Source organism: Podarcis pityusensis (genome assembly GCF_964106645.2).
Source record: "Podarcis pityusensis genome assembly, chromosome: 2".
Lineage (NCBI taxonomy): Eukaryota > Metazoa > Chordata > Lepidosauria > Squamata > Lacertidae > Podarcis > Podarcis pityusensis.
In genome coordinates this window covers 8851204-8993939 of record NC_138029.1, presented here as the reverse complement: position 1 = coordinate 8993939, position 142736 = coordinate 8851204, and the positions used below count along the sequence as shown (strand labels likewise).

General features: G+C 45.7%; 4 protein-coding genes across 8 annotated transcripts; 1 reads left to right on the top strand and 3 right to left on the bottom strand.

Moving 5' to 3' along the window:
• Positions 1-2302: 2302 nt before the first annotated feature.
• Positions 2303-13315, top strand: DAZAP2 (DAZ associated protein 2). The gene is made up of 4 exons (XM_080995112.1): positions 2303-2476; positions 5225-5346; positions 7457-7699; positions 11834-13315. The coding sequence occupies exons 1-4, from the start codon at positions 2464-2466 to the stop codon at positions 11957-11959; spliced, it is 504 nt and encodes a 167-aa protein (XP_080851238.1). The 5' UTR covers positions 2303-2463; the 3' UTR covers positions 11960-13315.
• Positions 13316-15079: 1764 nt separating this feature from the next.
• SMAGP (small cell adhesion glycoprotein) lies at positions 15080-29062 on the bottom strand. Of its 3 annotated transcripts, none has more exons than XM_080995137.1 (4): positions 28896-29062; positions 17820-17896; positions 15922-16002; positions 15080-15370 (listed from the first exon to the last, which is right to left on the bottom strand). In XM_080995137.1, exons 2-4 carry the CDS (start codon positions 17851-17853, stop codon positions 15195-15197), a joined length of 291 nt encoding a protein of 96 aa, XP_080851263.1. In that variant the 5' UTR covers positions 17854-17896; positions 28896-29062; the 3' UTR covers positions 15080-15194. The 3 variants fall into 3 exon arrangements, with proteins under 3 accessions (XP_080851263.1, XP_080851265.1, XP_080851264.1); XM_080995139.1 differs by lacking the exon at positions 28896-29062 and adding an exon at positions 24975-25097; XM_080995138.1 differs by lacking the exon at positions 28896-29062 and adding an exon at positions 21617-22008.
• A 147-nt stretch (positions 29063-29209) lies between these two features.
• Positions 29210-68217, bottom strand: BIN2 (bridging integrator 2). Its single transcript, XM_080994579.1, has 13 exons — positions 67993-68217; positions 58367-58447; positions 56572-56626; positions 54616-54710; positions 52706-52801; positions 51044-51151; positions 47882-47967; positions 44184-44259; positions 42648-42730; positions 40485-41277; positions 37241-37312; positions 36555-36650; positions 29210-30226 (listed from the first exon to the last, which is right to left on the bottom strand). Exons 1-13 carry the CDS (start codon positions 68209-68211, stop codon positions 30116-30118), a joined length of 1971 nt encoding a protein of 656 aa, XP_080850705.1. The 5' UTR covers positions 68212-68217; the 3' UTR covers positions 29210-30115.
• A 7467-nt stretch (positions 68218-75684) lies between these two features.
• On the bottom strand, positions 75685-140193 carry GALNT6 (polypeptide N-acetylgalactosaminyltransferase 6). Of its 3 annotated transcripts, none has more exons than XM_080994610.1 (11): positions 140087-140193; positions 113401-113988; positions 105015-105187; positions 100023-100172; positions 96845-97079; positions 90572-90689; positions 87100-87300; positions 84848-84979; positions 81703-81804; positions 79888-80040; positions 75685-77631 (listed from the first exon to the last, which is right to left on the bottom strand). In XM_080994610.1, exons 2-11 carry the CDS (start codon positions 113898-113900, stop codon positions 77518-77520), a joined length of 1878 nt encoding a protein of 625 aa, XP_080850736.1. In that variant the 5' UTR covers positions 113901-113988; positions 140087-140193; the 3' UTR covers positions 75685-77517. The 3 variants fall into 3 exon arrangements, with proteins under 3 accessions (XP_080850736.1, XP_080850735.1, XP_080850737.1); XM_080994609.1 differs by lacking the exon at positions 140087-140193 and adding an exon at positions 136588-136724; XM_080994611.1 differs by lacking the exon at positions 140087-140193 and adding an exon at positions 136603-136707.
• Positions 140194-142736: the final 2543 nt, after the last annotated feature.

Here is a 142736-nt window from a genome sequence, read left to right as displayed (position 1 = left end):
CTCTTTCTAGAACAAAATTTCCTTCCAGGCTTATGAAAGGGATTCAGGTACTCAAAATAGTCACAAAAAATGAACAATATAAACAGTACAACCCTCACCCCATATCACCTTTCTAATAGCAGTAGCATCTGAGATGAAAACACACACAGCCAAGCATAGTACACAAGAAAGGTGTACAATGAGAACACCTTTTGCTTTACATTAATACTGTACTGGAATCAGTAGGTATAGCTATAATAGTCCTGCTATATAAGGTCAAAGGTCCTCCTACCCGAGTACTATTTTGCTTCTAGTTGGGATATGAAGTTCAGTTTTGTAATAAGCCTTTGTTACACTTCAGGAACACCTTTTGTTTTCTGTTCTACTTTTCCATTTTTCTAAGTTGTTCTGTATTGTAATTATTTTTTTAAAAATTTAAATTCACAAATTTAATTCCATTAAGATAACCCCTACTAGGCGGCTACTGGAGGGACTTTTCAGTGGTGATGCCCCAGTTTTTGAATACTCTTGTGGGGGAAGGACCTACGCACTTGTTCTTTCACTGCTAGGCAAAGGCATAAGAAAAACCCTCCCTTCCCCACCAGGCCTTTTATAATCTTATATAACTCTACTGAAAGCACAGTATGCCATTTTTAGATGATGCTGTTTTTGGGTGTTGGTGAATGATTTGGTTTCCCATCGGTTTGTTATGTTTTCTATTGTATTTCTTCATTTTATAAGCTCCCCTGGGATCTCCTCTCTCTCTGTTTGGGCACAAATCTGTTTGGGCACAAAACCTAATGAATGGATTAATTAGATTTTTTTGTCACTTTCCCACCATGCTCCCCAAAGCAGCTTACAACAAATCCATAAATTTAGTTATCACAGCAAGTAACTTCTTGTTGTTGTTTAGTCATTTAGTTGTGTCCGACTCCTCGTGACCCCATGGACCAGAGCACGCCAGGCACTCCTGTCTTCCACTGCCTCCCGCAGCTTGGTCAAACTCATGCTGGTAGCTTCAAGAACACTGTCCAACCATCTCGTCCTCTGTTGTCCCCTTCTCCTTGTGCCCTCAATCTTTCCCAACATCAGGGTCTTTTTCTCCCAAGAAGCAGGAGTCACCATCTGCAGTGATCATGGAGCCCAAGAAAGTAAAATCTCTCACTGCCTCCATCCCCCCTCCTTCTATTTGCCAGGAGGTGATGGGACCAGTGGCCATGATCTTAGGGGTTTTTTTTATGTTGAGCTTCACACCATATTTTGTACTCTCCTCTTTCACCCTCATTAATAAGGTTCTTTAATTCCTCCTCACTTCCTGCCATCAAGGTTGTGTCATCTGCATATCTGAGGTTGTTGATATTTCTTCCAGCAATCTTAATTCCGGCTTGGGATTCATCCAGCCCAGCCTTTCACATGATGAATTCTGCATATAAGTTAAATAAACAGGGAGACAATATACAGCCTTGTCATACTCCTTTCCCAATTTTGAACCAATCAGTTGTTCTATATCCAGTTCTAACTGTAGCTTCTTGTCCAACATAGAGATTTCTCAGGAGACAGATGAGGTGATCAGGCACTCCCATTTCTTTAAGAACTTGCCATAGTTTTGTACAGTCAATGAAGCAGACGTAGATGTCTTTCTGGAACTCTCTGGCTTTCTCCATAATCCAGCGCATGTTTGCAATTTGGTCTCTGGTTCCTCTGCCCCTTCGAAATCCAGCTTGCACTTCTAGGAGTTCTCGGTCCACATACTGCTTAAGCCTGCCTTGTAGAATTTTGAGCATAACCTTGCTAGCGTGTGAAATGAGTGCAATTGTGAGGTACCCCGTGCTTTTTTTCTGGGGGTACGCATACCCCTAAACATTTTGTGAATCTGTTTGGCCTCATTGAGGGGAAGTATTTCAATATTAGGAAAATGAGAGTACCCTTAAACATTTTTTAAAGGGAAAAAAGCACTGCCAATTCCCTTTTAAAATGCGTTGGGAATGGGGGGCGGTTATTGGGTTGTTTTTATTTTTATTAAGTATTTTGTGTTGCTATGTTGTAACCGCCCAGAGACCTGCGGGTAGAGGGTGGACTACAAATAATAATAATAATAATAATAATAATAATAATAGTAATAATAATAATAGTAGTAATAATAATAATAATAATAATAATAATAATAACTGCCAAGCGTTTCCACCACCTGTCCCGCCCGCCCGACTCTCTCCCTCAATACCTTCTGCAGGGCCGAAGGCCACGCCCCCTCGCCGTTATGGCCACGCCCCCTCGCCCGCTCCCTGCGCTTCCTCCCTGGCGGCCGCGCTGCGGAGTGACGTCACGCGCTCGAACGTAACCCCTCTCCTCGGGGCTGCAGCGACGACGACGACAACAACAAGGAAGTGATTGAGCGAGAAGAACCGCCGCCGAAGCCGCCGCCGAAGCCGACAGTCGCCGCAATCCCCCGCAGCTGACCGAGCCGCCTTTCCCGCCGCCGCCATCATGAACAGCAAAGGCAAGAGGCTGCTCCCGACCCCTCCCGCTCCTCCCCCCGCAACCCCGCCCAAGTCTCCTCAGCGCGCTGCGAGGCGCTGCTCCTTTAAGGCTGGCGCCGCAGTCCCGTTATCTGCGGGCCTAGCCCGTAACTGGCGGCAGTCCTGGCCAATGGGAAGCCTCGGAAAGGCCTGTGTGTGGAGGGGCGAAGGGATGGGGGAAGGGCGGATGTTAGGTTGCTATGACGCAACCCTCCTGGCCAGAAAGTTAACCCTGTGGCTGCCGCGTGGGGGGTAAAGATGGGGGGGGGGGTTCGTGGGCAGAAAGAGCCCTCCGTTCCCCTTCGAGATCTGCGCTGTGGGAACACGGGGAGGAGTCACGTGGCCCCTTGGCAGCTCGCAGGCGCAGTGCTGCGGGGGCACCCGGGCTCCCCCGGACCGGGTCTCCCTTCCATCAGGCCCGCGTGAAAAGCTTGGGAACTGTAGCGCTGGAAGCCAGAGATGAAGGGAGGAGGGGGGAGATTGGATGCCGGGCTTTGGGGGGAGGTGGGTCGCGTGGAGATGGGGAAGCCCCCGTGGGAATTAGGTGGTTGTGGGGGGAAAGTGATCTTCCCTTTTTTGCACAGCGGATCTGGACTGCAAAGAGAAGGTGCTGGGTGTTTGCATGTGTGTGTGTCGTCTGTTGCTGCCTGCAAACACGTACCCAAGGTCCCAAGCACCCAATCGCATCCTGGTGTTCCAGGATTATTACCCAGCATATTCAGTTCCTAATGGTAGCTTGGATTTCCTTCCCTCCAAACAGACACTACTGTATTAAAATGCACGTGAACGTTTGTTGATAAGTGTTTTTCATAGAATCGTAGAGATCGAAAGGGAGCGCAGGGGTCATCCAGTCCAACCCCCTGCAATGCAGGACAACACTGGGGCTCAAACCCACAGCCCTGAGATTGAGAATCTCATGCTCCATCCACTGAGCTATCAGGGTGCATGGACTGATAAACATTTCTCTGCTCCATCACTGCTTTCTCAAAACGCAGTTATGGGCCCAATAGGATCACCACTAACCAGGCAGGTGGTTTGTGATGCTGTTCTTGTCCCTGGTAAATGTCTGGGTCATAAGGTGAGGTAGGACAGTGAATTGAGGAAGGCCACAGAAAAGTTAACAGGAAAAAATTGTATCAGATCCTTAGGAAGAAGCTGGCAGGGGAAGGTAGCAGAGGAGGCTGCACCTATTGTCTGATTAAGACTGGACAGGAATAAACAGTGACCATTAAGACTAATCACAAGATTTGAGTGTCTCCTGCTTGGACAGACGCTAATCCCATTTTTTGTTCCATAGTGGATCTCGCCCTGCATTTTTGCTTTGCTACTCTCTACCTGTATGACAGGTGTAATGCCAATAAACTGTATTTTACTTGACTTGACAAGCAGATTCTGGCCAGTCAGTGCATTTGGAATTAAGCCCAAGTTCAGTGTGTTGCTCACTGTAAAGTGAGTACATTTACATGCAGCCTACATGGAATGGAGTATGTGGTACATCATGTAGTCCAAGCTGTGACCTAAATGGGTATTTTGACCTGTATTTCAACACCTCCCGCCTGCAATAGTACCTGTTCAGCCTGTTTTTTGGGAAATCTCCAAGCAAGGGAAATCAATATTATTCACTTAATTCATTCATATACCACTTTTCTGTCAATGTGGTCTACAGTTGAAACTACTAATATATAGTTATATATATAGAGAGAGAGAGAATGACAAAACCAGAATAATATTGGGTCATTGGTGGTCTCTCAGAAGCTGATGATATGAGCTCCCTGTCCTGGGATTTTCTCTTTGTGCCTTTTCATCTTGTTCTTGTGCAGCCTGGGAGCTGAAGCATTAAGAAAAGCTTGGGGGAAGCCAGCATAAGTGCCCTCTACTTTTTGCTGGGCTCCAGCTCCCATTGTCCCTGGTAATGCTTGTTGGGGATGATGGGAAGAGTTGCCACAACATCTGGAGAACTTCATGTTGGCTACTTCTGCTCTAGATCAGCTTGACTCTCTTCAATTTTCAGAACAATCTGATAGCTTGAGCATTCTGTCTGACACCAATGCTATCCAGTTTCTATAGATACCTACAAAGTTTCAAGTATAAGCTAACCCCTTGTAGTTGAAATTCTGCATAATGCTTACCTAGTAGATATTTGTAACAGGTTGAATGGCCTAACTTTATGACGAGGTGTAAAAAGCAGGCCAGCCCTGCTGTGGAAAGAAATATGGGTTGGGGGGACTGTACCAAATGGGCAAAGTAATCTCATTGGAGGAGATACTTGATTAGACTACCAATGATGGATTTCAGTGTTTCACTGTTAAATCAGTTTAATAGATGAAAATGGGTTTGGTGTCTGTGGGAAGAATGATTAAGCGGTCCTTCTCTTGCTAACTTCTGAAAGATACTTAAGGTCCCCATGAGATGGCACCATCAATTTTTTTAAAAAACAGTTATTGACTACTTTTGGTCTTAAGCCTGGTAGGAGAGCAGGTTTGAATGACATCAGCTGAGCCTCCTTCATTCATCCCTCATTTTCTAGGTAGCTTCCTGCAGATGTAATTTTCTAGGAGATGTTTTGTTGTCTTTAGACCTTCTGCTGTTTAGGTATCTCTCTTCTTTCAGATCTGTTTTCTTTCTTTCAGATAAGGCTTCCAGAAGAGAGTGTTTCCCTGACCTCACATGCTTCCTGTTCTTTTGCAGCAAGAACAATTGTGCTAACATTGATTAACTTTTCCTCTTAGGTCAATATCCTACACAGCCTTCCTACCCGGTTCAACCTCTTGGTAATCCATCAGTCTTCCCACAGACCATACAGCTTCCTCAGGCTCCACCTTACACCGAGGCCCCTCCAGCTTACTCTGAAGTACGTACCTTGTTCTTCTTTTATAAGAATGTAAGACTAGGTCTGCTGAATCAGACCAAAGGCATTTCCCCACTAATAAAGATAACAGTACTGATTAGTAATGATGGCGGGGATGGAGTTGCTGCTTACAGTAGTATATTATCAACTACCTTGCCCATTGTGGCATTTTTAACTTCAAATATAGACTTTCCAAGCCCTGCCTTAGCCACATGCAAACGTTTGCATGTCTGGATGCTTCATCATGATCCTGTGTCCTGCATGGCAACAGAGACAACTTGCTTTCAAACTTTGTGTCAACACCTGTTGATCTCATAAGGGGTCGTAGTATGCCCATAACATGCCACTGTGGCAACGAAGAGTTGATATGGCACCATTCTCATAAGGGTCTTGCTGAGCTTAGTGCCTTTGCTAAGCCTAACCGGCTTTGAATTGTGTAGCACATGGTGACTCAGCTTCCAACGACAATGGTTTACAGAGAACACATTATACCAGTGTTATAGTTCCCTTCTGCCTTCTGAGTACACCTCAAGGTTGTTGCTGTTTATTTCTCCCTTTTAAAAATGTTTTATCAAACCCTTCCCCACAGAAGTGGAGTACCTGATTGTGCTGGACTACAGTTCCCATAATCCTTGACCATTGGCTATGCTGGTGGGGATGATGGGAGTTGAGAGTCCATCTGCATCTTTACCAGCTGAGTCCCAAGCTGCCTAAGATACTGCCTCATTTATTCTGTCCCACAATACCCCCCACTCTTGGGTTTATCATTCATGTACCAAGGACCGCAAGAGGACCGAGAGATGTGAAGAGACCTTCTCACAGGCTGGTCCAACATCTTGCATCTCTCTTCTCTTGGGGACTTATTTGGAGATAAGCATCTTTTGGAAATCTTTTGTGGCTAGCTATTAGCTGCCCGGGTTAAGGTAGCAATGATGGTGGATTTTAGATGAACTGTTATACCAGCTTTCAATTTCATCATAGCTGAATGTATTTGTGTGTGTTTACCTACTTTTATTCAGGATGGGCTAGGGCCAATCTTTGTATTTTTAAAATAGATAATGGAAATTATGTGAATTGCTTGTGGTGTTGACTGTTGCTGTTATACATCTATATGCACAACATTTTACTGAGTAACTCAAGCAAAGAAGACAGGTCTTCACCCTGAGCTTACAGTCAAAACTTAAACTGTGGAGGTGACGAAGGAGGGTTTTAGAAGCAAGAGGCTGCTGTGGCTGATAGTGCTGCTTACACTCTTGACCTCTTAAAACGGGCACCAGGCATCAACATTCAATGCTGGCTACTACTGCCAGTTGTTCAGATATTAATTGATGGCTCCTTCTGTTTTGATGGAGTAGCTCTGTTCCAAAATGGGAAGAGGAGGTAGGCAGGTCAGTTGGCGGCAGAGTAATTTCTAGGCATGTTTGCTTGCAGTCTTGTGCTTGATCCCCAAATTTAGAAGAGTGGCCTCCATGGCTGGGAAGGAGTTTTGCCTTAAATCAGACACCCCCAACCTGCGGCCCTCCAGATGTTTTGGCCTACAACTCCCATGATCCCTAGCTAACAGGACCAGTGGTCAGGGGTGATGGGAATTGTAGTCCAAAACATCTGGAGGGCCAAAGGTTGGGGATGCCTGCCTTAAATTCTAGGGAGCTGCTGTGATTCAGTGTGTCCCATGGATTTATGTTTTTCCCTACATGTTATAGGGCAGGCATGTCCAACTCCCAAGAGGCTGTTGAGCTTTTTTTGGGGGGGGGAGGGTTGGCCAAAGACAATCTACCTGAGACACCCCTGCAGTCTACCTGTTGGACATGTCATGATGGATAAGCACCAGGTGCTACAAACAAACAGGCTGAGACTGTCAGCCTTACATCTCTTGCTTGCGAGTTTGCCAGTCGCACCTGGCTGTCTGCTGCTAGAAATAAAATGCCACGGGCTTAATGGTCTGTTTTAGCAAGTCATTTCGTATGTTCTTCAATTAATAAAATGCATTTCTGTTGTCAGTGGCAATAAGCCACTTTTTTCTAAGTTTGATGTGTTGAGGTGTAAGGTTTCTGATTAAGGGGCCTTGGAATAAGAAACCTTTTCTGTGCTCTCTCTCTCTCTCTCCCTGCAGCTCTACCGCCCAAGTTTTGTGCACCCCGGAGCTGCCACTGTACCTACCATGTCTGCAGCTTATCCTGGTGCCTCCCTGTATCTTCCTATGGCTCAATCCATGGCTATGGGTCCAATGGGCTCTTCAGTTCCCCTGGCATTTTACCCGGTGGGCCCTGTCTATCCTCCTGGGTCCACTGTTCTTGTTGAAGGGGGCTTCGACGCGGGAGCACGGTTTGCAGCTGGTGCCCCTGCAAATATTCCTGTAAGTAGGGGGCGAAGTAGAGTGATTGCATCTTTCTTGTTTTTAAAATAGTCTGGGAAGGGGGGTGTGTGTGCTTAAAAATTATGTCAGGGATTGTTTATTGCTGGAGAACCTGGTATACAAACTAAGCAGTATCAAAGCAAATACCTGTAGTGTAGAGGAATCGGCAGCGTTTCTTTATTGAAATAATGAACAGCTCTGCAGGGATTATAAGGTCTTTCAGCCATAAGCTTCACTCTGGGTGTAAATTGTGGTAGACAAGCCATGAGATCAGCCAGAGAAAACACCAAGCAACCTGATTTTCCTGAGCTTCTCTAAAGTTTAGTGAGAACATAAGGTAAAGGTAAAGGGACCCCTGCCCATTAGGTCCAGTCGTGGCCGACTCTGGGGTTGCGACACTCATCTCGCTTTATTGGCCAAGGAAGCCGGCATACAGCTTCCGGGTCGTGTGGCCAGCCTGACTAAGCCGCTTCTGGCGAACCAGAGCAGCACACGGAAACGCCGTTTACTTTCTCCCCCGGAGCGGTACCTATTTATCTACTTGCACTTTGACGTGCTTTCGAACTGCTAGGTGGGCAGGAGCAGGGACCGAGCAACAGGAGCTCACCCCGTCACGGGGATTCGAACCGCCGACCTTCTGATTGGCAAGTCCTAGGCTCTGTGGTTTAACCCACAGCGCCACCCGCGTCCCTTAGTGAGAACATAAAAGTAGCTAATTTCCTTCAGTTCCGGTTTGTGCACTGAAGCTACCGCAAGGATGCTTTGCCCTCTGTGGTTAGGCTGCTATCTTTGGGAGGGGATTATCTCCTCCTTCCGAGGGGATGCCCCCTTTTCTTCTGGAAAGCCCAGCTTTGCAGAAGTTAGGTTTTGCAAAACCATCGGGGAGAGGCGAAGGCCGTAGGCTGGATCTTTGGGAGGCTTGTTATTTTTTTTTTTAATAAGATATTTATTAAGATTTTCAAAATATTACAAAAGAAAAATAGAAAAAAGAAAAATACAAAATAAAATTAATTAAAAACAAGTCAATCTTTCAATTATATGCCTCCATTATCTGATAATAATGAAGTCAATCTCGCACTTTGTTTTTTAGTTTCTCAAAACTCTGCAATTTCAATCTGTCTCCCTCTTGTTCCAGAATTTCCCAATATTTTGGCCATTTGGCCTCCATATTGGGCTTTTCCAATGCTTTCGCTTCCATCGGTGACAGCCACCTTGGGGTTTTATTTTCCAGTAAATCCTTATATCTTATCCAGACATTAAACAATGCTTTCCTGACAATATGGTTCTTAAATGCTTTATGTGCTTTGATCTTATCATACCACAGATATGCATGCCATCCAAATACATTATTAAAACCTTCTAAATCCAAAATGTCAGTGTTTTCAAGAAGCAGCCATTCTTTCAACCAGCGAAAAGTTGCTGATTCATAGTAAAGTTTAAGGTCTGGCAGGGCAAATCCACCTCTTTCCTTTGCATCTGTTAGTATTTTAAATTTTATTCTAGGCTTCTTGCCCTGCCAGACAAATCTAGAAATATCTCTCTGCCACTTCTTGAAACAGTCCATTTTGTCCACAATTTGCAATGTTTGAAACAAAAACAACATTCTAGGCAATACATTCATTTTTATCGCAGCAATACGACCCAGCAGTGAAAGCTTCAAATTTGACCAAATTTCTAAATCTTTTTTCACTTCGGCCCAGCATTTTTCGTAGTTGTCTTTAAATAAATTCTCATTTTTTGTTGTCATGTTAATCCCCAGGTATTTCACTTTCTTAACCACTGTTAAGCCTGTCTCATTCTGAAACCTCTCTCTCTCAATCGGTGTTAAATTTTTCTCTAAAACCTTGGTTTTTAACTTATTCAGTTTAAATCCTGCAACCTGACCAAATTCTTGAATCAGTTCTAAAACCCTTTTGGTACTAGATTCTGGCTCCTGTAGCGTCAATACTAAGTCATCTGCAAATGCTCTCAATTTGTACTGTTTGGCTCCGACTTGTATACCTTTAACCAACTGGTCCCTTCTAATCATATTCAGCAAAACCTCCAGGACCGATATAAAAAGCAATGGGGAGATTGGGCAACCTTGTCGTGTCCCTTTTTCTATCTTAAATTCTTCCGTCACCACATTATTTACAATTAGTTTAGCCTTTTGTTCTGAATAAATTGCACTTATACCGTTTTCAAAGCCTTGGCCTACCCCCATCCCCTGTAGGTTCTTCTTCATAAAGCTCCAAGAGATATTATCAAAAGCTTTCTCCGCGTCCACAAATATCAAAACTGCTTTAGTATTTATGTTCACTTCTAATTTTTCCAAAATATTAATTATATTCCTCAAATTGTCAGACAAGTGTCTTCCCGGGAGAAAGCCCGCTTGGTCTTTATGAATCTCTTCCATCAACACTTTTTTCAATCTCTTGGCCAGAATATCTGCAAAAATTTTGTAATCCACATTAAGTAATGATATGGGGCGGTAGTTCTTAAGCTGAGTCTTTTCAGTCTCTGTTTTCGGTATAAGTGTAATATACGCTTCTTTCCACGACTCTGGTGCCCTTTTCCCGTCCAATATTTCGTTGCAGACTTCCTTTAAAGGTTGTACTAACCACTCTTTCAAGGATCTATAGTATCTAGAAGTCAGCCCATCCAGTCCTGGAGATTTGCCTAGTTGCATGTTTTGAATGGCACCTTCTACTTCCTGTTCAGATATTTTATAGTTCAACATTAGTTTGCTTTCTTGAGAGATTTTTTGTAGTCCATTTATCTTCAAAAATTGATCTATATCCATTTCTTTCTGTGGCCCTTGTGTATGTAATTGTTTAAAGTACCTCTGGAAAGGTACCCGCGTCCCTTAGTGAGAACATAAAAGTAGCTAATTTCCTTCAGTTCCGGTTTGTGCACTGAAGCTACCGCAAGGATGCTTTGTGGGTAGGCTGCTATCTTTGGGAGGGGATTATCTCCTCCTTCCGAGGGGATGCCCCCTTTTCTTCTGGAAAGCCCAGCTTTGCAGAAGTTAGGTTTTGCAAAACCATCGGGGAGAGGCGAAGGCCGTAGGCTGGATCTTTGGGAGGCTTGTTGGCTTCAGGGCAGTCCATGGAGCTCTTCTGCTCTGTGCAGGTCTTCTGCTGCCTTGCCTTTCTAGGCCATGCCTTTTAAAAAAAATTGTTTGGAAATAAATCTGCGCTGCATTTTGTCTGCCAATGCACAGCATGTTGCCATTCGTTTTTCTCAGCTGACTGCTGCTGGCTGCAGAAACAGCCGAGGTGGATGGGCAAGCATATAGTCCCACCACAGGTACCGCTGTGTGGTCTGCAATTGTAAATCACTGCTGGTATGTGGAGGCAGGGACAACTTGCTCAGCGAATGACAGAATCCCAGGCTCAGTCCATGACATCTCAGCTAAAAGGGTCTTTTGAGTCGGGCTGGGAAGGCGTCTCTGCCCCAGACCTGGGTGGAGTTCTGCCAGTTGACAGTTCCTAGCTCTGAGCTAGATGGATCAACGGTCTTGCTTGGTTGAGGGCAACTTTATAGGATCATTTGTGCAGAACAGTCTGCATCATTCACTGTTATTAAGCATTAGTAAAGTTAAAGGGACCCCTGACCATTAGGTCCAGTCCTGGCTGACTCTGGGGTTGCGGCGCTCATCTTGCTTTATTGGCCAAGAGAGCCGGCGTACAGCTTCCGGGTCATGTGGTCAGCATGACTAAGCCTCTTCTGGCGAACCAGGACAGCACACGGAAACGCCGTTTACCTTCCCGCTGGAGTGGTACCTATTTATCTACTTGCACTTTGACGTCCTTTCGAACTGCTAGGTTGGCAGGAGCTGGGACCGAGCAACGGGAGCTCACCCCGTCGCGGGGAATCGAACCGCCGACCTTCTGATCGGCAAGTCCTAGGCTCTGCGGTTTAACCCACAGCGCCACCCGCATTACATTGCTGTAATACTGCCTTTTTAGCACGCAGCCCACAGACTGGATGTGGTTTGGATGCCATGTTGCCCAGCCTCCCAAATTCTTGTTTAAACCCTGGTTTTTGGAGCCCTGCTTGGCAGCCCATGGACAGTCTGGGGGCTGCTTGCTTGTTGCACCTTCTATATGCTTTCCCACCCCCCGTTAACAGGTTGCTGTTTTTCTCTTCCAGCCCCCGCCTCCCGGCTGCCCCCCCAACGCGGCCCAGCTGGCTGTCATGCAGGGCGCCAACGTTCTAGTGACGCAACGGAAGGGCAACTTCTACATGGGAGGCTCTGATGGCGGCTACACCATCTAGTGAAAGAAGGGGGGGGGCTACATTGGTGTAAAGGAACGACATCACATACTGTCAGCACTTCTCACAATGTAACCGCTTTAGTCGTATTAACCTGGAGTTGCAGTTTAGACACATGATGATACGGGGTGTCTTCCTGGTGCCCTGTCCCTTCAGGCACTTTTTTCTTTTTAAAAATTAAAAAAAAGCAAACTTTAAATACAAAAACCATGCAATGGTAGGAGTGCCTCTCTAAAACTTTGGGGTTAAATTGTGAAATGAACGCGAGCTGAGCTGCCCCACAGATTTCCCTTTTAATTCCACTGGAGAGTGCTTTCACTGCAGCTCTCTTTCTCTCTCTCTTTCGGCTTTTATTAATCAACTATATATAAAACCAGGGGGTGGGGTGGGGGTGGTGAGAAAGGGACGGGAGGGGGGGGAGAAACGGAAGTCTGGAAGAAAGCCTAGCTTCCAAGTATCATATAAAGCTTGCAGATAATGCCTGTTGCCAATGAATAGGATTAAGATATTGCATCCTCTTTCCTCTTCCATAGAATCAGTGGTGCTGGGGAGAAAGGTGGCCGGATATAATTCTTTTGGGAGGGAGGGCATCGATGGCAGATGCCTGTTCGAGAAGCAGGACTGGTGGGCTAAGTTCTCAATTTCAGAACCCTCCAGCCAGTTCCTTCTCCTCACTTTCGCTCTCTGTTCCTTTGCTAGGAAGGTATGCAGCTAGAGTGTTGGCCCGAGATGTTCTTTTTCTACACTCTTAAGTGATCTTGGACTCCTTTGCACATTAAGATTCTAACTGAAGCCATGTTTTGGTGCCAGAAACACAACATTTCATTAAATGCTTCCTGTACTTTTCAAAATAAAAATGGAAATGAGAGCTGAAAATGAAACAATTTTTTTTAAGGGAAAAAAAAGCAACCCGGTGTATTGATAACAAAACTGTATGGAATGTTATTCAGGCTAGAGAGACGAGAAGGTCTGTTGGATGTCAATCAGCATGCAAAGGTGCTGGCTTTGATGGGTTGGTTTTTTGTTTTGTTTTAGATTCAAACTTTACAAAGTGGCTTGGGTACAATGAAGTCTTATTAGAGTTAAGAAGAATATTTCAGGGATCCTCAATCTTTTTTGTTGTTGTTTGCTTTTGTTTTTATGAATTAAAAAAATTATCAGATTTGGTGAATATATTTTATCTTAATTTTCTGTGTGTTGTATGTGTCATGGTCAACCATACAGCTGACTGTTAATGAAAGGTTGGGATTCTAGGTCTCTCTGTAAACACTGTGGTGCACTTAACTTGTGGACTTTTTATACTAAAAACAAGTAGAATAAAGGCTATTTTGAAAATTTGAATAAAGTGACAAAGTTGAATTTAGCCTCTTAAATTCCTGTCCATCACAACACCGTAACATTTAAAATCTGTTTTGCCTTTATTTGTTTCTCTGTGCATTGTAACTGGTCAGCGTGAAACACCGTTTGGTTATTCAACTTTTAGCGTCAAACAACACGGAATGTGAAATGTGTCTTTAGGAAGCCCATCAGTTGTTTTTAAAATTGGTGGGGGAGTCCTTAGGACTGCAGCAGCATGCAGAGGGGAGATTTAACCCTCTTCTTCTGCATTGTGGTCCAGACCTCTCTCAAACTACTATTATCCCCAGCCATATGGTGAGAATGGTTTTTGTCAGGACTGCCGTGGGGAGAGTAACATATACTCTGATCTCAATGATCTGTTCCCTTGCGTGATTGATTTAAAAATACTGACAGGTTTCCTAACAATGCATGTAGCGTACCAGTGGGGAACCTGAGCCCCTGCAGGTGATGTTAGTTGGCAACTCTCATCTTCCTTGACCGTTGCCTAGGCTGCCTGGGGCCTAGGGAGGCAAAGGTACCCCACTCTTGGCTTCGCATTACATTCAGTTTGGCGTTAAGACTCTTAATTCTGAACACATTTACATAGACATGACAGATTTCACCCCCAAAACTTTCAAATTAAGTTGCGTTTAAGATTGCATATCACACACCACTGCTTTTATGGAAGGCTGGTTTGCTACATACGATGTTGGGCCGCCGTCCAAAATGGCACTGCCACATCAGATTCTTCCCCTTTCTGTAGTGTGTGCAAACATTTACCTCCAAACTGGTCTGGTCAAATGCTTTTTTTCCGTATAAAATTTTGAAAGCAACTTGCAGAATTTGAGAAAATAGTTTAAAAAGCAAACAGCCGGTTTAGAACATACAAATACAGAAATGCAAAACCCCCAAAGCAATGAGTCATTCGCAGTGTGTGCATTTCCTTGCTGATGCCAGATCAGTGCCATTGGGGATGCCAGGCTGTTGGTCATGTGTTGCAGAGCGAAGGGAGAGAACTTCCGTGGGGCTGCTGTTTTCACCTGTTGCAGAACACTTACATTCTCAAGATACAATCTTAATACCGTAACGCAGATCTTCTTAAAGGGTGAAGCAGAAAAATGCATCAATTGCCACAGGAACCTTGATATCAAAATTTCAGAATGCAGGGGGGGACTGGAGCCAAAGAGAAGAAAGATTAAATTTCATTTTTCTCCTCATTGTCACACACAATGTAAAGCATGAGTCTGAGAGAGAAGCTGTTTGAAACTGCATGAATTGTACAATCATCAGAGACGCACAGTTGAGTAGACACATACTGGCTTTGTCATACACTGGAGATTTTCACATGACTCTCAAACTCTCTTGAAGCCTCAGTCACATGCATGAGTGTTTATTACTGCAGAGAAGCAAGGTTAAATGTAAATATGCTTTACGTTATGACCACTGCAGGTTTATAGGTGCTGGAAAAGCAAAAGTAGTAGTATAATTTTTTTGCCAATCCATTTTCCTGCACCTGTCACAGTCATCTGAGTGAATCAGGCTTAGATACTGCTATGGTAGTAAGAGGGAAAGAAGTGTTCAGTACTCCCAATGACGTATTTGCCTACTCTAACCCCAAATAAACACAGAGGGCTCATAGAGGGTCTGTGTGTTGCAACTTGACTTTGAGCATCCCAGAGATCACAGATCTTGGACCTGTAAAGGGGCAACCTCTATGCTGTCAAAATACACAACTCCTTCCGGTGCCTAGTCGAGCTGCTTAGGAACACGGTGTGATATAAAATGAAATAAATAATACAGCTTTTAATTCCTTGACAAAAATGGGTGTCAAATGTAACAAACAGTTTACAGCGTAATAAACGGTTTACTTAAGATCTCAGTGTCCAAAGCATGCTGGCAGCTATATAAAATATTCTTCCTTCTCGCCTTTACACGGGAGATCCTCCATTTGGACTGACCCCTCTGGATCTGGTGGAGCTTGTTCATAGGTGCGGTAGGTCCCTTTGTTCTTGTACAGGTAAACGATGATCAGCACGACGACCGAAAGGAGAGTGACGAAAACCACAGCGATGACAGCTTTAAACAAAAATTGAGAAAAGGGTAACTTTAGCACAAACAGGTCTGGAGCAGACTCACCAGTGCTTTGAGTTTAGGAACAGGCTGCCAGCATGTATGTTTCTGCCTCTTAGCATGTCACACAACCTTCACCCCTCCCATTTTGCAGAAATAAGCAAATATATGCAAAGTAGCTTGATAAGAGTAGCTTGAGTTTGACCAAACTGCGGGAGGCAGTGGAAGACAGGAGTGCCTGGCGTGCTCTGGTCCATGGGGTCACGAAGAGTCGGACACGACTAAACGACTAAACAACAACAGCTTGATAGGCATCATATATACAGGTTGCAGAAGCCTGCTATTTTGGGCACGGAATGTGTGTGATGGCAGTCCAGATTTTTTTTTTTTAATGAGTACTGTTACATCCCAGATCTAGAAGGATGCTAGAGGGCTCTGCTGTAGAGGATTTATGTGTGCATTTATGTGTTATGCAGCCTGCAGTCTGCACTGCTGGCTTCCCATGGCTGCATAGTGGCTGGGCTAAAGCACATCTGCGGAGATACAGGCAACAATACCTCCTATGACAGCCACGTTGGCATCCTCTTGCAAAGTTGGTGTATTCATCTTCTTCATAAATGGGCTGGTCAGCAGCTTTTCTTTATGCATAAGAGAAAGAGATGGAAGTCAGAGGCATCTGAATACAGTGAAGTAGAGAGAACGAAGATACCTGGGACTAGGGGGACTCAAGATTCAAAACCTTGCTCAGTCATAGAACCCACTGGGGGATCTTGAACTAATCACTTGTAGCCCCAGCAACCTCACAAGAGTGTTGTGGAAATAATAAAGTGGGAGCTGGGCACCTGTGTCACCCTGAGGTGCCTGGAGGAATGATGAGATTAAAAAGGTAAAGGGACCCCTGACCATTAGGTTCAGTCGTGACTGACGTTGGGGTTGTGGCGCTCATCTCGCTTTATTGGCCGAGGGAGCCGGCGTACAGCTTCCGGGTCATGTGGCCAGCATGACTAAGCCGCTTCTGGCGAACCAGAGCAGCACACAGAAAAGCCGTTTACCTTCCCGCCGGAGCGGTACCTATTTATCTACTTGCACTTTGACGTGCTTTCAAACTGCTAGGTTGGCAGGAGCAGGGACCAAGCAACGGGAGCTCACCCCGTTGCGGGGATTCGAACCTTCTGATCGGCAAGTCCTAGGCTCTATGGTTTAACCCACAGCGCCACCCGCGTCCCTAAGATGAGATTAAAATGTCATAAATAAACTGTTTTCCATAAAACGGCACTCACCCTTTGCACGATGGGCAGGACCCAACAAAGCAGTTCCATTAACGCAAGGATTTGTGGCTAACAGAACTCCCCATCCCTCTCCTCTTCCCACGCCCTCCCCAAATCTGCTCCAGAGGGTTGGGGGAACCCCCAGAAGACCTTTAGGGGGCATGCAGTGAGAGAAGGAGGAAGGGCTCTTTGGTTGCACAGCCAAACGGCCTTGCATTAACAGCACTACTTTAGCGGATGTTGACCAATGTATTCCCTGGCATACTATTTTTTTTTTTTTTTAAGTGTGCCCTACAAGATCAAGCTGTGGTTCAGAGACTTAAAATCGGTTCAGTAGGTTTGTAGCAACTGCAGCAAAATAAACGTAATAATAGCCACAAAACCTCTAAGCTTCCACTTTCATTAGAATGATTGTGGCCAAGTAGTCTTGATGAAATAACGGGTGCTTGAGGCCAAAATGCTGGTGGAGTTAAAAAAAAAAAAAAGGCTGTTGAAGCCAAAGGGAAACTTGCTCAATTAAAGACTTCAACATTTGGCTCAGGTTATAAAGGGCAAAAGCAGGTCTAGCAGTTTTGTTTCATACTGTTTTCAAGGCTTAGGTAATCAGGCTTTCTCAGTGAATATCTCATTATGTACAGCGGCAGAGCTGCCAGCGGGAACAAATGTTCTGCCAGCAACTCATTTCTAAAGATTTCCAAACCTTGCCAGTATTCAGACACTATCTTTGGGGCCCCAGTTTCTTTAAAAGAATGCATGACATCAAGGGATATTATATCATTAAGGGTCTTAAGGAACAGCCCAGGTTTCTCAGTGCCCGGGAGAGAGACATGTTTTTCCTACACTTCCTCAAAACCTAACCACCTACCCAGAATATCCTCTTCTCCCTTTCCCCCCTTGTGTCTTAAATATCCTTCAGAGTTGTATTACCTGACTGCAGATCAGCAGCAATCATTGATACCTGCCCTATCTGAATTATTCAAGGCAGGTAACAGCAATATATACACTAGCAATCTACAGATTTATCTGGTTAGCTGAAATTGGTATGTGAAATTCTGGCTCTATTCTAGACAGCCCTGTTGGCCTCTCAATCTCTTGTGCCCCTCTCACCTGGAGCTATCTTTTTTTATTTATTTTTGAAAGGGAAATAAATAAATAAACAGAACCCTCTTACCCTTGAGCGCACTCACCTGTGGGTAATGGTGGTGTTGGAATAGCTGCCATGGCACCCCCTTTCCCCCGCTTAAAACTTCAGAATCTTTCAGAGCTGGGTGGGGAAAATAAAAATTCTGTAATAGCGCTGTTAACAGAAATCGACAGGTCCCCTCCTCGTATGGATGTGAAATGAGCAAGTTTTTAAAAAGATCTTACTCCTCAGAGGGATAATTTAAACGTCATCACACTTTCTAGTCTCCTAGAACTCCGTGAGACGTAACTTTAAGTAAATATTTATGTATTTAAAACATTTCTATCCCACTGGTTTTATTCAACAGTTTCTAGTCATTTTGTGAAAATTAAGGCTGGGCAAAGGCAGCAGGGCTGTCATTTTGTAAAGTGAGGCAGCAGGAAGGAAGGGGGCAGGGGAAAGAGAGAGGTGTAGGGTGCTTTTAGACGGGGGCTTAATATTGCAAGGGGGTTATTGGCAACAGTATTTTTTTAAAAATAAAAATTAATCGGATTTCCTCCTGTGTAATAATTTTTTTTAAAGGTCTTATATATATAATAAGGGTAAAGGAACCCCTGAACATTCGGTCCAGTCGTGGCCGACTCTGGGGTTGCGGTGCTCATCTCGCTTTACTGGCCGAGGGAGTCAGTGTACAGCTTCTGGGTCATGTGGCCAGCACGACTAAGCCGCTTCTGGCGAACCAGAGCAGCACACAGAAACACTGTTTACCTTCCCGCCGGAGCGGTACCTATTTATCTACTTGCACTTTGACGTGCTTTCGAACTGCTAGGTTGGCAGGAGCTGGGACCGAGCAATAGGATCTCACTCCATCACGGGGATTCGAACCACCGACTTTCCGATAGGCTAGCCCTAGGCTTTGTGGTTTAACCCACAGCACCACCTACATCCCTATATATATAATAAATGTTCATAAATGTACCAAGCAAACACGTACATAAATATGTAGACCACATGTCTGAAGTGGCACGGGAGGACAGTCCTGAAACCATTTTGGCTCCCAAGCTGACCAAATGTTTCTCTGCAAGGAGGGAGGGAGTGAGGGAACCTTCCCATTGTCTCAGGAATTAAGTGATTACCATCTCAAAGGAATGGCCCAACTACCAGAAAGGGCAATCAGACAGGAGACGAACAATGCACTCAGATCTCTGTTGTAGACCGCCTTTGCTGTGATGTAGGGATGATGTTTCTGGGGGTGGTCTTGGACTCCAGGGCGGGCAATTTAAAATGTCTATATAAGGGCAGGCACACCTTTGTTCTGGGTTCCTCCTTCTCTATCCTGCGTGTGAGGGGAGCACCCTGTTGCAATAGCTTTAATAAAGATCAGGCTTACTAGCTGCTTTGCTTCTCAATATTCTCTGGTTGGCCTCTGTTATTTTCTCCTACCGATGGGGAAACTACAAAGGACTCTATAAGGGCTCTTGTGTACCCCATAAGGGAATAAGGGCAGATTTTGTTTACAACACCTGAAAGGGAAAATATAAATTAAATGGGGTGGGTGGGAAGACGGGCTGGCATTTTGAAGACCACATTGTGAGGCCACTGCAAAAACAAAACAAAAAACTTTGCACGCATGAGAAGAACCGACGCCACAATAAACACCCATCTAGTAGTATCTGTAGACATGTCATGATGGATAGTCTAGTCTAGATGTTATCGCTGAACGAGGAAGCAAGGTTGTTGGCAGAGAGTGGGGAAGAGAGAGGCAGAGGAGCAAACGTGGAGCAGGGCATGACCCATATAATCCAAGTATTGTCGTGTGGTTTAAACACCACTTAATCATGGAAAAGCTCATTTATCAAATGAAGGAAGCAGAGCGGCAGGCTAAGCCAGAAACATGTATCATTTCCTAGATTATCCAGATCACCCGACATCACAGATTCAAGTTACACTTGACAAATATAAAACACGATTAACCTGTAGTCCTTTTAAGACAACCTTCAGCTCTTGATTGCGCTGTTATTATTTGTGTCCTAAAACAACTAAGTGGCACTTTGAAAATTAATGCATTTATTGTGACATAAGCGCTCATTAGTCTACAGTCCACTTCATTAGATACATGAATTGCAGCATAAAAATAATTAAGAAGCTAGTCTTTAAGGTGCCAGAACTTGTTTCTGCTGCAATAATAAACTAGCCCTCTGGAATCAGTGCCCCATAAGCTTGCTTAGGTACTCTTATTTTATTGTAGTCATTTTTATATTATAAAATGTGAAAGGGGGCAATAGTGACAAGGGGGCAATAGTGACAAGGGGGCAATAGTGGGGTGCTACAGGGTTCTGTCTTGGGCCCGGTCTTATTCAACATTTTTATCAACGACTTGGATGATGGACTCAAGGGCATCCTGATCAAATTTGCAGATGACACCAAACTGGGAGGGGTGGCTAACACCCCAGAGGACAGAATCACACTTCAAAACGACCTTGACAGATTAGAGAACTGGGCAAAAACAAACAAGATGAATTTTAACAGGGAGAAATGTAAAGTATTACGCTTGGGCAAAAAAAATGAGAGGCACAAATACAAGATGGGTGACACCTGGCTTGAGAGCAGTACATGTGAAAAGGATCTAGGAGTCTTGGTTGACCACAAACTTGACATGAGCCAACAGTGTGACGCGGCAGCTAAAAAAGCCAATGCAATTCTGGGCCTCATCAATAGGAGTATAGCATCTAGATCAAGGGAAGTAATAGTGCCACTGCATTCTGCTCTGGTCAGACCTCACCTGGAGTACTGTGTCCAGTTCTGGGCACCACAGTTCAAGAAGGACACTGACAAACTGGAACGTGTCCAGAGGAGGGCAACCAAAATGGTCAAAGGCCTGGAAACGCTGCCTTATGAGGAACGGCTAAGGGAGCTGGGCATGTTTAGCCTGGAGAAGAGGAGGTTAAGGGGTGATATGATAGCCATGTTCAAATATACAAAAGGATGTCACATAGAGGAGGGAGAAAGGTTGTTTTCTGCTGCTCCAGAGAAGCGGACACGGAGCAATGGATCCAAACTACAAGAAAGAAGATTCCACCTAAACATTAGGAAGAACTTCCTGACAGTAAGAGCTGTTCAACAGTGGAATTTGCTGCCAAGGAGCGTGGTGGAGTCTCCTTCTTTGGAGGTCTTTAAGCAGAGGCTTGACAACCATATGTCAGGAGTGCTCTGATGGTGTTTCCTGCTTGGCAGGGGGTTGGACTCGATGGCCCTTGTGGTCTCTTCCAACTCTATGATTCTATGATTCTATGAATATGAAAGAGAAGGGAATGGACCAGAAAAATCAGAGAGAGACGTTCTTTTTCAAAGCATGCATCTTACTCAGCTTTAATAAAATAAAACACTATTTAACACTTTTCTAATTCTTCACAAATCTGTTAACCTTTCCCCTCCTTCCTTTCTTTCACTGTTGTATAACTCGTACACTTTGCCACTGCTGCATATTCATATGTACATTGTTAATTCCTGTTTTGTTATGGTTGGGAATTGAGCCTTTTCTCAATATTCTGCACAGCATAAACTACCAGCTAAAATCTTATATGAAACGAATTCCCTTGGCTGTACTGGGACTTCTTTCCGTATACATTAGTAAAAATATAGTCAAATCCAAATCTAATTTCACCTGTGCTACTTTTTCTGTTTTTCTCCTTACCCCAAACACAGCCACTATATATGACATTCACTTCCCTCCTTTAGTCTGTATTTCTTTGCTCCACTCATAATTAAAAGTACGGCTGTATTCTTATGCCATTCACATGGGAGCAAACCCCATTGAACTCAACAGGACTTCCTTCTGAGATGTTTCTTAGTAGTACTCACTTTTTATTCTGAAGTGAAACAGGAGGACAGAGGAGTTCTTGGTGGAAACAAGATCCAAAACATGGCAGTGAGTGGGTGTCAGGCTAAAAGCAGAGGCGAGAGGAGGAAGTTGACGAGAGACCGCGCGACGCAGCTGAATCAGAAAGGAATATTTGCATGAATGTTGCAATCCCAAAGATGAATGGTGGGAATCTTGTAAGAAGGGAAGGGAGGAAGTATCAATGCCTGAAATTAAAACTGAAGTTAGCTATGATGCAATATTGCATGGCAACAGAGGCGCGCTGTGAAATACAGATGTACAAGTGAGACCTGCAACAAAATGTTGCAGTGTGAAGAGTTCCTGTTCACTGATCAGTCCATCAGTCATGTCCTCCTATAGGATACTCTGGGCTGTTTGTGGCTCCCTCCTGCCACATACACTTTAGGGGTTATTCTTTTTTTTTAAAAAATAGATTATGTTGTTCAGTTATATACATTTCAATAGTTATCATCATTCTAACAATTCAAAACTCGACTTCCTTCCTCCTCTTTCTGCAGTTCCTTAAATTTATTTTTATCATTTCCTGCATATTCTAAGTTAACTTATTCTTTTATTCATCTACTTTAAATATATATTATGAAACTGCAAGTTATTACAATAATCCTGCCAATGTCCTTATCTGTTTACGTTTTGTTCACAAATATTCAACAAATAATAATAATAATAATAATAATAATAATAATAATAATAATATATTATTTATACCCTGCCCATCTGGCTGGGCTTCCCCAGCCACTCTGGGCGGCTTCCAAAAAAATATTAAAATACTCTAATACATCAAACATTAAAAGCTTCCCTAAACAGGGCTGCCTTCAGATGTCTTCTAAAAGTCTGGTAGTTGTTGTTCTCTCTGACATCTGGTGGGAGGGCGCTCCACAGGGAGGGCGCCACTACCAAGAAGGCCCTCTGCCTGGTTCCTTGTAACTTGGCTTCTCACAGTGAGGGAACTGCCAGAAGGCCCTCGGTGCTGGACCTCAGTGTCCGGGTAGAATGATGGAAACAAACCATTTCCATTCTTTTATAAAAGGTTTGTTACCTTGATTTCTTATTTTTCCGGTAAGTTTTGCCATTTCTTCATAGTCCATAAGTTTTTGTATCCATTCTTCTTTCGTCGGGACTTCTTCTTCTTTCCATTTTTGGGCAAATAACATTCTTGCTGCTTTAGGGGTTTGCATTGCTACAAACCTTGGGGTTCCCCAAAGCACACCACTAGCGCATGGGAGGTACCATTCTGGCTACATAAGCAATGGGACTTATGCCAGACTGCTGGTAATACAGGGAATGATTCGCTCATTTATTCATTCCATAACATTTATGAAATTATTGTAAGAAACCTGAAAGTGGTTTGCAAAATGATAATTTTGCAACGTTACACTTTGAAGGCAGAGAAGCCTTCAAAAGGGATGGAGGTGGGTGGATGGGGAGTAGGAACTGGTACCTCAAGTCTCGTCAGGGAGGGAGGCCCAGGCCACCAAGACAGCCTTGGGGGAAATGGGTGTGAGCAAAGGAGAGGAATAACCTTCTTCCTCTTCGTCAATCTCTCGTAGCCGAGTAAGATTGTCTTCCATAAACATGGTTTTAACAATGAGTCCGTAAGTGACTGTGGAGGCCAATTCTGGATCCACACGTCCTTCCACAGTGGGGACATTGGTTCCCGGGCGGGAGTTGATCCCGGTGTGGATTTGCCAAGCGTGCCTTCCTCCTAGCACGTTTCTCCTTTGTGCTCTGAGTTCGACTGTCTTCAAAGCCCACGATACCTTTGGTAAAGGCTGTTCTCCAACTGGAGCGCTCACAGGCCGGTATTTCCCAGTTGTCGGTGTTAATACTACTTTTTAAAGATTAGCCTTGAGACAGTCTTTAAACCTTTTTTGTTGACCACCAGCATTACGCTTTCCATTTTTAAGTTCGGAATAGAGTAGTTGCTTTGGAAGACAATAATCAAGCATCCGCACAACATGAGCAGTCCATTGAAGTTGATGTTGAAGAACCATTGCTTCAACACTAGTAGTTATGGCAAAAAAACACAAAACCACATTACACACAGACATGAAACAACAGCCCTTTGGGTGGTGGTTAGGGGAGCCATTGGGACTGAAGAAAAGGGTGGCAAGGGGAGGAGATGCTTAAATGACCAGTCTCTCTCCCCTCTCGCAATAGCTTTTCTCCCCACACATTTGCTGCAGCAAGCGCGACCCACAAAAATAACCCGTGCCGGCAGTAGCTTATAAATTACTGCAACGAGATTTCTTCCAATGAAATTTCTACAGGAGCTTTCTTAATGTTACGAAACTTGCTTCTCTGTTCATAAAACTTTCCCACAGGGGCTTGCTATTCTAGAAAACTTGCTTCTCCGATAAATAATACATTGGCCAGAGCAGAGGGAGGTAGTTTTGATCCTGGAAAAAGAACTACGGAAGGAAAGGAAGCCTGTGTGTACACATTACCGGCGTAAAACACGGCTAGGTCATTCATTTTCTCAATTTGGATCAAAGCTGCAGGGTGTTCGGGGGGGGGGCATTACTCATCAAAATGCAGAATTTCACAGGAAACAACAGGATCAATGCAGCGGTGGGAGCAGAGTAAACAGGAATGTGTACAGCGCTGCAAAAGTTACTGCTATTTGCATGAGGATGCGTCCATTCCAGAGGCAGTAAGAGGAAGGAAGGGGGAGGCAGCAAATGGGATTGGATGGGCAGAAGGAGGGCAGTAAAGGACCCCTGACCATTAGGCCCAGTGGTGACCGACTCTGGGGTTGCGGCGCTCATCTTGCTTTATTGGCCGAGGGAGCTGGCGTACAACTTCTGGGTCATGTGGCCAGTATGACTAAGCCGCTTCTGGCGAACCAGAGCAGCACACGGAAATGCCGTTTACCTTCCCGCCGGAGCGGTACCTATTTATCTACTTGCACTTTGACATGCTTTCGAACTGCTAGGTTGGCAGGAGCAGGGACCGAGCAACGGGAGCTCACCCTGTTGCGGGGATTCGAACCCCTGACCTTCTAATCGGCAAGTCCTAGGCTCTGTGGTTTAACCCACAGCGCCACCCGCGTCTCAGAAAGAGGGCAGGTAGGCCCAAAAAACGATGCTAGAATCAGGATCTGGAAATCGGAGAGTAGAACTGGGAATGAACAGAAGAGAAAAGCCCAGGGACAGGAAGGAAAAATAGCTAGGCAGGGAATTTGGTTGCTGCTCACGTAGGCCTCTGTGATGTCTGCTAGCTTTGAGGGTGCAGGGGTTCAGTTTGACAGGGCCGGGGAGAGGGGCCATTAGTGAACCAAGTGGAAAGGTGGGGGGCAGTGGCTGGGAGCCCCCCTCTCACCTCTTAACTTTGCTGCCTTCTCTTTGGAGGAGCTTCAGAGTCCAAAATGGTCACAGCAGGCCACACCTCCCAGTCTAGGCCCAGAGGGATGATGGGGAGATGGGTTTGTGGAAGTTAGTTGGGTGGGTTGGTTAAACATATCTTGCTCAGGGAATTAGGGTTGCCAAGAGCACCACAGTGTAGCCCGAAGAGCTCCAGAGTAAGAGACCTTAAGAAAACGACAGCTTGGTTATGTGCCAGAACATGGATGGTGCCGCGTTAGACTATATCTTCCTCCTAATGTTTTATCAACGCGGTTGCTTTTTGCAGTTAAGGAACTGCAAAGCTTCGGAAGGGATGCTATGTTTTCATACTGGAAAAGAGAGCAAAGATCACACACACCCTCCCTCCGCAACCATTCATATTTCAGGAGCACGTGCCCATTTTAAAAACGGTTGTGCGTTGTTCCTTAGAAGGGACAAAATCACAAGAGGCAACGGGACGTTTCTGATGAATCCATCAGGGCCTTGTCCGTCAACATGTAGTACATCATCATTGGCCTTAAGTCACATCTAAGAATTGGGGTTTGACAAAGAAAGCTGAGCATATTAAGATTAAGAGAAAATAGGACAAGCAATAATTACAAATTGAATTTACTTTTTACTTTTTTTCTTACAAGCTGCTGAACTATAAAGAACCTGGCATCTCTTTCATTTTGCCCGTTTATGAGGAGCAGGGGGGAAACAGGAAGACATTAAAAAACAACACCTGACTGCGTATTCAACTAAATCCTACTCAGAGTAGACCTACTGAAACGAATCACTAAAACAACCACCACATATGGCACAGTGAATGCAAAGGGAGCTCAAAGGTGCTTTTAGATGGATGTGTGAAAACATTCTAAGAGCTACAATGCCACCCAGAAGCATTTCTGAGCTGCTTTTTATGTGAATTATAAGAAGAAACACCTGTTTAAATATGGTGCTTATTTTTGTTTCAGTACAGGAAGCCACCAATAGAAGTTTGGAGCACCTTCTACGAATCCTGCTCCCTGTCCCAGAACTGATGTCGCTATACAGCATTCCTGGAAACTGGGGAACAATGTCTTGGGTCTCATCATCCCTGAAATTTGTGGTAATGATGACTGTAAAGGGATCATCTACTCTTGGGGCCACCACTGCCGCTGGTGTGATGGTTTCTGTCTTGGAAGTCATAGTGACATGAACCCTTTATATAATATGTGGTGATGTCAGTTTTCGGAATCTGTTGGATCCATAGTTCCACGGACAACCTCTGCATCATCTCTCCAGCTTGAGAGAAATGGGGTCAACTGTTGTGCAAAGCTGCACAGATTTTTCTTGACCAGGTACAAATTTTCTTCATGCTTACCTCTAACTCTGACTTTAGCCATTATGCACTCCACATATCCCCCAAATGTATTGTTTAATTTAAATAATACCTTTCTCCCAATACAAGAACCAAGGCAGCTCACAGCATAAATGAAAACAGATACAGCTAAAACACACACAATCTATATAAATATTAAAGACAAAAAACAAATAAGTAACCCTAGCAAAGCAGCACTGGAAACGTTTAAACCCATTTAAAAGCACAACAAATTAAAGAATTTAAATGTACAACACTTGCCCTGCCACAACAGTCAGTTGAGGGCTAAGGGCCTGTCTGAACAAAAAAGGCTTTTGCCTTCCAGCGAGAAGAAAGCAGAGAGGGAGACAGCCTAGCCTCATGTGGAAAGGAGTTCCACAATCTTGGAGCAGCCACCAAAAAGGCCCTCTCTCCTGGCTTCACCAAAGGTGAGCATGTTACAGTAATTCAAACGGCATGTAAATAAAGCATGTATCACCAGGGCTAGCTCAGAAATCTCTGGAAACAGAAATCCGTAACCACAAATCTCAGTGTGTGTTGTTAAATGCAAATATGTAATATGGTTACAAGCCACTCTGCCAAGCGGTAGCAAGAGATTCTAGATAAAGCCAGAGTTTAAAGTAGAGATTTGGGTCTGCGATGTGACCTAGAAGTAAAGCAGCAAGCTGGAGAGAGTTTCAGAGAGCAATGTTTTACATCTGTTTGAATCCAAGGCTGCAACTATGGGAGAAACAAGAGTATTTTGGGGTGGGAATGGCCCTCCATCACTGTATATGTGTGTAAATAAACCATATATCATAAAGACTCCACCGTCTCCACTGTGCCTCATCCCAAAAGGAAGCATGAACCCTACAAAGGTGTCTGGAACTCCTGGAACCTTGCACTGCTACAAGACTGGGGTGGAGTGTAGGGTTGCCACAAGTCAGGAATTTCCAGGACCTTGCCGGGATTCAGCCGTCAGAAACAGTGTCTGGGCGGAAATAGCTTTAATGTCTGGGGAAATCCAGACGTATGGCAGCCTATGTTGGAAGTGTAGAATTTGGCAACCCTAGTGGCGTGCAACAGTATAATAGAAGTGGTTTCCTGCGTCTTGTCCCTAAGCAGATACAGTGGTACCTCAGGTTACATACGCTTCAGGTTACAGACTCTGCTAACCCAGAAATAGTGCTTCAGGTTAAGAACTTTGCTTCAGGATGAGAACAGAAATCGTGCTCCGGCAGCCCGGCGGCAGCAGGAGGCCCCATTAGCTAAAGTGGTGCTTCAGGTTAAGAACAGTTTCAGGTTAAGAACGGACCTCCGAAACGAATTAAGTACTTAACCTGAGGTACCACTGTACTCAGCTAAGAAGTATATAAGTCTCCCAGCTGAGTATCTGATTGGGAAAAGATTGGCCTGGGGTGGTGAAACTCACTTGCTTTCATCAGCCTCCTGAACACAATGGTCAGCTAGGAAATCTAGACATCTTATAACAAAATATTAGGAGTAAACTGCTGAGTGCATGAATATAACAAGAGAACGACAGCATCTACCCCATCCCAAATAATGGCTTCTGGAAGGTGTGTTTTGAGCTGAGAGGAGCTTAGCTCTTGACGTATCCCTGCTTTCAATTGCCGCTTCTCAAAGTGGCTTTTCAAGCAAAAGGAATACAGGGGGGATGTCAAGCTTTAATTACACACATTTGCATGTAACCTGTAGTTTGGCCACTGTATTCCGGAAGCTGTAGGGGAGTGCAGTTTTATTCAGTTGTGCAGATACTCATATCTGAAACCCAAACTCCAATGTAAATACTGTATCAGTTCTGCAGCCAGCCCACACAGCATTTGTGAAAATCGAATCTGTGCTCCTTTGCAGTTTAGAATGGGCTGGAGAAAATTGCCTACAGTACCCAAGGCAAAATGGGCATGCACAAAGCGCCTTCCGCCATCTCCCCCCCCCCCCCGTTTTGCTATCCTCAGTGAAAGAGTTCTCTTGCAGAACAAAGCCATGCAAGGTGTTATTCTTAATGCACTCTCAGCTTCCTCTTTTCATACTCTATAGGCTTTATGTTTCTCTTTCATTCTCAAAGTATTAACTGAGGACTTGCAGCTTGCATTTACAAGTGACAGATTTGAACCAGGGAGACAGAGGGGTAAAGGGCTGTGCTATATGAGTTTTTATTTCTATTTTTAAGAATCCCCTTCATGGCATACCTAGAGAAGCAACTTCAAAGGGGGAAGAAATAACTTGCATTTCAACACCACCACCACACATCTTTCCAGCTTTTAAAATGTTCTGCTTGCCTATCAGAAACCCTCACGAACCTATAAGAAACTTCTTGGCCAGTGTCTTTTAGACATAGGGCATGGTGCTGAATACAGGGATTGGTTGTGCAATGGAATACATCTGAGCTGATCTAGTTTAGGCATGCCCGGAAATATTGCATAGGAACAGCCACTGCTCCCATCAGAGCTTTTAGGCTCTAACCCAGATATAGGCATCACACACAACAAGACAACAGGGACAGATCTCCATTAACTCCAGCGTGAGAAACTGGCTCCCCATCCCCGTTCTTCTTACCTGATAAGACGACATGGGGGCAAAGAATAATTGGACTTGTTGTTGGTTAAGTATCTCTCCAAGGTCCAGCTAATGTGGGTACCTCTCTCAGCTCCAGCTCCCTCCCTTAGCTGGCTGGCTTTCTGGTGACTAGGCTAAGGCGTTTCCCTTCCCATCTCACCTTTCCAGTTTCACTACATTGATAATAAAGGGCAGAGTCATCAGAATGCTCACTCCCCATTAACTCTTTGTGATGCTGATGAGAGGCTGGCAAGCACACAAGACCCACAGTCTTGTCCCTTGTGCTCACAGGCAGATCACACAGGGCAACCAGGTTAATCAAAACACGGTTTATTGAAATATGTTGGTTTTACAAATTAAAAAGAAGGGAGAGGGTCAAAGCAAGCAAATATAATTTATATGGTCCTCTGAGAGTTAGCTAGTTTGGGTCAGCATTACATTCCAGAGAGTTACTTCCAGGAAGCTTTGAAACAAGCTGTGAGGCTGATTCGTATGCTACAAAACCCCTGCACAGAAAATGCTTCGGTGAAGGAATTAACATGGAGCCTGTAAACAGAAGGCCATATGTGAAATCACATACACAGTTATGTTTTGTTGTACATATGGGCAAGTGCACAGTTATACACCAAGCAGGTACGGCCAATCGCAACTTCCTACCATGTGTACGCACAAAGCAAATACATGAATGTACACAGTCGTTGTGTGTCAATTTATCCAGTGGACATGTGGTAAATCCCTATTCTATGTCTACTACCAAGCAGAATCAACCCATTTGTTGTGGGCCCATTATAATAATTCGTAATAAGCTCTTGAGCTGAATGCCAGTACCAATGCATTATCTGGCAACATTCACATTTCAGCATGTAGCTTTGATGGGGGACTCCTTTGAGAAGACTATATGGGGTAGGAGGCAAAAACTCTCAGTTCCCACCCCTCAAAATGGCCCGCCAGCCATCGCTGTTATCACAACGCCAACCCACTCTTTCACTTCTGAAAAGGACTGGAAGGCCCAAAGAGTGACCCTCAGAGGGATGGATTTGGTTGCATGGGGAGGAGGACAGATTCAAGAAATAATGCAATCTACATTTTTATCACATTGACAAGGTGCTATGTGGGTGAAGGAACAATTAACACGGAGTTTTGGCAAATCAGCATTTGGACAGAAGGGCTTTCTCTTTATTGAATTCTCTCTTCACCCTGTTTCTGCTCCAGACCTGAGTTTATTCCAAAGGGATAGATTTAACGAGATGTTGTGGGAAAATTCCTTTCAGTAGCATATTCTGGTTCTCCTTCCAGTCTTTCTCCTTTATACCCATCAGGAATCCCTTTTCCTAGAAAAAAGAAAGAAAAATCCCCCACTCTTAGTCAGGTTAACAAGACCTTTCCCATCACTACAGCCCAGAGAGTCTTCTCAGCATAGGCAATGTGCTTAAAAGCCAGTAAGTTTATTAAATGGCTCCTGCATGGAAGACACCATGTGCAGATGTGCTCATCATATTGCATGGCTACAAATCATTCAACACATCACACAATGTAGTTTTCAGAGCAGAATTAAAGGCTCACCATCTTAATTGATGATGATGATTCACAAGAGCATAAAGTAGCATAATTTCCCCCCCAGCCTCAGAACTTCACATAAAAACTCCAAATTTGGATTTCAAAATCTAATATTTCTGAATGCATAGATTTGTTTTTGAAGCACATTACATCTCTCTCTCAACACACACACACACACACACACACACACACACACACACACACTATATTTGCACAAGTCTGTTGTCCTGTTGGTGACCGGTTGTGCAAGCTCCAGGATGAGGGAAGCATTTGAGACAGGCAGGCATCAGGGCAAGTGCGTGGGGCAGAAGATGAGTGAACTGGGCTTGTGGCAGCAAGGAAAGCAAGTAGCAGATAGGCAAGCAAGCAAACTGGGCTTTGGTGGGGGTTGAAGCAGGTGAGTGAATTCGCCTTGAAGCAGTGAGTGGACTGAGGAAGTCGGGGAGCCTGATGGAGCAGGCAAACGGAAGAGATTGGGTGAAGAATAAGGGAATGGGCTTAGGAGAAGGGGGCTTCAGCAAAGAGCAAAGGGGCTTTGGTGAGGCGTAACAATGGCCACTGGGCCCATCACCTCCTGGCATATAGAAGGGGAAGAAATGGAGGCAGTGAGAGATTTTACTTTCTTGGGCTCCATGATCACTGCAGATGGTGACAGCAGCCACGAAACTAAAAGACGCCTGCTTCTTGGGAGAAAAGCAGTGACAAACCTAGATAGCATCTTAAAAAGTAGGGACATCACCTTGCCAACAAAGGTCCATATAGTAAAAGCTATGGTTTTCCCAGTAGTGATGTATGGAAGTGAGAGCTGGACCATAAAGAAGGCTGATCGCCAAAGAATTGATGCTTTTGGATTATGGTGCTGGAGGAGACTCTTGAGAGTCCCATGGACTGCAAGAAGATCAAACCTATCCATTCTGAAGGAAATCAGCCCTGAGTGCTCACTGGAAGGACAGATCCTGAAGCTGAGGCTCCAATCCTTTGGCCACCTCACGAGAAGAGAAGAGTCCCTGGAAAAGACCCTGATGTTGGGAAAGATGGAGGGCACAAGGAGAAGGGGATGACAGAGGACGAGATGGTTGGACAGTGTTCTCGAAGCTACCAGCATGAGTTTGACCAAACTGCGGGAGGCAGTGGAAGACAGGAGTGCCTGGCGTGCTCTGGTCCAGGGGGTCACGAAGAGTCGGACACGACTAAACGGCTAAACAACAACAACAACAAAGGGAAAGAGAGGGAGCTTTGAGGAGGGGTTGTGGGGTTGGTGAGTGAAGCAAACAGGGGCATCAGCCCCTAGGATGCATAAATTTGCACACAAACACACAATATCTCAGAAGTTGGTTGACCGAACTTCATTTTTAGCTTCCCCCCAAAATGGCTTGTGAAACTCAAAACCACTATATTCTTAAATTTTAAGCATTTTAAAACCACAGTTTTGTATTTTGAACATTGCAACATATAGAAGCAAACTTCCATTTCATCTCCATGGTAAAAAAACCACAGAGCTGTGTGAAAGCATCTTGCAGATGGAAATGTTTTGCATCAAATGCAAGATTAAGTTCTTGATTGGCTTTGATTTTGGAAAAATGTGAAGTGACAGTTTGAGTTGTCTAGGAGCCTAAATTTAAGATATTAAACACACTTTTGAGAGCAGGTTTACAACTGAAGTGAAAAGGTTGTCATCCCCCCCCACCCCCGCTACATTTTATGACATCTGAAAAAATTATTCCTGACAGCAGTTAGAACACCAGTAGAGATGTAAACAATCAAGAACAAAAGGGAGGGACCACAGCTTTATTTATTCACAGCTTCAATATAGCTCAGGGATAGAGTACATGCTTTGAAGGCAGAAAGGTCCAGAGTCAATCCCTGGCATCTTCAGTTAGAAAGGGTCAGACAGCAGGTGATATTAACTAAATCCAGTGTTGCCCTACTCAGAGTAAACCCATTGAAATTAATAGGCTACCTTAGGTAATTTCAGTGGGTTTGCTCTGAATATTGAATACAATCCTTTGTCTATGGTTGGCATTTTCTTTATTCTGTTGTGATGGTTTGCGATTTTACCACTGAACTTGATCATACTGTAAGGTAAAGGTAAAGGGACCCCTGACCATTAGGTCCAGTCGTGGACGACTTTGGGGTTGCACGCTCATCTCGCTTTACTGGCTGAGGGAGCCGGCGTACAGCTTCCGGATCATGTGGCCAGCATGGCGAACCAGAGCAGTGCACGGAAACGCCATTTACCTTCCTGCCGGAGCGGTACCTAATTATCTACTTGCACTTTGATGTGCTTTCGAACTGCTAGGTTGGCAGAAGCTGGGACCGAACAATGGGAGCTCACCCCGTTGTGGGGATTCGAACTGCTGACCTTCTGATCGGCAAGCCCTAGGCTCTGTGGTTTAGACCACAGTGCCACCTGCGTCCCCTTGGTGATACTGTAGTTTTAATTTTTGTTTTATATCAACGTGTGTTCTTTACCTAGACAATTCATAGTGGCTCAGCATGCACATCACATTAAAACGACAGCTTGAAACAAACCATGGTTTAATGTGGACAAGCAGTGAGTTGCTTTGGTGCACAAAGCTCAAATGTTCTCATAGCTGGCTTCTTGCATCATTTGAACCCAGGCTCAGGGTTTGTTTCTCTCCAAATATACCACCAGCTCTTTGTCCTTGGCTTACTAATTCATGGTTTATTGGGGGGGGGGAACAGACCACAAGTCTAGGGTCAGACATCAAGTCAGACTCTTCCCCTGCAGTGCAGCAGCAGCAACAGGAGCAGGGAACAAGTGTAGCAGGGACAAATAACTTTAGATTAAACCATAATTTGCTTTCAACTATAGTTTAATGTGATGTGTGAAGTGGGCCATTAGGAGGCAACCGACAAATACAAATAAATCCTGAGCTCTATGGACAAATAGTCTGAAAGGTATAAGGCAGCTCTGAATGCAGGGAAGAATCTTTCCATGCCTGAAAGTACTCACCTTGTAGGGTTAAAGGTAAAGGTAAAGGGACCCCTGACCATTAGGTCCAGTCGTGGCCGACTCTGGGGTTGCGGTGCTCATCTTGCTTTATTGGCCGAGGGAGCCGGCGTACAGCTTCCGGGTCATGTGGCCAGCATGACTAAGCCGCTTCTGGCAAACCAGAGCAGCGCACGGAAACGCCATTTACCTTCCCGTTGGAGCGGTACCTATTTATCTACTTGCATTTTGATGTGCTTTTGAACTGCTAGGTTGGCAGGAGCAGGGACCGAGCGACGGGAGCTCACCCCGTCGCGGGGATTCGAACCGCCGACCTTCTGATCAGCAAGTCCTAGGCTCTGTGGTTTAACCTACAGCGCCACCCGCGTCCCTTGTAGGGTTAGGATTAGACAAATTCACAGAGGACTTGCCTACCTACCCTTAACAGCCCTGAAAGCTATGTGGACCCTTCATGTTCAGAGGCAGCATGCCAGATGGGACTCACTTCTGAGTTGAGTTGTGTAAGACTCAATGCTGAAATCCAGGGGGGCGGGCGCATGGAGATAATACTAATTGCTGGTGGCTTGCCTAAGGCAACCTATGGGGCTGATGCCAGATTTGAATGGTGTACTTCCTGATTCATAGCTGCCCCTTTAGCTGCTATATTACACTAGCAGAAAAAGGAAATAAATACACGTTCAGTGGCTTCTGTATAAAAGGATTTCCAAATGGTTAAAGTTGCAACGCGTAGCATGTCGATTTGCCTTTAAATGTTCTGCCTTTGTAGGAAGCAAATGATCAGTGCTGTTGGTGTGGAGAGAAGGGTGTGAAGGAGAGTTAATAATTGATAGAAGACAGTGGGTATGGGAACACACATGTAAATAGACTTAACACACGGCAGCAGCAGTGGCAGCAGCAGCTCTGCCTGCAGTTCCTGTTCCACGCAGAGAGCAGAGAATGCAACAAGGTCAGGCGGTGCTTTCTATGAAACAACGGGGTCATGCCCCATAGTTATCAGAAACCCAACGAGGTTCTATTGTTTACACACACAAAAATCCAAAATATGCTCCACTCATCATGACCGGCACTAAAAAAATAATCAGTGCCAACATTTCTACGCCAATGGAACCCAAATTCTGCACCACGGAAAACTGAGTTATTGACCCCATTATAAACTAAGTAAATTATAAACACAGGGTATGCACTTGTGTATTCTGATGTAGAGTCTGCATGACTGTGGGGCTGGTATCTTTCCTCCATCCCCCCCGGCCCCAAATGTGCAAAGCCTTGCATGGGACGAAGAGCCACAGTTCCTTAGTTCTTAGTGTGTCTGACCTCACAACACCTCTTTCTTTGCCCCTGGGAGACAATGACCTAGTTGCTTCCTAGATGCGGTGTTGAGTTACGACTTTTGATAAACTATAGACAAGGTCATCCCTTGGGTGACAGAATTCTGCAGGGCCCACAAGTGCCCAACTGTCCCTGCCATCGCTGGTCTTGTGTGGCTGCAGCGGCTGCTTCCAGAGAGATCTCACTAGAAGTTGCCACTGCACGACCCCTTTAAGCAAGGTTGCGGGGGGGAGGGGGAGAAATGGGCAGTGAAATGGAATGGCCTCGGTCCAGTATACCTGAAGGAGTGTCTCCACCCCCATCGTTCAGCCCGGACACTGAGGTCCAGTGCTGAGGGCCTTCTGGCGGTTCCCTCGCTGCGAGAAGTGAGGTTACAGGGAACCAGGCAGAGGGCCTTCTTGGTGGTGGCGCCCGCCCTGTGGAAGACCCTCCCACCAGATGTCAAAGAGAAAAACAACTACCAGACTTTTAGAAGACATCTGAAGGCAGCCCTCTTTAGGGAATCTTTTAATGTTTAATAGGTTAGTGTATTTTAATATTCTGTTGGAAGCCGCCCAGAGTGGCTGGAGAGGCCCAGCCAGATGGGCGGGGTATAAGTGGTAAATAATAATAATAGTAATAATAATAATAATAATAATAATAATTGGTTGCCAACCTTTGATTTAAAAAATCCTGGCCTCCTTCATGGACCTAAGATGCAGCTCCACGGACTAGGCATGGAAGTTGTCCCAAACTGGAGGGTCAGAGTCTGCACCCTGGAAGTACTTGGCAAGTCAGTGGGGGCATAGGTGGGGGAGCATCTATAAGGGTGCTCTCTCTCAAAAATAAATGGGTTGCTTTTTCCAGACAAGATGACAAGACAACTTAAAAAATGGATAGTGCCATTATTTAATGGACTACTGGGCAGAAAGTAGATCAGGGTCTACTGGTAGCTCTCTGGGTGATTTGATGGAAATTGGTAATGGTTTAAGACTCCCAATGGTTGAACAATGACAACAAAATAATACTCCCACCCCCCAAGAAGATTATACTGAAATGAATGATTTTCTTAATTGGGTGGGGGAAGGAGTTAAGGAGTGGATTTTTGCAACTTCCATTCCATGCTGCTACTCAAAAAACAACAACAAGAAGAAGAGTTTGGATTTGATATCCTGCTTTATCACTACCCGAAGGAGTCTCAAAGCGGCTAACATTCTCCTTTCCCTTCCTCCCCCACAACAAACACTCTGTGAGGTGAGTGGGGCTGAGAGACTTCAGAGAAGTGTGACTGGCCCAAGGTCACCCAGCAGCTGCATGTGGAGGAGTGGGGAAGTGAACCCGGTTCACCAGATTACGAGTCTACTGCTCTTAGCCACTATACCACACTGGCTCCCCCACAACCTTCAGCCCTCCTGATGTTTTGGTCTACAATTTCCATCATCCCTGACACTGGTCCTGTTAGCTAGGGATCATGGGAGTTGTAGGCCAAAACATCTGGAGGGCCACAGGTTGGGGATGCCTGAACAACAGCTTGAGCTCAGCATTCTTTATTTCTATATCTCTTGCTCCAGGTTCCGATTTGTTGATCTCAGGGTTTTAGTAAAAGAAGGAGAAGCAGATCCTACAAGCCTGAGGTCTGCTTAATCCTGTCCTATCCTATTGAGGAGCTTCACAAGAAGAGCATTGGCTTTGCATGTGTACGCTTTGGGGCCACAGTTGGCCCTCTCTGGTTCCTAGGGCATCCTGTATTACATCAGTGCCAAATATTGTCATCCATTAGCATTTTGAACAACAGTGCCAAATAAGTGCCCTGATTTTACCTCAGCCTCTTTATCTGACAGCACCAGCATGATTTCCCCTTGTCCAAACTGAAGGTGCTTCTCATTCTCTGAAGCGTGAGCTTGGACTGCCTGAGCCTGGAAAAGGAAACAGGATACCAATGAAGCAATGCATTTCTAGACTGGGCAACTTGCAGGTCACACGTGTGTGTGTGTGTGTGTGTGTGTGTGTGTGTGTGTGTGTGTCTATAAGCCTCAAGAGTCATGCTATTCCCCCTTAACTCAGGCCTACTTTTTGTGACTCATTTACACAAGAGCCAAAGGTTATGCCTGTACATCAGGTAAAGGGTAAAGGGACCCCTGGTCGTTAGGTCCAGTTGTGGCCGACTCTGGGGTTGCGGCGCACATCTCGCTTTATTGGCCGAGGGAGCCGGCGTACAGCTTCTGGGTCATGTGGCCAGCATGACTAAGCTGCTTCTGGCGAACCAGAGCAGTGCACGGAAACGTCGTTTACCTTCCCGCCGGAGTGGGACCTATTTATCTACTTGCACTTTGATGTGCTTTCGAACTGCTAGGTTGGCAGGAACACGGACCGAGCAACGGGAGCTCACCCCGTCGCGGGGATTCGAACTGCCAACCTTCTGATCGGCAAGTCCTAGGCTCTGTTGTTTAACCCACAGCGCCACCTGCGTCCCTGTAAATCAGGTAAGCGAATGCTTTTGCCTTACCTTGAAAAGGAAGCCCGAGGGCAACTTGCCATAATTCTCTTTCTTATCATCTGAGAAGAAGCTGGAGATGATCTGAAACAAAAAAGGGGCTTTCACTTATTGAACAGAATCACAGCACCATATTTGAAATTTGACCACAGATGTCTGGAGGATGCTGCAAGTGTGTCTGAATACACACAGTATGGAATTCCTTTCTTATGGCCACTCCCTGAAGTACAAGTACTTTTCAGTATTATATTTTTTATTCCAGACAACTTTTGTTGCATACAGCCCCTGAGGCCAAATCATTAAAACACACACATATGGTGGCCTACACAGTGGCATCGCATGGGGAGGCCCAGAGGGGCATTTTTTGTTTTTTTGGGGGGTGCATTTCGCTCCTCAACCCTGCCAACCCCACAAGCTGTTGCGTCCTCTGTACACAGCCCTGCTGCATTGCAAAGCAGGGCTGGCAGGACAGGGTGAGTGTATTCTTTGGGAGTGTTGTGCCCTCCGAGTGTGGGCAGGGGTGTAGTGCGGCTCCACCCCCTGGGAACATGCACCACCCCAGAGTGTGCTCACCTGCCCACCCCGGGCACCAGCCACACAAGCTACGCAGCAGGGCCTACAGACTCAACCATCAGCACCTATTCTATTCCTTCTTCGACGAAAGCAAAATGGAGAAGAGAGAGATGTGGCGGCCAGCCCTGTGCTTTTGTTACCTGCACAGGTGAGGTCACACCCACCTCTGGTCACATGTAAACAGAAAGTTTATCTACTGGCTGGACAAACATCCCTCTTCATGTCTAAACATGTCCACTCTAGGAATGTTGTATTTGACTGTTCTGTGTTTCACACCCCACAGTTTTATTGCAGTTGCTTTACTTATTTGTCACCTGCCCTGAGTGCAGGATATTAATGTTTTAAATCTTAAATTCATTCATCAAGGCCCTGCTTGACAGTCCCTTGGGGAGTTTTCAGGCATGTTAGAAGCCAATTAAGAGCCCTTTCGGAGCGTCGTTTCCTTCAGCGATGGATTTGCAGGGATTACCCAACATGTCCTCCTTAAAGGAAACTGCATTGTCCCAGGGCAGTTTCTGCAATACGCTGCCATTCTCTGCACCCACTTACGCCCAGTCACCAAAGCTGCATGAAGCAAAGTCACTGTACTCTCAGTCCCCATCTCTCCATATGCAACATGGGAGGAAGAGACTGACTTAGCCCACAGGTCCGTGTCCTGAGGGTTACTAACATACGTAAAGCAGTGGTTAAGAGTGGTGGACTCGTAATCTGGTGAACTGGGTTCGCTTCCCTGCTCTTCCACATGCAGCTGCTGGGTGACCTTTGGCTAGTCACACTTCTCTGAAGTCTCTCAGCTCCACTCACCTCACAGAGTGTTTGTTGTGGGGGAGGAAGGGAAAGGAGAATATGAGCCGCTTTGAGACTCCTTAGGGTAGTGATAAAGTGGGATATAAAATCCAAACTCCTCCTCCTCCTCCTCCTCCTCCTCCTCTTCTTCTTCTTCTGGTTGCTGCTACTTTGCCACAGGACAAATCAGGCACAAATCTGCCTTCAGTCAACAGTCTCTGGGAACACCTCACACAGAGGTTTCCAAACAGTGAATTAGCAGCCCTAAAATGGTGCTGGTTTTTGGAGTCTGCACTGGTTTTTCCTGTCAGACAGGATTGGTACTCTTCATGTCTGGCATGTGTGATGCCTCTCCAATTAAATCTCCCAAGTGAGAGGCTCTGTTTTTGGGGAAAACTTTTGCAGCTGAGTAGCTTTTGTAGCTGCTGAGGCAATTTTGCAGTGGAAGAAGGGCCTTGCTCTAAGGGAGAAATAACCAAATAAGTGGGAAAGGCAAATCTCTGTTAGAGGGCCGGGCTGTTTCCTTCATTGCCTGCTCATAATAAGATCCCAGAAACGTCTGGATTGTCAGTGTTGGCCTTGAGATTGATCTAACAGTACAGTTGTTATATTGTCCTGCATACAATCACTGTCTTCCTCCCCACTGTTTCTGTTGCTAAATTGCACACCTCTCTTGTTGGTTTCAGTATTGATTTCATACTGTATGCCTCTACCACCAATTAGGAAGACATATTATAAGAGCCACCAGGTAGACACATAATCGTATTATAGCAAGCTATTCCTCACATTGTTAGCTCACAGAGAATGATTTGGACTATGCAAAGCTATCTTGGAAGGTACAGCTTGGAGCAATTCTCCCACCTCCCCATCTCATTCTTTTGTAGCCTGGAAAGTGTAGGAGTTCTCATCTCTCAATGTTCTCATTCTGAGAAATAACACAAGGTAATTCTGATCGCAGGATCCTTTTGCTTTTATTTATTTCTCTCCAAATTTGTGCTAAATAACTACAATGAATAATAATGACAAAAGCTACTTCTAAAATAATCACCACACAGTGCCTGGTTACAGGCAGTCAAGTCATGTATCCACAGCAGTGACCAGAGGAGGAATGACTGCTGGGAGGAGCACAGAGAGAAGAAACGCCATGGTGCATCTGCAGTAGCACAACCGGATGCCTTCATCTGCCCCAGCTGTAACAAAACATGCCTCTCCTGCATCGGTCTCTACAGCCACAGCAGGCGCTGCAACCTTCCAACAGCTTGACCTCAACCCCAAAGGTGTACCCCTTCATTGTCTCCCAAGACAGACAGATGCCATCAACAACCACAACAACGCAGGCTTCCTACTGAGATGAGTTTCCCTCCATTTCCTCTGTGTCCATCTCAACATGCCTCCCCACACACTGAATTTTTCATGCTAACATACGAAGCCACAAAAGAGGCACTTGCCCATCATTTTGCTCCTTAATGAGAAGACTAAGGTAAAGGTAAAGGGACCCCTGACCATTAGGTGCAGTCGTGATCGACTCTGGGGTTGTGCGCTCATCTGGCTTTATTGGCTGAGGGAGCCGGCGTACAGCTTCTGGGTCATGTGGCCAGCATGACTAAGCCGCTTCTGGCGAACCAGAGCAGCGCACGGAAATGCTGTTTACCTTTCTGCCGGAGCGGTACCTATTTATCTACTTGCACTTTGACGTGCTTTCGAACTGCTAGGTTGGCAGGAGCAGGGACCGAGCAATGGGAGCTCACCCCGTCACGGGGATTCGAACTGCCGACCTTCTGATCGGCAAGTCCTTCTGATCGGCAAGTCAGACTAAAGCTCCCTTAATGCTATCTACACAGTGTGCAGTTACCTAGTGGGACGGGTTGGTTGTGCAGAACCCTCTCATGTCTTTTACCTGAGCATTGGTGGCCTTTGGGGAAACATCCATTTCTTCAATGCTTCCTTCACTGTTGACGTCATCTTCAGCATCCCTGCGTTCCTCTGGCTGCTGTTGAGCGGCCCCTTCTTTTGGTAAAGCAGGGGAAAGGCAGTCATTGGTGGTACTTGGTGCACCTTCTTGGGCTTCTTCAGCTTCAGATGAAGGATCTTGAGGATTGTCTTCAGGATGAACTGAACTCTCCCTGAGTGGCACGTTGTTCTCCTGACAGTCTGTTCCCCCAGTCTCAGCTTCATCCTGAGTGTTCTGGGGAGGTATAGACAAGACCTCAACCCTTGGCTGCAATGAGGAACCCTCTTCTTTCTCACTGGCTTCAAAGTCATTCCTCAAAGGAGGCTGGGAGGTCTCTCCAGAGTCTTTGGGAACATTTGGGCTTTTGCCAGCAGCCTCGAGCACTGCCTCTGATACAATTCCTGCTGCTATATCATTTGCAGCCTCCTCCACTTCCTGGGGGGTGCCTATGGGAATGCTGGGGGTTGTCTCTACTGTTTGGCTGTCCTCTTTGGCTTCACTAGCAGTTGAAGAGTCTGGCTTGGCCGCATCTGTAGCCAAAGATGCAGCTGTCTCTTCCTCTGTCTTGCTGGCCCCACCAGGCGCAGATGCTGTTTTGGTTGCCGAAGCAGATTCTCTTTCGTGATTTGAGGAAATGGCAGGAGGAGACGTGGGCATCTCACTTATGCTGTTCCTTGTAGGTATGGCAGAGGGGCTGGTTGGACTTACTGGAGATGAGATGATCAACGATGCTCTGTTACTGCAAAACGAGAAACATAAGTTGCGTTACAAAGTTTGAACATGCAGCTTTATTCAGCCTCTATAGTGAAAGTAAACCTCTCCATGTATTTGAGCTACAGTGGTACCTCGGGTTACATATGCTTCATACGTTTCAGGTTACAGACTCCTCTAACCCAGAAATAGTACCTCGGGTTAAGAACTTTGCTTCAGGATGAGAACAGAAATCGTGCTTCGGCAGTGTGGAGGCAGAAGGAGGCCCCATTAGCTAAAGTGGTGCTTCAGGTAAAGAACAGTTTCAGGTTAAGAATGGACCTCCGGAACGAATTAAGTACTTAACCCGAGGTACCACTGTATTTTAAAGGAATTTCTCCAAAATCTACACTTCTGGCATTGCCCAAAAAAGCTCAACAACTTCCAGATTTGACAGAAAACCCAATCTTAATGCACAAGACTCCCATGGCTTCCCTTAGCATCACCTCCCCTTGTCTGCTTGCTCCAGAAACTGACCACTGGCCCAACTTGGAGCATGTAATCTGCTTCAGGCCCTTTCAGGGGTCAGCAAACTTTTTCAGCAGGGGGCCGGTCCACTGTCCCTCAGACCTTGTGGGGGGCTGGACTATATTTTGGGAAAAAAATAAAAATGAACAAATTCCTATGCCCCACAAATAACCCAGAGATGCATTTTAAATAGAAGGACACATTCTACTCATGTAAAAACACGCTGATTCCTGGACTATCCACGGGCTGGATTTAGAAGGCAGTTGGGCCAGATACGGCCCCCGGGCCTTAGTTTGCCTACCCATGCTTTAGACCTTGATCTGCTTGTGACCCGCCCAACTGCAATCCGTCTCTGACCTTAGCCAAGACTTGACAAATGATTACAAAGCACAGGCCGTCATGGATTGAACCGAGAGAGCATCTTTTCCTATAAGTGATTCACTGCTCTTAAGATTCAGTATATAAAATCCACTGGTTTATTCTACCCTCTGTTAGTCAAGATGGCGCTTTTCTGTGGCAGTCCCAAAGCTATGGAATCAGGTGGCTGCTGAGATCCAGTGCTGTAATCTTGGCCCATAGCGATGTGGCTGCTCGGTCAATCTTTCTGAAGCTAACATGCTCCTCTGGAAAGGTTTTTTGTTTCTACTCTGACTGCTGTTTAGTGGCTGTTCACATTTCCCCTTTCAAAGTTTCCATATGTATTTTGTTCTAAAACAGCTCACTGCCTTGAGAAGCCCTGTAATTAAAAGATGGGTTATAAATCTTTTAATTAACTGACTGACAAACAAACCAGATCTCCTGGGATCCAAAGTGGAGAGGAGTTGCTAGTTGCCCACATGGCTGCTGCTTCCGAGACTCCTCTATGCCCACAGGAAAGAGGAAATCCCTTACCTTGACACCCCTTTAATAATGAAGACTTTATTGGAGTGCTGCTTATCCAATGTGCTCATCACATCATACAGGTCATGGTTTAGCTACAAGCAGCAGCAACAAGAAAAGCAAAGATCATTACCCAGTAATTAAGAAATTACCACTATTCACTTATTCACATAAAATAATTAATCCTGACTGACTGCTTCAAGTCAACGAGTGTTTCAAGCTTATTGGTTTATTTAAAATGTTTCTCAGACACTTTTCACTGCAATGCAGTTCCAGAGCGGGCTGTAATTAAAACAGAAATCCATCTCCTATTACAGCTACTCATAAAACATGGCAGATATATGGCAACCAGACAAAAATAAAATAAAATGTCATGAATATCCAGCAAAGGCCTGGGTGGAGACACACTTTTTCAGCTGGAAACACAGACAGGTAGTCCCCAGCCATATCTCAGAGGGGAGGGAAATGGACCACTGGGATGCCACCACCAAGAAGGCTCTGGAGCTTCTGATAGAGGTGGCAGACCCAAGAGAGCCTCCCTGCCAGAGTTCAACAACCAGACAAATCTATACAGGAGGAGTCATTCTCTTAGGTATCCTGGCCCCAAGCTGTGTAGGACTTAATGTTGTCACTGCCTGCTTTATATCCCCTTCCTCTTGGAACTTTCCTCGGAGTACATCAGCTGACAGCTGCCCTTTCATTTATTTTTGAGATTTAAAAATAAACAGCAGTTCCCTGCCCTGGAGGCACTTTAACAATATTAGAAAGGAAGAATGATGTCTGTTCCAATCATCATTCTTCCTTTCTAATACTAATAGTCCTGGCACTCCAGTCACGTTCTGCAGACTTACTTGGACTGAATTGATTCCTGGATAATACCAAAATACGTTTCGGATGAGTAAATAATAATAAAATGTGTGTGTGTGGGGGGGTTATTCTTATTATTATGTATGTTGTCTTTTTTATTTTGTATTTTATGTTGTGAACTGCTCTGAGATCTATGTATAAAGGGTAGTATACAAATTTAATAAACAGTAGTAGTAGTAGTAATAATAATAATAATAATAATAATAATAATAATAATACAGTAAGCCTCAACTTAAGCAGGGATCACATTTCAGGGATCACTCCTAAAGACAAAATTGTGTATAGTCAAAACACATTGGATGCAATGGCGGGTGGGTTTGTCAAAGTCTTTTCTGTCCAGTTCCAAATTTTCTTTTGCCAAGTTTGTAAAGCTGAATGCACACAAATTGTGTGTGTGTGTTTGTGTGGGAGAGAGAGCGAGAGAGAATGCAACTCAGCTGGCTACTACAATGAAGTAGAAATTATGTGCACCACTTTCAAATCCTGACTTCTGTGCATTGTTGGCTGGTTCCCATTGGGACTGCTGGGGTGAAAGGCAGTTTTGGTGCCATCCTACAAGGGCGACGCTGAGACTAGGGGCCACTTCCAGGATTGGTACGAAAACAGGGCAGGTAGAAGCCAATGATGCAGCGTGTCCGTTTGTCCAAATGGCCCACATGTATGACACAGTTGCTCATTTACCTTGCTCATTTCCTTGTAGAAGACATCTCGCAAGTTGGAAATATTCTGGAATATTGTCACATAGCACGCAATTCGGCTGGAGAAGCAAAAATATAAAAAACTAAGCCCAAATGTTAACTGGGTTGGGGCTGCACAATAAAGAGGTGTAATATGGCAAGTGCTGAGTTTTCTGGGACCCTGGAAGACCAGAATGAAGTAGTTCAGCCACGTGTGGTTCACTGAACTAGTTCAAAAATCTCTGTACACCTGAAAGTAGTTCCCATAAGTGTTGGGTGAACTAAATGTGAATTAAATTCATTTTGGGGTAGAACTCTGAGCGATTTCTAGTTCATCTTCTTCCCCTCACTCCCAGCAGGGCTTCCATTAAAAAGGCAAGCCGATTGGACATCTATAAAGAAAGTTAGACAGCAAAATGAACAAGTTAAAAAGTACAGGTCCCCTTACGGGTGCTGCGGGGGGGGGGGGGGGCTCCACTTTCTACATCCCTCCATTGACAGAATGGCTCATTTATTCCTGTGCTTCCTGTTTCATATCCAGTTCCTGATCCACAGGAGGACCTCACCTCTTTCTCTAAGACTGTTGTGCACAATTTTGGTTTGTCTACACAGAGGCATACAGAGCAATTGCTTGAAAATCACTCCCAAGTCTTTAATATACAGTAATTGTAATTCATTTGTTATTTTTTTGGTTGCATTTATTTTTTGCGAAAAACGAAAACGAAATAAAGTGAAATATAATGAAATGTGACAAGAAAACTGGTGTAGATACAGCCTAACAGCAGACTTAGGTAAAGGGACCCCTGACCATTAGGTCCAGTAGTGACCAACTCTGGGGTTGTGGCGCTCATCTCGCTTTTTTGGCCGAGGGAGCTGGTGTATAGCTTCCGGCTCATGTGGCCAGCATGACTGAGCTGCTTCTGGCAAACCAGAGCAGCGCACGGAAACGCCGTTTACCTTCCTGCCAGAGCGGTACCTATTTATCTACTTGCACTTTGACATGCTTTCGAACTGCTAGGTTGGCAGGAGCAGGGACCGAGCAACGGGAGCTCACCCCATCGCAGGGATTCGAACCGCCGACCTTCTGATTCGCACGCCCTAGGCTCTGTGGTTTAACCCACAGCGCCACCCGCGTCCCTTAGCAGACTTAGAGATGACACCAAATGCTGAAATGCCATTGTGTTTGTTCCCTCTCTTCATCCTGTAGTGTTTAGCCAATGAATGGCTTGATGGGCCATTCTATTACCATGTGTTTCTCTGCCCTCACTGTAAAGTCACACCTCCATTATCTTTAAAACAACCCCATGGGGATTGACTAGGCAAAATGTTCATGACTGGGTCCTTAGTCACCTAGCTAGCTTTGTGGCTAAGTGGAGATTTGAACCTTTATCTCCCTGATTTAAGTCTGATGCTTAAAACACTACACCACACTGTCCTCTCAGAATGTGAGACTTTAGATAGACAAGCCATCATGTAGGTTTCTACTGGGAAGGGCCACCAAAGCACACAGTAAGATGATACCATGCCTTTCAGGATCTCAATGTTTCAGGGACAAGAGGGGGAAGCTGGATAAAGGGTTGTCATTTTTGGCAACAAACCTGTGGTCTAATGGTGACACATCTAGTCCTATCCTAAACAATCATTTTTTCACAAAAGCTAAAATTCAATTCTGTGGATTTTGCTGCCATCCTGTGGTCACCAAACTTTTCTGAACTCTGATTGAGAAGCAGCTCGTCTCATAGCTAGCCCACAAGATATTTCAGGTGGCTAATCCTTTGTCTTTGTCCTCTTGATATTCGGACTGCACTTTAAGGGTTTGGATACATGGACTAAGAACTCCAAGCAGTAAGTTGTCTGAGAAACAGTAGCTCAGTCAAAGGAGATGTGCCAACAAGCTCAGCAGGTTTTCTAAATCAACAGCTCGATGAAAGTGATACTCCGCATTTTTCCCAAAGAGACCCACTGCTAGAGCTAGTTCCTATCCCTGACTGCAGAAATCACACAACACATAGCCCTATTAGCTTCAAATACGCACATGGCTGGGGGCAGTAGGAAGAAATGTGCTGGCTCTACTCCCCTTTTATCACCCTTCAACTTGTGGAAGAGGAGAGTCTGAAGCAAGGAGTCTCCTGTCCTTGTGGTTGGAGACTCCCTGCATTGTTTGGAACCCTAATTTCCCAGGGTTTTAGAATGCACAGGGGCTGGAACCTCCAGAAGCACAGAAGGCTCTCTTGCATTAGACCTTTGACTTCCGCTACTTGTAATGCAATTGAAACAGCAACGAAGGAAGAGAAAGTGTTGGTGTTGACCTTCAAAGCCCTAAATGTCCTCGGCCCAGTGTACCTGAAGGAGCATCTCCACCCTCATCATTCTGCCCAGACACTGAGGTCCAGCTCTGAGGGCCTTCTGGTAGTTCCCTTACCGAAGGCCTTCTTGGCAGTGGTACCCACCCTGTGGAACACCCTCCCCTCAGATGTCAAGGAAATAAACAACTATCAGACTTTTAGAAGACATCTGAAGGCAGCCCTGTTTACGGAAGTTTTTAATGTTTGATGTTTTATCATGTTTTTAATATTCTGTTGGGAGCCACCCAGAGTGGCTGGGGAGGCCCAGCCAAATGGGCAAGGTATTAATTAATTAATTAATCAATTAATTGTTAGTCTCCACTGCCCCGTCCCCATGTTTTTTTTAACCCCTACAGCACCTGAAGAGAGCTTTATTGTGCAAACACCCACGTGAACACAGTAACTCCCAATACCTTGGTATCTGCTGAACTGTGGGGAAGCAATTTTTTGATATTTGCCCGTTAATAGTCAAGACCCACCTAGACCCACTTAACATAGTCAAGTTAGAAGAAAAGAGATTCCGGCTAAACACCAGGAAGGCCTTTCTGAGTGTAAGAGCTGTTAAGACAGTGGGACGTACTCCTTGGGGAGGTTGTGGGCTCTTCTTTGCTGGAGGTTTTGAGCAGAAGTTGGAGGGCCATCTCCCATGGATGTTTCAGCTGAGATCCCTGCATTACAGGGGGTTTGAGTACATGACCCTCAAGGTCCCTTCCAACTCTACAGTTCTATGATTCTAACTTACCTTGGGGGACACGGGGGACGCTGTGGGTTAAACCACAGAGCCTAGGATTTGCCGATCAGAAGGTCAGCAGTTCGAATCCCCGCGACGGGGTAAGCTCCCATTGCTCGGTTCCCGCTCCTGCCAACCTAGCAGTTCAAAAGCACGTCAAAGTGCAAGTAGATAAATAGGTACCGCTCTGACGGGAAGGTAAACGGTGTTTCCGTGCACTGCTCTGATTCGCCAGAAGCGGCTTAGTCATGCTGGCCACATGAGCCGGAAGCTGTACGCCGGCTCCCTCGGCCAGTAAAGCAAGATGAGCGCTGCAACCCCAGAGTCGGTCACGGCTGGACCTAATGGTCAGGGGTCCCTTTACCTTTAGCTTAACTTACCTTGGACTTGTGTTGAAACAATTTGTAAATTGCATTTTATGCCCGGTGTTAATATATCCTTTCACCCCATTTTTACCTTCCAGCCTGGGTTCATCGTCAGCAAGCTTAGTCCCAGAGTTCAACAATGAAAGAAGTATCAACTCTACATCTATTTCCTGGTCACCAGCACAACCACACTTCTTAGATTCAACATTCTGCTTTGGGATTCTCTGCCATTTGCACCCTGATCTTTGTTCCCATGCCTAACCTGTTGTAAAGGTCTGGCAGCTCTTCTCTTAGTTCCTTGTTGAGCTCTTCAAACACAGCTTGGGCTTTGTAGAACTCTTCTTCAGCCTGCAGGACCCAAAAGTTTATTAGAGGTACAGGAAATTGAGAGCATTAACAGTGTAGACATGCCAGTGGACTGCAGACTCACATCCTGCTTACACCCCCCATGTGAAATGTTAGCCACATGTAAACCAGACTGCCAAGGACTCTGAAGACAAGGAGAGAGAAAAGGGAGGGATTGTGGAGCCTCTTTCCCCACCTGTCATTCATCTGTGCTCATCTGCCATTGAGCAACTAATTGTCCCAGCATCAGCACCACCCATCACACATGGGAAAACAGCCTCTAAAGAAGAGATAAGACAATCATAGATGGACAATGGATGGAGAAAATTCCACAGTCCCCTCCACTTCTTTTCTGCTTGTCCCCAAGAACAGCATTCTAGTTTTCTCATAGGCAGATCATAGCTTACATGTGGCTACTTTTCATAGACATCACAGTGGCTGGGAGGAAGAAATAAAGTGTGATAGGTATGTAGGAAGCAGAGGAACAGGGTTTAGGATCTTTGATCTCTATATATTATGTACTTCTGGTAAGTGATGTACTCCTCTTCTAACTACTGAGCAACGTGTGGGAAATTGAAGAAAGTAGGAAAAACCACTGGGCCAGTAAGATACAATCTAAATCAAATCCCTTATGAATACACAGTGGAAGTGAGGAACAGGTTTAAGGATTAGATTTGGTGGACAGAGTGCCTGAAGAACTATGGATGGAGGCTTGTAACATTATACAGGAGGCAGCAACAAAAACCACCCCAATGAAAAGGAAATACAAGAAAGCAAAGTGGCTGTCCAACGAGGCCTTACAAATAGCGGGGGAGAGAAGGCAAGCAAAATGTGAGGGAGATAGCGAAAGATACAGGAAATTGAATGCAGATTTCCGAAAAATAGCAAGGAGAGAGAAGAGGGTCTTCTTAAACGAGCAAAGCAAAGAAATAGAGGAAAACAATAGAATGGGAAAAACCAGAGATCTGTTCAAGAAAATTGGAGTTATGAAAGGAACATTTCGTACAGAGATTACCATAATAAAGGACAAAAGTGGTAAGGACCTAACAAAAGCAGAAGACATCAAGAAGAGGTGGCAAGAATACACAGAGGAACTATACCAGAAAGATATGGATGTCTCGTATACCCCAGGTAGTGTGGTTGCTGACCTTGAGCCAGACATCCTGGAGAGTGAAGTCAAATGGGCCTTAGAAAGCACTGCTAATAACAAGGCCAGTGGAAGTGATGATATTCCAGCTGAACTATTTAAAATTATAAAAGATAATACTGTTAAGGTGCTACACTCAATATGCCAGCAAGTTTGGAAAACTCAGCAGTGGCCAGAGGATTGGAGAAGATCAGTCTACATCCCAATCCCAAAGAAGGGCAGTGCCAAAGAATGCTCCAACTACCACACAATTGCACTCATTTCACATGCTAGCAAGGTTATGCTTAAAATCCTACAAGGCAGGCTTAAGCAGTATGGGGACCAAGAACTCCTAGAAGTGCAAGCTGGATTTCGAAGGGGCAGAGGAACCAGAGACCAAATTGCAAACATGCGCTGGATTATGGAGAAAGCTAGAGAGTTCCAGAAAGACATCTACTTCTGCTTCATTGACTATGCAAAAGCCTTTGACTGTGTCGACCACAGCAAACTATGGCAAGTTCTTAAAGAAATGGGAGTGCCTGATCGCCTCATCTGTCTCCTGAGAAATCTTTATGTGGGACAAGAAGCTACAGTTAGAACTGGATATAGAACAACTGATTGGTTCAAAATTGGGAAAGGAGTACAACAAGGCTGTATATTGTCTCCCTATTTATTTAACTTATATGCAGAATTCATCATGCAAAAGGCTGGGCTGGATGAATCCCTAGCTGGAATTAAGATAGCCGGAAGAAATATCAACAACCTCAGATATGCAGATGACACAACCTTGATGGCAGAAAGTGAGGAGGAATTAAAGAACCTTTTAATGAGGGTGAAAAAGGAGAGTGCAAAATATGGTCTGAAGCTCAACATCAAAAAAACTAAGATCATGGCCACTGGTCCCATCACCTCCTGGCAAATAGAAGGGGGGAAATGGAGGCAGTGAGAGATTTTACTTTCTTGGGCTCCATGATCACTGCAGGTGGTGACTGCAGCCACGAAATTAAAAGACGCCTGCTTCTTGGGAGAAAAGCGATGACAAACCTAGACAGCATCTTAAAAAGCAGAGACATCACCTTGCCGACCAAGGTCCGTATAGTTAAAGCTATGGTTTTCCCAGTAGTGATGTATGGAAGTGAGAGCTGGACCATAAAGAAGGCTGATCGCTGAAGAATTGATGCTTTTGATTTATGGTGCTGGAGGAGACTCTTGAGAGTCCCATGGACTGCAAGAAGATCAAACCTATCCATTCTGAAGGAAATCAGAGGCTCCAATACTTTGGCCACCTCATGAGAAGAGAAGACTCCCTGGAAAAGACCCTGATGTTGGGAACGATTGAGGGCACAAGGAGAAGGGGACGACAGAGGACGAGATGGTTGGACAGTGTTCTTGAGGTCACGAAGATTTGGACATGACTAAATGACTAAACAACTACAGCAATAACTAGCAAGCATGAAGTTAATACATGAAGGGGTTAAGAACACAGAATTGTATTCCTAGACTCAGCTAGGTAACACCCCTCACCTGGTAGGAAAGTTAAGTTTTCTTCCAGCATGTGAAGCCGGCAGCACATCTGGGCTTGATCACTTCAAGCCCAGACTGCATACTCAGAAGTATTTTTCTGTATTTTGTAACCCAAGAATTTTCTAACTATGTTCTTCTTGCTGCTGCATGGAACAATGCATGGATATGATCTTTGGAGTTGGTAAGCAAAGCATTTAAACTTACTAAATGGTGTGGTCTGTTCATTGTGAGAGGGGTAGAAAGACAGGAGTGCGGTAAGCGGACTGAATGGGATATGAAAAGGATCCCACAGCCTATATTGTTGAGCAAAGCATGATTTGCCAAAATGGAAGAATTCAAAAATCAGAGACACAATAGGAATGACATTCCTGGTTGTAAGAAACTCCTTCTTGGTCAGTGTTTGGATGGGCTCTCAAGACAGCCTTATACCTTTGCAATTTTAGCTTCATCTTTCTTCTTGGCATTCTGCAGGGCTTCCAAGTGATGTCTGCTGCTGTCATAATCCACTAGTTTTCTTCCCCGCTTAGCAATTCGCTCCTTTGAAATGAAAAATAAATTTTTAGAGTCAATGCTCACTTTCTTTTTCTATTGCCATAACAAGAACATTTCAACCAAATCTGCCTCTCTGATCTGGAGGCCGATAAACCATCAAGGACACTATTCAGAATTCAGTAGGGGAGTGAGGTGAGAACCCGTTTGCACAGCTTAAGATAGCTTCCTTGCATAGCTTCCAGCTGAAGATCAGCTGAACAGTCCTTGCTGAAGATTCCTTCTACTTGTGAGGTAAAGAATGAAGCAGGGCCTTTTTGGTTCTGGCCTTGGTGTTATAGAATACACTTCCAAGAGAAGGCTGCAAAATTTCCTGCCTACAGAGTGGGCCACAGTTTTGAGCTTATTAATCTTCACACTGTGTTTTTACTCTCAGGAATACTAGTAATTATAATTTATAGCCTGTGTTTTTTTGCAAAGTATTTAACACTGTAAATCTGCAGGCAGGGACCAATGTATGTTCAGTTGTGTAGAGTTCCTAGCCTATTTTAGGCATTTTTATAATTTATTTTTTTACTGATAATAAGGGCAGTTAGAGTTTTGGATTGCAGAGATCAAGATTCAAATCTCCCTGGAAGACCTCCTTCTGACCTCACACCCCAAATACTCATCATATACTGTGACATCTTCCACAAATACTATGGCTTAGTGCAGGCATCCCCAACCTGTGGCCCTCCAGATGTTTTGGCCTACAACTCCCATGATCCCTAGCTAACAGGACCAGTGGTCAGGGATGATGGGAATTGTAGTCCCAAAACATCTGGCAGGCCAAGTTTGAGGGAGCCTGGCTTAAAAGAATGATAGGAAAGGCCAGGCACCCCCAACCTTTGGCCCTCCAGATGTTTTGGACTACAATTCCCATCATCCCTGATCACTGGTCCTGTTAGCTAGGGATCATGGGAGTTGTAGGTCAAAAAATCTGGAGGGCCGCAGGTTGGGGATGCCTGGGAAAGGCCAACACACACACACACACACACACACACACACACACGCACACACACACACACACGTAAAGAGATTGACTTGTGAACATATTTTATATGATGATCAGGAGGAAGAAAATTTCCTCCCAGTAGCATTATGTTTCCTTGAGGACTAGTAAAGGTAAAGGGACCCCTGACCATTAGGTCCAGTTGTGGCTGACTCTGGGGTTGTGGCGCTCATCTCACTTTATTGGCTGAGGGAGCCAGCGTACAGCTTCTGGCTCATGTGGCCAGCATGACTAAGCCGCTTCTGGCGAACCAGAGCAGCGCACGGAAACACCGTTTACCTTCCTGCTGGAGCGGTACCTATTTATCTACTTGCACTTTGATGTGCTTTCGAACTGCTAGGTTGGCAGGAGCAGGGATCGAGCAACGGGAGCTCACCCCGTTGCGGGGATTCGAACCGCTGACCTTCTGATTGGCAAGCCCTAGGCTCTGTGGTTTAACCCACAGCGCCACCTGCATCCCTTTCCTTGCGGACTAGAAACATGTAAAAATGGAAAGTTGAACTTTCAGTTCTGGGCGCTGGATACTGCAAAGTCAGCCCTGAAATACACACCTTAATTTCACTGAACTGCGTCAAGTAATTCTCCATAGTCCTGACTGCCTGATCGGCCAGTTTCTTCTCATAATCTTCCCACAGAAGGTCATTGCTCTGCAGGTAAAAGGACAAACAGACATTAAAAAAATGGTGCTGGGTGGAATGTTCTGTGCAACCCCTGCCTCTCTGAAGCAACTTCTTTCTCAAGTTTTAAGGGCTTATTCTCAAGGTGTGCCATCCCTTCTTTAGAGGCTGGAGATAAACAACTGCTGGTGGATTTCTCTGTATTGCTCTTCTTGTTTCTTCAGATGCAGCTTATGCTGTCTGTTATTGGATAAGTAGGTTTGACCTAAACTTGCCTTACTGGTGTGAGCAGGAATTATGGGAAATTCTAAATAAAAGGTGACTATATGGATTAGGTGAATCTGTTTGCTGGTCCGCTGTTGCCTTTCTTTTACTTATTTCAGGAGAGGGAAACCAAAGCTTTGTCTCTACATATATATGCTTCGTTACTCAGTGACTGTGAAATCAAAGGGTGAGTTGCATGTGTGAAACAGATAAATTCAGAAGAAGGCATGATAACAGTCAGAGGTGCCAGGCATCATGTAGGAGATCTGTGTCAAAATTGTTCCTTTAAAGTAGGACTGCCAGAAGTTTGAAGAGGTCGATTAACTGTATGTTAGTCAATTAGTGATTAAGTCTGCATATATCTGCAGATATGAGATAAAATGAGATAAAAAAATGAGATAAAAACACTCTCTTTTTTAAAAGAGCATACTCTCTGCTGTTATATCCTGTGACAACAGGCTCTGCCTCTCTCACACAAGAGCAAATAACCTCTTTTTAAGATCTCGCTTGCCAACTGCTGCTATCCTAAGCAATTGTGTCATGTACAGACCCAAGACTAGTCCAGCAGATATTTCTAAAGTTTCTCCTGGATCCACAAAAAAAAAGTTGAGATCTGTCCAGCCCAGGGGTCAGCAAACTTTTTCAGCAGGGGTCCACTGTCCCTCAGAACTTGTGGGGGGCCAGACTATATATATATATATATATATATATATATATATATATGGGGGGAATGAACGAATTCCTATGCCCCACAAATAACCCAGAGATACATTTTAAATAAGTTTTACATTCTACTCATCTAAAAACAGACTGATTCCCAGACCGTCTGTGGGCCAGATTTAGAAGGCGAATGGGCCGGATCTGGCCCCCGGGTCTTAGTTTGCCTACCCATGGTCTAGCCCTAGTGAAAAGGAAACAGCACTGATTCTCACCTCTACTTCCTGCCTAGGCAAAGCAACAATTGTGGGATTATCACATCTGTTTTGGCCCTTATATTGGGCTAAACCACTCTTAGCTAGTCTCCCACAAAGAATCTCAGGAACTATAGTCAGATATTCCTCTCTAACTCTGCTTTACGGAACTATGGTTCCCAGGGAAGAGAGAATGATTGATAGACTAGTTTAGATCTGAAGATATACCTGCAATCTTTGCCATTTGTAATAAGAGTGGACAGCTTAAGAAAATCAGGCTCGAGTCTGGTGTCTTGTAGGAGCAAAGGCTGTGAGCTGGAGAAAGCCCTGGCTCAAACTATGATATGAGCTATGAGCTCACTAGGTGGCCTTGGAGGAGTTGCTGTTGTCTCAGCAATCATCTGGACATGGAAGGTAGAGCATGAGCCTCTTAATCTCAGGGTCATGGGTTTGAGTTCCACGTGGGGCAAAAGATTCTTCATTGCAGGGGGTTGGACTAGATGACCCTTGTCCCTTCCAACTCTGCAATTCTATGATAATACTGTTCTGTCTTACAGGAAGGTTGTAAGATTAATTCCAACACTTATGTAACGTTGTAGGAATGCTCATTTTTATTATGAAGTAAAATATGTCCTCGATAACTGGGACTAAGAAATGTGCCGCACTCACCTGCACGATGGCTTGCAGTTTTTCATACCCATCCCACTCCTCGCTGTAAATTTCCTGCAGAGTTTCAGACACTTTCTTAGAGCTTTCGTGCATCACTGCAAAGGGCAAACAGCAAGATTGATGACTACCTCTCAGTCGTCATTATCAGTCCCTGGCCAAGTCAACATCCCCACTGCTGACGGGAATTACTTAAAATATTCAGTCTTCAAGCATGACAGCTCTTCAACGGCACACATTGTTTGTGTGCTCAGTTCTTCCAGGTCCCCATGTGGTTGTTTTAAAATCAGGTTACTGGACCCACCTACCCCCTCTCTCCTTTGGGGCAGCTTTGTACAGTGAAAATAATATCCGCTAGCTGTGATAAAGAGAGGGAATGACAAGGGCTTCACAAAGGCATGGTGGTGTTTCTCAACCTCATAGGTTAAAACCTCACAGCTTAAAAAAAAATAATCTGGCAAAGATGAGCATAAATTGTGGGAGAGGAACTCTATCAGGAGATGACCAGGTACTTCCGGTTCACTGCGGAGGTTAATGATGGTGAGCTCCGTGTCGTCCAGGCAATAGAGTCTTGGGGGTAATTGCCAGGGCTCGGCGCACCCCCCAAAACCCCCATTTTGTTATGTTGAAATTGTTAATAAAAAAACTTTTTTAAAAAGGAGATGACCAGATCTGTAGTAGAATGGTCATAGGAAGTTGTCTTATCATGAGTCAGAGCATTGATGTATCTAGTTTAATACTGTAGAGGTTTCAACCTTTTTGAGTCTATGGCTCCCTCCTACATTCTTTCTGTGGCACCCCTGGGGGGTTCAGGAGCCCAGTTAGGTTCCCCCTTGCCTGCAGAGCTGGCAGCCTCTCACCCTTTTTTGAACACACTCCCTTGTGGAGTGTTCCCTCAGCCTCCTCTCCCCTCTTCTTGGGAGTCCTCTGGGCAGCCGCTGCTGCCGCCCCTGGTCTCGGAGCTGCCCCACCCCACCCCAAAGAGAGGTGCCTCCTCACACTGCCCCACAGGCACCTGGGACTTGTCTGTCCATTCCCAACAGCAAGGGCTGGTGGGCTGGCTGGCTGGGCTCCCTCACTCACTTGAGAGCCAGTGTGGTGTAGTGGTTAAGAGCGGTAGTCTCGTAATCTGGGGAACCGGGTTTGAGTCTCCGCTCCTCCACATGCAGCTGCTGGGTGACCTTGGGCCAGTCACACTTCTTTGAAGTCTCTCAGCCCCACTCACCTCACAGAGTGTTTGTTGTGGGGGAGGAAGGGAAAGGAGAATGTTAGCCGCTTTGAGACTCCTTAAAGGGAGTGAAAGGCGGGATATCAAATCCAAACTCTTCTTCTTCTTGTTTGCTTATTCCGAGACCACCTCCGCTCCTGGAAACCAGCACCCTCTAGCCAGCCCCAGAAGCACCATTCGCCTAGGGAGCTTGTAGCCAGGGCTGCTGCAAATAGCTGTGAAAGCCTTTGGGAGGCAGAGACACAAGAGGGCATCAGAGAAGGGAGGGAAGGGAAAAGGGACAGAGGCCAGTGTTGGCCATCATTCAAGGCACCCCAGGGTGTCACAGCACACTAGAAACCACTGCTGTAGACACTGACTAACATACCGTAATCTCTTCAGGGTTTTAGGCATTAGCAGTCATAACCTCCCAGTCTAATCTACTTCTCAGGGCTGTTGTGCAAGGATAAAGGGGCAAGAGATGTTGCCAGGAGCCACTTGATGGAAGGGTGGGATAATTTTCCAGTTTTGGAAAAATGGATGGGTTTGGAGAGGAGCCAACCGTAAGCAGAGCATCTGCTTGAAAAAAAGTATCTTGTCAGACAATCGCGCTCTCTCAAGATGGCAAAGCTGATGACCTTTCATCAGAGAGGCAACATTCTGTGAAGCAGTTGCACCGTGAAGGAACTGCCTTAAGGGGTGGCTTCCGAGGGCTGAAAACGTTACAGGTATTAAGACTTGGCTTTCTGTACCTTGCACAGCACTGAGGAAAACCTTAAGGTCCTTGTAGAGTTTGTGACCTTCAGCCTGGGGGCACAAAAATAAAGTGAAAAGGGAAGAAGTCATTGCGTCAGATGTGTCATCTGTACATTTCTGCATGATGCTCCTATTAGTTCATTGAAGAGTCGGACACGACTAAACGGTTAAACAACAACAAAACACAAGGAGGGAGAGAACAAAAATACCATATTTTTGGCTCTATAAGACGCACCAGACCACAAGACGCACCTAGTTTTTGGAGGAGGAAAACAAGAAAAAAAATATTCTGAATCTCAGAAGCCAGAACAGCAAGAGGGATCGCTGCACAGTGAAAGCAGGAATCTCTCTTGCTGTTCTGGCTTCTGTGATAGCTGCGCAGCCTGCATTCGCTCCATAAGACGCACACACATTTCCCCTTACTTTTTAGGAGGGAAAAAGTGAGTCTTATAGAGCAAAAAATACGGTAACTAAAGGCAGAAGCCTGTAGATTTATGGGAGTGGTACCATAAAGGCAGGACTTCAGGGCCTGAGTCCAGAGCCCCCATTCAGCAAAATGGACAGAAGGGTCTCCAAAGGCAGCAGGGTTACTTTATCACATTTTTAAGTAAGCGAAGGAACACCATCGAAAGACAGTCGACCACCACCGCCATAACAGTGTTACGCCCAGAGTCTGAAAACCACCCAATTGCACCAGTAGTAACACATATTGCCATCTGCACAGTGGAATCCTGTAACACTAGTAAGTCCACTGTCCAAAATTACCAAAGTGCTCCATTGCCTTCAGGGTCTTCATAAACATCACACCTACTGTTGGGGCAAGATTGTCTGTGGGTCTGTGTATGTGTGTGTCTCCTCACAATGGTTCTTTTTCAATATAATGCTTAATTCCCCTTCTTCAGTATCTTTTAAGAAACCCAAAACTTCATAGCTAGCTTTATCTTCCATCTATAGACACCAATCTTCAGGAGACTGTGCCCTATATATTTCAGTACAGTGGTACCTTGGTTCTCAAACTTAATCCGTTCTGGAAGTCCGTTCCAAAACCAGCATTCTGAAACCAAGGCACACTTTCCCATAGAAAGTAATGCAAAATGAATTAATCTTTTCCAGACTTTTAAAAACACCCCCTAAAACAGCCATTTAACATGAATTTAACTATCTAACAAGACCACTGATGCATAAAATGAAAGCAATAAACAATTTACTGCAGTCACACAATCAATCAGTCAGTAGCTGAACTGGGTTCCACACAGTCACAAAAACAAAACAAGAAAGAGCCACAAAAACAAAAATGCAAAATAAATAGCGAAAACAGACAGACCTCAGCATAACAATCAAATCGGAAGTGTAACACTCAAAATGGAGCATGTTTGGCTTCTGAAAAAATTCGCAAACCGGAACACATACTTCCGGGTTTGCAGTGTTTGGGTTCCAAGTTGTTTGAGAACCAAGCCGTTTCAGAACCAAGGCACCACTGTAATCCATTCTTTTTCCTTATTCTCTGTTTCCACCCAGGAACCCACGGGAATGCGGAGAAGTGGCCTAAGCAGAGTATGCTTTATTACAGCAAATTTAGGGCCAAACAAGTCTGTAGACTGAGGCTTGCCAGAATCTTTCATGGTTTGCCTAACCAGAGGGCCTATAAAACCTGGGTCGGATCAACTCCAAATTCAGGTACACTAGAGATGCTAGGAGAATATGGAACAATCCTAAAAATATTATATCCCCCACTACCCTCAAAGTTTCCAGAAAGCAGGGAACAGCTCACACCCTCATGTGCAATACAACCTGTTGCTGTTGGAAATTGTACGCGCCCTGTTCAAACTGTTCATCTTTCGTTTCCACTGTTTTCCCCAGTTTCTGCAAAACCTACAGCGACAGGGAAATAAAGAAAGATTGTACAGCATTACAGCACAAAGCATGTAACTTTACTTGAGCAGTTAAGGTGCAAGACTGATTTTTAAATAAATGCTCCATGGACGTTCTGTTTCCCACAGTGGTGATCTTCAGTCAGTCATCTGTCCAAATGGTTATGATCTCATGAAGCAAAATAAACGGCAAGATTTAAAAAATATGCTTAATAAAATAAATAGCCTGTGGGTTATATCAAGGTATGTTGCTCAGTAAGGCTTCTGTCTGGGTAAAATGAAAAGAAACTACAGTGGTACCTCGGGTTAAGTACTTAATTCGTTCCAGAGGTCTGTTCTTAACCTGAAACTGTTCTTAACCTGAAGCACCACTTTAGCTAATGGGGCCTCCTGCTGCTGCTGCGCCGCCGCTGCACGATTTCTGTTCTCATCCTGAAGCAAAGTTCTTAACTTGAGGTACTATTTCTGGGTTTGCGGAGTCTGTAACCTGAAGCGTATGTAAACCAAGGTACCACTTTATTTTCAGCGAGGGTGAGCGAGCTGTGCTAATATTTGCTTGTTCCAAATGGTAGGCCGTCAACTGCTGGGACCATCCGCGTTGGTGACATCATGCAAAACAAAGACACCTGTGCAAAACCTTTCTAGGGGGGGCACATGCTTTCTACACAGACGGTCCCAGATTCAAACACTGGCAGTTTCAGGTAGAGGAAGACCGCCCTTCCTGAAACCTTGCAGAGCTGCTGCTTGTTGGTTGAATTAGAAGGGTCACCTGAGGCTGCTTTATGCATGTTCTTCCTGCTTCAGGGGGTGCCAACATGGTACCTGTGAGCTCACCTGTATCCCCAGAGGCTGTCCCCAGCAACTGGAGGGTCAGTCCCTCCCACTGCTGGAATTAAATCTGAAAAAACACCACTGTAACCAATAGAATAGGCCGCAGGTCATGTGTGTGCTGGCCATGACTATTTTGCAAATGTGCCCACTGGCAACCCGTTTTCCTGCATACCACTTTCTTGAGGGACCTTATCAAGCACCAAGAGCCAGTGTGGTGTAGTGGTTAAGAGCGGTAGTCTCGTAATCTGGTGAACTGGGTTCGCTTCCCCGCTCCTCCACATGCAGCTGCTGGGTGACCTTGGGCCAGTCACACTTCTCTGAAGTCTCTCAGCCCCACTCACCTCACAGAGTGTTTGTTGTGGGGGAGGAAGGGAAAGGAGAATGTTAGCCGCTTTGAGACTCCTTAGGGTAGTGATAAAGCGGGATATCAAATCCAAACTCCTCCTCCTCCTCCTCCTCCTCCTCCTCCTCCTCCTCCTCCTCTTCTTCTTCTTCTTCTTCTTCTTCTTCCACTGCAGGACAAATGTTCTTTGGCGGAGCTGTTGCCTGGAAGCAGACCTTCACCTTCTCAGCAACTTTTAATACCTTCGACCATACATTAGTGGCCAAAATTGTGGAAACCTTTTGGAAAAAGTGTATTTCTGAGGTTTGATGGCTCATAACACCACCTTGGGACGCGGGTGGCGCTGTGGGTAAAAGCCTCAGTGCTTAGAACTTGCCGATCGAAAGGTCGGCGGTTTGAATCCCCGCGGCGGGGTGCGCTCCCATCTTTCGGTCCCAGCGCCTGCCAACCTAGCAGTTCGAAAGCACCCTTAAGTGCAAGTAGATAAATAGGGACCGCTTACTGGCGGGAAGGTAAACGGCGTTTCTGTGAGCTGCGCTGGCTCGCCAGATGCAGCTTTGTCACGCTGGCCACGTGACCCGGAAGTGTCTCCGGACAGCGCTGGCCCCCGGCCTCTTAAGTGATATGGGCGCACAACCCTAGAGTTGGACACGACTGGCCCGTACGGGCAGGGGTACCTTTACCTTTACCTTTAACACCACCTTTATTTGGAGTAATACCAGAAAATATACCTAATCTATGAAAGATAAGTTAATGGAGAATGTAATGCAACCAAATTTGTTCAATTATCTGTATTCTGTCAAAAGTTATAGCCAAATAACCAGAAAAAGGAAGCGCAACTTGCTTAGGTTGATATGCTTGCCTTCATTTGAATATAACCAATGAGCATGAGTGTTTAGAGAGCCAATCAGGTGTTATGAGCCATCAAACCTCAGAAATACACTTTTCCCAAAAGGTTTCCACAATTTTGGCCACTAGTGTAGTATCCTCCTGGGCGTCCTTGCTATGATGGGGGTTGTTTTGCAATGGCTCAAGTTTTCAAGTTGCAGTGAGGCCTCAGAAGATGGCGCTTGTGCTCATCCCTTTGGTCTATGGCAGGGGTCCTCAAACTTTTTCAGCAGGGGGCCAGTCCACTGTCCCTCAGATCTTGTGGGGGGGGGGCTGGACTATATTTTGAAGAAAAAACTGAACGAGGGACGATGAGCAGCGTGCGAAAGGGCTCCAGAGAGGGGCTGGCAGCAAACAAAGCCCAGCCCCCTTCCTCCTCTAGGCAGGGCAGGGAGAAGCCAGGAGGAGGGAGGGAGGAGGCGCCGGCGCTGCCATGTGAGGGAGAGAATGTGCACGCTGGTGATCCACATGGTGGAGATCCATTCAGCGATTCCCAGACCGTCCGCGAACCGGATTGAGAAGGCAATAGGGCCGGATCCGGCCCGCGGGCCTTAGTTTGCTGACCCGTGGTCTATGGCATGGGTAGGCAAACTAAGGCCCAGGGGCCGGATCCGGCCCAATCGCCTTCTAAATCCGGCCCGCAGATGGTCCAGGAATCAGCATGTTTTTACATGAGTAGAATGTGTCCTTTTATTTTAACTGCACCTCTGGGTTATTTGTGGGGCATAGGAATTCATTCATATTTTTTTTCAAAATATAGTCTGGCCCCCCCCACAAGGTTTGAGGGACAGTGGACTGGCCCCCTGCTGAAAAAGTTTGCTGACCCCTGGTCTATGGGGTCCTGCAGGGTTCAATTGTGTCTCCTATGCCTACAGGAAACCTCTGAGAGAGATCGCCTGGGAGAGTGCGTGGATTTTCATAAGGCTGTCAGTGGTTACTAGCCAGAGTTACGCTACGGTTACAGTCAGACGCAGTGTGCTTCTGAAGACAGACGTATGGGCAGTGCTATTGTGCTCGGGTTGTGCTTGTGGGTTTCTCAAAGGCATCTGGTCAGTCACAGTGAGAACAGGATGCCGGACTGGCTTGCTCCATCAGGCTCGTCTTCTGCTCTTGGGTCTGCAGTTGGTGTAATACAAAAGATTGTATAGCTGTGCATTTCCAGAGACAAGCTGTGTTCGGAGACCAGGCAACAAGCAGAATGTCCCCATTCCTGCAGCTAACTGGGGACTTGTGAAGTGTATGCGTGTGAGGAAAGGAAGCTAATTTTTGCACACCCAGTTCTGCTCCCCTGACTGTACTGAGATGATGTTCCTACGAATCTCCCAACTTAAAATAATTGTGCAAGCTGTAACAACCCCACAATGATCTTGTTGGCTTAGCTAGCACTTCCTTTTTGCAGGAGTGAATGTTGCTGGGGGTGGGGTGGGCCTGACTCTGTCATCAGTTAAAGTTACTATATCAAAGAAGGAACGTGCTTTCTCCCACCATGTCAACAACAGCCTCTCCAGGCACCCAGGGCTAGAATGTGACACTTGTTGCCTTCAGAAACATCCCCTTTTTTGTGGTTTCCTTCTCCTCCCTGCTTCCATCTGGTATTTTCACTTATGATTACACAGAAACCAAACAAAAACACACACATGCACACATCTTCCTAGGAGGATTTCCTTCAGCATTTATCAGGACCAACAGACTGGTTACTGGGAGGGTTGAAGGAAACAAACCAGTTTAGCCCCACCCACACAAAATGTATTTATTATTATTATTATTATTAGCCTTCTTTTTGGCATGGCAACTCAAAATGACTTACTAAAAATGGGGGGGGGGGCACATTAAAACTCCCCACCCACTCTAAAAGGCCATAATTAAAAGCCAAATGCCTGGTTAAAAAGGAATGTTTTTGCCTGGCTCCTGAAGATATGTAACAATGGCACCAGGCAAGCCTCCCTGGGGAGAACATTCCACTAATGGGGAGACACCACTGAAATGGCCCATTCTCTTGTTGCCACCTTCCAGTTCTCTGGTGGAGAGGGTACGTGAGGAAGGGTCTCAGATAATGATCACAGGTCAGTTCACTATGGTCCTCTTTGGACTTGGCAGGTGTATAGATATAGCAGGTTAGCCACAAAAGAACACAGGAACTGACTTTCTGGAGCTGAAAAAGGTCCCATTAGGTATGTCAGGAAAGATTGAGAGCACAAGGAGAAGGGGATGACAGAGGACGAGATGGTTGGACAGTGTTCTCGAAGCTACAAACATGAGTCTAACCAAACTGCGGGAGCCAGTGAAAGACAGGAGGGCCTGGCGTGCTCTGGTCCAGGGGGTTAGGCTGGTGCGACTAAACGACTAAACAACAACACAACAGGTATAGAATTCTGTTTCCAGCGGTGGCCGGACATGTGTTTCTGCATGCTCACAAGGCATGAGGTTTCCTGTTGTGTCTGTGGCCACAGCAGGCCCCAACAGAGGCCCTTGGTGGCACAGCAGCATGGGAACATACACACCCCTTGCTGCGTCGTCATGGCATCATGACGTGAAGTGACGTCATGATGGTGTGGCACGGAGTGCGCATGCAGGGCACCCACAGTCTGCGGTCCAAGTTGGCTCCTCCATCCTGCCTCTTTCCCACCAGCCTTCCCAAGTGGAGTTCCAGGTATGTCTCATAGCAGCAGAAGTAAGGCATGCTCAGAAGTACCAGGGATAGAATTCAGAGAAGCTGGTGCATATGCTTTAGCGGAAATTGCAATGACAGCGTGGGTCTCTGGGTTGCAACCTGACAAGCCTAATCTGCAAATGCTCGGTAGGGCACAGAATACTTTTTAGCACACTAACAGAACTGTCACCTGGTTTTGTGGCCGAGAACAAAACAAGTAGCTTATCTGCTGTTTCCCACAACTCTGTAGGTGTAGAACAATGCTAGAATCACACCGCCTGAGAAAGCAACAAATCCCACAGGCAGCCAATAAAATGTCTGCCAACGGTTATGAGATCCACGGTTATTTGTTTCCCAGTCCAAGTAGCAAACTTTGTTGCACTTGCAGGCTACGCCGTTTGGGCACTTGACTCTTTGTGGCTTCCTGCAAAGGATTCTACAGTAGCTTTGGTGAGGCTCTAACATAATAATAATAATAATAATAATAATAATTTTTATTTATACCCTGCCTTCCCCAGCCAAGGCGGGCGGCTAACAAGCAATAATAAAAACAAGTTGAATGAATACAACTTAAAAACAAGATTAAAATACAACATTAAGATATAGAAACATTAAAATATTAGAATGCAGCCTCATCACAGGAGGAGAAAGAAAAAAGGAAGAGGGGGAGGGAATCAAATTGGCTCCAAGCAAAAGGCCAGGCGGAACAACTCTGTCTTACAGGCCCTGCGGAAAGAAATCAGATCCTGCAGGGCCCTGGTCTCATGAGGCAGAGCTTTCCACCAGGCCGGAGCCAGTGTTGAAAAGGCCCTGGCTCTGGTTGAAGCTAATCTAATTTCCTTAGGGCCTGGGACCTCTAGGGTGTTGCTGTTTATGGACCTTGAGGCTCTCCGTGGGGCATACCAGGAGAGGCGGTCCCATAGGTACGAGGGAGAGAAACTTCAGGAGAAACCTCCTAATGATATGAACCATTTGACAGTGGAACAGATTGCCACTGGAGGTGGCGGGCCCTTCACTCTTTGCTGGAGATGATTATGCTAAGGTTGGGTGGCCATCTGTTAGGGATGTGGCACAGTAGTTGCATATTGCATTGCATATCCTGCACTGAGCAGGGGGCTGAATGACCTCTTAGATCTCTTCTGACTGTAATTTTGTTCTTAGCTCCCCTCGTGGAGCTTCCCAGGGTGACCCAGGAAGAGGGAAAGGCCAGTTCCCCCATAATTTAGCCATAACTTGTCTTCTCTCAGGATGGCAGCGCATTAAGATCAAATGCCAAATGGCCAAATCATCTTGTTCATTTTTGAAAGGAACCCCCCTTTTTAAAATAGTGCAATGACAGGGATGATGGGGAGGCAAGGCTAGATTTAAGGGCAAACCCAGCTAAACACTCTACAACTCGAAAGGCAGATTTTGGGAGGCCATCACCTCGGTTCTATTTCTGGTTGAACCCTAGCACAGCATTTCCTCTTGGATCCATTAAGTGGCAGTAGGTAAACAGACGAGAGGACAGGGCTCTAGGGAACTCCACTGGTCTGGCACATGACTAATACATGGAGAAAAACACGAATGTTCAACGCTGCACTTCTAAAAATAATATTTAAAAGGCAGTCAGTCAGTGTGAAGCCTCCCAGGGGGAGGGCAAGGTGCAGTTAAGCCAGCTATGATGTGCATGCCTGTCACTTAAATTTCCAAGTCTGGAGCATAGCTTGAGAATTAATTGTGAACCCTGTTCCATATTACACCAGTTCACCCGTAGTGCATCCTGCAAGGGAGACCTGCAACAAAATGCTGCAGTGCAGAGAGTACTCCTGTCCTGAGCTTGGGCTCCCAGGTAACTCCCTTCCAAGCCCACCCAGTTTTGATTGCTCCTTCTCAACAGTCAGCCAGCATTCTGTGCTTACTGAACATACTCAGTTTTCATTGGGCTGTTTTGAGGGTTCGCCCTTCCCCTTGAGGGTTTTTCCAGAACATTTGTACTTCTGCAAACCTGAGCCTACTGCCGCCTCTCTCCTGTGCAGAGATGGTGCCGCTTTGCCTACATTATGACCCGGGGTGGGAAAATCTGTGTATTTTGGTTCCTCTCCGTTTTTCTTGTTCCAGTCTCAAATTGAATTCTCTGCATTTCTGCATTAGTTTGTGCAGTTAGTGAAACCCGCCCCCATTATGTGCATTTTAGCATGATAGACACATTTTTGAAAGCAACGTCCCCTAATATAATGCATTCTATATGCACACATTTTGGTAATATGCATTATTTGGTTGGAGAACAGCATCACAAAAGCTGGAGAACTGCGAACTTTGAAGAGCAGCTGTGTTTCTGTCTGCAAATTGTTCTGGAAAGTGAGAATTAGGTACACTCACACTAAAATCCAAACCAAACCGATTTTTCTACCCCATTCCTAATAAGGATCCACACTTGGGGGATGAGTTTTTAGGTTCAGTTTGGTATTTGAGATTCAGGATCTAAATTTAATCTTTCGTGTAATCTCATGTCTCTTGCTTTCAGGTTAAACCTTAGTAATGACATGACTGGGTCATTTAAACCGAATAATGGCTGTTCTGACTACTCAGCCACCGTCTCCTAGACACCACCGGCAGAAGGCAAGTTAGGTGAGGAAGCAGACAAAGGAGAGAGCTATGTAGAAAATGTCCTACGTAAGAAATGTCCTTCTGAGTAGAACACTTTACTGTGCTTGATGAAATTTGGCATGGCTGCCAGGTGTCAGATAAAATTGAACCAGGGGTGTATAGGAGGGGAGCCCCAACATTATGTGTTACATGTTTTGAGGCCTTTGAAAAGTTAGAGAGCCATGCTTAGCACAAAACAAAGGTTCTTTCTTTGAAAATATGACTTTCTGTAAGTGACTCAACACCCCTCCCCTAAGATTTCTCCCTGTCCAGTGTTTGTGCCAGTGAGCAAACACTTGACCTGCCTCATACCCTGGGCACATGACTAGGGTTGCCATATTTCAAAAAGTAAAATCCCCCCAAATAGTTGAACTTTTTATTTATTTAGGAAATGCAAAATGCAGCTGTTTCCCCTGCTTTTTCCATCGCATTGCCACGCATCTGGGACATTCAACAAAATTCCCCCATGACACCATTTTTACACCCGAAAATATTAGGAATTATCCTGACGTATGGCGAGCCAACACACGACAGAATTCTGTCCCTTCTCACAGAATTGAGGCAACAACTGCTCAACTATAACTATACAAAAGAGTCTAATGTTTGTAACGGTGACTATATAACATAGGCATGGTGGTTCAAGCAAAATGACAAACCATTACATTGGACTCACCATTTCATACAGTTATTCGTACAATGAATGACTGGAGGAAAAACCCATCTTTATCAGATATTTATATCCAGTGCTTTTTTTCTGGGGGGACGCAGGGGGTACGCATACCCCTAAACACTTTGTGAATCTAAATTGAAGGGCAGTATTTCAATATGAGTAGGGAAATGAGAGTATCCCAAAACACTATTTTTTAATAAAAAAGCACTGTTTATATCCTTTCGACAGAGGGGACAAAAGACTGGTTAAAGCAGCGGTTGGCAACCTAAGACAACATTGGCCCATGGGGTTGTTTAACCAGCCCCCGAACCACCCCTGAACCGAGCCGCCTGCTCAGCGAGTCCCTGCGTGCTGCGCTAAACTGGCGCAGCGCAGCATGGGGACTCGCTTCCACGGCGCTGGAAATCGTGTCTGTGCAGGCGCCGGAAATTGCGGCCCACGGAGGGATCTCCACTGGAGTGAACTGGCTCAGGCGAGGTAAACCTTGCCGACCTCGGGGTTAAAGTATGTGTGTGTGTGTGGGAAGACACAAGAATTACCCACCCGAGAAGAATGGCAGACGAAAGTGATGGACTATATGGAATTGGCTGAGATGACTGGCAGAATCCGAGACCAGGGAGAAGGGTCGGTGGAAGAAGATTGGAAAAAATTTAAAATATATCTTCAAATATATTGTAATATTAAAGACTGTTAGAAAGATGTTGGAAAAAGAAAATTAGGCAGTTTTGGTAGATATGATATAAAGGATTAAGCAAAAATGAGCTGATGAAATTGATGAAACAGAGGATGTTTAATTATAATATTTTAAATTAAAACACGTGAATGAAAATAAGGTTGGAAGGATTTGCTGAAAAAACGATCTGAACTAGAATACAAAATTGGGAGGTGAGAGGAGGTCAAGGAAATAAGTAAAGGGAAAAAGTTATGTAAAGGTTTAATCTGTTTTTGTTCTATTTTAATTCAATGCATTTTTATATCTTTTGTTTTGCTTTTTTTATTCTATTTTATTGTTCTCTTTTTTCTTGTTACTTTTTGCTCTGTTATGGTTAAATTTTTCTTTGTATTTTGTACTGTTTTTTTTCCTTTTTGCAATTTTAAACTTGGAATAAATATCATTAAAAAAAAATAAAAATAAAGTATGTGTGTGTGTGAAGGGACACCTAGTTTACATTAAAACAGTTTTGCGTACCTTATTGCAACACAGACAAACATATAAGGCAGGGGTGGAGAACATTGTAGGGAGCCCAACAATATCTGAAACACAACTCGCAGCCAGCTTGGCCAGTGATCTGGAATGATGGGAGTTGGAGTCTGGCAACATCTGAATGGCCACACAGGTACCCCACCCTGATGTATGACATTCAAAACTGTACTGGAACAATCCGGGCAAGAGGCAGGGAACCCCCCTTCCCCTCCTCCCAATTTTGTCTAATCTCTGCTTTCTGAGATACATTTTTGGAGAAGTGAAAGAGCAGGTCATCTATGCGCCCCTCCCATAGTATTACTAAAGTAAAAGAAACCTCTCTGTCACGGTACCTTCTCTTGGGCTCGGCTGAATTGCTTTTGGACCCGCTTCGCAAACAACCCAGCGCCTCCAGTCTTGCCCTCTGCCATGGCTGCGTCTAGTTGTGCAGTTTCTTTTTTCAGCATCCAGTTGTGGTTTAATTCTTTCTTCTTCTTTTTTTTTAACTTCCGTGGAAGGAAGTTTAAGAAAGGGGTGTCAGCTGTCACCAGCCTTGACATCCGTTTAACCATCAGTTTTGGGGCGTGTGTGTCTCCTCAGCTGAACGCTGGGTAAGCGAGGCTTTCTTCACAGGAACAGAGCAGCAGCAACTTGTTAAAATCGGCATTTCATCCGTTTCAAAGTTATTTTGCAACTCTGAGACCGTGAGGTACACTCACATCCTCTTCTTCTGCAAAGCAAGTGTTCTAATGGCTGTTTTACTCTTGGAAATGTGAAGTATTTTGAAATGGATGAAGTGCGGATTGAAACACGTTTTATTATTGTGCGATATGTTGCAATCTGCCTTGTGGCCTTGCAGTGAAGACCTAGGTACAAATGCCGGAAAATAAGGTGGAAGAAAAATGAATTGCTAGATTAGGCCAGAAAGGTCAAATTCTGGATAAGGCTTTGTGCCTAGAAATGTCTCTCAGTGCTTGCTTGCTTGCTTGCTTGCTTTATTTATTTCCAAAAAATGTTTCAAAGGTGGTATAGGACAGATATCTCTCTCTCTCTCATAATTTTTTCTTTATGTTCATAGTAGAAAGAATGTATACACAACTATCTAAAAAGTAATAATGTTCCAAACAACATCAAATTACAGTATACCAAGGGTGCCTTTCTGTCAGCATTCTGTGGAAGAGATCAAAGTGCATTCTGGGAAATTTAGGTTTGCACAATTAAAGTGGATTAATGGGACGCGGGTGGCTCTGTGGGTTAAACCTAGGGCTTGTCGATCAGAAGGTCGGCGGTTTGAATCCCCGCGACAGGATGAGCTCCCGTTGCTCAGGCCCAGCTCCTGCCAACCTAGCAGTTCGAAAGCGTGTCAAAGTGCAAGTAGATAAATAGATACCGCTCTGGCGGGAAGGTAAACGGCGTTTCCGTGTGTTGCTCTGGTTCGCCAGAAGTGCTTAGTCATGCTGGCCACATGACCCGGAAGCTGTACGCCGGCTCCCTTGGCCAGTAAAGCGAGATGAGCGCCGCAACCCCAGAGTCGGCCACGACTGGACCTAATGGTCAGGGGTCCCTTTACCTTTACCTTTAATGGGCTCAGAGCACTGGAAAGTGTGGAATGAACAAACGACTAACTGGAAGATGTATAAAACACCAAGCAAGCAGATCTGGAGGAATATAGGATGAAGGCTCCTTTTCATGTAACAGGTCAGAACAAAAGTTTAGTAAAGAGCATCTATAACCTAATGCCTGTATAAGATTTGTGCATGCAAATCCGGATGAATGCTCAATAAATAGATTATCAGAAGGAACCTAAATTCTATGTAATGTACAGTAGAAAATGGGCAACTCACCCTTCAGGGGAAAAGCTCTCTTAAAAAGGAAAGGTTTTAGTAGCAGCTGTACTGATGTTGACAGAAATCAGATATCGTTTGTGTACTTGTTTACGTTCAACCTGGATGTTTGGAGTCAAATATTAGGAGCAGCAGAAACAGGAATTATTTCACCTTTCTGGTGTTAGAATTTTGGAGGTTCTTGGCACAAAGCAGCAGAGTGAGCCTTTATTTCAGCTGTTAATAGCCAAAAGAATCTTAATTGCTCACTTTTGGGAGGACACTGGCCATATAGTTATTTTAATAAACTCATTTCTAAAATGCAGGGAGAAGAGAATTAGAATGTTGAGGGTTTGGGGAATTGTCCACCAAAAGTAATGGAAATAGCGGTTTGACTTAGACGGTTGATTTGCTGAATATTTGAACAATAGAACCAGGGTAAATTAGTGGTTAGAATGCGTTGGATTAGGAATGGTGAGACTCGTGTTCAAATTCCCACTCAGCCAGGAAGCTCATTGTGTAACCTGGGGTCAGTCACAACCTCACAGCCTATATCAGGGCTCAGCAAACATTTTCAGCAGGGGGCCAGTCCACTGTCCCTCAGACCATGTGGTGGGCCGGACTATATTTTGAAGAAGAAAAATGAACGAATTCCTATGCCCCACAAATAACCCAGAGATGCATTTTTAAATAAAAGGACACATTCTACTCATGTAAAAACATGCTGATTCCCGACCGTCCACGGGCCAGATTTAGAAGGCGATTGGGCTGGATCCGGTCCCTGGGCCTTAGTTTGCCTACCCATGGCCTAAACCTTTCTCACAGGGTTGTTCTGAGGATAAATTAGGGGAGCCCTTTGAAGGAGGAATGGAATAAAGATGTTAAAAAACCCCACAAAAATTGTTCTTGGAATTTTATAGTATTTTTAATAATCAGTCAAAATTCATAAAGGCGTCAAAATTATATTAATGCATATGATACACACATATGCATCAATATAATTTTGATGCCTTTATGAATTTGGGTTGGGAAATAGCTTTGCATATTTTGTGTGCTTTTTGCTTTGTGTGTATTGTAATGAAAGAGATTACTGATAATAAGGTTGCTCAGAAACTTCCAGTATGTAGGGAGGGGGAATTGCAAGACAAACCATATTGGGTAGAACCCAACATTTCACAAGCAGACTTCTGCTCATGCAATGGGACTTCACCTTTTCCCCCTCCCCCCTGCCTTGCCCCCCAAATGTGCTCTAGAGGACGGTCCCTCCTAACTCTTTGGAAAAGATTTTGCTGGTATGGGGGTGCTGCAGGGAAAGGAAAGGAAGGTGAAGTCCCACTGTGCAAGCAGAAGTCTGTTCCACTCATGCATAGACAGCTCTAGGTACCACCCCAAAAACAGAAAGCTTGTGATGACTTGTTCAGATATGGTCATTTTGCAATTTCCCTATATTACTGATATATTGATTTTAGAGTCTATGTACAATCAACTGCTGTATAGAATCAACTACAGTGGTACCTCAGGTTACAGATGCTTCAGGTTACAGACTCCGCTAACCCAGAAATAGTACCTCGGGTTAAGAACTTTGCTTCAGGATGAGAACAGAAATCGCATGGTGGAGGCACGGCGGCAGCGGGAGGCCCCATTAGCTAAAGTGGTGCTTCAGGTTAAGAACAGTTTCAGGTTAAGAACAGACCTCCAGAACGAATTAAGTTCTTAACCCGAGGTACCACTGTTCTACAAAATAAAGAAGGAACAAAGTAGTCCAATATACAGTCTTATTTTTCTGTGAGGTTGCAGTTTTCCACCATCGGAACTTGCTGGGAAATGGCATTAACCTCCGGTACAAATTTAGTTTGGTTTGAGGAAGTTACCTGAAAGAAGAACTTACAGGGGGAAAAAATTCTTATGAAGTCAAACACTATTAAAGAAGAAGAAGAAGAAGAAGAAGCCGCCAAAAACCAACAACCCACCAACACCCAGGGTTGGGGTAAAAGGAACTGTAGTTGTGGGAGCAGACAAAGGCTTGAGGTTGTACAGCAGCAAACAAGTTGAGCATCTCTGCAGATGAAAGTTGTGTTTTATGTTAGTCCACACCTTGACCTATGGGTTGTATTCAGGGGCTCAAGATCCTTACCTCCTCCTCACATAAGTTGATAGATTGCCAGTAGAATATCTGCATTTTGTGAAGAATGCTGGGCACCTTTTTTATTTTTTAAAAAGACAAATCATGATAATGATGATGGACCAAGCTAAAATGGTGAAAATGACCAGGAAAATCAGAAACTAAGAAGATAGAAACTTTAACAAGGAATGGGGAAAATTATAAGTTATCTAAGAGAACACTGAAAACAACTAAAAACTTTGGCAGGTTCATAGCAACACTTGTAATCTATGAAAAACTAAGGTAAAAAAGGGTTTTTAAGAAAAATGGAGCAATTATAAAATGCAGTAGAAACATTTGACAATGCAAACCATGGAGGGGGGGGAATCCTATATGTTAATGATTATTGTTTAAATTCTAATGTATATTGTAAAACTGAATATATATTTTTTTAAATAAAAAAGACAAGTCATAACAGTTACTTGGGGGTGGTAAACCATGGCAGTTAAACTTAGCAAAGTTTGTAGTGCAGAGGCTCTTCGTGACAAAGCAAAATGAAACAGCAAGCTTCTGATGTGATCCTGGAGCCCCCCCCCCCCCCAGTTTCTCCCAGCCAGTGGACAGGGGCTCCTGGGTGGGGGGCAGCAGTTTTGGGAAGGAGGCAGTTGGGCTCTAGGAGTCCTCACATCTCTTGCCCCCAGCCTTACAAGTCCTTCCTCTTGTTGCTTTCTTCAGGCAAGCTTTTGGGTAGGTTAGAATCCACCAGTTTCAGCCCGCCTTCATTCATAGCCAATTGTTGTGACTTTGGATTTATTGTACAACAGCAACCACCTTAGCTGGGGCATTAGGGGGACTAGTGAGCACATTCTAAAGTTTGAGCTAAGATTGGCCAGAGGCGCAGTCTCGAAACCAGGCCCTAGTACGTTGTAGGAGCTATAGTAGAAGCACCTCTAACTCTGGGTCCTCCCCCTGCCAGAGATGTAACAGGGATTATTGTTGGGCAGGATCTGACCAGATGGAGGTAAAGCACCAAGCTGCATGTAGCCTGTTGAGACTTGGGACTTAGCTACATTAGTAAAAAAAACAACAGCGCTTTGAATGCATTATAAACATGCAACACCAGATGGCACTGGAGAGCAAAAAAAAAATTATTTGCTATTTTACATAGCGCTTTTTTTCTTTTGGTATAACAATTTAATTTCTGGCTTATTATAGTGTTTCCTGCCTCCCTGTGTGTAGATCTGCCCTTGCACTTTGAGAGAGATGAAGCAGTGCCAATGTCACAGCTGCCAAGGGGCGGTGACACCAGGTGGAGATGTGAGAAAAGAAGGGACAACAGAGCTTTCTTCCAAGACAGTTCAGAAAAGAGGAACAACCCATTTATTTTTAACTATACTTCATGCTTCTTCAGAGGGAACAGAGGTGAGTAACCATAATTCCTAACGTGATCAAAAGCCATACCCATGTAACCAGAAGCTAAGTAAAGAAAAGCAATTTTTTGCTGTTACCTGCAAGAGATGTGCACAGGTTCCCCCCCCCCCCAAGTTCTCTTGGACTTCATAACCCTCTGTATATATTTTTACAAAGCCACTAGCAGCCTCGTAGCTGGTGTAGCTTGGGAATTGGAGGGGAGGGAGAAATCAGTGCAGTTTTGAAAGGCTCAATCTGCCATCTTGATTCAATATGGCACCTAATTGTATGTAAACGTAGACAAAAACCTGCTCCTTTATCTCAGGAACCACCATGAAAAGAATTGGTCACGATACCTTGAGAGGTGTCCAAATGGACAACCTACTGTCCAAAACACGTATCAGATTGGAGCAAAGACCACACTAAAAACTAGTACAGTCGTACCTTGGTTTTTGAACAGCTCAGTTCTCGAACATTTTGGGTCCTGAACGCTGCAAACCCGGACATGGTTGTTCCGGTTTGTGAACTATTTTTGGAAGCCAAACGTCTGATGGGGCGTCCAATTGCAGGAAGCTCCTGCAGCCAATCAGAAGCTGCGCTTTGGTTTCCGAACGTTTTGGAAGTCAAATGGACTTCTGGATTCCGTTTGACTTCCAAGGTACGACTGTATTGAGATGTTGTGGACTGCTCATGACTGTCCCATGTCTCTTTCCTCATGCGTCATCTGCTAGTGCCCACTGCGGTCATTCCCCAATCTGAGGTCCCCCCAGATGAAAAATTCATGGGGAGAGCTATCAATGGCTACTAGTCAGAGGCAGTAATGCCTCTGAATGCCAGCTGGAAACTGCAGATAGATTCTGCTTAGGCATCTGGTTGGTCACTGTGAAAACAGGATGCTGGACTGAATGGGCCCCTGGCCTGATCTAGAAGGTTCTTCTAATGTTCTACATGGGGCTGTTGTCTGAGCAATATGTCTACCTTGTTGTTGTTGTTTAGTCGTGTCCGACTCTTCGTGACCCCATGGACCAGAGCACGCCAGGCACTCCTGTCTTCCACTGCCTCCCGCAGTTTGCTCAAACTCATGCTGGTAGCTTTGAGAACACTGTCCAACCATCTCGTCCTCTGTCGTTCCCTTCTCCTTGTGCCCTCCATCTTTCCCAACATCAGGGTCTTTTCCAGGGACTCTTCTCTTCTCATGAGGTGGCCAAAGTATTGGAGCCTCAGCTTCACGATCTGTCCTTCCAGTGCGCACTCAGGGCTGATTTCCTTCAGAATGGAGAGGTTTGATCTTCTTGCAGTCCATGGGACTCTCAAGAGTCTCCTCCAGCACCAGAATTCAAAAGCATCAATTCTTTGGCGATCAGCCTTCTTTATGGTCCAGCTCTCACTTCCATACATCACTACTGGGAAAACCATAGGTTTTACTATACGGACCTTTGTTGGCAAGGTGATGTCTCTGCTTTTTAAGATGCTGCCTAGGTTTGTCACTGCTTTTCTCCCAAGAAGCAGGCGTCTTTTAATTTCATGGCTGCTGTCACCATCTGCAGTGATCATGGAGCCCAAGAAAGTAACATCTCTCACTGCCTCCATTTCTTCCCCTTCTATTTGCCAGGAGGTGATGGGACCAGTGGCCACGATCTTCGTTTTTTTGATGTTGAGCTTCAGACCATATTTTGCACTCTCCTCTTTCACCCTCAGTAAAAGGTTCTTTAATTTCTCCTCACTTTCTGCCATCAATGTTGTGTCATCTGCATATCTGAGGCTGTTGATATTTCTTCCGGCAATCTTAATTCCGGCTAGGGATTCATCCAGCCCAGCCTTTCGCATGATGAATTTTGCATATAAGTTAAATAAGCAGGGAGACAATATACAGCCTTGTCTACCTAGACCTATGCAAACTGATCCTACTTGCTACCAACCACCCCATGGGCAGTTCAAAAAGACACACCATATGGCTAATTGGTTTTGGAAACGAAGAACCTTCAGAAAGCAGATCTTTCAGAAGCATTGCAGCTTGCTGTTCCAATAAATAAAAAAACAAATTTGAAAACCCCAGGGCCTGCCCAAACTCTTGGGTGTGCCTAAACCAGCTTTTTGGATCCCAGACATTATGTGAATTCTCTTGCTTAGTGGTGCAAAATTATGTGACTGGGCAATATTTCCAGAACAACACTTTGCAGCATCATTGCTGCTGTTCTTATTTGGATGTATGAAAATACGTCCCACACATATATTGTCCTGTGCCCTTTTGCTGATAAATGTTGTGGTCACTGGCAACCGCATGAAAATTAATGGTTCTGGAGATAAAAGGGCAGGAAAATGGTTGCCAGTTTGGAATCTCTCCACAGACCCCAATGGCTTATGTATAAATATCCTCCAATGTTTGACTCAAGATATGAAATACTCAGAAGCAATTAAAAAGTTCGTTGTGTGGCAGTAAGGGAGCAACACCCAACTTCCATGGGGTCTGATATACCCAGCCAAAATAAAATTCTTTTTTTTAAAATTTTTTTGGAGTCCAGCATATTTATACAGAGTACACTTAAAACATGAGGACTGATCAAAGGGAAGACTTGAAGCTAATATTTTTCTCAAAAGCAGCTTCCAACATTAGCCTGCTATTTAACACTCTCTCTCTCTCTCTCTCTCTCTCTCTCTCTCACACACACACTGTTCAAGAGCAATTTGAAAGGAAGCAAAGTCACACAAGATTCTCTTGTAAAATAGAATTTTAAGTTTTATTATTTCCAGTTGTAATTTACCAAGGCAGGTCTTTGCCTTTCAGCTAAAGCCTTCCTGGAAATGAACACAATGGGAAAACCAATGTCACCTCTGCATTCAAAATCTAGGGAAACAGTCAGCACCTTTGGTCTTTCTTCAAAAAACCCCACAAACAAACGGCTTTTAAAGTGTAGTGTGCTCAAAAACACCCAATTCTTAGGATGTTCTAGAGGTACATTTTCCTTCAAATTCATCTCTACACTTTGCATTAAATGGACAGTGCAATAGCTAATCGAGCTATGGATAAGAAGAGGCTCATTGTGAAGTCACGACGAAGCTGCTGCTTTGTGGCTGAACAGCATCTTGGGCTTGCATTTGGGGGAAAAAATAAAAAACCCCACCTCCAGTGACACCCAAAAAACAAATAAGCTAATTTTTCTTAACAGCATACAAAACAAATGAGGAAGACAGGGTTTTGCTCCATCAGGCAACTGCAACTAGCAGTATATCATGTACTAATTTACTTCAGCAGGTGTTTTTGTAAAGACAGGCACGCACACACTCATTCCCTGTTGGGTAGTCTCAACAATCCCATCCATGAAGGTGATTCTGCAGGTTTCTGCAGCATCTGTTCCCTCAAAGCAAGCAGCTTCTCCATCTGGTCTTAAAAAATATAGGCACATTAGCAGCTTTCCTCGCTCTAAGGCATCGCAGTGTACAATCAAGGTAATGAGAGGATCAGGAAGTTGTCAAACCGTGCAGACTACACAAACAGGTGGGGAAGGGGTCAAGTTCATGTCAAAGGCCTCTGGAGGTCTGGATTGCAGCGATCAGAAAGGCACACCAGGTCCCTGGGAGTCGTAAGGAAGGGCCTAGCAAAAATGCTACCCTTCCATCATTCCTTTGCTTGAGGTCCAGGGAGTACATCTCCCCTCTTTGGTAAAGGGATTAAGCTGCCTTGAGGATGCTTTAAAAAAGAGAGAAAGACTTATTTGCAGCACGATGGTGAGAGGCCTGACGAGGTAAGGCACTGGCAAGGGGCTGTGCAAAGAGGTGAAGATTTCAGCCACAAAACAATACCACACTCCAGTGTTCCACTATTGTAAAATGCAGTCCTAACCTACTGAAACTTGGGGGGGGGGGGCAACAGTTTCTGCACTGCCCACCGGCATCAGTGTGCAAGATCTTTGGGGGGGGGGGAACACAGCTGAGAAACTCTTAGAAATGTCCCCCCAAAGTCTTTACAATGCAGTTTCTCCTTCCACAGTCTCCGTGTGGTCAGAAGATGCTTTTCCTATGTAACAGAGTTTAAAGTCATTCTTATCTTTGGCATCAGTTATTTTCTAAACTATCCCACAGGTAAACTATTTCTTAGGACAGGCTCTGCAGCTCCGCAAGCTGCTACTTTCTATGCTGCTCACAGCATACAAAAGTTAAGAGGGAAAAAAATATTTTACATCCTATCAAGGCCCCCCCCTTTAAATCTACTGCAAAATAAAACCACCGTTGTTGTCCGTCTCACAATATGGAGCTTTGATTGACAATACTTATGGTACTCTAAAGGGCAAACTCACCAGCTTGGAATTTTACTTAATTAAAAAGAACTAAAGATACACCAACGGTTTGCTGTGTCCTCTTTGACCATCCCATCCCACAAAGGCACAAAAGTGTTTTGTAAGTCAAGTGTGATTACGCAGCATATTTGACTGGGTTCCCTTCTTTCTCTGAACTTGCCCTCTGTCTTCTTGGTAGTGGAGTTAAGAGAACAGAAACTTTCACAAGAGGACGTTGGCAACAGGCTACGTGGTCTTGGCCAGGATTGCTTAGCTGAAGTACCAAAGCTGATGGGGATCTGCAGAGTTGCAGGAAGCCATGGAAGGATGCTCTCCCCTTGCAGACAGACATTTGTTAGATGCCACATTTTTAAGGAGGTGATCCTAAAAAAAGAAGGAATTGAAGAGCATTGCCTTAGATCACTCCAAAGCCCATCCAAGCCCAGTATTCTATCCCTAAGAGAAGTAGGAGAGATTCCTATGAGCAATTAGAAAAGGAGAACACAAAGCTGATAGATTTTCCCTGTATCCTCACAGAGTGTGATTTATGGATATTATACCACTGTACCTATAGCTCAGCGGGACGTGGGTGGAGCTGTGGGTAAAACCTCAGCGCCTAGGGCTTGCCGATCGCATGGTCAGCGGTTTGAATCCCCGCGGCAGGGTGAGCTCCCGTCCTTCGGTCCCAGCTCCTGCCCACCTAGCAGTTCGAAAGCACCCCTAAGTGCAAGTAGATAAATAGGTACCGCTTTATAGCGGGAAGGTAAACGGCGTTTCCGTGTGCTGCGCTGGTTCGCCAGAAGCGGCTTAGTCATACTGGCCACATGACCCAGAAGTTGTACTGGCCCGTATGGGCAGTGGTAACTTTACCTTTACCTATAGCTCAAGGTCGTGGGTGGCACTGTGGGTTAAACCACAGAGTCTAGGGCTTGCCGATCAGAAGGTCGGCGGTTCGAATCTCCGCGACGGGGTGAGCTCCCGTTGCTCGGTCCCAGCTCCTGCCCACCTAGCAGTTCGAAAGCACGCAGTGCAAGTAGATAAATAGGTACCACTCTGGAGGGAAGGTAAACAGCGTTTCCGTGCGCTGCTCTGGTTTGCCAGAAGCGGCTTAGTCATGCTGGCCACATGACCCGGAAGCTGTACGCTGGCTCCCTCGGCCAGTAAAGCGAGATGAGCGCCACAACCCCAGAGGTCTGCGACTGGAACTAATGGTTAGGGGTCCCTTTACTCTTTTACCTATAGCTCACAAGGCTTCCAAGGAAGTCCAGCACTCTAGGAATATGCAATTCTTTGGGGCAGCACCAAATGCCCCTCTTGAAATTTGCCTGGTATTTGCTGGGGACAAAGTTAATTGGTTTTGGGGGTGGAGGAGGGGAAATATTTGCAGTGTTTCTGAAGTAAGGGGGGTGCACTTACCATAGCAAAAGCATCCTCTCCCCTCCTGACTGTGGGGAAAATATCTGCTACTCAAGTCAGGTTTTTGTTGTTGTTGTTTGTGGCAAATGACCATTAACAAGGAAAATGTTAACTCCTGTTGCTGCTACCATGGACAGCAGCAGCCAGGGGACAAGACAGGAGTTCTTCTGGGTGGTCAGAGAGTGGCTACAGCTTCCTGCACTCCCCTGAAGGCCAGAATATCCCATAAGCATGTTTGTGGTGAAGAATTGTGGCTCATTTGACATTTCCCCCAATTCTGGAAGTTTATTGTTTATTTTTTTAAAAGGCTCTCCTTATCCTTAGCACCATGGTCAGCATACCTCACCGCTGCCAAAACACTGTGAATATGGCCACCCCACAAACAAAATCACCCTGTTGGAGTTCTGCAGACTCACTTGCCCCCTCCAAAAAACAAGAGCCAGAAACATCTTAATTCCAGTGTTTTTCATCACAGCCCTATTGTTTAAAGCGAGATTAAAACCCTGTCTTTGGCATCAACCATTTTCAGACAGGTTATTAAGCATACGTGTTTATTTAGCTAAGCTCATTTGGCTCTCATGGGGAGGAAGGACAGGATATAAATGGAATAAATTAATAAATACTAGTTAGTCAATGAGAGACTTGCCCATCCATGAATTTTTAGAATGACTTTTTTTTTTGAGACCATCACCAGACCAGGTGCTAGAGCAGGCAACCCCAAACTCGGCCCTCCAGATGTTTTGGGACTCCCATCATCCCTAGCTAACAGGACCAGTGGTCAGGGATGATGGGAATTGTAGTCCCAAAACATCTGGAGGGCCAAGTTTGCCTATGTCTGTGCTAGAGAAACATGGAACAACCCAGCAAACAAACAGCATTGTGAAAATGGAGTTCTCTCTCTTCCCCACTTCCCCTTCAAAGCCAAGAGGGATTGTCAGATCCTCCTTTGTGGTGGCTGCTGCAACTTCTCATTACAGCACACCCCAAGCCCACACTCAATGGCTGCTCTCAGAAGGAACTCCTTGCTCTCCAGAAAAAATGGCAGAATAGAACTGCCCATTATGTACTTTGGCCAGGCCAGGCCAGGCTGTAGCCAAAGCAGCAAGGGATGTCTGTCTGGCAAGAAGTGGATGACCGATGGGGGGGCAAAAACGGGGGTTCCGAGAGCAAGAGAGAAGCACGCCGCTCTGAAATCTACCTATGTCTATAACTTAAAGCACTCACATTAGTCAGTTCCCATTCTTCATTTTCCGGCACCCGGGAGTGCTTCCCTGTATAGTGGCAGTCTCCCAGTTCCACGGGTCCCATCTTGGAACGGAGGCAGAGCTGCTTGCCGATGTTGTGCCGCAGGTCTCGCTGCGATGTGTATTCAAAGTACTGAGAACGACACACAAAAGAACAGCCACCGGGGAGTTGCTAAGAGGCCTTCCTCATCAGAAAGCAATTGAGAGGAGAAGCTAAGGGGTTTTTAGTAGCAATGTTACAAGGAGTATGTAAAAATGGACTGCTAACAGATGAGAATATACAGTTATTACATATTAAGACAAAGGACTAAGATAAAAACAAAGAGGGAAAGGATTTGCTGAATTAACTTACTGAACTGGAATACAAAAAGGGGAGGTGTGAGGAGGTCAGGGAAACAAGTGAATGAAAGACAAGATATGGAAAGATTGATTTGTTTTTAATTGTTTTTACTTTTTTGTATTTTGTATTCTCTTTTTTCTCTTTTTTCTCTTTTTTCTTTATTATTATTATTATTGTAACTTTTTTTTTTTACTTTTGAAACTTTAATAAATATCTTATTAAAAAAAAAAGAAAACAACTGAGAGGAGTCAGGCTTTTGCTTTGTTCTGGAGTAGAGCGGTTTATTTTTACACGTCAAGAAAACGTGGATGCAAAACAAAGTGGTAGGCAATCCCTTTCCAGTTTTGTAAAACTGTTCTCAACTGTTTTGGGGAACAAGTCTATACAGTTGTACCTTGGTTGTCGAACTTTATCCGTTCGACTCCCGGAACCGTTTGAAAACCAAGGTGCGGCTTCCAATTGGCTGCAGGAACTTCCTGAACTCAATCAAAAGCCGCAGAAGCCGTGTCAGAAATTTGGCTTCTGAAAAAGGTTTGCAAACCAGAACACCTGCTTCTGGGTTCGGGGAGTTCAGGAGGCGATTTGTTCAGCTACTAAGCCGTTTGAGATCCAAGGTATGACTGTAGAAGGTGTATTTTGATTAATGCAGTGTTCTTTTTTCTGTTTGAAAAAGGAAACCTAGGGAAAAAATGTGGGTAAGCTCTTACACTAGGAAGGTAAAGGTAAAGGGACCCCTGACCGTTAGGTCCAGTCGTGAACGACTCTGGCGTTGCGGCACTCATCTTGCTTTACTGGCCAAGGGAGCCAGCATACAGTTTCCAGGTCATGTGCCAGCATGACTAAGCCGCTTCTGGCAAACCAGAGCAGGGCACGGAAACGCCATTTACCTTCCCACCGGAGCGGTACCTATTTATCTACTTGCACTTTGACGTGCTTTCGAACTGCTAGGTTGGCAGGAGCAGGGACCGAGCAATGGGAGCTCACCCTGTCGTGGGGATTTGAACCGCCAACCTTCTGATGGGCAAGCCCTAGGCTCTGTGGTTTAGACCACAGCGCCACCTGCATCCCTTTATACTAGGGAAGTAATTCAGACAGTGCAGAACTATCTCTACAGAAGCACCTGTTTGCCTGAAATCATAGAGCAGCAGAAAACTGCCAGACTGCAGTCCCTGAAAGCATAGCCCTGTGGTGTGTGTTCAGACATGAGAAGAGACATGGGGGGCTGTCCAACGAAGCAGTTCCATTTGCACAAGGACTTTTGGCTGCGCAGTAGAACATCCCCTCCATCTCCATCTTTCCCTGTGTACCCACTAAATCTGTTCTGAGGTTTCTTCCAGTTCCCCAGAAGGGTTGGGAAAGCGCATGAGAGGAGAAGGAAGGGAAGTTTCATTGCACAAATGGGAGTGTTTTGCTGGATTCCACCCTAAGACTGGACTTTTCTCATGAATTCCATACCTGATTGCCTCCCATCCCATGGCAGGGGTACATGATGAGCGGCTTCCCTCCATGGTTGTTCTCTCCAACATCCAGGCAGCGTTTGGCACCCTCATTTCTAATCTGAAAACAATACAACACTGTCAGGGGTCCATCTACAGCCGGAAGCAGTACCTAGGTGCGAATTTGCCTAAATATTCAGAGACACAGCCTTGTTGACTCTGCACTCTTTCTGTAAGCAGTGTGCAGTCCCGAATTCCCCCCCTTCAGCCCAGCTAACCTCCCACCTCTCTCAAAGCAACTATATCTAACTTATCTTCCATTTCTAGCTACTAGCATACCTAGTTCCTGCTCAAGAAACAAAAACTGTACCACTCCTTTGCAACATATACACCCTTTTTCAAAAACCCTCCCACTAGGTTTCAAATCAGAATATTCTAAGTTCTGGAGACAGTGAAGACCATTAGACTGACGGAGGGAGGGAGGGAGAGAAGCAGGGGCTTAGGAAGGGAGGTGGTGGGGGCGGACCGCCCCGGGTGCCCTCACTGAGGGGGTTGACATTCGGCACGCCACCTGCCCGTGACTCCCAAGCTTACCCTGAGCCATCGAGGTAACAGGGGGAGCTGTGCCGCTTTGCCGGCGCTGTTCCCCCCTTCCCCCTTCATTTTGACAGCTTGGGGGAGGCTTGGGAGTTGCGGGCAGGTGGCGCGCTGAATGTTCGCCATGGGCGGCTCGCTCCATCCCCAGCTGCAGGGACCCTGAGCGGCTATTCCATGCCTGGGAGGACACACTCTGCACCACACACCCCTTGGGAGCGTGCCCGCTCTGGGCAGCGCAGGCATATGCTCCGCTACTGGAGGGAAGGAAGGAGTCAAGAGTTCATAAGCTGAGAAGTAAAGGTAAAGGTAAAGGGACCCCTGACCATTAGGTCCAGTCGTGACTGACTCTGGGTTTGCGGCGCTCATCTCGCTTTATTGGCCGAGGGAGCCGGCGAACAGCTTCCAGTCATGTGGCCAGCATGACTAAGCCGCTTCTGGCGAACCAGAGCAGCGCACGGAAACGCCGTTTACCTTCCCGCCGGAGCGGTACCTATTTATCTACTTGCACTTGGATTTGCTTTCGAACTGCTAGGTGGGCAGGAGCAGGGACCGGGCCACGGGAGCTCACCCCGTCGTGGGGATTCGAACCGCCGAGCTTCTGATCGGCAAGTCCTAGGCTCTGTGGTTTAACCCATAGTGCCACCTGCGTCCCTTAAGCTGAGAAGTACAGATTGACAAAGCAAAAATTAAAGCTTTTGAAGGCTGGTTAATGCAGGGTTTGCGTTCTGTAGCAAAGCCAAAGGGCAGCGAATAAAAGACACATCCAGATTTCCTTTTCTGCTGCATAGGTCTCTTCTTTAAAGCTCTGTGTCCAAGTGCTCCCCCTCCTGCCTTGGCACTTCCCCCCAAAACCTGCTGAATCATAGCAAATGACAATCTGGGGGAAACCTGAAGTGCCCTTTGTTGTGCTTCAGCTTTAAAGCATGGCGTTGTGCTTGGAAAGCGCAGGACAAAAGATATGAGTCGATGTGTGAAGACATGCATCATTTTCACATGGTGGAGAATCAAACCTATTCCCGGAGTTTCACTCTTAGTCACATTGGAGTGGGATGGAAGATTGGAAATACACAAGCAATTTTAAATGTTTATACATGTAGGTTTTACAGGCCTACCATCTGGATTAGGAACATAGGGGGAAGCGGGGCACATTGATGCACCAACAATATTTCAATATCGAGAAATGTTATTTGTGTTGCGACATCACTAAAACGTGTCTATACATGTGTGAGTACAACAGTTGCGACTGTGCCGCCCGCCAGTTAGCCGTTGGCGTTTGACAAGAGTAGGTATGTTTTTAGCACGGCCAACTAAAAAATTACGTGAAATGTAAAAGTGTTCCAATGCTGTTTTATGTCGTTTAGTTACGATTTAAAAATACCCAAAGGTAAGTTATTGCACTCAGTAGTCAGGATTACACGTGATTTTTAAGTAAGTTCAGTGGTTTTATTAATAATTGTTAGGTGTGGTTTTTTAAAAAAATATGTCCACTGGGGCACTTTGATACACTAAGACACGGGGCACATTGATACATATAAAAGTGCCCCACTAGTGTACAATAGTGCCCCAATATACAAGTTTGCATGAAATCTCTAAACTCATTAAATTTGAAAAGAAAAAAACTGTTGTTTACTACGTGGCCAAAGTCATTTCTAAATATAATATGACCGATTATCAAGTGTCATATCTCAGGAAAAAACCAGGACCTTGTATGTTTGTCAAACATCATCTCTTTGTACTTTTTCTATTGACTTAAGTGGATATAATGTGAAATAGAAGCTAAACGTTAAGTAGTTATCTTATTTTTTATAAGCATTTTGTTTAAATTACTATTTTTTGAACTACCTAATGTGAGTTCTTATACTTTTTAAGTTTTTCCAAAGTTTTTTTTTAATGGATAGATGTTTGAGGAGAGATTAATGTAAGTTTTGATGTTTTGTTAAGAAAACCTGCCATAAAGTCTATGATATGTGTGAAACACTTTTAGTTTTGACACGTAATTTAAATTTTAAGTAGCAAATTGTAAGGCTGATTATGATCTCTCACAATAAAAAATGTTTTTTCATTAAATTTTTGCAAATAATTACTATTCTCATACAATTTATGCTTTGTATCAAAGTGCCCCATCGGTGGGGCAGAATGATACAAACCCCATTTTTTTTTACTGAAGTCATTATATTCTCATTATCTTCTAACTTTAATGGTTCTTTTGATTGCTATTATAACATTGATTAGTTATGCCATGCATCAAGCAAAAAATAAAAAATAAAAAATTATTTGACTCATTTTTGTTACATAAAATATGAGATTGAATTTTTCTGTATCAATCTGCCCCACTTCCCCCTACATATATTCTCAATCCGAATCTGGACCAGATACTGGCATTCTGAGCCAGTCCTCACTGCAGAATATATTATGAACCAAGGAAGGGCCAAGTGGAAAATTTGGGGTGTTTCTTCCTGAGGCATCTGGCGGAACGTGGTTGGATATAGAAGGCAAGGCTAGATGCTCCTTTGCTGTGGCCCAGAAAGAACTCTCTCAGGCAATGAACACGCCAAACCCGCACTTACAGCTCCGTAAAACGCCGGCGTAAGGTCTGGGATGAAGATCTCAGGATAAATGGTTTGTAGGTACCAGGTGAAGTTCTTGCAATGTAACCGCTCCTTCAGCTCAAGCCTCTCAGCGAGGTCTCCATACGTTTTCTGACAAGGCACAGCATGGTTTGTTTGTTTTTAAAGTATCAGTTCATAAAAAGGAGACACTATCACTGCCCACCCTCCTTCCTGTATAAGGTAAAGGGACCCCTGACCATTAGGTCCAGTTGTGACCGACTCTGGGGTTGCAGCGCTCATCTGGCTTTATTGGCCAAGGGAGCCAGCGTACAGCTTCTGGGTCATGTGGCAGCATGACTAAGCCGCTTCTGGCGAACCAGAGCAGCACACAGAAATGCCGTTTACCTTCCCGCTGAAGCAGTACCTATTTATCTGCTTGCACTTTGACGTGCTTTCGAACTGCTAGGTTGGCAGGAGCAGGGACCGAGCAACGGGAGCTCACCCCGTTGCGGGGATTCGAACCGCCGACCTTCTGATCAGCAAGTCCTCGGCTCTGTGGTTTAACCCACAGCAGAACCCACCAAATCTCTAAATGAATTCTGAAAACAAACAATTCCTTACTTTATTTTTTTATTTGCTTAAGACAGCGGTCAGCAAACTTTTTCAGCAGGGGGCCGGTCCACTGTCCTTCGGACCTTGTGGGGGGCCGGACTATATTTTTTGGGGGGGAAATGAACGAATTCCTATACCCCACAAATAGCCCAGAGATGCATTTTAAATACGTAAAAGCACACATTCTACTCATGTAAAAACACCAGGCAGGCCCCATAAATAACCCAGAGATACATTTTAAATAAAAGGACACATTCTACTCATGTAAATACACGCTGATTTCCGGACCATCCGCGGGACAGATTTAGAAGGCGATTGGGCCACATCCGGCCCCTGGGCCTTAGCTTACCTACCCATGGCTTAAGATGCGAGAAGGGCTGTCTTAAGCATATGCGGCGCTGGGGTGGAAAGATCCGCACGGTGCGCCCCCCCCCCCAGTTGCCCAGTCCCAGGCACGCAGGAGGACGGAGCTGGCTGGCCGCTTCAGCGTCTCGCTGGTTCAGTCGCCCCCAAACTCACAGCGCAGAGCCGGCTGCAGCAGAAGAGCCCGCTGTGGCGCTCTGACCAATGGGCAGGCTCTTCCCTGGACTCAACTCTCGGCCCCTGGACTCTCGGCCTGGCGCCCCTGAGAGCCCGGCGCCCGGGTGCCCTGCACCCCTAGCGCCTATGGGTAAGATGGCCCTGGATGCGAGCTTAAATCCAAGGTAGGCCTCAGCCCTGGGCGTTGCATGAGGAGTCTGCAGAGGCTTAGAAGGGCTCCACATTGCTCTCCTTTCTAGACTTCTGGAGGTTCTTGAGGGTAAGTTGCCCCCAACTGCCACCACCTGGCAAGGCCCCAGCAGATCTCTCCCTGCTCCCCAGCCTATGCTTGGGCACTTCAGGGGTCAGAGAGGAGCAACTCTCAGTCATCCAACCACTGAAACAGTGGAACGGTCTTCCTTGAGAGGTTGGACTCTCCTTCCTTGGAGGTTTTTTAAGCAAAGGTTGGATGGCCATCTGTCATGGATGCTTTAGTTGAGGTTCCTGTATTGCAGGGGGTTGGACTAGATGGCCCTTGGGGTCCCTTCCACCTCTACAATTCTATGCTTCTATGAAATGCCCATACAGTCATACCTCAGGTTACAGATGCTTTAGGTTGCACGATTTCGGGTTGCACACCATGCCAAACCCGAAAGTACTGAAACAGGTTACTTCCGGGTTTCAGTGCTTGCACATGTGCTAAATCGCACTTTGCGCATGTAAAGAAGTGCTGAATCGCAACCCGCGCGTGTGCAGATGCGGTGCTGCGGGTTGCGAATGTGCTTCCTGCACGGATCACGTTCGCAACCCGAGTGTCCACTGTACAGGGCTTTTTCTTGCCTTGGTGAGGCTCCCTGCAACTATGTTTGAAAACCCTCTTCACTACAGCTGAATCAGCTCTACATAGAGAAATGAGAAGACGCTATGTGACAACTCTGAATCAGACCTCCCCAAACTGTTGTCCTCGAGATGTTTGGACTGCAACTCCCGTCAACCCTGATCATAGACTCTGCTAGTTGGGGCTGATGGAACTTGTAGTCCAAAAACTGAGGAAGGCTGCTCTAAATACATGCTTGAAAACAAGGGACGGGCACTCCTGATCCTTCAGAGCAACTTCCAGGGGAAGTTGGCTTACATACCTCTCTAGCCATCTGGGAGGCCTGCTGGTTCCTTCTGTAGAAGATTTCCTTGTAGTCGTCCATCCAGACTTCCGCCAGACGCACCTGGTTCCTGGAGATGACTTGAGTTCCTTTGGGGAAGGTGTGGGGACTCTTGGAACGGAACACGTGGCCAACCACGGAGCAGGGGATGATCTCCAGCTGGCCCCCACACTGCCAAACCTGCAGAAAATATATGCCCCCCATGCCAACAGAAAGCCTTAATTTGAGCCTGCCTGGGCCAAGGTGTGAAATGTGTGGCTCTTTTATGCCTTTCTCTTCTTTAAGGGAGAGAATCAGCATCACAATCATTAGGAAGCTGCCTTATATGGCACTGGTCCATCTACTTTAGTATTGTCTACACTGACTGGCAGCTGCTCCCCAGGCTTTCAGATTAGAAATGTCCCCAGTACCTGGAGATCCCATTGATTGAACTGGGACTTTGTGCATGCAAGGCAAATGCTCTACCACTGAGCTACAGTTCTTCCCAAAGAATGCTTTCCCCCTTACCAAAGATCACCCCTCCCCAACTCACACACAGGAGTTTGGATATGATATCCCGCTTTATCACTACCCGAAGGAGTCTCAAAGCGGCTAACATTCTCCTTTCCCTTCCTCCCCCACAACAAACACTCTGTGAGGTGAGTGGGGCTGACAGACTTCAAAGAAGTGTGACCAGCCCAAGGTCACCCAGCAGGTGCATGTGGAGGAGCAGGGAATCGAACCCGGTTCACCAGATTACGAGTCCACCACTCTTAACCACTACACCACACTGGTTCTCACACAGGAGAGAAGCTGACATGGGCACCAGTTCTTCTTTCCTGGGTGCATGTGGGAAAATAGCAGCTTTGGAACGGTGGCATGGAGAAAATGTTTGACACTGCCTCTCTCACTCTGCACCATGCTTGAAAGTCCAGTCACCAAAGCTGCTGTTGTAATGGGGAACCAGTAGCCTTCTGGACACTGGTCAACTCACGCTAGTCATCAAATCATTGAATTGTGGAATTGGAAGGGACCCTGGGGGTCATCTAGTCTGACCCCCTGCATTGAAGGAATCTCAACTTGACATATGACCATCCAACCTCTGCTTAAAATCCTCTAAGGAAGGGGAGTCCACCAACTCTTGTGTGAGTCCCAAATGGTCAGGAGTGATGGGAATCAGAGTTAAATATCTGGAGGTCCACAGGTTCCTCACCACAACTTTAAAAAGCAAGCTATCATTTGTTCTATCATATGTGGTGGACTTGTAAAAGGGTTAAAGAGTATTGGGGAATAATTTGTAATGAATTGAAAAAAATGTTTACAAGTACTCCGCCCCCCAAAAAAACCCAGAAATCCTTTTCGTTGGGGATAATTCAGATGGAAATTCCCAGGTGTCAAAAAAGGCTATTTATGTGTGCCACTACTGTGGCCCGTGTTTTGTTGGCCCTAAATTGGAAAACGAGTGAGGTTCTAACTAAAGAAGAATGGCAACTTAAACTGATGGAATACACGCAGCTGGCAGACTTAACTTACAAAATAAGAGCACAAGAAGAATATACATTTAAAGAAGATTGGAAAATGTTTACTGAATATATGAGTGAAAGTTGTGTACATTTGAAAATGCTGGCAGCATTAAGATATATTCAACAGTGTAAATAAGTTTTGATGGATGTAATAATGGGATACTGAATGGTTTAGTTTATGTAAAATATGCAGGGCTCTATGGCATGCAAACTGAACAATGGAAGGAGAAGAAGGGAAGTCATTGACATTTTAAGGTTGTTCAAATGAATATTCTAAAATACAAAATAGAAAAATGTAATAAAAATTATACAAAAAACAAATTAGCAAACTGAAACACAAATTATGCGTTTCACATGTCATCTACCCTTGTGTCACGACCATGAATGCTGCGATTCAGGTACAGAATGGTTCTGCCAGCAAGATTCAGAGAGCTCCAACAGCACCAGAGTCTGAGGAGCAGAAATCCCGAGATCATCCTCTTCCCCATCAGCCCCTTCAAAGGAGCCTAGGCCCCACACCCAGAGCTGGTGACCCCAGTGAGGAGCTAAAGGGCCTCTTCACCAACCCAAGGATTCCTTATGCCCCAAAGGACACATTCCACTCTGGTACGGATGAAACTAGGCCCTACCTTGGGGTCCCACTTAGAAGTAATCTGGACTTTGCCACTTTGAGATTTGTCTAGCTAGCAACCAGGGGTGGGTGAACATCACTAGGGTGACACAAGCAGCTGCAACCATGCTTAATGTCGCTGCAACAGAACATGTTGCAGCTACTTGCTCCCTTCTGCTAGTTGGCTTTGGGCACATTATAGACCTGAGTATACCACTGAAGGCACGACCAGGCATTTTTGTGGGTGTGCATTGGCAGTCTTGGATAGGAGATCCCTGGCTCTCTAAGAAACTTCTATACCCACTTCTGATTTCCCTTGCAGCCACAGGGTGGCACTCCAAACAGCTTTTAGCCTTCGAAAGCTGCTTTTCAGACGGGGCCCTTTTGAAAATTAACATTTATGTTCGTAAAACCACCATAAAGAGCTCCCACGTGATCCACTCAAGCTTTTCATTGCAATAATGAAAGAAAAAATACTTCCCCTCCTTAAAAAGGATTTCAGTTATTTCCTTTACTTTATATACCCATATCTAATCTGTAAATTTTACCAAGTTTGCAATATCCCAGATTTTCTTACACTTTTCTAGTAATTCTAAGGGAGCATAACTCTTTCAATAATGTGTAGTTGTCACACTTGCTGTGAGCAAATTCAGAACCACATTGCTGCTTGCACACATCCTTTATCAATAGAAATTGAAGGTATATACATGGAACTGCTATTTATGCAGAATGTGTGTTTTATCGCAACAGGAACGACCCTCTCTTCCCCACCCCTTTTTCTCCACGGAGGAAGAGTTTGGAAGATTTTGCTTCCAGTTTTGGTTAACTACACCTTCCCTGTGCCATCCAAATCCAACAAACTATGATTAATCTTAACTATGGTTTATTTTAAACAAGCCAGCTTTGAAACTGTGGTTTATGAAGCTGGCTTATTTCAACAAATCACAGGTATCATCAACCACAGGTTTAGGGTTTGGGTGCAATGTTAAATTATGGTTAATTGAAACCTGAAAAAAGACATCTCAGGGGAGGTAAGTGAGCCCAGGGAGAGACTAGGCTTGCTCACGTCACAATCCTTTAGTTTTGATTTTTTTTCCTTTAAAGCAGCAAGACAACCCAACCCTAATGGCAACACATTACAAAGCCAACGATGGAATGTTGTTTCTCATCCTCTCCCCGGGATTGCCTTGTTGGAGAGCTGGTGATTGATTGATTGATTGATTGATTAATGAAGGAATGAATGAAAGATTCCCTGTGCTGCAAATATGGTATAGTTGGAAAATACGCCGGGCCAGCCATAGCTGTACTGCAATTAGGATATTGTACCTTTCCTTCTTACCCGAAAGGACATCTCCACGTTTTCCCCACCCCAGATTTCCATCTGATCATCATAAGAGCCGATGTGCTCAAAATAGGACTTGGAAATGGCAAAGAGTCCGCCAGCAAATGTGGGAGTCCTGCAAAAAGGGAGAATTGTGAGTATGTTATTCAAATTCCAGCAAGAGAGATACTTAGCGAAAGGGAAACTGCAGCATCAATCAGTGCTCAAGATCCTCTCTGAAATTCCTAGTTTGATATTTAGGGTATATAGACCTACGACTTGTTCCTTACACTGACTGGGAGCTGCATGTATCAATTTCAGTCAAGCAGGTTCTGCCCACCTCAGAATACCATCATTACAGGAGATCGGATCTGTGGCGAGGAGCCAAGGCTTTTCTTGCAATACCCCTGAGGCTCAGGGAGAAGATTCAGGCAACTCTGCAAGGGACCTCCATTTAGGCTAGCTTTCTGAGGAGTTACCTGTTGGTGCTTCTTTTTGCTGTTCTGTTGAATTACAGTGGTAGAAGAAGAAGAAGAAGAGTTTGGATTTGATATCCCCCTTTATCACTACCCGAAGGAGTCTCAAGGCGGCCAACACTCTCCTTTTCCTTCCTCCCCCACAACAAACACTCTGTGAGGTGAGTGGGGCTGAGAGACGTCAAAGAAGTGTGACTGGCCCAAGGTCACCCAGCAGCTGCATGTGGAGGAGCGGAGACGCGAACCCGGTTCCCCAGATTACAAGACTACCGCTCTTAACCACTACACCACACTGGCTCCCTCGGGTTAAGTACTTAATATACTTAATATTACCTTGGGTTAAGTACTTAATTCGTTCCGGAGGTCCGTTCTTAACCTGAAGCACCACTTTAGCTAATGGGGCCTCCTGCTGCCGCCGCACGATTTCTGTTCTTATCCTGAAGCAAAGTTCTTAACCCGAGGTAATATTTCTGGGTTAGTGGAGTCTGTAACCTGAAGCGTACGTAACCTGAAGCGTATGTAACCTAAGGTACCACTGTAGTTTTTTTAAAAAGAAATTTATGCATATGAATTTTGTATGTGTTTGAGAGGTGCATTTGCTTATGATTGCTTATATCAAGGTCCCAGTAGTCTGCCGTCCCAAAATCTAACTACTCCCACAACTGATGCTCTTACAGACCGCTGATCTGATCCTTGGAACTGTATTTCGAAAGTATTAAAACCAGGTTCTAAGCTATGCAACAGGGAGAATAAACATGCATTAAATAAAACAGAACAAGAAGAATGTGTGAGAACAAGGGTCAATAGGACTAAGAGAACATCAAAGGCCTAGAGGAAGGGACAGTTGACACCATTGCCCATCCATTGCTTCCATCACAGCTGTTGCTGCAAATCTCAAGGAACTGCAGGCTATCCAGATGCCCAAGATGTTCTTCAGGAATTACTGGGTACAAAATCATGGCTGGAGAGCATGCAAAGTGTGTAGGGTTATTTTCCAACATGGTCCTTGCAGAATCATTTAAAAACCCTGCACTTTTTGTGCAACTTTTCCAGTCACCACTACCTTCCAAACTTTTAAAAATAATATATTTTTGTTGTATGCTATTTTGTCGTGTGCTATTTTACTTGGCGTCCTGCTGTCAAATAGTTGTGAGGAATGGGCAAGTTGATTGAATATTTTAAGAACCAGTATAAACAGATACATAGCTTAGCAGGTCTCAAGTAAATCTAGCAGAGTTGAAATAGATAGGGTATTTAATAGAGAACAAATTGGATGATTAAAAAGATGTGGATTACACAGAGTACTGGAAAAGCAAAGGAACCAGGAAAACCGTGGAAGGGAAGTCATATGGTATATGTATATATGCTGAAATAAATAAATAAATAAATAAATAAAATTCCTTCCAGTAGCACCTTAGAGACCAACTATGTTAGTTATTGATATGAGCTTTTGTGTGTATGCACACTGTATTTGGTATGAAGCTGTAAGTGGGACAGGGGGAAGGGGGAGGGGGGAGGGGGTTAAATATGCTCTCTGTTCCCATTTTTGAAAATGCAAATAATTAAAAAATAAGATGTGAGGATTTAAATGTTTTAAACAGCAGAAGCTGACCGGTGTGCCGCACATATGCACACACACACACACCCTAGAAATTCCAAACTCTTCATTCAAACTGAAACTATGAACAGCATAAAGTTTCATACGCTTATTTTGCTTCCAAAAGTGCATAGAGCCCAAGACATGGCGTTGTATCCAATTTCAGCCATGCTCAGAGCAGACCCACTGCAATTAATGGACATGGCTGGCTTAGGTCCCTTCATTTCAGTAAGTCTACTCTTGAGAAATGGACGCGGGTGGCGCTGTGGGTTAAACCACAGATCCTAGGACTTGCCGATCAGAAGGTCGGCGGTTCGAATCCCCGCAACGGGGTGAGCTCCCGTTGCTCGGTCCCAGCTCCTGCCAACCTAGCAGTTCGAAAGCACGTCAAAGTGCAAGTAGATAAATAGGTACCACTCCGGCGGGAAGGTAAGCGGTGTTTCCGTGCGCTGCTCTGATTTGCCAGAAGCAGCTTAGTCATGCTGGCCACATGACCCGGAAGCTGTATGCCGGCTCCCTTGGCCAATAAAGCGAGATGAGCGTCGCAACCCCAGAGTCAGTCACAACTGGACCTTATGGTCAGGGGTCCCTTTACCTTTTTACTCTTGAGAAAACCAGCAGCAACCAAGCCCAGATGTGTTGAAGGAGAGGGAGAGCTAAGGAGGAGAACGTGAGGCAGGCCTTGGCTGATCACATCAGAAGCAGCAGGAACAGCCCCAGTGCTTAGGATGGCGCTCAGTCACTAGGAACTTTAAGGCAGAGCCTTTTGGAGGCAGACAAGCCCTTCATTCAGCCTCAGGTATCATTACGATAAATGCATATTGCCAAGCCAAATTTGAGAGCACTTGGGGACGAAGCTTTTCAGTCTGCCCTGCTCCTTTCGCAAGAGGCATTTCTTTCTTTCTTTTTAAAAAAGAGAGAAACGGAGATCGGAGTCGAAAACTTGCTTCAACAAGGTTCACCCCCACCTCCTGAAACACAGCTCTGTTCTTACTAAGGCGAGCAGCGCAGATTAAGAGCCGCTGACAAGCCAAGCTGCCAGCCTCTCTCCCTCTCAGAATATGGAGCAGCAACAAAAAGGAGTCCCTGAGCCCCTTTCACTGGGGGCAGAACAGCCTCCCGTCTGACCTCTGCACAAAGAGGAGCTGTACTTGAGGCCAAAAGGAACAGGGGTTTTGTCTCGCTGGTGCAATGGCGAGGGCTGGAGGGCCGGTATTAAATGTCTTCCACTTGATGAATTCAAGGTCATTTCGAGCTTTAAGAGGTTGGGATACTGGTTACCTTAATGACTCTGCAGCTGCCCACTGCCAAAACAGACAAGAGGCTGGCAGGCTTTGAAAAGAGAAAGGAATAAACCTTGGCTCTTTCATGTCACGGCCTTCATTATCCTGGCTTTTGTACAGCAAAAAGGGGGGAAGGGGAGGGGGAGTCCTGGCATTGTGTCTCATAAAGAACTTCCGAGTATACCAAGTGGTTTATAATCCTTATATCCCAAGGAAGCGCCAGGAGGTAGATCACATTAATTTATATTTTTCTAACGGGGGTGGTGGTACGCTAAGTGGGGATCTACAACACAAAGTTATATTGTTGGACTTCAGTTCCCAGCAGCTCCAGCTGGCTTGGCCAATAGTCAGGGATGATGGGAGATGAAGTCCAAGGGTTCCTCATCCCAGCAATTCAAGCCTGGCACTCGCATGCAAAGTCATCTCTAGATGACTGCAGTACCAAAGGATGACTTGTGTGTATGAATGGGCCCACTGCACAGAAAGAACTGATTTCATCATTATACCCTCAAACACATTGCTTTTCAGTGTCGTCTGTTCCCACACTAAACTGCAGGCATCCAAGCCGGACAAAGGTTTCACCATAAGGTGCTTGGAAAAATTAAGAGTGATGTGCAAACACGGCTGACCCAGATCTCAGGGGTCATTTACACCAAAGGTTGCCTCAGCCACTAGAAGAATTACTGGGTACAAACCTACATATCTGTGCAAGAGGTTTCCCCCACATTTCCTTCAGCCAGCCTTTCACTTACACACCCATTTATCATGTTCCGAATTGTTCTCAAAGCCACTCCACCTCTGCATACCAGAATTCCTTTGCTATTTTGTTTGCAAGGTCACTTATAGGTTGGAATACATGGAGGGACAGGAAGGACTGAGAAGCTCCTGATTCCAGCGGCGTAGCGTGGGTTGTCAGCACCCGGGGCAAGGCAAGTAATTTGCGCCCCCTAACCCCTAACCTGCCGCCGCTGCCAGCTTCTTCTTGCTGCTGCCTGGTCTGGTCTGGTGTGGTTCTCTCCCGCGCTCAGCGCTGCGCTGGGCGGCCGCTGCACTGTCCCTCCCCCAGATAGTCCCTCGCTCTCTCTCCGCACCGCACACCTGGCACCCACCCCCTCCACAGTGGGCGGCGACCCAGCGGCTCGGATCGAATTTGCACAGCCAGCACTGCAGTGAGAGAGAGTGAGTGAGCCAGGTAGGGGCAGAGAGCTGCGAGTGCGAGCGCGCCCCCCCCCAGATGTTGTGCCCGGTGCGGCCGGTCCCCCCTGCACCCCCCACGCTACGCCACTGCCTGATTCTGCCTGTGATTGCTGGTTTTCTTTTGGCTCAATTCCACCGCTGATTGCCCTAGACTTTTTTATCCCACGGTGGCTGGCTTATTGAAAAACCAACTGGAAAAAAAGTGGCTTTTCCAAATCACCATCAAACCATTGTTTGAAAAATAAAACGCCTGCGAATAAAACTAGTTCCGAAGGAAAGAAAAAACACAAGTTTTGAATTATGACATTCGGGCCCCTTATTTGTCTACCTTAACTATTCCAAAACTCAGACGGGCCTTTACATTGGCCAGACTAAATATGTTACCCTCAGCTGTTCTTGAAGGTAGATATCAAAAAAATTCATTTCAGAACCGGCTCTGCCCCTGTGGAGCTGGCTACGTAGAGACTGTGTCACACGTTCTCCTGTCTTGTTCCCTATATAAAGATCTCAGGGACGAGACCATCACGCCGCTCCTATCTGCCATCCCGGGCCGCTCTTGTGAAGCCAAATTGTTCTCACTCCTAGCCGACCAGAACAGCTCGACAACAGAGAAGGTTGCTAAATTTATCGAGAGAGCAATGAGACTGAGAGCTGCCACCTGAATGACATCAGTGTCGTCACCCGGATTCCTCGCCTAGGATCTTATCATTATTATCATTATGTTTTATTATTAGTATTTTATTATCTCTGCCAAGTTTTAAGCACTGAGATTATTAACTTATCTGCATCTGGTTACTATTACCTTTCTCCCTGTCCTGACCATCCCCCGAGGTTATATTTATATTCATAATCTTTCAATTTGGCTGGCCTATTTACTTAACCGACCTGGAATATCCTACCAGAGAAAAGGCCGCCGCCCATGGGACAGAGGGACATTGATGAATGATAATCCAGCTTTTACCTAGGGTTTTAATAGGCCATAAGATTATACGGTAACTATATTTGTAATGTATTTTTGTCGGTGTTTGTTCCTTGATGCTATGGCCTGTTGGCTACGCAAATAAAGTCCTTGTTGTTGTTGACATTCGGTTATTACCTCAAACCTCACAGTGCTACAGTGTTGTATGATTTAGCTGTTATTTTGTAGTTGGGGTTTTGTGGGAGAATAGGTCCAACCAACCCACTACAACTGGTGCAATTCTCAGGCCATGTTCTCCCTATCTCCTACAGGACAGCCAAGAGGTCAGGTGGAAAGAGAAAGAAAGAAAGAAGAGAGAGAGAGAGAGAGAGATGGTGGGATTACAGCACCAAACAGGAGGTGCCTGGAAAACTCTGTTGCTAGCTCTCACACAACTAAAATGAAGCAAGAAGGATCCTGCTACCTTATTCTACCCATCATCACAAACAGCGCAAAGGGACCGTTTTAGGAGAGGCTTTCCTCTCCCTTTCCACTTCATGACTCTTCTAAGATGACACCTCCCATCTGCAGTTTTTGTGAGTGCCTTAAACCACCACAACATCAGTTGCATTCCTGTCTGATTGAGGCATTTGGATAAATTAAAAAACCCCTTTTAATTGATCCAACAAATGAAGCCAAACAAACATTACTAAATTTTATCAGGTCTATGCGGTTAGTGTGTAGGTTTTGGTGCAGATTACACTGTGATCCGCAGAGGTTTACTTCACAGTGAGTGGCATCAAAAGATCTATCAAAAAGGAGCTTTCATCATGGACCTACTTGATGGGATACGTCTCATCTTTCCTCCTCTGCTTCTCATGCTGAGGGATGGACTCCCATCCAAAAGTCAGGCTCCAGTCAAAGTTCCCCCGGCTGTGCTGCTTCCCATACTGAATTGGCTTGGAAAACTCAAAAGTGTTCAAGTCAATGGTGGTGATATCTGGACTGACCACAGCGGTGGGTTCCTCAGCAATGCGCGATAAGAGAGGCTCCAACCAGCCATGGAAACATTCACCTAAGAAGAGAGAAGGAGAAATGGATGGCATCATCTGGTGTTGTCTCTACGCAAGCTTTGATTTTCCCGGGTCATTTCAGCCTTGCAAATCCTTTCGCAATTCCTTTCCCTGAACCTCATCTTCTTGACATTGTAACAGCCACTTCTTCTCTCTTCCACCTGCTCCTTGTCCCGCAAGGAGAAAATGGCAGCTCCTGATCACCTTACCATGCAGATGTACACAGAAGCAATTTTTATTAAAATGTCCGCTGCCTAGCAGTCTACCACACTATTATAGATGCCCAGAACTGGAAAACTCCAAATAACTGGATGCTAATATCAGGGCTCTCCCTGACTTCTCATACTTCTAATTTCATAGCTTGGAACTGATTTACGTTCTGGAAAACCATTTCCGAGCCTGCGGAGGAGGTGGGGTTGCGGGCTTCACTCCCACCCCACATTCGCGGGGGCTGCCTCCAGCCCCCGTGAGACTGAGGGAATCCTGGCCGCGTCGTCAACCCAGCCAGCCAATCGGGTGGCTGGGGGGCGTGGCCTGCCCTATTTAGGGCCAGCGCGGCCGGGCTTGCCCTCTTTTCGCTGCGCCAGCCTGCATGTTTTTTCCCACCCTTCCTCCCTTTAGGTAGGCTTCTGACTTTGCTATGGGCTTTGGTTGGTCGCCGCAAGGGGCCTGGTAGGAATTTTTCCCAATTGGCAATTTCAGCCAATTGGTTTTTCACCTACCTCGTAGCAACTCATCACAACTCCTTGGTATTGGCGGTTAGGCATTGGTAAGAAGGGGTTCCGATAAAGGATTCCGGGGGGGGGGGCGTGGCCCTGTCCGAAGCCTATGGAGGTGAGGGCCTAAGGCACGCCCCCGAGTGGTGACCCGGGGGAGCTCCTAGTTGACGTGCCTCAGCAACACCCCTTATGGTGTTAACCCATGCTGGTCTTCATGCAATCGGGCTGGAGCTGGCTAGTTGATAGGACCAGTGCCTAAGCCAATACCTCTCATTCCTGAAATTAATAAAGTTGTGGCCTAATTCGCCCATTTAACCTTAATACTCCAGTGTCTTTATTTCTCCCTGGTGGGGGGCGGGAACTCGCCACGCAATAACCATTTCAGGGTCCAAAAATATTGTGCAAAGCCACTGTGAAAATGCACATTGACCTCTGGTGGTAACATTGAGAAAACATCCCAATGCAATACACTAAAGCACTAGTTTTCTACTAGCGGGTTGGGACCCACTGGTGAGTTGCAGCCTGATCCAAGGTGGGTCTCAACAGGAGCATTATCACCATTAAATCTATAGTAAAAGAAAGAAAGAAAAAGAAATGGGTCCCCAAATACATGTTTGGGTGAAACATGTGACCCTCCAGAGGTTGTTCAGCTCCAACTCCCATCAGCCCCAGCCAATGCAGACAATGGCTAGGGATGATGGGAGTTATAGTCCATTGTGAGACCATAACACCATGAGGCCATCCTGCTGTATCTGCGTGGAGGCCTCCTTGAGTTCCTTCAACAAAATTCAGCCCAGCCAGAAAGGGTCTGGAAGTATGACAGGCCCCACACTGGGTGCCCCCATTTGTTGCGCCATAGCTCTGTTGCTATGCACTGTGGGGAGGATAAATCTCCTTCCTTTTGGCTTTTACTTTTTAGCCTCCTTCAAAAATACACTATTCTGCTATTGATGCAATAGCCAGGGCATGCACAAATAAATTGCGTCCCTAAGAAAGCCACACTTTGTGCGAATAGAAAGAAAGAGACTTTCTAAGACTTTCTCTAAGACTTTTAACTCAAGCCCTTAACTCAAGCTTTTGTGAATATAATAGCTGCCAAATGATAGAGATAAAATACTGCGGCTGATAAAAGCTAATAAAAGACTGATAAAAATAATAAAAACCGCATCAGCTGATGCGGAGCTCAAGTCAATGCTACCACTAACGGCGCCATCTTGGAAGTCAATCCTTCTGCAGTGTTGGATGGCAGGTTGAGAGGAGTTCCCTACCAGGACAGACTTTGCTCGTGTGCTCAAGACATTGATTCCATAAAACATATTTTGCTGCATTGTGCAAAATATGAGCAAGCCAGGGCTGAACTGATACTACCCTTTCTGGTACCTTTCCTGGGAAAATCAGAGGCTCACTATGTCAGGTTCCTCCTGGAAGACCGGACAAATGCTAGAACATTAGCAGTGGCAAAGTTTTTATTGGTGGTTGCAAGAACAAATGATCCCTATATTCTAAACAAAATGCTTGTTTAACCTGGAGGTAGGCTGTATGAATTGTGTATTGCTTTGTAATGATTTGTTGGGTCTCTGGACCGTAATAAAGATTGATGATGATGAGAAAGAGAGAACGAAAACATGCATGCCATTTTCATAACGCACAGCATGGGGCTGTATCCTATTGTGCCTTCCATGAGCAGAACATTACCAAATCAGGATTCCTCACTCTCACCCCCAATAAAAGAGTACATGCACACATGCATGTAAGTCTCTTGATTTCTCTACCTTTGGATCAGCCAGTTGATGCCATGTACGTGTGTGTGAGCTCTTTGAGCCTCACATCATCTCCTGACGCACAGTCCTGCTGAGCCGAGTCTGCCCACACTTTCAGCTGTCAACCACATTGATGCACACGTACAGAGAAACCATGTTGTTCTTCTGCAGTTGATCACCAACAACTGACCTTGTGTAGCAGCTCAGGTTGAGAAGCACAGCACCCGAGGCAATGGCCAGACTCATATCTGTGATGTTTGATCTGCCGCAGCTCATGACTGGATGCTGCCGTTAGCAGAAGTTTGCAAACTAGCCTCAACGGTACAGCAATCCAACCACGTGCACAGCACTGTGTGTGTGTGCTGGCTTTGCGAAGCAAGACAGAGTTGCCAGCCTTGGCAATATTTTGCCTCCAGAAGCCCCACATTGAGGACTGAGCTTGCCAGCGGAGAGAGTTGCGACTTACAGTGAGCATCTAGGAAAGTGAGCACGTCTCCCGTGGCAACACTGGCACCCAGCAACCGGGCAGTGATCAAGCCCTTCCTTTCCAGCTGCCGGACGACCTTCACTATCTGCAGTTGCTTCACATAGCTGTCCAACTCGTCTTTCAAGTAGTCTGGAACAGAGTGTATCAAGTGTTAGAGGGGCACAGCGCTCAAACGCCTGGCAACTGTGTGGAAAAGGAATGATGCAAAAGGTGAGATTCGTTCCGAGCACAATTTTAAAACCTTTTTGTAAAAAAGCTGCTTAACATATCCTCTTTTGCCCCTTCACAACATATTAAAAACAAATAAGTGGTCATGGATTCGGACTGGAATAAGCAGGGCAAGGAGAAGAGAAGAGAAGGAGGGGATGGGGACAGGAGCGGGGAGGGCAGGAGTGGAGAAGCTTTTGCAGTTGGGGGGGACGCATTTCCTTCTGGGGGCAGGGCACCAAGGGCAAAAGCATCTGGAGCAATGGAGCAATTCTAATAGGAGTTTGGATTTGATATCCCGCTTTATCACTACCCTAAGGAGTCTCAAAGCGGCTCACAACCTCCTTTCCCTTCCTCCCCACAACAAACACTCTGTGAGGTGAGTGGGGCTGAGAGACTTCAGAGAAGTGTGACAAGCCCAAGGTCACCCAGCAGCTGCATGTGGAGGAGCGGGGAAGCGAACCCGGTTCACCAGATTACGAGTCCACCGCTCTTAAGCACTACACCACACTGGCTCTAAAATAAATAAATGATATTTATACCCTGTCCTCCCTGGACAAAGCCAGGCTCAGGGTGGCTAACACCAATAAAATCACAGTAAAAACATAACAGGGGGAAAAGAGAGGGGGGGGACCCCAATTTAAAATATAGGTTAAAATGCAATTTAAAATGCAGCCTCATTTTAAAGTAGCTGATAAATCAAGACCATAAGAGGGAAACATAAGGGTCAGACCAAGTCCAAACCAAAGGCCAGGCGGAACAGCCCTGTCTTGCAGGCCCTTTGTACAGGGAAGTATGGAGTGTTAGGGGAGGGTTTTAAGTCTTGTTTTCAACGTATTTGCAGTTTTTTGTGTTTGTAACTATCCCCGGTGTAAACCTTGAGAGGGTTGTTTAGAAGGCATCCCTTAGAATCCAGGCCTAGTCCTTCTCTGGGCACTCAGCTCACTGCCAGGTGTGGCGCATGGCAGGAAGCGGTTCAAGTCACTGTGGTGAGACATGGCCTGCTTTTGCTCTTCTGCCGCATCGGGTTTTGAGACAAACTTGAAAAGCAGCTGCACGGAAGAGACCGCTTGAAACAGCATCCGCAGGAACAGGCAGCGCAGTACCAAGAAAAACAACGGCTGTGAAATGGAGGCAACCGCCATATACCGTATTTTTCGCCCTATAGGATGCACTTTTTCCCCTCCAAAAATGAAGGGGAAATGTGTGTGCATCCTATGGGGCGAATGCAGGCTTTCGCTGAAGCCTGGAGAGCGAGAAGGGTCGGTGCGCACCGACCCCTCTCGCTCTCCAGGCTTCGCACAGCTCTCCGCAAGCAGCGGGAGCCGACGCTGGGCTCCCGCCGCTTGCAGAGAGTTGCCTGCATGCTGAAGCCTGCGCGCGCTGAGCTCAGCGTGCCCACGCTTCGCGGACCTCTCCGCAAGCAGCGGGAGCCGGCGCTGGGCTCCCACGGCTTGCAGAGAGCTGCCTGTTCTGGGGGCTGGGGTCGGAGGAAGCTCGGGCTTCCTCCGCCCCAGCCCCGCGCCTGGGGGAAAAATAATTTCCCCCCCTTTATTCCCCCCCCCAAAAACCCTAGGTGCGCGTTATGGGACGGTGCGTCCTATAGGGTGAAAAATACGGTAAATGGTAGCTGTGCTAGCCTGTTGCAGTAACACTCTCTCTCTCTCTCTCTCTCGCTCACACACACACACACACACACACACTCTTCCCCTCCCTCCAAACAGGTGCTTCCAGATGACTTATTTATTGAACATTCATTCTGCTTTGTTTGCAGGGAGGCTAGATGACATTAAATCAAATTAAGTGTCCCAACCTGTTTCCTACTGCATTTCCCCATCACTTTTCTGAGCACAGAAAGGCTGATCTTTTGAGGAACGGGTTTGTTGCGCAAGACCTACCAGTCAATTATAGTTGCACAACCTGAATTGGCCAGTTATGCGGTTGAGTCTCACCCGAAAATAGCGACAGTCTGGAAGTGCACCGAGCACTTGGTGATACTTAATAAACAACTTCCATCAGCCTCAGCCAGCATAGTCTGTGGTCAGGGAAGATGGAAGTTGTAGTCCACAATATCTGGAGGGGACAATTTTGGTTACCCCTGGACTAGATGTAGCATCCAAATGTTTTGGATGGAAGAACCGGCAAAAACCCAAAACAGAACAGAACAGAACAAAACCCACAAGGAAGTGGGTTTCTATTTGATGTGTGCAAGTGTTAAGCATACAGTTCTGATACTCTGGGTCACCTAATTTATTGCAGCACAAGATTCAGAAGGCAACAGAAGTCTTGCACCAACAACAGTATGACATGCTGAACAGGCATTTAATTTTTCTTCCCACTGACCACAGAGATTTAGGGCCAAACACCTATCATTTCCGTGCCCAGGCATACCATGCTGGCCAATACTTGCATGCATTCTTAACCTTCCCAGAAGCCATGCTCAGATGGAAATTAAGCAACACTCCCAGCAGAGCATTTGCTTTGGAGATAGTGAACGCACTGTATACCTGCTCAAAGGCCCAAACAGAAGTGATGGCATTTTCTAAAAGAAGGAAGGAAGGAAGGAAGGAAGGAAGGAAGGAAGGAAGAGCTAAGCAGGTATTAGGGGAGTAGAATTCCAAGCATAAGAGATGGACAGAGATTAAAGATTTGCTGCCTTCAGTCTGTCATTATTTTGCAGGAGGGACTCAAGCACAAACTAGTACTTTAGATTTGAGCAGCTAAAGTGGATTAAAGGGCTCTGTCATTTCCCCAGCGCAACAAATCCAGTACAAAAGGGGACTTTTGCAGTTAGGAAAGTAATGGGGAATGCGCGGAGAAGTGTGGGATGAATAGATGAATGGTAAAACATATCAAACATCCCACAAGCAAATCAGTGTGAACACAAAACAAGTATTACTTGACGTATGACTGCTCTGCAAACAAATCAGAACAAATGTTCAAGAAAGTTTGGAAAGAATCTAACCCCCGTGTAAGCTTTGTGCAAGCAAATCAGGGATTAAATAACTATCTACATTAGACTAGCTGATATGTTAAAAAGAACTCACAAACCCTCCTTGATGAGTTCAGCAGCCTTCTGAGAACCTGAGTAGCTGAGATTCAGGAGAGCAGATCCTCTTCATCTCCCTGCTCCACCCCTGGGAAGTCCTGAGGTTGAACTGTGTCATTATCCTAACCTCGGGCACAACCAATTTAGATTACTAAATGCCAGCTTGTGGTTACTAAAGTTGCCCAAGGGAGCAATTTATTCCCAGAAGGGAGCTAAATATGGCCTGTCACATCTACAGATCATGGGAAAAGTGTCTCCAGTCAAATGGCAGAAATAGTCAAATACAGTCGTACCTTGGAAGTCGAATGGAATCCGTTCCAGAAGTCCATTTGACTTCCAAAATGTTCAGAAACCAAAGCATGGCTTCTGATTGGCTGCAGAAAACTCCAGCAGCCAACTGGAAGCCCCGGAAGCCATTCTGTTTCCGAAAATTGTTCTAAACCGGAACACTCACTACCGGGTTTCGATCGTTCAGGAGCCTATTAGTTCGGGAGCCAAGGTATTCAAGATCCAAGGTACGACTGTAGCAGGATTAAAACACCCCCCCCCCCAATATAAACAGAACAAAAGCAAAACCATCAACAACCTGCCACAATGTGAATCAAGTTGAAGGGTGCATTTTAACAGCAATGCCTCAGGAAGGGAAAACTGCAAAAGGCAGAGCCTAAAGGTTATTCACTTCCTGGGTAAACCCAACTACACCAGTATCTGACCACTACCAGATTTACTTGTATATTTCCTCTCTGGCAAGTTCTCTTTCAGGACTACTAGTTAGGTTGAGCTCTGAATCTCACCTCTGCTGGCAAAAAACTGGCAGGGGTTTTCCTTAAAGAAGAATGAAAGCAGCTGCAGAAACAGCACCAATAATCACAATGGATAAATATTTCAAAATAAAGAACAATTGGGTAAATATTCAGCTCTCCACATTTCCACAGCAATTTGCGATTTTTTTAAAACCCAAAAAGTCCTCATGAAAATTTGTCAGCATTTTATTTGGAATTTCTCCTCATACTTTTTTGCAAAGCAATTTCCCCATACTGCACGTTTGCATGTTATTTTCATTAATATATGCATTTATATATGCATAAAGGTAAAGGTAAAGGGACCCCTGACCATTAGGTCCAGTCATGGACGACTCTGGGGTTGCGGCGCTCATTTCTCTTTACTGGCCGAGGGAGCCGGCGTACAGCTTCCGGGTCATTTGGCCAGCAGGACTAAGCCACTTCTGGAGAACCAGAGCAGTGCACAGAAATGCCATTTACCTTCCCGCCGGAACGGTACCTATTTATCTACCTGCACTTTGACGTGCTTTCGAACTGCTGGGTTGGCAGGAGCAGGGACCGAGCAACGGGAGCTCACCCTGTTGCAGGGATTCGAACAGCCGACCTTCTGATCAGCAAGTCCTAGGCTCTGTGGTTTAACCCACAGCGCCACCCACGTCCCTATATATGCATACTTTGCCCTAATATAATGAATTTTTGTGGGTGTTACTTGGTGGAATGACTGCATTGCAAAATTCAGGGAAGTGTGAATTTCGGAGGAGGGCTGTGTTTCAGTTTGCATATTGTTCCAGAAAGTGTGACTTAGGTAGGTTCACCTTCAAATCAAATCAAATGTCTCCCTCATCCCTAGAGCCCTTCTGCAAAAGCAAGAGGTTTGTTCTGCCTTTCAGGGTGAAGCCCACGTGCCTCCAGCTCCCAAGAGACTGTACTTACCATCTGTACTGGCATCATCCACAAGAATGATTTCCTTTAGCAATATAGCTGGGGAGGAGTACAGGACGCTGAACACAGTGCGAAGCAAGGTTGACCAGGCCTCATTATGGAAGACGATGACAACGGAGGTGGTCGGGAGGGGCGGGCAGCGTTTGAACTTTTGGTCGATGCACCTACAAAAGGAACATCAAATCCGTGGGGTGCATGAGATGAAAGAAGGGTTGTTCTGTTCCCCCTCTAGTTACTAGAGCAGAGATGGGGCTACATGTGACCCTCCAGTTATGGTTGGACTACAACTCCCATCAGCCTCAGCCAGTAGGTCCAACAGTCAAGAATGATTGTTTGGGAATCACCCAAAGAGCTACATCTTCCCCATTCCTGTAGAGAATCTTAAAAGCTTCTCTTTAAACCAGATACAGATTGGTTTCTATGCTGCTAAAAACCAGGGTCGGCTCTATCATGAGGCAGAGTGGTGAAACGGGTCTTTTCCGCTACGGCGAAGCGGGGACCCTGTTAAAAATCACAGGCGGATGAAGCCTGTGACCATGGGACTCAGCGGGCACCCTTAGCGCCCCCCCAACCCGCAAAGGAACCCACTAACGGGCTCCGAATTGAAGAGGGGGAAGTGGCGCGGTGCTGTGAGTCAACTGCTATTTCTGTGGAGCGAAGCTGCATAGCCGTTGCCGGAGAGCGCTGCCTTTTTCCTGGGACAATTTGGCTTCTAAAATAAGCACCCGTGAGTACTTAAACTTTGAACAATCGGACTTTAAATAAGGACTTGCGAGCAGAAAGGAATTGGACTTAAAAATTTACTTCAATTTGGTACTGAAACGGGAAGGTCTAAACAGGAAGTCAGCCTTCCGTTTCTTTGTAGACAGAATAAAGCAAAGACAACGTAAACTAGAGCTCAGAAAATCGCTTCTAAAGGATTGGCTTTCATCATTTAAAATTGTTGAACCCCCCTTCGGCAGCAGGAGAAGAAGGGGGATCTTTTTTGGACTGTTTAAACTTGCAGAAGTGAGTTTAAAGTAAAGTAACTTTCCACCGTCCTGATCCTGGAGCGGGGTGTCAGGACTGACGTTTGAAGCTCATTGACCAGAGACAAACGTTTTTGACAGATAGTTAAAAGAAGAGAAACATAGTGATTCCACTGTTTCCTTTCACATTTTAAAGGAACAAATATTGACAAAATATCTCAAAAAGGATACTCTGTTGCAAGAACAAATAGAAGTTCTCCCCCTAGAGGGAGACTGTGAAACTGTAACAAATTCCAGGGAACTTGCAGCTGTCACAGATTACAATCGTGGGAATGGACTTGTGACCTTGTAGGACAATGTATTCAGAGGCTCTGTTGTGTGCTTTCTGTAAAACAAGTGCCCTTTTGGAACAGTTAAATGAGAGGACGGATTTGATGACTAATGCGGTCAGAATTTTTGAACAGGCAGTGGGAAACTATGTGGAGCCCACCCAGGAATTAGATCAGGAGTGTGTCCTGACAGAGCAGATGAGAGAAGAGGATGTTGCTGAATCTTGGGCGCCAGAGATGGAGGGAGCTGCGGCCTTGCAGGAACATGAGCTTTTGGATTTGACAACTGAACTTGGAAAAAGCCAGATTTGGAAAGATAAAGTTTGGATTGGTTTGGAAATGGGGGGTTGGATAGATCCCCCTATGCAGGGATGTTTGGACTTTCTGAGTCTGGCAATGGGCCGTGAGATGTTTGGAGCTGTGGGGGCTCTCAATTTTGGAGGGATTCTGAAACATGTTTTTAAATACCACATGGAGTTGAGTCTGGACTATGGAAAAGGGGCTGATTTGTTGAAAAGGGTCAAAAACATCACCAAGCTGGAGTTCCCACGAGTGAAAGGAGAATATGAAGAAGAGCTGCGGAAGGGACATGGAAGAGACTTAAGGGCCTCGGATATAAGGTTACCAGGTTAATGCGCTAGATCAATGGGATAAAAAGGACTGACAAAACCCGGGACCAGGAGGAAGATTGGATTGTTTTTATTTCTTTTTTTTTATTACCAGGATTGTTTTATAAAATTGATGAATGTTAGAAAAATGTTGGAACGAAATTACTTGGCTCTAGCAAAAATGTTTAAAGAATTAGGTAAGAATATTATGGTTGTGAGAAGTCAGTAAAAATAAGATTTAAGTTTTAAGTTTTAAGGTTTTCTATAAAATAAGATGAAAATAGATTAAGGTAATGTAATGACAGAATATTATGAAATATGGAAAGGATTTGCTGCGATAATTATTAACTAGGATACAAAAAAAGGGAGGAGGAGGAGGTCAAAGAAAGAAGGTAATGAGAGTTGAGGATTTGAGAATGATGGATTTATTTTTGTCTGTTTGTGGTGTATTTTTGTTTTTTGAATTTGTATTGTTTGATGTGGTTTGTTTTTTCTTTGTTTTTTCTTTTTCCTTTTTCTGCTTTGTTTTTTCTCTGTAACTCAATTTTTTTCCCAATAAATATCATTTTTTAAAAAAAATATATCATGAGGCAGAGTGAAGCAATGGCCTCGGGTAGCAGAAATTGGGAGGGGGGCATCAGCAACCAACCATTTGGCTACCCCGCTCCCACAGAATAGACCAGAGTAGTGTGTACTGCCACTGAGTATCACCATCCCCAAATGCTAGAGGGATCACCCTGAGCTCTGCTTATACCTCTGGTTACATACGCTTCAGGTTACAGACTCCGCTAACCCAGAAATAGTACCTCGGGTTAAGAACTTTGTTTCAGGATGAGAACAGAAATTGCGCAGTGGCGGTGCTTCAGGTTAAGAACAGTTTCAGGTTAAGAACAGACCTCCAGAACACATTAAGTTCTTAACCCGAGGTACCACTGTATGTGTGAATGCTGCTACCTCACTGCCAGTCTTGAAGGAGGATTCAATTGGCAGTCTTCTCAGCTTTTACACATGAGATGATGGTGTTGGGGAGACACATCTTGTCTGTTGCCTCAGGCAGCAAAATGTCTTGGGCCAACCCTGCCAAGACCATAACTATTTATGGGAGTTTTAAGCAGGTAGAACTTATGACCACAGAATCATAAAAACCTCCAAGGAAGGAGAGCCCACAACCTCCTGAGGGAGACCATTCTAGGTAAAGGTAAAGGGGACCCCTGACCATTAGATCCAGTCGTGACCGACTCTGGGGTTGTGACGCTTATCTCACTTTATTGGCTGAGGGAGCCGGCGTACAGCTTCCGGGTCATGTGGCCAGCATGACTAAGCCGCTTCTGGCAAACCAGAGCAGCGCACAGAAACGCAGTTTACCTTCCCGCTGGAGCGGTACCTATTTATCTACTTGCACTGGTGTGCTTTCGAACTGCTAGGTTGGCAGGAGCAGGGGCCGAGGAACGGGAGCTCACCCCATTGCAGGGATTCCAACCGCCGACCTTCTGATCGGCAAGTCCTAGGCCCTGTGGTTTAACCCACAGCGCCACCCGCGTCCCTATGTCTATCAACTCTTACTGTCAGAAAGTTTTTCCTGATGTTTCGTCGGAATCTTCTTCCTTGTAACTTGAAGCCATTGGTTAGGGTCCTGGCCTCCGGAGCAGGAGGAGAAAAGCTTGTCTCCCCTTCCATGTGACAGCCCTTGAGATATTTGAAGAGAGACGGTAGAACAGTCTCCCAAGGGAGGTTGAGGACTCTCCTTCCTTGGAGGTTTTTAAGCCGAGGTTGGATGGCCATAAATCATGGATGGTTTAGTTGATATTCCTGCATTGCAGTGGGTTGGACGAGATGACCTTTGGAGTACCTTCCAATTCTACGATTCTCTGATTCTATATGTAACATTTCCAGGACATGCAACACGAAGCATTTCTTGGTGAAAACACGAGGGGAGAAAAAAAAGAAAGTCCAAGGCTTTAAATAATTTCTACAACTTGCTCCCCTTCCCATCAATCTCTTTTGATTTCAATGCCCATACCCTTCTCTCTGAATTTTCCAGCAGGAAGGCAGACGAGTCCCTTACATGCCGCATACCTCTGGTCCACATCAAAAGGGGGACTATGTTCCACATGGTAGATCAGGTTTTTCTTCTGCCTCTCCCCCTGCCCCCCCAAGTGCTCAACAATAAATGTTTCATTCATGGGCTCCCTCCATCTGAGCCAATTTCCCCAGCTCTCCCGATTTATGGTTTTTGGTTCTGGGAGGGCTTTGCACTTTAATTTAAATTGGTTTATGCCTCTTTGGTTGACTGAATAACATTCTTGCAACTCCCTGCCTAGAACAGCGCATTCTTCCATTGTGACATCTACACCTGCTAGGCAGAAATAATCGGTCGCTGGGAGGGAGAGGAGAGGAGAGAGACTGTCTGCAATCGCTCCCCCTTCAGCCTAGTTTTTTTTTGGAGCCATTATTCGGGTTGCCTTTGTTGGCTCACTTCTTCCCACCCACCGCAAGGCCTTGACTGACTTATCTCCCCTCTATGAGAAGCCGCAGTGGCCTCAGACCACAGGGGAGGCGGGGGAATAGGGCTCACGTTTGACTCCTTCTTTGCCCCCCTGCTGTACTGTAAGCCGTGTCTGTTCCACTTGGCAAGCAAAGTGAAGAAGGAGAAATGGAAAGGGGCGCCGAAACTGTTAGAAGTGGGAAGGAACGGAACAAAACCAAGGGCGGGCAACGGAGGGAATAAAAAAGTTTTTGAACTTGGGTTGGTGGGGGGGGGGGAGAAGAGAGGGTTGCGATTGTAAACGCTTGCTGCTTGATAAATGGGACGCTAGTGGGGCGTAGAAGGTAGGGGAAAGCAGGAGGAGAAGGGGTAGCCGTGGATAATTAAAAAGGGAGAAACGCACCTCAAGCCTTTTTCTTCACCACGGATGAGAACCAGCAAGATTTCAGCTCTTAGCAGAGGGGATTTTGGGAGAAGGAAATGCACCTCCTGCCCCTAGCTGCCTGCCGATTGCCACTTCTTCAGTAGAAAAGCGCCCAGGAATCTGTGCAGGCAGCTGGATATGGGGAGACCTTCTTGATAGCAACCCCCCCATCACAGACCTCAAATGGTCCAAAGTAGTAGCTACAGAGTTATTTTCACCAGAACAGTTCAACCAGTATTGCCAGGTGGTCAAAAGTTCACAAATTTTGAATGGTCTTTTAATTAGAGCCAAAATGAACATTTGCAAAATACTTAAAGCTCAGCAGAAACAAACAAACAAACGAAACCCAAACACTAACCAAACAACTTCTAAATGAGAATTTTGAACTCCACATTCACAATTTCAATGAGATGTTAAAAAATAATATCCTCACAATTGGAAAGCTTCAGACATGTTGGAATCTCTTAGTTGTTTTTATATGCTTCAAATACGAAACCCTAATAATAATAATAATAATAATGCAAACAACTTGTATTCCAAGGAGCTGGAAGCAATGTTCTTAGTTGTAGCCCCTTCCACGCTAAGAAAGTGTGCGACTGGCTCAAGGTCACCCAGTGAACTTTATGGCTGAGTGGGAGTTTAAACCCACATCTACCACTGGTCCTAGTTCAATGTTCTAGCCATTCTACTGTACTGATGCTTTTATACTAATTAATTACATATTGATCCAAATTCCACAAAATGGTTGTGCTAGTGGGAGCCAGCGCAATGACTCCATCTAGTGCAATGGGGTTTTCTACGCTCTCCTCCCTCCCTAATAGGCTTGAGGGGGTGTGTCAGGAGGAACCCCAGAACAACACACAGGGAGAGCAGAAGGGAGACCATCCTGTCAGGCAAGCAGAAATTATCATAATAGCGTGATGTTGAATTCTCCCCACTGTCTTCAAAATATGCTAATGAACGATCTTCAAGGCAACCTTTGCCAACCTGATGCGTACTTTAGACTTCAGCTCCCATCAGCCCCAGCCAGCATGGTCAAGGATGATGGGAGTTGTAGTCCACGACAGGCAGAGGGCACCTGGCTGTCAAAGGCTGTGCTAAGGAATCCTGAATCCTTGGAGTTTCTCAATGGAAAGATCATCAACAGGAGACAATCTTCCTGGAATATACTTTCCCTATCACAATGGATCTTTCTCTGCGACATATAGATAAAGGGCAACATTGGGTGTGTTACAGAGCACATTATTCATTCACAGTGGGTGGAGATGAAGCAAAACAACATGGTATGCATACACGGCAAATTTGCAAAGGTTGCATAGGGTGCATGTAAGAATTCTTTGCCAAAATAGACAATGTGGAAAGTGCTCCCTGAAGTAAGCAAGCTACACATCCAGCTGGTTTTAATGGTATTAAGCTGGTCTAATGTCATCTTTCGGCTTATGGAAGTGAGAGCTGGACCATAAAGAAGGCTGATCGCCAAAGAATTGATGCTTTTGAATTATGGTGCTGGAGGAGACTCTTGAGAGTCCCATGGACTGCAAGAAGATCAAACCTATCCATTCTGAAGGAAATCAGCCCTGAGTGCTCACTGGAAGGACAGATCCTGAAGCTGAGACTCCAATACTTTGGCCACCTCATGAGAAGAGAAGACTCCCTGGAAAAGACCCTGATATTGGGAAAGATGGAGGGCGCAAGGAGAAGGGGACGACAGAGGACGAGATGGTTGGACAGTGTTCTCGAAGCTACCAGCATGAGTTTGACCAAACTGCGGGAGGCAGTGGAAGACAGGAGTGCCTGGCGTGCTCTGGTCCATGGGGTCACGAAGAGTCGGACACGACTAAATGACTAAACAACAAATGTAATCTTTGCTGCCATGGTCATCCTAGTGGCTATATATTTTAATGTTTTTATAGATATCTTAATGTTACATGTTTATGGTGTTTGCCATTTTGATTCTTCCTACTGCATTTTATTGGCCTTGTTGGTGTCCTTGCCCTAAAAGATAGCCTATAAATACCTTTTTTTTTTTTTTAAATGTACCACTGCTTATCAATTATGCCATCACAATCACATGCTAGATGCCGCTGCCAGCTCAGAAATGAAGTCTTGTAACAACTGTTATATCAAATATTGAAATGATTTCCTAACTCTACTCACAATTGCCCCAAGACCAATTTAACACTTTCAAGTTCTGCCAGGGTAAATTCTGCACCAGGGTGAACATTTACAAGGATGAGACAACTTCTGTTAGATGACATGTATCAAGACTACGCCAAGTTGGATGGCCTGCAAGAGGCCAGAGGATAAATTTGGACACAGGGGACTAATATTTGAGTCCCCAATAATCTTGGGAAATTCCAGGCAACTTCAAGGCAACATCGTTCAGCCCAAGCAACTTCCAGAGATGCAAAGTCTCCTGGACTTTTAACTCTCCCCAGGCTACACCCCGCACTGGTCTCACTTTGCAAACTCAAGTGTTTTTGCCTGACTGGATTGCGAACACTAATAATTCATCTTGCTTGCCTGGATGGAGAGTAGAGAGTTTGTGTAGGAACTAGCCTATTGCACACAGGTAAAATATTGCTCCTCCCACTTTTGCTCTTCCTTGGCATGTGGCCCTCGGAAGGTTGCGTAGAAGGGAAAGTGGCCCTCATGCTGACAAAGGCTCCCCACCCCCACTGAATACGGCTGGCTCTCCATGAGACTGTATGTTCATAATGCTCAGTTACTCACTTAGTTAAGGGTTGCCTGTATCCACTCAACCCTACCTGCTCAAAGACTGTCTCACCAGAGTGGTGCATGCCCTAGTTATCTTCCGCTTGGACTGCTGCAATGCGCTCTACATGGGGCTACCTTTGAAGGTGACCCAGAAACTACAACTAATCCAGAATATGGCAGCTAGACTGGTGACTGGGAGTGGCCGCCGAGACCATATAACATTGGTTTTGAAAGACCTACGTTGGCTCCCAGTACTTTTCTGAGCACAATTCAAAGTGTTGGTGCTGACCTTTAAAGCCCTAAACAGCCTCGGCCCAGTATACCTGAAGGAGCATCTCCACCCCCATTGTTCCGCCCAGACACTGAGGTCCAGCTCTGAGAGCCTTCTGGCGGTTCCCTCACTGTGAGAAGTGAGGTTACAGGGAACCAGACAGAGGGCCTTCTTGGTAGTGGAGCCCGCCTTGTGGAACGCCCTCTCATCAGATGTCAAGGAAATAAGCAACTATCTGACTTTTAGAAGACATATGAAGGCAGCCCTGTTTAGGGAAATTTTAATATTTGATGTTTTATCATGTTTTCAATATTCTGTTGGGAGCCGCCCAAAGTGGCTGGGGAAACCCAGCCAGACGGGTGGGGTATAAATAATAAATTATTACTATTATTATTCTATATCAGGCATAGGCAAACTCTAGCCCTCCAGGTGTTTTTGGAACTACAATTCCCATCATCCCTAGCTAACAGGACTAGTGGTTAGGGATGATGGGAATTGTAGTCTCAAAACATCTGGAGGGCCAGAGTTTGCCTATGCCAGTTCTATACTGAGTGGACAAAGATGAAGTTCTTACTCAGGAGGCCTAGTGTCTGGTCCCAGAGCCCTCTGGAGGGAAATCCGGTCACTGGCGTAGGCGTTGAAGCAGTGCTTCTCGTAGCCCCGCTCTTTCTCCTTCGTCTCTTCTTGCGTCCACTGGTCCTTCTTGAAAGCTTTGCCATCGGCCCCCGGGCTGTTGGGGTCCTGCGGAGGGCGCTCCATGAAGGGCTTCAGTTCTGCGGGCGTGTAGTAGCCGGGCAGGCAGGACTTGCTGTCTTGCTCAAGGGCCTCCTGCTGAACGGGAGCCCGGATCTGCAGCTTGGGCATGGAGTCCCGGATATTGTTGACCGCCCCCATCATGATGTCGATCATCTGATCCTTCCTGTCCACAATGTTCTTCAGCCAGGGCTCCTCCCTTTGATCCCCGCTGCTCACATCTCTCTGCATGATGAAGAGGAAGATGACAAAGACGACGCCCACCAAAGCCAGCTTCAGTGGGCCGTAGTGCCGCCGGAGCAGCCGTGTCAGGTGGGCCATGGCGCAGAGAGCGGTCTCTCCTCCGTCAAAGGCACAAGCTCTCCAAGGCTCTGGCTGACCTGTGGAGTCTCACCATCTTCTTGCAAACCTGAGAAACACACAAGGATGCCCATCAACCTCGGGCCAATGGCTCTGTGTCCCACCCCCAGACCCCACCTAAGCAAAGGGGAGAAAAAGAAGAGGAGATATTGCAGGGGGCACCACATGTGTTGGATTTGTGGACACATGTGCAAACCAGAGAATCTGTTGGGGGCACCAGATGTGCACTGCAACTTCCCACTACCCACCCTTGGTAATCACCCCCCTCATGGAATTAGGCTAGAAAAAAGTCTGCTAATGGTTAAGTAAGGCTTCTTTCAGCAGAGGAAGGAGAAGGGGGACCCTCTGGGCACAAGGGAAGGTCCTGGGGGCCGTATGTGTGCCCCATGTTGGCACCATGTTGGCAAACCATGAGAAGCTTCATTATATATTTTGCACAACATTGTTCCCTGGCGTCAGCCTCTTCACTGTGCCATGCACAGCCACTGACCCACGCAGTTCAAAATAGTAAATGAAATAAAAGAAAAAGGGAAGGGGAAAGGGGAAAGGCTGGAGGGCGGAAGGCCACTATCTGCCCGGCAGGCTCCTGGGGTCAAGATGAGCCAGACCCACAAACTCCTAATACTAGCAGAAGACATGCATTGACAAAGACATAACCCGCAGCAGTGGAGAGGAGGCTGCAGATCAGGGGCGGGTCTACACACAGGGAAAAAACACACAGGAAAAAAACGCTATAAACAAGTCATACATTAAATGGTTATAACAAAAGGAGGGGAAATGCTATGTAAAATCACAAAGAATTTATTTTTTGCTCTCCAGAACCATCTAGTGTTGCATGTCTATAACGCGTTCAAAGTGATGTTTTTTTATTAATGTAGCCGAGTCCCAAGAAGCTGGAAAGATCATCCAGAGCTTTGGGCCAAAGTCAGGGATGAACATGCATGGCAAACCATTCCTGTGCCTGGTACTTAAGTAGATGAAAGCACTAGCGTTCAGGAACAGTATCACCAGCCCCTGTGTGACAGTGCTCTATCTGTACACAGAAGCACACTCTATTGCAGGTGAACCCTAGTGTTGCCCCAGAGTCGTAGAATATGTTGATATTGCTTGCAACCCAGGGACGTTTATGGGAGCTTAGCTCTAGTTTGGAACTCCTGTGGAAAGCTACCTAAACATCATAGCTTTTGCATTTACAGTGGTGCCTCGCAAGACGAAAAGAATCCGTTCCGCGAGTCTCTTCATCTTGCGGTTTTTTTCGTCTTGCGAAGCAAGCCCATTAGCGGTTTAGCGGATCAGCTGATAAGCGGTTTAGTGGCTTAACGGATCAGCTGTTAAGCGGCTTAGCGGATCAGCTGATAAGCGGCTTAGTGGCTTAATGGATCAGCTGTTAAAGGGCTTAGCGGATCAGCTGATAAGCGGCTTAGCGATCAGCTGTTGAGCAGCTTAGCGGCTTAGCGGATCAGCTGATCAGCTGATAAGCGGCTTAGGGGCTTGGGAAAAAGGGGGGGGGGAGGAAAAAAACCCCGCAGGAACTCGCAAGACATTTTCGTCTTGCGAAGCAAGCCCATAGAAAATTCGTTTTGCGAAGCACCTCCAAAATGGAAAACCCTTTCGTCTAGCGGGTTTTCCGTCTTGCGAGGCATTCCTCTTGCGGGGCACCACTGTATTGATCACCGACAAATTTACAATAATTTTTGATAGCATCCCTTTCCATTTTCCTCTAATAGAAACTTTTTTGATTACTGTATACAGTCATACCTGTGCTCCCGAATGCCTTGGGAGTCAAACGTTTTGGCTCCCGGACAATTGAAAACTGGGAGTGAGTGTTCTGGTTTTCAAACTTTTTTTTGGAAGCTGAACGTCCGGTGTGGCTTCTGCTATTGTTTCCGGCATGCCTGTGCAATCGGGAACCAATCGGAAGCCGTCCCTTGGTTTCCAAACTTTTCAGAAGTGGAACAGACTTCCGAAACAGATTCCGTTCGACTTCTGAGGTACGTCTGTACAGTGGTACCTCAGGTTACATACGCTTCAGGTTATATATGCTTCAGGTTACAGACTCCGCTAACCCAGAAATAGTGCTTCAGGTTAAGAACTTTGCTTCAGGATAAGAACAGAAATCGTGCTCTGGCGGCGCAGCAGCAGCAGGAGGCCCCATTAGCTAAAGTGGTGCTTCAGGTTAAGTACAGTTTCAGGTTAAGAACGGACCTCCAGAACGAATTAAGTACTTAACCCGAGGTACCACTGTACTGTGTTCATAAGCAGTGCCCACATTTGCAAGCAACTCTAAGCCACAATGTCTGGTTTAGTAAACTAAGGCACCCTTGCTTAAATTGAGGAGTAATTGAAGGGGGAGGCAGAGAGCTACAGCCCTATTAGTGATGTCTTCAGACAGTTAACCTGCAGACTGATATACCAATGTGCTTATTTGTCGCAAAGCCATGGAAACACTATGTTTGTGCATGTGACTTTTAAATGTCCCTGAAAGAATCTGGGATTTCTACGTAGCTGTATAGCACCAATGTGTTTCTATAGTTGTGGCTTTTCGGCATCACAGCACTGTATCTGACAGACTTCACCGCTCCTGGGGTTTCCTCTTACAACTTTCATTTCCTGAGACTGCAGTCCTGCAAACACTTTATTGGGGGCAAAGTCCTGTTCAATCTAGCAGGCCTCCTCCTGCGTAAACACGGACACAGGATCAGGCTGCAGGAGGAGGATAGATCTGGGTGAAAAGAGGCAGAGGAGAGGCAAACCAGAACATGCGTCCCTCAAGTTCAGAATTCACCATTTTTCATTTACATGCAGATGATACAGGACTGATGGAGCAGCCTGCTGGAAATGCTGGTGTTTAATTTACAGGAGTTCAGCCTTTAGTTCAGCCTTTCATGTTCCACCACCTAGGATGCCCACCAGAGCCGGAGAGGATCAACATCATAGTTACCAGTAACCAAGGTTTACTAAAAAATGACTATCACATAGTGACACCAGGCCTGCACTTACTTTGCACCAAGCCAGTAGAGCTTGAATGATATCCCATTATTTCTTTCTAAATCTCAGAGCCACTTAAAACAGGGCATATGGCACCTGGGAACTTAACCAGCCTACACATGCCCACTTCCAAGTCTGCAGCTCAGTGATGGGGTACATGCTCTGCACAGCTCCAGGTTTGACCCCTGAACCTCTCATGGAAAAGAGCTTGGGTTGGAGGGCTGGGAAAAGCCGCCACCAGCCAACAGGCCCTACAGACTAGCGGGCAACCTCTGTACAAAGCACATTACAGTGGTACCTCCGGATGCAAATGGGATCCGTTCTGGAGCCCCATTCGCATCCTGAAGCGAACGCAACCAGCGTCTGTGCATGCGTGGGTCATGATTCACTGCTTCCGCGCATGCGGGTGACATCATTTTGAGCATCTGCGCATGCGCGAGCAGCGAAACCCGGAAGTAACGCATTCTGTTACTTCCGGGTTGCCGCGGAGCGCAACCCAGAAACGCTCAACCCGAAGCTACTTCAACCCGAGGTATGACTGTATTTAGTTTCAACAAGCATTGCTGTTGGATCTAAGATTTGGGGAGGGAGTACCCCACTGGGCAAGGCACTGAGACAGGACATGCAGAGTGAGAATTCTCAGTGATAGTGGCAGATATGTAGATGGTGGGCCAGTGGTGTAGCATGGGTTTCCAGTGCCCGGGGCTGTGTGGAGGGCAGGGTGGGAAGGAAACGGATGGGATACGTATGCACATTCAACTGGCTAATTATGTCCGCATCACTCAGGAGATTGCAGCCACAGAGGTAAGAAAAGAAGAGGCATTCTGTTGTCTGGAGAAGTCACTTCCTGGTTCACAGTACACAGCTTCCTGGTTCATTTAAGCACACAGCTGTATTGAGGGTGTTGAAATTTTGTGCCCCAGGCAACTGCCTCTGTGCCCCCCATACTATGGCACTCCAGTGGGCCCTCTGGGGATACTGGGGCCCTTGTCACTCTCAGAAACTGGGTCTGAAGGCCATTCATACTGAATTCAGATGGGGAATGTGCAGTTTCCCCAAAAAATGCTCCTACCCATGGAAGTGCGAGTCGCTGGGGAAGTAATGCAGCCCCTTAGCCCAGGATCAACTGCTTAGTTTTTCAAGAGAGGTGGCGGGATTCAAGCTTGCCAAGAACCCAAGCATTCTCAATGCCCTCTCAACATGCTCAGAGGCACCAGCTTCACTGCTTAAGCCCAGGACAGCCGATGTGTGCCCTCCAACATAGCCAAACGTCAGGGGTGATGGGAGTTGCAGCCTGTTCTAGCACTGAGCCCTGCAAGTTCAGAACTAGGTCTTTGCTGACTCTTACAATTAGCCCCTATCCACCAACGTGCAGATTATAGACAAGAACAAACTCACAAAGCTACAGTAAATAAGGAAGTCTCATGATATTCTTTAAACATTCAGCAAACCATAGCAGTGCCAGATGGGTGGGTGGTGAATATATTTTTTTATATAAAAAAAGAAAGGCACAGTTCTAAGAAAAATGAGTTTCTAACCCCTGATTGTTATGCTAGAACTATGAATCCTTTCTGGAATCAAAGAGGCGAAACCCTCAAGCAAGAAAGCCAACAACAGGACTGGCATCATAGAGGTGAGACCTTTGAAACAGATTTGCATGATTCCCTAGGAAATGCTTGGATTTTGAGAATCTCCTCTTTCAGGAATTTAGAAAGACAAAAAAAGGAGAAAGTTTCCCACTCAGATGTGTACAGAGTTTCCCCCCCCCCCATTAATTACAAGTATTCTATTCATCTTCCAAACAACACAAGATACACAAAAGATGTGAAAAAAAGAGATCATGAATAAACCCATAGTCACTGAAAAAGTTTCAATACCATATGTCTTCAGGATCTTCCGTCTACCTCACTGCGGTTCTCCCTTTTCTTTTTCCTTTTTCCTTTTTCCTTTCTCTCTTTTTCCTTTTTCCTGTGTCCTTTATTGCCTTAACCATCATCTATACTATATTCAATACCTTAATTATCCATCAAGTACTTTGCGAAAATTAATCCAGGCATACTAAAGATTTTAGTTGGGAACAACGTTTTTTTTAATACCCTCTGTAACATTCCCACTCCTGTGTAAACTTTTGGTTTGTTTGGTTCCTGATTATCTGTACAGAGTTAAATTAGAAGAAAGGATGTAAAGGATCAGAAATGAAGAAGCTAGTACCAATTATCCTCTGCGGCAGGGGTGCCAACTTGAATAAAATATTAGGGGAGGCCAGGTAGCCCCAGCCCCACATAATCAATCACATGACACAGTGCACGCACACCATTAGAATGGCAAAGCCCACCAACTTTGGGGAGGCCCAGCCCCCTCAAATATTTTGCCGGGTGAGCCCCTGGGAGTTGCCTCCTATGCTAGGGTTGCCATATCTTGAAGAGCAAAAAAGAGGACAGCCCGAGCCGCTGCCAGCCCGAGCATGCAGAGCCACTGCCACCACGCCCATGCCCCTCTTTCCCCAACTCAGGCTGGCAGCGGCCATGGCATGCAGAGCAGCCCGAGCTCCCCAAAACCCAGACATTTTCTTTGAAGTGTAAAAATCCACCCGGATGATTATGTTACCCCCCCAAAAGAGGACCTGTCAGGGTTTTCCTGGACGTATGGCAACCCTGCTCTGTGCCATGTTGGAGGGTATGCGATATGAGATCTGGAACATTCCCCTCCACCACCAATCCCTTTGTTGTTGTGGAGGATGGAGCGTTAAGAGAAGCCCAGACGAATTATAGGGAAATACTTCCCAGACCAGATAACATTGTTTGCTGTTGAATGAGCACAATGGAGGACTACTTCCCAGAATCTGCATGTTGCAGCAAGGTACAAAAAATGGGAAGAGGGGAGAGGACCCGGAATCCGTCTTCCTTTTTCCTTGGCACACAACTCTCTTTATCTAAGCAACACCAAATCTCTCTTTATCCAAGCATTAACATTGGGTTAAGCTGGAATTACCTACCACACCTACTGCAAACAGGATGTCCTTTTCTCTTCTTGGATTGGGGGTGTGGTGGGGGGGTAGGAAATACACTGTAAAGAATGATCCTCGCACGGGTTTGTAAGTTGCATTTTAAAAACAAAAGCCCCTGCTGTGGAGAGGGCTGCCGACTTTTCCCTTCCCGATTGAAACAGAATTACATCACTTACACATTTCAGACTCGGAGGCAGATTTTACAGCCTGGAATTGATTCGTGCCATTTCCTTGCTCAGCGCTTCCTAAACCCTTTGAATTAAATAGCGTTGTACCAGCATATCTGTGTCTGTGTGCAATATATAAATGTAACATCTGATACTGACGCATGTCGCCAGGGCATTCTTAAATCCAGAAGCCTGGGAAAATATTACAAAGGCATGCTAGTTCAGGCAAGCATGTGTTCTTCTAAATTAAGAAAATTTACTTGGGTGACAAAGGGCTCTGTCTTCACCCTCCAAATGCCACCAGTACTTGAAACTATTGGCTAAGACTCTGGGAGGCAGCGATCACCGCCGTGTTCACCCTGCAAGTCTACTTGCAGAATCAGGAACACCACCAACGAAAAGCAAATACTGCTTCTACATTGTCGCCAGGAAGTCTCCCCCCCCCTTACAAACATATTTGCACAGTTGTGCAAAAATTACAGCACTTTGCATATTTTGGTAAAGTGACGACGTGTCCTGTTTTACAGAGGACAACCCCCTGGACCAGTTTCCTATAATTTAAAAAGCAGCATCACAACCTAATTTCCCCACTTATGAAGGCGTCCCACCACAAATAATTTTCTTTTTGTAGATCTCCCGAGGTCAAGTTCTTTTGTAGCAGAGAGAATCAGTTGAGACACTTTCTCTGATTTGCAAATGGGTCCAGGGGTCCTAAAAAGGTTGGCAACCCCTCAGGTGGAGCAAGGCAGCTGAGTTCTGGATGTTGTGAAAGCACAGTAAACCCTACAGTCTAAGTTTACTATTATAGCAATTAATTCACTATTATATTGAGGGGCACTTCCCTCTGTGTTTGAGAGGCCAAAATAACTTGGCCAACCTTGGATATTGTGCTTCTCAAATTTGGAAGGGACGACATTTGCCGTTCCCCTTTAGGCAGCGAAATATCTTGGGCCTGCCTGGGCTCTCTCCATTGTCCTGCGTAGGAAAGAGAGAGCAAAATATTTCCTGTTTGATGAAGGTAAAAGAGCACTCAGCCACAAGATGACTGGTTACTTAACCCCCGCAGTCTCAAGGTGTGTCTGGGACTCAAGTGATTTCTTTCTTTCTTTCTTTCTTTCTTTCTTTCTTTCTTTCTTTCTTTCTGCCAAGGACTTTCAAGGGATGTGGGCATATGCAGAATGCATGTTAAAGATGACCCAGGATTGTGCTCTTTGTGGACCTGGTTAGCCCAAGGCAGGTTCCAGCACATATTTAATCTTTTGGTACACCTTCAGGGCACAGCTGAGGAGGAGAATGGAATTCCCCCATAGGCCTGGTGGGCAAATGACCCTAATGCAGGCATCCCCAAACTCGGCCCTCCAGATCTTTTTGGGACTACAACTCCCATCATCCCTGACCACTGGTCCTTTTAGCTAGGGATGATGGGAGTTGTAGTCCCAAAACATCTGGAGGGCTGAGTTGGGGGGTGCCTGCCCTAATGGGAGAGGGGAACAGAAAAACCTCTTGGTACGACAAGGGTTTTTCTGTGCCGTTCATCCATATGCGTGAAAGCTGGAAAATGTTCGTGCAAATTCCCATGCACGCAGAATTGCAAGGACAAAGGCAAAAACCCACCAGAAAGAACGATGTTCCCAATCAATTTGGTGGGGCTTGTGCAGAAGAATGGCTATATTGTGCCCCAAGAAGTCTGGCCACCCTTATCAAAGCTGTTCAAGGTTCAGGAGCAAAGGCACCATCCGTTTTCCTGCCCCTGGCTTTCTGCCTGTACAATGTGTGCGGAGCTCAGTTCTCTCGCTGGGGCCAACCTAATTTGTTTTACCAGGCAACCCCTTGTCTGCAGGAACCTTTTGACATGGCACACCGCCTTTGAGCCTGCTCTCTTGTTGAGAGAAGCAGTTTGTTACACAGAGCAGCCCAGGTTAGGACAGTCTGACAGCGTTCACGGCTCTGATTTTTAGGAGCTTTCAAGATGAGGGATGAACACATCTGTCCATTTTGGTTTCTCCCTGTTTCTCCTTTTCCCCATCTTCAGTTCCATTCTCCACACCAGTTTGCATTTTCTTTATTTTTTTTTAAAAAAGTCCCCGTGAAAATTCACCAGCATTTTAACGCTCCTATGTTTGTATGTAGTTTTGCCTCATATTTACAACCTGCAATTCCATACACCAAGGTGATGACTAACACAAGTGTAATAAAAATAATAAATAAATAAATAAAATTGTCCAGTAGCACCTTAGAGACCAACTAAATTTATTCTGGGTATAAGCTTTCATGTGCACGCACACTTCTTCAGATACCATCAATCAATCAAAATCAATCAATCAATATCTGTAATACATGATTAGAAACATCAATAAAACAGCAATAGATTACTAGTTGGTTAAAGAGAAGAGTAATCATGCTGTAAAAGACTATTTAAAAAGTGCATTTTTAAAGAGGCATTTGAACAATGACAGGCTGGGGATTCCACAAATAAGGGGCTGCCGTACTAAAGGTTTCATCCGTAGGGAAGACCAACTGAACCTCTGGTGTGTGGGGAACCACCTAATGTCCTCTATCAGAGGATCTATGTGATCAAATATACAAGTATACACATTTTTACAATGCAGTGTTCCCTAATAGAATGTACTCTGAATGTTCATTTCACTAACAAATGCACATTTATGCAAACTAGCTGAAGAGCCACACTGCAGAATTCAGAAAAGTGTGAATTTTGAAGGCTAGCCATGTGCGGGTTTTCTTCTTCTTTTTCTTTGGAGAGTTCTAATTTGGTAAGTTTGCCTTTAAATGCAAACTGAATTGAAATTCTCCCCCTCCTCTATTCCGCATGGCTTTCTTCATATGTGGCAGTGCTATGGTGAATAGACAGCAGGCTGATTCACACAGAGCAACATTCCATACCTGCAAATTACACATCTATGTGCTGAAAAACATTTCAACCCAACTTTCAGGTCACATTGCCCTTGCAAATATTTAAACGCACAAATCATAAAAACATCACATCCCTCAATTCACAAACTGCAACAGTTAAAACAGAGCTTTCCAAACTGTGTGTTGCGACAGGTTAGTGCGTCGGCTGCAGTGTGTAGGTGTGTCGTGTGAAAGCTCCCCACACTCTTCCTGGGGATGGAAAGGGGCTAGTTTAACCTCTGGTTTGCTAGAAAAACTGATTTACTGTGCTGCAAAATGATGCCCATCTAAAACGTGTGTCACCAACACACATGGTTTGAAGGGTTTTGTTTTTTTAAAAAAAGTCTTTGGGGTCCTCTCTCTCTCTCTCTCTCTATATATATATATAACAAAACAAAACAATAACGACAGAGCCATACGTATTTATCCAGGGATGAAATTCCAAAGATGTGGGGCCACATCGAAAAGACCCTGTCTTTGGCATCCAGCAATCTAACAGGTCTTACCAGCAGACAAAAGAAGAGGGCTTCCAGTGCTGATCTTCAACCTTGGGCAGGCTCACTGAAGCAAAGGCGTATTTTTCCATTCCACTTGCTCCTGGACCACATGAATTGGCAGGAGCAGCACTGTGGCCAGGGCAGGCAAGTGTAATACAATAGCCCAAAAGCCTCACAAAAGGAAGTGCCGCCTTTTAAGTTGGTTTGGTCTGGAGACTGTCTTCCTGCTGCCATGGCTCCTAGCATGGAAATCGGACAAGTGCGAACACGCAAACCTGTAGTAGACAACCACACAGCTCCTTTGAGATAAGGAGGTGATCAGAGAAATCAGGAGGAAGCCAAGTCAGGGCTGTGCTGCTACGAGGCATCTGCTTAGCGGTTTCAAAGTTGTTTCAGCTTTTAAGCTGCTCGTCTCTTTTTATTTATGCCTTTGTTGTGGGCGATAGTTTTAAATGTCCATTATCCTAAGCTAACTTGAGTGCCCGGTTAAGCATACAGGTAGGATATTCAGTGGCACAACCTCTAAAACACACACACACACACACACACACACACACACCCTTTCCTTGCCTCGATGCCCGGATGCACATGTCATATGGATGATTCCAGTGATGTCTTTATAGAAAAAGAGGTTTTGGAACTCACCATGAACATCTCCTTTGTTCTCTTAGAATGACAGTGGCACCTACCTGAGAGGTGCCGGAACTGAGTTCCTGTGAGTTTCATCTGTGAAAAAGCCCTCCCCTGAGAAAAAGATCCCAAGCAGTAAGAGGTCTTTCACACTGCCTATTTCCCCTGAGATGCCAGGAACTAAGCCTGGGATGTTCTGCATGCAAAACAAGCCCTCCTCTTCCAAACCAGGTACCCTTCCCACAAATCAAGTGGGGGAGAGTTCCCTCTTCACTACTTTTAATTACTCTCAACCTGCTTGCATGTGAAGACCACATGTCCACTTAGAAAACAAGCCAAGCAGAGTCCCAAACTGTGCTTCTTAGGCACAGTCGTACCTTGGAAGTCGAACGGAATCCATTCCGGAAGTCTGTTCAACTTCCAAAATGTTCAGAAACCAAAGCACTTCTTCTGATTGGCTGCGGGAAGTTCCTGCAACCAATCGGAAGCCGTGGAATCCTCGTCGGACGTTCAGGTTCCAAAAATAGTCATATTTCCAGTTATCAGGTCATATTTCCAGTAATAGGTCATATTTCCAATTATCAGACCATCCAAGGATTACACTTTAGAGAAGAAAGAATAGAGTATTGCCTTGAATCATCATTTCAAGCAAAGGCTGGCTAAGCTGGCCGCAGTGGAGCAGAGGAAGCAAGTCATATGAGGATAAGCAGAAAGGAACCACACCAGGTTTTCCGTGTGTGTTTGCTTTTATTTCATACAAAGGTGAACAAAGAGAAAAAGGAAAACACCTTGGCTCACATATACGCACTGATAGCATTAAGGGCTGCACCTGTTTAGAGGGGTGTTGCATTTGTAACCAGGGGCGGAGAATAGTTTTCAGCCCAAGGGCTATATTCCCTGGCAGGCAATGTTCTGGGTGCTGCATGCTGGTGATGGGATGGCCAGAGGCAGAAATGTGCCCGGCAACGGATATGACTCTTACCATTGTGCAGTTGGCTACGTTCCAGCCATGCAAAAATTAAAGGTTCCTACACCCCACTCCTCCTCCTCCCAGTCTCTCCATTCAGGGGCAAGCCAGGGGCAGCGTCACAGCTGAAGATCAACTGTGTGTACACACACCCTTCTTATCCAATAAAATAAGCCCCGAAGCTCAATTTCATGAGCTCCTAATGATGGGAATCAGTAATAACTCTCCTTTAAACCTAACTTCATTTTTATTGGCTGGCATGGATTATTACACATCATACAAGACTGCCCAATTTCTCAAATAGGCTGAAGACAATCTATGTTAATGTATGGTGTACAGATTTTGAGAGGGGATCTACCGTATTTTTCGCCCTTATGGGACGCACCGTCCCATAAGGCGCACCTAGGTTTTTTTTTGGGGGGGGAACTGCCCCAACAGGCAGCTCTCTGCAAGCCGTGGGAACCTAGCGCTGGCTCCCGCTGCTTGTGGAGAGGTCCGCGAAGCCTGCATTCGCCCCATAGGACGCACACACATTTCCCCTTCATTTTTGGAGGGGAAAAAGTGCGTCCTATAGGGCGAAAAATACGGTATATAACTAGCCAGTTATGGCAGTGCCCTTTGTATGCATTGATTCTGATGCTCTGTCTCTGGTCTTGGTGATTTGTGCATCTCTTTCTCCCTCCCTCCTTCCCTCCCTCTCTCTCTCTCTCTGTATCAATGAGCAATGCATTTTGAAATATTTGAAACAGTATTTTAATATTTCTGCTATATTGGTTTTTAGTATTTCTACTGTGGCACTGTGGTCTAAACCACTGAGCCTCTTGGGCTTCCTGATCAGAAGGTCGGCGGTTCGAATCCCCGCGACGGGGTGAGCTCCCGTTCCTCGGTCCCTGCTCCTGCCAACCTAGCAGTTCGAAAGCACACCAGTGCAAGTAGATAAATAGGTACCACTCCGGCGGGAAGGTAAACGGCGTTTCCATGCGCTGCTCTGATTCGCCAGAAGCAGCTTAGTCATGCTGGCCACATGACCTGGAAGCTGTACGCCGGCTCCCTTGGCCGGTAAAGCGAGATGAGCGCCGCAACCCCAGAGTCATCTGCAACTCGACCTAATGGTCAGGGGTCCCTTTACCTTTACAGTGGTACCTCGGGTTAAGAACTTAATTCGTTCCGGAGGTCCATACTTAACCTGAAACTGTTCTTAACTGGAAGCACCACTTTAGCTAATGGGGCCTCCTGCTGTCGCCGCACCGCCAGAGCAAAATTTCTGTTCTCATCCTGAAGCAAAGTTCTTAACCTGAAGCACTATTTCTGGGTTAGCGGAGTCTGTAACCTAAAGTGTATGTAACCCGAGGTATCACTGTACTGTGTTTGTAAGTCGCTTTGAGTCATTTTTATGACTAAAGCGACAAATAAATAAATAATACAAAGCAAGGCAGGCATAGTACTTGTAAAAAAGTACAGGTTGCTACAGCAAACAGATCATTTGCCACTGGAGCCTATAAATCATGGCAGCCGCTACCCGAGAAACAGAAAACTGTGCAATAGCAGCCACTTCCCTCACATTCAGCACCAGCCACCTCTGCAGGTGCCAAAAGGCTCTAGGAAACAGAAAGTGATTCACAGACTTGAGGAGTCTCAAGGCAACACCACCATGTGACCACTCATAATATACTACCGGCTGAAGTAGACGGTGGAAGCAGCAGTTGCTTAAACAAGTTGGGACCAAGCCACACAACAGATTAAACCCACTAAACTGCTTGCTTTTAACTGAAGCAGGAAGTTCAAATGTCACTCAGCCACAATCTGATCTCAGGCAAGTTGCTTCTCTCTCAAGGTGCTTCCAGGAGGGGGCTTAATTTGCAGACAGTAATAAATAATAATAATAATAAATTTTATTTATATCCCGCCCTCCCCAGCCAAAGCCAGGCTCAGGGCGGCTAACAACAAACAAATAATCAAACAATCAAATAATCCAACATTCTAAAACATTTCATTATAAAAATTAATTAAAATCAATTTAATGGCAACCGTTAAGCAAAATTCTGTGCAGGTTGCCAGAGGAGGGAGTCAGGCTGCGCCCTGACCAAAGGCCTGGTGGAACAACTCTGTCTTGCAGGCCCTGCGGAAAGATGTCAGGTCCCGCAGGGCCCTAGTCTCTTGTGACAGAGCGTTCCACCAGATTGGAGCCGCAGCCGAGAAAGCCCTGGCTCTAGTTGAGGCCAGCCTAACCTCTCTGAGGCCTGGGACCTTCAGGATGTTTTTATTTGCAGACCGTAGGTTCCTCTGTGGGGCATACCAGGAGAGGCGGTCCCGTAGGTACGAGGGTCCTAGGCCGTATAGGGCTTTAAAGGAAATCAGTAACAGGTTTTGTTAAAAAATATATATTTATCGGATTGTTCCTGGAAAGGACTAATCCAGCGAGTTGGGGCGGGGGTCTGGCTGGCATTTTGATGCCAAACACGTTGTATGGAAAAAAACACCACCACCAAAGCAAATTTGCATGCAGGGAGAGCACCAGGCTTCAGATATCCCACCAGCAACGTGGAGATAACCATGGTGTGGCGAACCTGTGGCCCTGCAGATGTTGCTGAACTAAACCTTGCACCATCCCTGGCCACTGGCGATGCTTGCTGAGGCTAATAGGAGTTGCAGTCCAGGTCCCCCACACCTGAGATAACCATAAGAATCTGGATTATGGGCCTGGATTACAATACAGTGGTACCTCGGGTTAAGAACTTAATTCGTTCTGGAAGTCCGTTCTTAACCTGAAACTGCTCTTAACCTGAGGTACCACTTTAGCTAATGGGGCCTCCTGCTGCTGCTGCGCCACCACCGCACAATTTCTGTTCTCACCCTGAAGCAAAGTTCTTAACCCGAGGTACTTTTTCTGAGTTAGCGGAGTCTGTAACCTGAAGCGCCTGTAACCCGAGGTACCACTGTACCTAGAATCCGGCCTAGAAGCTGCCTCTATTTCCGCCCTAATCTTGCAATCATAGCCGCTGGCATCTCCTGGATGAGCAATTGATAGGAAGGAAAGTCCACGAAATTTCCATACAATGAGCAAAATTGGAAGCCTTTTCCAAAGCTGGAATGCCATCAACATGCTCTGGAATGAGCACTGAAGGTTCCTCAGCTGGCTTCCATTAGCCTTCTTGCCATGGGGCAGGCACCCCCAAACTCGGCCCTCCAGCTGTTTTGGGACTACAATTCCCATCGTCCCTGACCACTGGTCCTGTTAGCTAAGGATGATGGGGGTTGTAGTCCCAAAACAGCTGGAGGGCCGAGTTTAGGGATGTCTGCCATGGGGCAAAGAACAGTTAGAGTAAGGGTGTGAGATTTATATTGGAAAATGGTTGTGGGGAGGATGGGTTAATAACTCGCTCCTAATCAGACACAAAAAAACAGGGAGGAGCTCCTGATCACAGATCACCTGTGCCTCTACTTACACCCTTTTTAACTGCTCCAATGAGCCTTCTTTGGTATTCAAGAGCATCTTTCTGTCACCAAGAAAACACTGGGAGTAAAAATAATAATAAAGGCCCTGGGGAGCGGCATCCATGTGTGTACATGTAGAGAAGAGAGGCACAATTGTAGCCACATCTATCAAGTTCCTTTCGAGCATGAAGGCAAAAGGGCTTATTTGCCTAAAAGATGAACTCTGAGAATTTCAGAACACTGTCCAATTGCATTCTGGATTTTAACTCAGTGTAAAAACCAAGAAATCCACCTGCTGCATAGCCAGCCAAGACCCGAGGCTGCCACTATGCCTCTGCAATGGCACTGCAGATAGCAGCTTTGAGATAAGGTCTCCAAGTACAGCACACCCAGGGTATCGATTTGAGAAATCAAGGTGAACTTGTAATCCTTTGGCTGCAAGCACTACAGATGCCTTTCGCTCTAGATATGCCAACTCTTCGGGGGGAACTGGGTTCTGGGAGGAGAACGCATGTTGCAAACTGTGGCTTGTGGCAGAAAGAGAAAAGGATGGAAAAAAGCACAGCCTTCTCCAGTTGCCCTTTCTATTAAGCATTCATCATGATTTGTGCTCATGATACTATCAGGGCAGTTATACGTGTTCCTGCTTTCACTACCATTTGCTCCTACAAATGTTTTGGGGCAGATATATGCAATAGGCGCATGGCCTCTACCTTCCTGGTAAAATCCAGTAATTTTTCATATCACAATTGTTCCAGGCTTTCTTCCTCTCACTTTTCCCTCAACCTGCAATCCTAAATATGCACGCTTACCTGGAACTATTCCCATTGAACATACTGGGTCTTACTTCTGAGCAAACATGCACAAACTCTCCACAGACCTGCCAACACTTTGAAGTCAAAATCTGGGATGCCACCGCCTGTTTTTATCGCGAGAGCATGGCAGCCATTTTGGTTGCCATGGTCTTGCATGATTTCGCATTGCTGGGCACTGTGCAAAATCTTTTTTGGGGGAGGGAGTCGTGCTGTGAATTCACGCGATATCAGAGAAACAAAAATGGCTGCCGTTCTCTCATGATAAAAAACAATATGCCCCTTTTTTTCTGGGAGACTTGCAGGGTATGTCTCCACTCCTATACAGATTGTTATAGGACTGCATTCATAGGAACCCTGTGACTTATAAGATCCATAACTGTAGACAAGCATTGCCAGCTGCAGTGACATGCCTGATACGTTCTAAGGCACTCTCTCATTGCATTTGGGTTGACAGTGAGACACAGTCAGAATCAGTGGCGTACAAAGTGCGGGGTGGAGGGGGCGGGCCGCCCTGGGTGCCACTCTAGGGGGAGGGTAACAAGATGGCCCCTGCCTCCCCCCAGCTGTAGAGTGGCCGAGGGCGCGCGCAGTCTGTATGGAATGCCACACATGCGCAGTCCGTATGGACGCCGTGCAAACGGCAGCCCATATGGCTGCCACGCACAAGCAGCAGCCCATACAGAGTGCGCATGTGCGGCATCCTGTATGGTTGCCACACATGTGCAGTCCATATGGGCTGCCGCACATGCGCAGTCCGTATGGGCTACCCCGCACCGGGTGCCGGAGAGGGTTCCTCCACCACTGGTCAGAATGCCTGGCACTCTTGTGAACAGAGCACATCCCAGAATCTTCTACAAAATGCAGCAACACAGCGGTCAAATTGACATAAACAAGTTTCCTTGACCATAGGAAATCTGGATAACCACTGCCAGTTACATCACACTGGCTCACAAGAATCATGCCTTTCAGGAATCTGAAATCTATAAAGTAATCAGGCGCTCCTCTTTGAAACGCATTCAGGATGCCAGGAGAAAATTGTTCCTGGGGCCGAAACACTTGGCTGCAAGCTACTTTCACTTCAAAGCACTGCATCATTAACAGATGATATAATTGTAGGCTTAGGTTTGCTGCTTGTGAAATAGGCCTTGCAAAATATGACAGAGCACATTAACAGCCCGTGTCTCAGACAAAGAAGCCTTTTTGATGGAATGCTAGAAGAGGCAATTCATCCAGTTTACTCCAGTGGGAGGGGATGAGGTGGGAAGCAGGTTCCGCCTCCATCTAGACTGTCAGTATTTTGTGGGCGGAATTCAAGCGCATTCTGGGAAACATAGGTTTGCACAATTAAAGTGAATTAAAGCATACTGTCACCATAGGGCAACTAATCCACTTGGGGGGTAGGGGAAACAGACTTTTTGTGGTTGGGATTAGGAAAGCAATGGGAAAATGCATCTTTAAAAGTGTGGAGTGAACAGTCAGGGTACAATGTGTAAACACAATGCAAAGTAAAGCAAGATTAATGATCGTTGTCATATAATTGCCCAGCAAATGAATGAAAGTGAATGCTCAATGAAGTTCAGATATAAACTCTGTGTAAGCTTTCCGAAAGCAAATCAGGATGAGTGCTCAATAAACAGAGCATCTGGAGCAGCAATATAATAGTACCACCCACAACTCAGTTCAGTCCTCAGAGTTACTATGACAAGGGAAGAGGATAAAGAAATCTCCTTGTCTGCCATTCTCTGCAACGTGTTCTTGGTATGTGCATTAATGGGGCTTTATTCTGCTTTATAAGTTGTTCTGAAATGCTTCGCCAGAGCCAGTACATTATTGTTTTCCCGAGAGGCTACAGTGCCACAAAAGCAGGGCAATTCCACCATCACCCTGGAAAGCTTGTGGTATGAAAAGTTACGGAGCTGGAGCAGGAAGTTACCAGACATGCACTGATTGGAAATGAGGCAGCAGGATTGCCCTCAAAATTTTTGCAGGTGCAAATAGTATTGCAAATTGGTGGGATTGGGTGAAACTGCCCTGACATCGTAATGAGCACAAATCTTCAGGAATGTGCAATAAAAGGGGCACCTGGAGAGGGTCTTCTGTGCATCTGCGCTGTTAATCCTCCTCAATCCCTTTACTTTGTTTTTAAAAAGAGTAAAGGTAAAGGGACCCCTGACCGTTATGTCCAGTCATGACAGACTCTGGGGTTGCGGCGCTCATCTCGCTTTATTGGCTGAGGGAGCGGGCGTACAGCTTCCGGGTCATGTGGCCAGCATGACTAACCCGCTTTTGCCGTTTACGTTCCTTCCAGAGTGGTACCTATTTATCTACTTGCACTTTGACGTGCTTTCAAACTGCTAGGTGGACAGCAGCTGGGACCGAGCAATGGGAGCTCACACTGTTGCGGGGATTCTGACCCCCCCCCCCCCACTAATAGTCCCCACTTGAAATCATACGTATTTATTTAAGATGAAAACCAAGGTTTTGATCAAAGCCCATAGGTGATGGTGCTTTCAAATGTTCCTTGGTGTTCACACTGCTGTCCCCTTGAGTTACTGCTCACTATCAGCCAATATATTTTTTTTAAAGAAAAGGTAAGCGATCTAGCAAGTTTAGTCTTGCATCAGTAAACTCTGTGGCAAGAAAGGCTGTTATCTTTCAAGCAGCTGCTAACCTTTCCATGCAGGGCTGTCTAGCTGGCACAGAGGTTAACCCTTCATTTGAACTAGACTTTAAAGATGCAATCTTTATAGGCGCTTTCCTGAGAATAAACTCCATCGGTCAGGATTTACCACAGAGCAGATGGGCACAGGATTGTACTCTAAATCCCCCACTTTCTCTCCATCTGAGGGAAAAGAACACGAGGTAATCCTTTAAGAAAATAAATAAAAATGGTTTACTCTCACAACAACTTCACCACCTGTATAAAAGGTGTGCACTGGCCTTCGACAAGATCACTGCTGCATTTAAAAAAATCAGTGTGGAGCCTGATGCTATGCACATTTACTCAGAAGAAAGTCCCAGTGAACTCAATGGATCTTTCCCCCAAGTACAGAGTAGAAGTCTGGAGTTTCATCTGCTCATTGAGGAATTGCAGCATTTCTGGGAATGTAAGTTTGACCCCCCCCAACCCCCCCCCCTTGTAACACGTGCAGTTTTGCTATTCAGTTTTGCTATTTTAGACTCCGGACTGAATGGGTGAGCACCTTAGATGGCAATGTGCATTACTTCAAATTGTGATAATCCTCCAACATTTGGAGCCTTCTTGCTCATACTACTGAGTGGGGCTCTGGATGACTGCCCTGAACTCTTGCCCCTAGAAAACAGTGTAACAATGAGTTTTGATCGACTGCTTTTCATTTGCAGTAGCTGCACATCATATTACCCACAGACTTCTCTTCCCGCCCCATCCACCTGTAACATCTGCATAAAGGTAAAGTTAAAGGGGACCCCTGACCATTAGGTCCAGTTGTGACCGACTCTGGAGTTGCGGCGCTCATCTCGCTTTATTGGCCGAGGGAGCCGGCGTACAGCTTCCGGGTCATGTGGCCAGCATGACTAAGCCGCTTCTGGCGAACCAGAGCAGCGCACGGAAACGCCGTTTACCTTCCCGCCGGAGCGGTACCTATTTATCTACTTGCACTTTGACGTGCTTTCAAACTGCTAGGTTGGCAGGAGCAGGGACCAAGCAACGGGAGCTCACCCTGTTGTGGGGATTCGAACCGCCAACCTTCTGATCGGCAAGTCCTAGGCTCTGTGGCTTAACCCACAGCGCCACCCGAGTCCCAACATCTGCGTACACGTAAATAAATCTGCTGGAACGATGGAAGCCCATTGGTTCTTACAGAGCGATGGAGGTAATGATACTCAGCGTTTCCAGAAAAAATGCTTGAGATGAGACTGGCTGGAAGGGAAAACATCTAATGCTCAACTGAGCGGCAGCAGCTCATCTACCTTTAGGCAAAGTTGGGGAGGGGGAAGGAGAAGGGGGAGGAAATGAAAATCAATGCAGCTTTACAATACATTGCTTACTGAAGACATATTGTGGTGCCATTGTCCCCCTAAGCAATTTTTGTTTGCACTTTTTTAAAAAAGAAAGTCAAGTATAGCCTGTGGCCCTCCACAGGTCATGGGACTACAAATCCCATCATCTTTAATCTTTGGTCCACAGTGGCTGAAGCTGATGGGAGTTGTAGTGAGGAACATCTAAAGGGCACTAGGTTTGGGAAGGTCAGTAATGTAGTGCTTTAATCTGATTGCAGACTCAGTGCATACATGCATAGGTGCCAACTCTGCACGTCGTTGTCTGCAGAAAGACTGGACAACCGAGATTTTTTTCCTCATCAGAAGATGAGTGTAATCACTGTCACTTTTGCCATCTTGTGAGTGCTGCCCTGTGTTGCAGACAAAAAATGACCCACGATCTGAGCACATGTTGAATCATTCTCTTGACATGGGCATAGTTTTCACATGGGGGGGGGAGTGGGATTGCAAATGGTCCCAACTTGTGACAGGGGGTTTGGGTGGACTGGACAAGTCGCATCTCAAAAGAGAAACATCAGTGGCATGACTGCAGCAACTAATCATTCCCTAATTGTAGTTTTATTTTTGTTGTTTGGTGGTGGTGGGATTGTGGTGTCTGCCAATCCAATTTTTCAGATGGATACAATAACTTCCCTAGACATTTGTGCTAAATTGTCCAAAGCAACTAAACTGTACTGAAAGTCTAAGCTGTGGACACAGATGTCCCTGATTAAACTGTTGCCTACATTATCAACCCACTCTCAGGGGTCAGCAAACTTTTTCAGCATGGGGCCAGTCCATTGTCCCTCAGACCTTGTGGGGGGCTGGACTATATTTTGAAAAAAATATATGAACAAATTCCTATGCCCCACAAATAACCCAGAGATGCATTTTAATAAAAGCACAATTCTACTCATGTCAAAACACCAGGCAGGCCCCACAAATAACCCAGAGATGCATTTTAAATAAAAGGACACATTCTACTCATGTAAAAACACACTGATTCCCAGACCATCCGTGGGCCAGATTTAGAAGGCGATTGGGCCGGATTCAGCCCCAGTTTGCCTACTCATGGACTAGGTAGTCTCCAACAAACATCTCTCACGCCCCACTTGCAATACTGGATAATACAACCTCCCTTACTACATACATTGTTGAACATACTCTTTTCACTACAGTTAGAACCACAGAATTGGAAGGGACCACAAGAGTAAACCAGTCGAACTCCCTGCAATGCAGAAGTCTCAACTGAAGCATCCAAAACAGATGTTCTTAAAAACCTCTGCTTGAAAACCTCCAAGGAAGGAGAGTCCACCACCTCCGGAGAAGGTCCATTCTGAGATTTGCTTTTCCCCGTTCTCTCTTTAGTAATAGAAGTAACAACAACCAGTGGCGTAGCGTGGGTTGTCAGCACCCGGGGCAAGGCAAGTAATTTGCGCCCCCTAACCCGTGGATTTTAGCACTCGAGGTAGGGGCAGAGAGCTGCGAGCGCCCCCCCCCAGATGTTGCGCCCGGTGCGGCTGGCCCCCCCTGCACCCCCACGCTACGCCACTGACAACAACTACAACAACAACTGCAGGTGGAGTTTAGAGCATTGCTGCATCTCCAATTCCAATCAGCTGCATCAGCCAGCAGGGCCAATGGCCAAGGATGATGGGAGTTGGAGTCCAACAATAAAGAAGGCTGATCGCGGAAGAATGGATGCTTTTGAATTATGGTGCTGGAGGAGACTCTTGAGAGTCCCATGGACTGCAAGAAGATCAAACCTCTCCATTCTGAAGGAAATCAGCCCTGAGTACTCACTGGAAGGACAGATCGTGAAACTGAGGCTCCAATACTTTGGCCACCTCGTGAGAAGAGAAGACTCCCTGGAAAAGACCCTGATGTTGGGAAAGATGGAGGGCACAAGGAGAAGGGGACGACAGAGGATGAGATGGTTGGACAGTGTTCTCGAAGCTACTAACATGAGTTTGACCAAACTGCGGGAGGCAGTGGAAGACAGAAGTGCCTGGCGTGCTCTGGACCATGGGGTCACGAAGAGTCAGACACAACTAAACAACAACAACAACAACAGTGGAAAGGAACGACTTTGGCTACTCCTGGTCTATAAAGTGGCATGCAATGGAATGGGGATCATCACTGCAACATGAAGGGTAACTTGCAAGCCTCCCCAAAGCCTACACACTCCAAGAAGCTGTCATGCCTAAATTTGCAATGCCAAATGAGCATTTGAACCTCACAGGGGGTTATTTGGGTGCACTTGTGAATGATGTTAATGCAGGATAGGCGCAGCATTTCAAAATCACAGAGACGCAGACCAGAGTCTGCTTTTAGGCAGTCGAAGGAGATTTGAGAAAAGTGCCGCTTCCTGTGGCGCACACTCACACCCACATCCGCAGAAGCAATCCCCGCTCTCTGCCCCGATCAAGCAAGTTTTGCAGGTTTCAGTATTGGTTCAAAACCTGTCGGACCTGTGAACCAGAGACCCGAGTGCGATGACTGTGTCACAATAAGAAGCCACCCCTCCTTCAAGTCAGTCCGCGCGCAATATTCGACCCCACATGACCTTCAGTGGAAAGGGCTGGAAGGAACTGACAAGTGAATGGATAGTAAGGTGATTTACTCCCAGTGGCAAAACCCGCTTTCCATTTGTTCAGGATAGTTTGAGGAGGGAGGGATGGGAGGGAGAAGACAGGCAGGAGGAAGAAGCCGCAGAAAGAGGACATCTGAAGTAGCCTGATCCCATCTCTCAACTCGCCTCCAACGCAACCCAACCACACCCTCCCCCCGACATCTTTCCTAAGGCAATAGTTTAGCGGGACTAACATAAAGCCCCCTCCTCTCTATTTGGATCGCCAGGGGTTAAAACGAGATTTGCAAAAAGAGGGAAAATATTAAAGCCTTCTAATGTATATTTGTATCACAAGTTGAAGCAAAAAAAACCTCTTTTTTTGGGGGGGGGATAGCCACAAATTCACCCCAACTCCAGGGGGAAGCCCCCCACGCCTTCAGCATCCACCCCACGGGACCCTGTCCCCAAATGCGCTTCCTCCTCAAACGGGAAAGCCACCAAGGATGGGGGGGGGGGGGACGCGCGCCTGCCCCTCGGCCAAGGAAGGAGCCCAGCCCAGCGGCTCCCCAGTCCCAGAAGAAGTGGGTCCGCGCCCCGATTCCCGGAGCCCGAAGCACAAAGGCGGAGAGGCTGCACTCACCTCGCCCGGGACCACCTCGGCGCGGAGGTCGGCGCGCTCTCTGGCCGCGACTGCTGGGCAGCCTCCGCTCTGGCGCAGGTGGAGCCCGGAGGAGGCGGGTCCCGCCCGCCGGACTTCTCACCTGCCGCCGACCCCGGGCGAGCCAGCGGGAAACTCCGCCGCCCCAGGCACAGGTGTATCTCGGAGCGGCGCCGCTGGGTCCTAGGGCCGGCGCGCCCCCAGCCGGGCGCCTCGCACGTTGGGTCCTAGCGCCCGGAAGCGCCAAGTTGGGAGGGACCCGCAGGGGTCATCTAGTCCAACCCCTGGCAAGGCAGGAAGCAGCTGATATTGGGCACACTTCGTGTCCCGCTTCATTGCTGAGTGGCCCTCCAGGTTGAGAAGAAGCAGGCTCCATCATTGGTAGAGCATGAGACTCACTATATAAAAAAACGTTTAGGGGCACTCTCACTTTCCTACTCATATTGAAATATTGCCCCTCAGTGAGGCCAAACTTAGATTCACAAAATGGTTAGGGGTATGCGTACCCCTGTGTCCCCCCAGAAAAAAGCACTCTGTGTGTGTGTGTATATATATATATATATATATATATATAATTTTTTTGTTTTACACTTTAGAATATTCATTTAAACAACCTTGACGAAGATTTGGAGACATGCTTCAGAGGCCCAGACTATGGGGAGCCCCCAAAAATTAATAAATACAATTTGGATTACAATTGGGTCTTTTTAAATGTAGTTTCTTGTTTTTAATTGGATTATGATGTGGATATGTTGATTGGCTGTTTTTATTGGAAAATCAATTAAAATGATTTTTTTTAAAAAAATGTCAATGACTTCCCTTCTTCTCTTTCCATGGTTCATTTTGCATATCATAAATCCTTGCATATTTTACATAAAGGAAACCATTCAGTGTTCCATTATTACGTCCTACAAAACTTGTTTACACTGTTGAATTTATCTTAATGCTGCCTACGTTTTCATGTGTACACAATCCCCTCCCCCCATATATACAATAAACATTTTCCAGTCTTCTTTAAATGTATGTTCTTCTTGTTCTCTTATTCTGTATGTTAGGTCTGCAAGCTGTGCATATTCCATCTTCTTTAAGTTGCCATTCTTCTTTAGTTGGGATCGCCTAGAGCATGAGACTCAGGGTCGCGGGTTAGAGCCCTGCGTCTGGAAAAAGATTCCTGGATTTCAGGGGGCTGGACTAGATAGTCCTCGTGGTCAAATGATAGATAACACACCCGATGAAATGGGCCCCAATCCATGAAAGCTTACAGTCTTCCCCCCAAAAGCTGTTTTGTTTCAAAACTCCAACAAGAGGGTTTGTGGTTCCTGCAATGATCTAATACAGCTTACCCAGACACATGATTCAAATTGTGAGCACTCCACGTGATGCATTGAGACAGGAGAGGAACCAAAACCGAGAAAGGAGACAGTGGAGATAAAGGAGAAGCATGCTTGCAGCCAGTTAGACTTCACCGCAACCTTTTCAGAACTGTACGCTGCTAAAAACGTCAGATCAAAACCATTTTTAAAAAAACCGTTTTGAGTTTTCAAGAAGTGTCTGTGCAGATTTGCATAGCTGCAGACACCAAGGTGTGAGGCACTGTGTTGAACCACTAAATGGTGAGACCAGGAAACAACAGAACAAACGCCAACTCTGTATCCTGGTACCTATCCTTAGGCAGCTCAAACTGACTCTGGAAAAGGGTGAATGGATGATCACCAGCTCCGTGGCAGCCAAACAGAAAAGGTTGCCTAGCCACTCATTATTGCTTCTCAGTGTCTAAGAATAATTCGTTGGGTTGCTGTAAAAAGCTCTGCAGAGGCCGGCTGACTGTGAATCAGATATGGAATCGTAAGCGTTGGGGGAAACCAGCTTTGCATATATCAGTCATATAGGCCTGGCCCTGAAATGGCAGATTCCCCTTCTGTGCAAATGTGAATGGCATTAAAGGTAAAGGACTCCTGACCATTAGGTCCAGTCGTGACTGACTCTGGGGTTGCGGCGCTCATCTCGCTTTATTGGCCAAGGGAGCCGGCGTACAGCTTCCGGGTCATGTGGCTAGCATGACTAAGCCACTTCTGGCGAACCAGAGCAGCGCACGGAAACGCCGTTTACCTTCCCGCTGGAGCGGTACCTATTTATCTACTTGCACTTTGATGTGCTTTCAAACTGCTAGGTTGGCAGGACCAGGGACAGAGCAACGGGAGCTCACCCCATTGCGGGGATTCGAACCACTGATCTTCTGATCGGCAAGTCCTAGGCTGTGTGGTTTAACCCACAGCGCCACCTGCGTCCCTGTGAATGGCATTAGAGACCTCTTAAGTACCGGACCTGCTGGTGTGGATGTTTGTAGACAAGAAGAAGCTGTTCCTGGAGTGAAGGGAAAGTGTGAGAATATAGAGCGCCTTCTGCAAGCATAGAGTAATAGGATCATAGGATCTTAGAGCTGGAAGGGACCCGAGGGTCATCTAGTCCAACCCCCTGCAATGCAGGAATCTCAGCTAAAGCATCCATGACAGATGTCCATCCAACCTCTGCTTAAAAGCCCCCAAGGGGGAGAAAATACCATCATTATTAGAATGGCAAAGTAAACTCTGTGAGTTTGTGGAAATGGCAAAAATGACGGCAACTATTAGAGGCCATTCAAATCAGAGAATAATTAAAGAGTGGGAGGGAGTGAAGGAATACAGTATATGAAAAAATATGGTTCTGGAACTGGAATATTAATAGATAACGTGTAAAACGTGCAGGGGTAAGCAAAGAAATAATAAAAGAATCAGCTGAACAATGATTAAATTATAACAACACCACAAGACGAAAGAAGTAAAAATAAAATAAAATAAGATCACACATGGGTGAAGGGGAACGGGGGAGGGTATAGGGGAATTTGAAATATTATTTATAATACAAAAGCTTTAATATAAAATTTCTAACTGTGTTGTATTTGTATACAGCAAAGAGAAATTTAGAGTAATTAGGTATATTTTAATTTACCATATTTTTTGCTCTATAAGACTCACTTTCCCCCTCCTAAAAAGTAAGGGGAAATGTGTGTGCGTCTTATGGAGCGAATGCAGGCTGCACAGCTATCCCAGAAGCCAGAACAGCAAGAGGGATTGCTGCTTTCACTGCGCAGCGATCCCTCTTTCTGTTCTGGCTTCTGAGATTCAGATTTTTTTTTTCATGTTTTCCTCCTCCAAAAACTAGGTGCGTCTTGTGGTCTGGTGCGTCTTATAGAGCGAAAAATACGGTAGTTAATTATGTAATAGGTTTAAGTTAGAAAATGAATATGGATGTTGAATTTGATGTTTGTAATTTTTCTTTTTTCGGTTTTGGAAATAAAAGATAATAATAATAAAAAACCAAGGAAGGAGAATCCACCACCTCTTATTCCACTGCCAAACAGCTCTTGCTGTCAGAAAGTTTTTCCAAGTGTTAAGTCGAAATGTCCTTTCATGTAGCTTGAAGCCATTGGTTTGAGTCCTACCTTCCTGAGCAGGAGAAGACAAGCAAAGAGAACATTTTCCACCATCACCATCCAGTTCCTTCTATGTCTTTGTGACTGGTTCCCCGTCTAGAGTGGTGACCCAGCTGTCATTGCAAATCTCCCAGACCACAATCTTTGAAGAGGATCAGTGTTTGTGAGAGATTCTCCACCCATTTCCTCCCTCTGGGCTGGGTTCTGCTGCGTTATGTGGCTTGGCTTGATCTTAATTTTGGTTTTCACATCATGAGTTTTAAGTAAAGATATCCTTTTTGTTTACTGACTAAAACATTTATATCCCACCTCTCGAGGTGTGGCCAAGGCACAGTCCGACCCCCTCCTTTGGTAATCCTCATAGAACTCTAGCCCAATGTTTGCCATTAATTTGTTTCTTAATTAATTTTAGAATGAATTGATTTTAGAATGCTGTGTTACTTTTATTGTTGTTAGCCGCTCTGAGCCTGGCTTTGGCTGGGGAGGGCGGGATATAAATAAAATATTATTATTATTATTATTATTATTATTATTATTATGTGTTTAATGCAGAAGTGGAGCACGTGGAACAAAGGAATTGCAACCCCTTTAAAATAAGCAGTAAAGGTAAAAGGGCTCCTGACTGTTAAGTCCAGTCGTGGATGACTCTGGAGTTGCGGCGCTCATCTCGCTCTATAGGCTGAGGGAGCCGGTGTTTGTCCACAGACAGCTTCTGGGTCATGTGGCCAGCATGACTAAGCCGCTTCTGGTGAAACAGAGCAGCGCACGGAAACGCCGTTTACCTTCCTGCCGGAGCGGTACCTATTTATCTACTTGCACTTTGACATGCTTTTGAACTGCTAGGTTGGCAAGAGCAGGGACCAAGCAACGGGAGCTCACCTTGTTGTGGGGATTTGAACTGCCAACCTTCTGATCGGCAATATAAATGTTTTGAGAGGCCTTTTAGAGTCATGAGGCCATTCATACCACTGAACAGGCCCTCGCTCTGGTGTGCGTGTTTGTGTGTAGGTACTTGTGTAGTCAAAAATAGACAAATCTCAGACTATTCAAGCTGACCAGACTATTCAGGCTGGCACTTCTCGCACATAGAGAGAAGGGAAGCTGGTCCCTGGGGGTGCCTGCTAAGCTCTACTCATCTCGCTGCCTCCTTATTTATCAACATCAGATCGGGGGTAGCACTGATGGGTGACCCATTTTAGTTTCTTTGAAGAAGAAGTGTGTTTTGGATTGCAGGTGCGACAGATTTTAGGCACCTGTTGTCAAAGGAACTTTGCTAATTTTACTAGGTCCTTCAGTGAATCCACACTGCAACTGTGTCTAATGCTCGACGGGAGCTGTAGACATTTAAGGCACAATCCTTGGATGGAATTAGAGTGATTCAAGACAAAAATGGTATCTTATGTGAAATGATTTGGGGGGCTTTGACAGATAAAAAGGTTACCTCATCTGAAATAATTTGGGAGGCTCTGGCTGTGTTAGAGAAGAAACAGGAAGGGAGGGCAAAAAGTATTATATGTGGTGGCAATGTAAAATTATTAAAAAGGCCTGGGGAAAGACATATAAAGAACTGAAGAGAATGTGGAAAATGATTGTCGTTAAAAAAAATTGAAGTGATATTGAGAGGTACAGGATTTGATGGCCTTATAGAGGGAAAGACTTGGCTCCTGTATTTGAGAGTGGATGCCAGGCCAAAACCAGCCCATCTCTCCAGAACGAAGAAGTCACCAGCAAAGAAGAAGAAGAAGAAGAAGATTGGCAAAACAAAATACTGAACTATGCAGGACATATTAAATCATTTGAAATCCAAGAAAGAAAAAGGACATGGATTTTTTTTTTTTTAAAAAGGAGAAATGTTGAATGCATATTATGTAAGCTTTGTGTATAGGTTTCTACATTAGTTGAACTTCTAGAAGTCTTTGTAACAATAGGAACAAGGTTTTAAAATTGGATTATTAAGAGTATAAGATCATATGGCCGTGCATAAACAAGTATAAAATAATGGAACCGGGAGGGGGTGGGGAGTCAATTAAGACTTATGGTTTAAATATTTGATTGTAATGGGTTTTTGTTGTTGTTGTTTGTTTTTGGTTATCATAAAATTAATAAATTGTATCAAAAAGAAGAAAGAACACCAGACATGCTACCATCACGACAAAGGAGCCAATGGAAAACTTCACCAGCAGAGCTGTTTTGCCAGGGAGCAGGCTGCGGGAACCGGTCCGTTTGGGCAAATGGGGCACTGCCCCCCAACCTCAGCCAGCCCCTACCTGCCTGCCTCCTGCCTTAAATTCAATCAATCCAAGGTGTGGCCCCCGGCTGTCAGCTTCCTCTTCCTTAGTGTCAGTGTTGTGCTGGCAGAACTCAGCAGGGAGGATGACAAGGACAAAGCTGGAATTAGTTAGCTCAGACTGTCACTGACTCTGGCTCCACCTACTGTTGACCGCTCTGCCTTCTACCCAACCAGTCCCATCGCCCCCCTCACTTGGCAGAGCAACTGGAACAGGACAAACTCAGAGGCAGGATGTGGCTGGCATGGGAGCACTGCTCCCAAGGAAGTATAACCTAAATGGGGTGAGCAAGACAATTGGGAAGCTGGGATACTGGAGTTGGGTGATGCCCGGTGTGTTTGTTAAGATCTCAGGAGGCTTCTGCACGAACC

What these genes read in the sequence shown, in the direction of transcription:
- BIN2 (XM_080994579.1), bottom strand. Translation starts at nt 68,211, where the DNA reads ATGGTTAAACGGATGTCAAGGCTGGTGACAGCTGACACCCCTTTCTTA. An exon ending in ACAATTTCCAACAGCAACAG is followed by an intron (nt 56,627 to 58,366) that starts GTTGTATTGCAC and finishes TTGTGCCCCCAG; the next exon opens with GCTGAAGGTCACAAACTCTA. An exon ending in TTTCCTCAGTGCTGTGCAAG is followed by an intron (nt 54,711 to 56,571) that starts GTACAGAAAGCC and finishes TGCCCTTTGCAG; the next exon opens with TGATGCACGAAAGCTCTAAG.
- GALNT6 (XM_080994610.1), bottom strand. Translation starts at nt 113,900, where the DNA reads ATGGCCCACCTGACACGGCTGCTCCGGCGGCACTACGGCCCACTGAAG. An exon ending in CCAGACACTAGGCCTCCTGA is followed by an intron (nt 105,188 to 113,400) that starts GTAAGAACTTCA and finishes TTCCTTTTGTAG; the next exon opens with GTGCATCGACCAAAAGTTCA. An exon ending in AAGAATGGGAACTGACTAAT is followed by an intron (nt 77,632 to 79,887) that starts GTGAGTGCTTTA and finishes TTCTTTTTTTAG; the next exon opens with GATCACCTCCTTAAAAATGT.
- SMAGP (XM_080995137.1), bottom strand. Translation starts at nt 17,853, where the DNA reads ATGGCAGCTATTCCAACACCACCATTACCCACAG. An exon ending in AACACCACCATTACCCACAG is followed by an intron (nt 16,003 to 17,819) that starts GTGAGTGCGCTC and finishes TTATGCATAAAG; the next exon opens with AAAAGCTGCTGACCAGCCCA. An exon ending in CAACGTGGCTGTCATAGGAG is followed by an intron (nt 15,371 to 15,921) that starts GTATTGTTGCCT and finishes TTTTGTTTAAAG; the next exon opens with CTGTCATCGCTGTGGTTTTC.
- DAZAP2 (XM_080995112.1), top strand. An exon ending in CCCCTCCAGCTTACTCTGAA is followed by an intron (nt 5,347 to 7,456) that starts GTACGTACCTTG and finishes CTCTCCCTGCAG; the next exon opens with CTCTACCGCCCAAGTTTTGT. An exon ending in GTGCCCCTGCAAATATTCCT is followed by an intron (nt 7,700 to 11,833) that starts GTAAGTAGGGGG and finishes TTTCTCTTCCAG; the next exon opens with CCCCCGCCTCCCGGCTGCCC.